General features: G+C 38.4%; 1 protein-coding gene and 1 long non-coding RNA gene across 3 annotated transcripts; one reads left to right on the top strand and one right to left on the bottom strand.

The window, feature by feature from the left end:
• Positions 1–32393: 32393 nt before the first annotated feature.
• On the bottom strand, positions 32394–45518 carry LOC115339576. Of its 2 annotated transcripts, none has more exons than XR_003922762.1 (5): positions 45280–45518; positions 44110–44204; positions 36786–36903; positions 34137–34259; positions 32394–32868 (listed from the first exon to the last, which is right to left on the bottom strand). It is a non-coding gene; the product is annotated as an uncharacterized LOC115339576 (long non-coding RNA). The 2 variants fall into 2 exon arrangements; XR_003922761.1 differs by having other exon boundaries at positions 34118–34259.
• Positions 45519–66517: 20999 nt separating this feature from the next.
• On the top strand, positions 66518–120757 carry MEOX2 (mesenchyme homeobox 2). Its single transcript, XM_030010457.1, has 3 exons — positions 66518–67374; positions 106679–106851; positions 119446–120757. Exons 1-3 carry the CDS (start codon positions 66864–66866, stop codon positions 119668–119670), a joined length of 909 nt encoding a protein of 302 aa, XP_029866317.1. The 5' UTR covers positions 66518–66863; the 3' UTR covers positions 119671–120757.
• Positions 120758–122446: the final 1689 nt, after the last annotated feature.

Below are 122446 nucleotides of genomic sequence, written 5' to 3' on the forward strand. Positions count from 1 at the left end.
TTCCAGGGTAGGTAATAAATAACATGCTTGTTTGGTCAAGTGGTTATCTTCCGTTTGCCAACTTTTAGGATTCTTATTGTATATTGTAGACTAGCTTTTCACAGGTTGATTATCTTCAGTTTAGAGTAAACTCCCAAGCAGAATTTTCAGCACAGTCTGGTAGCTGAATAGTCTTTATAGGTGGGTGGTAGAAAAATAACCTTTATTTTTATGCAATACATATGGTAGACATGTGGCAGAAAACAGAAAATGACAGGGGATTTAAAACACCATCAGAGAAAATCAAAGGGATAAAGTCAAATGAAGCAGATGGGCTTATGATGTTAGTGAGAGTTGCTATGAATCTTTAGATAGAAATTACATAATAATTTTGCTTACTAGATCTCTTCTAGTCTAGATGTGGGATTTTTACAATAAAAGGTATGTCTGGTCCCTGAAAATTCCAGATGCAGTAAAAAAAAAGTCAAGCAATGCTTGTTTAGATAAAAAAGCTCTGAAGGATGGATCATAGCTTAAACCTAGGGAATATGATTTGCCCAGTAAAATGACTGAGAGTGCATTTATGCAAAAGTATATAAGAGTATTTGAAAGGGTATTTCCACATGTAATATTGGATTGTTTTGTTTGGAAACTTTTAAATCTGTAACTATTCAGAACTTTGACCTAGGGGTGAGAGGTCAAACAATAAATATGGTTAAATGGTGAGTATTTCTGGTCTACGGATATTTCACCTTGAGACACTCTTCTTGTGTGAGTACCTTTGTATGTGTATACTTTCAGACCTTGTTCTTTTATCACATTCCTTAATTCAGTATCTGAGCACCCTCAATAAGACACTGAGCAATAGCATGAGGTATTTGTTTTTCAGATCTCATTCCCATAGGGAAAAGTATTTTTATATTTGTTTTGGTAGAGCTTCTTTTGTTTTGTTCCTCTCTTTTTATAGATACAGTTATGGTTTTACAAATCCATCTAAAAGAAATGTGCTTTGACACATTTGGAGCAAAAGGTGGTGAGATTTCTAAAGTTTATTACTTGGTGAGTGGGTCCATTTCACAGTTTTGAAAAGTCTGTGAGAAAATCTTGTCTCTTGCCTAGATAAACTCTTTAATTATTGTAGAAAGCTGCACTGTTCCAGAGGAAGACAGTTATTAAATACAGTCTTCACCCCAGACTTGAAGTAGTTTTATAAATGCCCTGAGACATGGACGTTGGAAGAGAAGGCCTGAGATTGATGTAATAATCTGTGATAATGAGTTTCCTCATGGTGACTTCATATTCTGTGTCTGAAGCTTGCCTTAAGCTTATGCTCCAACCAAGCATTTTCACTGTGTATTTAGATTGAAGATCTGTTGGTAAAAGATTGGGATGTAACAGGATGCAGAATGGAGTTAGACTGGATGAATGCCATGAAAATGCTAGCGAGGAGAGCAAAGAGATTACTTACACAGCTTTTCACTGTTGGCCCCTCCAGTTTACACTGTAATCTACCAATACGATCTACCTGAAATCAGCAATACCCTTATCGCTGAATTTCTTTATCAGTCTTTAGACATTCATAAAGGTGTGTGAAATTTGACTCTCATCTTGAACAGCATTGTCTTCTGTGAAACACTGTTTTGATGTTTGAGAAAATGAATGAATTTGTGCCTTTCTTCTTGGCTTGTTTTAATTGTCCATATTCCACTTTTTTAGTTTAGGCTATTTAGGCTCTTACCATGTTACCAAACATCAATGATACAGGCTATACTGGAAAATTTCATTCCTGAAGAAGTAGGTTTTTTCCTGGTAACAGATATTTCATGAGTCAGTAGTGACTTCAGCATTTCTCTCTTTTTCCCTGGGTAGGACAGAAGATAAATGTTTGGAGTCTGGATTCTTATTTCTTCTTTTACATTTGATGACAGCTCTTGGTATTTTGAACTAAAATATAGGGAAAGAAGTATGGCATCATGATGAGTAATACACTTGGAAGAGTATCCATCTCACTTATTGGACATCATAAGAAGTGGAGGCCTATTTGGTATTATAAATTGTGTAAGTCCAAGGAATGGGTTAAGTTGGAGTTTGTGTTTTTGCAGAGAGTGGAAACATAGGGGTGTAACAGAAGTGGAAGTAACTTCGTGGTTGTCAAAGCAAATTTGCATTGGATTGAAGATAGATTTGAGGTCCTTATGTATCAATACAGAAATGTTGGCTCTTGTGACAAGAAAATTTAGGAAGGTTGCCTTTAAATAAAAATCAGATAAACTTTGGAAAAATCAGGTCAGTAAAAAGTGTTGATCATATTGAAATACCACAGTAATTAGGCCAGAACCTGTGAATAATCATGCAATTATGATCCATATTAGCCAGATCCAAACTGATCGATGTGGTTAGACAAAGAACATATAGATTTGTATAGGTTGCATAAAAAATTTGGAAACAACACATGTTTGGGAGACAGTCCTGAAGGGCAAAGGGGTCCAGGAAGGATGGACATTCTTTAAGAAGGAAATCTTAATGGCTAAGGACCAGGCTATTTCCATGTGCTGCAAGATGAACTGCCGAGGAAGATGACCGGCCTGGCTGAACAGGGATCTTCTGCTAGGACCCAAGAAAAAAGGAGAGTTTATCATCTCTGGAAGAAAAGGCAGGCAACTCAGGAGGAGTACAGGGATCTTGTTAGGTCATGCAGAGAGGAAATTAGAAAGGCAAAAGCTCAGCTAGAACTCAATCTGGCCGCTATTGTAAGATACAACAAAAAAATGTTTTTACAAATATGTTAACAATAGAATATCTATCCTTTAATGGATACAGAGGGGAACATTGCCACCAGAGATGAGGAGAAGGCTGAGGTACTTAATGCCTTCTTTGCCTCAGTCTTTAATAGGGAGACCAGTTATCCTCAGGGTACTCTGCCTACTGAGCTAGAAGGCAAGGACGAAGAGCAGAATATACACTCCTTAATCCAGGAGGAAATAGTTAGTGACCTACTACACCGTCTGGACACTCACAAATCTATGGGACCAGATGGGATCCATCCAAGAGTACTGAGAAAGCTGGCGGAGGAGCTTGCCAAGCCACTCTCCATCATTTATCAGCAATCCTGGTCAACGGGGGAGGTCCCATATGACTGGAGTCTTGCCAATGTGACGCCCATTTACAAGAAGGGTCAGAAGGAGGATCCGGGGAACTATAGTCCTGTCAGCTTGACCTCAGTGCCACGGAAGATCATGGAACAGTTTGTCTTGAGTGCGCTCACATGGCATGTGCAGGACAACCAGGGAATCAGGCCCAGTCAGCATGGGTTCATGAAAGGCAGGTCCTGCTTGAACAACTTGATCTCCTTCTATGACCAGGTGACCTGCCTAGTGGATGAGGGAAAGGCTGTGGATGTTGTCTACATGGACTTCAGTAAGGCCTTTGACACTGTCTCTTATGGCATACTCCATGAGAAGCTGGCGGCTCATGGCTTAGACAAGTGTACTCTTCACTGGGTAACAAACTGGATGGATGGACAAGCCCAGAGGGTTGTGGTGAACGGAGTTAAATCCGGTTGGCGGCCAGTCACAAGTGGTGTTCCCTAGGGCTCAGTAGGGGGGCCAGCTCTGTTTAATATCATTATCAATGATCTGGATGAGGGGATCGAGTGCACCCTCAGTAAGTTTGCAGATGACACCAAGTTGGGAGGGAGTCTTGATCTGCTCGAGGGTAGGAAGGCTCTACAGAGGGATGTGGACAGGCTGGATCGATGGGCTAAGGCCAATTGTATGAGGTTCAACAAGGCTGAGTGCCAGGTCCTGCACTTGGGTCACAACAACCCCATGCAGCACTACAGGCTTGGGGAAGAGTGGCTGGAAAGCTGCTTGGCAGAAAAAGACCTGGGGGTGCTGGTTGACAGCCAGCTGAATATGAGCCAGCAGTGTGCCCAGGTGGCCAAGAAGGCAAATAGCATCCTGGCCTGCATCAGAAACAGTGTGGCCAGCAGGACTAGGGAAGGGATTGTCCCCCTGTATTTGGCACTGGTGAGGCCACACTTCGAGTACTGTGTTCAGTTTTGGGCCCTCACTACAGGAAAGACATTGAGGTGCTGGAACATGTCCAGAGAAGGGCACTGAAGCTGGTGAAGGGTCTAGAGCACAAGTCTTATGAGGAGCAGCTGAGGGAACTGGGGTTGTTTAGTCTGGAGAAAAGGAGGCTGAGGGGAGACCTTATTGCTCTCTACAACTACCTGAAGGGGGGTTTTAGTGAGGTGGGTGCTGGTCTCTTCTGTCAGGTGGCTGAAGATAGGACGAGAGGAAATGGCCTCATGTTGTGCCAAGGGAGGTTTAGATTGGATATTAAGAAAAATTTCTCTACTGAAAGGGTTGTCAGGTATTGGAACAGGCTGCCCAGGGAAGTGGTTGAGTCGCCATCCCTGGCAGCATTCAAAAAGTGCGTAGACGAGGCACATGAGAACATGGTTTAGTGGGCATGGTTGATGGTTGAACTCGATGATCTTGAAGGTCTTTTCCAACCTAAATGATTCTATGAATCTATGATTCTGTGTGGACTGGGCATCTGCATTGGAAGCACAATGAAAGGGGAATAGAAAACCAACAGGAAAATAAATTGTAGAAGACTTTTCCAATTAAAGACTTATTCTACTGTCCAATGCACTGTGCCTACAGCAGGAAACAAATATGTAAGCTTTTTCACTAGGTAGCAGTGCTGAATAAGAGAGAAATGTTCTGAGTAATACATTTAAGGTTATTTCATGTAATTATTTCAGTGGAGGTATGAATATTTCTGACATGATAGTGTTTTGATGATAATGTGAGTAAGTGTATACTCCCAGATTCTGTTGACATGCACTTTAAAGACATAAGGCAAACATTTAAATCAGAGAAGGAAGTGCGTATGGGAACAATTTTCAATTGTATAACTCCATGCAGATTTGGTATTAATGTTCCTTATTATCCATCTGTGCGTAAAGCTACAAGATCTGATACACAACTGCAGCATCAACATGGCATGGCACAACCAATTACATTTGGAACTTAAGAAAAGTGTGTTCTTGCTGCCATTTTATCTTAAGTTTTAGGAGGGATTAATGAATCTAAGAAACACAAAAATGGAGTCAAGCAAAGTGATTTTGATCGGTAACAGGGAGTCTACATCAATCACTGAAAACTTGTGTGGTGGTAATCATCAAAAAACTTTGGGGACTGAGAAGCCTGCTGTGGCTTGCAGTAATTGTTACACTCCCACAAAGCTAATGGGATATGAATATACATAACTGTCCTTTGCACCTTGGAATGTCTTTTGCACTGCTGTTTGCTTATAGGAATTTTTATTCTTCTTCTTCTTCTTATTATTATTATTATTTGTAATTGGGGACAGTAGGTTTAAAGGGCATTACAGTGATATTGGCATAGACTATAAAACTTATCAGATGTTCACTGCTTATAAACACAATACACTCCCTCTCTCTCTTTGATCTTGTAACTAGCAAAAAAAAAGGGGAAATGACACTTAGAACCTTTTGTGTAAGGCTTTTAATTTAGGTTTATAACACACTCAGATTGCATACTGATGTATCTATCTAGTAGATCAAGAAACTGTGGGACAGAGAGGTTAAATGACTTATCCAAGTTGCAACAGAGACTCAGTGACAGAACTGGAAATAGAAGCCAAATGTCTTATTTCTCATACCTTTGGTCCAAGTCATTCGATTCAAGATTAAAAATCAGACAAAACTCAGGAGCTTGGCTGCTGAGGAATCTGGTAAGTTAAGTTCAGTGATTCTTATGCTTACAAGTAAATTTGTTTGTAATTCAGATGCCAAGATAATAAATGAGATATAAATTATAATGCAATTCATACTTTTGCATGATTATTTTTATTGGAAAGTGCAGAAACCAAATCAAACTTTGCAGGGAAACATGCTAGTTTCAATGAATATTTTCTCAGGAGAGGCTTTGCAGGTTCAAGGTGGAATTTCTCATTACAGAAACTCAACCCAGAAACACTGGATGTGATGACGGCTAAATGGTTGGGGTGCTTCCCCTCAGTTTGGGGAAAAAAGGCTCAGTCTGTGTTGCATCGATTCAGGATGGTGATTTGAGCCTGGTTCTTTTGCATCACAGTTATGCTGGTGACACTCTCTTGCAGTTTTCTGTCAAAATACTCTAAAAGTTGTCTGTTTCATCCAAACACTACATAGGCAAATCTTCAGAAAATTAATTTTTCTTTTTTGCTATGAAAATATTGTTTCTCACCCAGCTTCAATAGTCTGTTAGTAATATGTTCAAAGCCAGCAGTGATCTAAATTGCCATTATACAGCCTATACAAAATATCTGAGACATCAAGACCAGGTGTTTACAACACAAAAATCGTTACAGTAAATGCAACACATTTCCATTAGTTTTTGACAGTTCTACTAAAGCAGCCAAAGCCTGAATGGACTTTGAGCCAGAATATCCTGCTTGATTGTAGAAATTATCTTTTCTGTTCAGGCCAGAGGTATGTTGCAGCAGAAGGCAGGGGCTAAGCACGGTTGTGGTGCAGAGAGGGAAAGGAGGAGTGGAGCTCTGCAAACCATATGACCGTATGTGACCCAGAGTTTGTGGTGTGCTAAGTGATGCTAACTGGAGGGGAAAAGGAAAGAGAGAGCACTATAGCCCTCCTGAGTTTCCACTGCAGCCTACCCCTAAGAAGATGCCTGTTTTGTGTGTTTAATGAGGACTTCTAGCCTTCAGTACTGTTGATTATGTTTATTTTTTTTAATTAAATGATTTTTTAAAAATAAACTAATTGGATACTGCATCCATGAATCCAGCTTTGTAGTTAACATATTGGGATGCTTGGATGGGAGCCAACTCTGTATTTTACTTTCTGATTTTTGGAGCATTATGTCATGATGAAACCAGAGAAAGTGTGTAATAGATCCATCCCCTTGTTATCTGTGATCTTACTAGTTCCACAGCTTGCAAATCCTCCAAATTAGGTTCACATATCAGCACTTCAGTAGTCTTCAGCAGCATCAGCTTGACACAATATAACAAGCTTTCTGATACTGAAATGAACGGTTGCCCTCTTAGCAGCAGTGGTATAAACTGGATTTCACTTTCTTTAATGGCTGAGCAACTTTTGTTCAAGTATTACAGGAATTTGTTTTAAACCCTCCCCCTACTTTTTTTTTTTTTTTTTTTTTTTTTTTTTTTGGTGTGTGTGTCTGTGAATTAAAGTTTGTTAGTGAATGGTCTCTTTCTCTGCAGAAAGCTTGAGCCAGCTGAATTCTGATCTCAAGTGCAGAAGTCCTACTGGTCTGTATATAAAAGAACATTGCAAATTTACCTCTTCAAAAGTTAGAAAATGATCATTATGTTTTTATAGATAACAGCAATTTGGTCTGCTTGTGCATGAGAACTGCAATTAGTATGTTTAATGGCATAATTGTAGAAGGCATTTTTAGGAGGCACACTGAGCACAGGATGAAGAGTCCTCTTCTTGCAACCCTTTGCCTCATTTACCGGACACCCTCTAAGCTGTGCAGCAAGTGAGGCGAGGGACCGACGGACAATGGACTCATTCACTGGAGAACACTGATTCATTTCTGCATCACCTTTCACTCTGTGCAGGGAATGAAATGGGGGGGTGTCTGTGGAAAAAATATTATGCTTTTTATGTAATTAAAGATTGTATCATAAAGTACAAGCACAAGAGAACGGTAGTAGAGTTGAAAAGACATACTTGATTTGCGGATTTCTTAACTTGCATGCGTGACATTGAAACTGCCAGAATGGGTGTTTTCTTGTAGTTTTTTGGTTTTGTTGTAAGGTATACGTCTACACACATTTGAGAGTGGCTGTTCTTTCTGTTCATATAGAATTGACAGTAATTTTAATGTGTGAGATGATTACATTTGAACAGGATTTTCTATGTCAGTAAATGTGGCTTTATCAAAATAGAAATTTTCATAAGAAAGCATTTTTTTTGTTTGTTTTCTGAAGATTTCACAGGAGATGGAAATATTTCAGGTCTGTCAGTGTTTAATTTCTGCCTCAGCATAAGCTTAACAATGACATCTAGAAATTGTTGTTTTGGATCTTTCATGCTTTTCTTCCCAATAGAAAAGATGCTGTGCATCTGGACTATGTTTTCCATACTGCATGGCAGTCAGTCCCTGGGGATCCATGCTAGCAGAGAGAATAGATCCTTTTATTTCAGTTTGGATTTGACAGATCGGATAAAATACGTTGATTCAGGGATATTGAAATAATTCAGCTAAAAAGCTGAAAAAGAATAAAGAGGAATTTTAAACTTCTCTCTCAGTTAATTATAAAAATAAGTATCAGAATATCAGACTTTCCTGTAGGGTGGAAAGTTCATTTTTGATCAGCTATGTCACTTACAGCTTAGGCAAAGCAGATGGTTATATTTCAAATTCTGATTAAGACATACCTTCTTATTTTTATCATTTTAATATTTTTTTTTTATGATTTATATTCTATTTCAGGCTCTGTGTGTGGTCTGGACAGGGCCTCAGTGGAGGAGAGACTTCAAGACTTGTGCCAAGCTGTGCAATATTATGGTGGTCTGATGATATGGCTTGCTGCTATTTTCTATTTTAATAACAACTGTTTTCTTTTAACATTATAAAGCTGGCAGTTGTTAGTGTTTTTAATTGAACTACCCATGAAGTGTGAATGATAGGTGGAGCTAGAACAAAGGATGCTCCAGAATGAATTAATAATATTAATAACAGGACTGGAGTTTATTTCGCCTACAGAAAATCCCTTCTCTGTGACTAGCCAATAGACTCAGCATTTGTGCGTATGTGTCTCCATCACCACCACAAGCTTTAATACTTTGTATAGTCTGTTTCCCTTTAAATGCTGCTTCAGGCTTGAGTTCACATGTCTTTTCTTAGTTCATACTATTTTTGTAGCAGAGCCAACAGCCTGACAGCACTTTTAAAAAAGAATGAATGGGGTTAAAGTACCCAAGTACTGATATGCTGTTTTTTATGGCTGTTCCCTATAGTTTTGACTGCTGAGCAGTCAACTATTGGTAATTCACAGAGTACAAATGATTGAAATTCAGATTGTAGTTTTCTTGTGAACTGTATCACAATTTTCTTAGTCTAACAGTGTAATACTTCCTTTAGAAAAGTCCCTCCTCATAATGTCACTGTCAGGAAGGTTACTCCAGTCTGTGTTATTCCAGTCCTACACACCCTAATGGATTAATTTACAGAGGTCGCACTTGTTTCAAAGATATATGTATCTAGCCTGCACTGTGGTGTGCCTACTGGCACAGCAGCTGCAGCTCCCTGAGTCAACACGTGTGAGAAGAGACTTGGGAACCTCGTCCAGGACAGGCCAGTGGGCTCTCATTATCCAGCCATCTGGACCCCAGATTATTGGAGATATGACATGTGCAGTAAAGGCTGCCACACAAATACGTGTTATGAATTCAGCTCATTTTATTTTGAGTTATAGAGCTTTGAATTCACTCTGTTCCTTCATCTACAATAAACAAACACATGTGTATGTGTACACACACACACTACTGCCTTTATATGCTGTACCTACCTGCTCACCCACCCACACCCTGATTAGCTTCACTGAACTTGCTCCTATGAAAGTCCGTCATTCAGCTTCCACATGCTTCGCCTCTGTGAGGTTATTATTTCCACTCTTATCTCATACTGGCCCTTCTGTCTTGCTGACTGGCTTCAGTGACATTTACAATGTTCCAGGAAGATGATTTCTCTCTTTATCTCTTTGTTAAATGAGTGCCATGACTATGTGTGGGGGGAGAAACCTGACAGTTCAAGAATGGGATGCAATTATACATCATACACCCTGTAGCTTTTATATTTATATTTTATATTAATGATTGCTGTGAAATGAGAAGCCAAGCCTTTGAACAAAGAAATATATAACAAGCTGGGACAAGTGTGGTAAGGCAAATGTTCATGTGGAACAAATATTTCTATAAACCAATTCAAGAGCACAGGAGAATTTTTAAGGGACTCATTTGCAGGACATAAATGCTGACCTTATGTAGTCTCTATGTATAGGAACCTTCCTCAAAGTTATACTATAAAGTACAGACTAGAGTTGGATGAATTAGTTTATATAGAGAGTTGACTCCTGAAGCCTTGTCTTGCCTTAATCTCTGAACCACTGGGATAAGGGATCATTTGAGGATAGCCACACTGTCTGACTTCGGGCACTCAACTGAAGCACCCAGCCTGGAAAACCAGCCTTTCCAAACTCCTTGCATGTACTCAATGGAGGATACAGACTGATCCAGAAACCACTTCTGAAAACTGCGTGATAACTGCCTGTCCCTCTCTACTCACTGTGGAAATATCAGGGAAGAAGAGAGAATCCTAGGTCAGTAGGTTAAGGTATGTGGCGTGAAATGCCTGTATGATCCCACACTGGCTTCTGTCAGTTCCATTTTTTTTTTTTTCCCACAAGTTTAAATTATATGAAGATGTAGCAAAGTGGTTTTTTTTTTTCAGCTTGGAAAGCACAGGCATATATGGCATTGCACGTATTTTGGATGAGTCCCCCCTAGTTTAATAGCTGTTGTACAATTGTCTGAAACTGTGAAGGAATAGATTACTTGAACCCATGTATTACTCTGAGCAGAACACAGTACAGCTACCTTTATGTATCTAGATCACCATATGCAAACAATCCATTACCCTGAGGAGGCTGAGTTTATTTAACTATATTAATTATTTACAAGTTCATACATCATGAACTTTGCATCCTAAACCAGTAACTGGATTTGTTACTGGTTCTCCATTCCCTGGCTCCTTGCTTTTTCTCTAAAATAAACACCTGATGGTTTCTTGCAAAAACACTTTGTTTTTTCCTTGTAGGCTTTTTACTCACCTCTAGCTCCTATTCTTTCTTAACCTGGCTCTCATACTTCCTTTTGACTTTAGCATAGTGCTTTCTCAGTTAACCACATTTCCTCAGGATCTCTTTGGCCCCCTTTTCCAGTTAAGTTGAATATAAATAGGTACAGATTGCCATTCCAGTCATTTCTCTCTATAGTCATTGCTTCTGGTATCATGTTATATTAAAGTCAGATGCTCTTTGAATTGGTGTTGTCTCTTTGCTTGTTAGGTACCTGGCATGTTTTCTCATGCTAGAAAAATAATAAGGTCAGTTTGCAGAAATCCTTTTCAAACATTACTGAGTATCCTGTCTGGTAGGAGAGATGAACCTCTTTCTCTACGTTTAGATAGCCATCCAAATCCCTTTTGTCTCAGCCCTCTTGTGCATTGTTCTGGGAGTTCTCTTCCTGTGGACAGCTCAGGAGATTGATGTGGACCATCTCCAGGTCAGTCCCTACGTCTTGGTGCTTTACAGCTCCTAGTTGAGAAAGAGTATGAAAAAAAGGGTCATTGTTGTCTCTGTTCCCTCTTGTTCAATTTGGAGGATGTTCTGGCACACAGTAAGCTTCAGTGAATCGCGGTGATCTGGCACTGGGTCTGGGCTTTACTTACTTCCTAACTTAGGCTTATAGGCCAGGAAAATGTTGTAATGTAGTTTCTTCTCTGCAGTTAGTCCTTGGAGATTCCTCCTCTTCAGATTCAACTGCAGATCTTCATATATTATTTTCTCTGCTGTTTTTTAGCTCAGCAGATTTCTTGTAACTTCCTGCCTAACGGGTCCATCTCCTCCTCTTCACTCCTTGTATGAGCACGAGGTCATGGTGAGGTTGTTTACTCATAAGTCTGCTTCCAGAAACCCTTGTCCTTTCAGTTTGTAACCTTTTAAACCCTTGCAGGACTTTAAACATTTCAGCTCAGTTGATTCTTTTCTTCTGAGTTTTCAGTTTATGTGATTAATCTTTATTTTTCAGTGTGTGTACTTGAGTGCTACAAGATTCTTATGCAAACACAAAAGACAAGAAATAAATACATTGTACAAAAGGCAACTGGATAGAAATGAGAAAGGGTAACTTCAGTTTTAGCCTAACAAAGAAAGGAAAGAAAAAGGGACGTGTTCAGGACAAGAATGCTCCAAAGAGCAGAAACTAGGCACCTGTTCTTCAGGAGTTTCACAGTTGGGATTGATTGATTGATCCCAAAGGACAGCATGGTAAGATTGTCACAGTGAAGTTTGACACTTGTGCTATTTTCCCACATCTGAACATTTGTGGTCACAGTTGACAGTGGGTAGAAAACTACACTCACAAATTAGAGTGTTCAAGAAGGTCTCGACACTTAGTGTGAAATACAGACAGTGATAGTAATTTAGAAAATTCTGGGCATTGTTACATCAATGGGAGAATGTTGTCTGATTTTAAGAATACTATCTAAAAGCTTTACCAGTGGTTGAAGAGCTGAAAGATACCACAAGGAGAGACTGTCAAAATTATGGCTATTTACCTCTGGGCATTTGAAAAGTAAGCACATGTGGATGGTTGACCCCTCATGTATTGGGAGAGAGGAACCAGAACACAGCAACCTAGTCTATCAAGTTATGTTCCCAGATCAAAGGTAGCTAACAGCTGCTGGAAAGGGAAATAGGATAAGGAAAAATGCAGACCTTTGGAATGATATGAATCAAAGCAATAAAAAAATTTTCTTGAGAGGAATCCTGAAGCAGCTGATACTGGAAAACCTGCTAAGTATACAGTTTGTGTGAATACAAAACCTAATTACCTTTCAAGGTAGTACAGATAGGCATCTGGGGGCTTGTCTTCAGTGTGTGTTCTAGGTGAGTTCAGAAAATATTCAAAAGTTAGGAGTTAATTAAGCAACCTGTCCAGGATAGGCTAAAGGTGATTTTGCTATTCAAAGAGCAGGCTCACTGCAAGTGTGTTAGGCAGATTTAAATGAGGGATGCATCTTCTCTCTGAAAAAGAGAATGTATCTGAGAGCCAGGATAATGGTAAATGCAATTTAGAGTTTGGTGGGTTATACATAAGAAGAGGTTTGGAACTGCTTTTTTTTTTTTTTCTTCTACTTGAAGGAAATTGGATTTGCAAAATTCTTCTCTCCCACTTGTCCAGAATTAGGTGGAGAACTTAATTTTGAGCAGTAAGAAAAACAAAATCACTATCTGTACCCTTTCCCTCTGATAAAGGTTTGGAGAACGGGCATGTAGGCTGATAATTACGTTGTTTTCAAAGCTGAAGTCTTTTTTAATGGAAATATGTATCAAATAGTTTCCTACTCACTGAAAATGCCTTTCATTTATAAAAACTTTAAAGTGTTTCAGGAAATATTTTGAACTTTATAGTTCTACCCTCCTACTGACAAACCCATACATGAAAAAAAAATATTTCCAACTAAGTATCAACAATTGCCAGTGCTCATAGAACCAAACATACTGTTTTAGTAATATCTTGTCAACACTGCCATGGTTTCATAAAGCAGATCTTCACTGGAACTGTTCTTCCTTTCTTTTCAGATATATACTGATATATTCGGATATATATGCAGAGAAAGCTCTTTTTCTTAGTTGCAGTCCTTTCATGAACATTGCCGTAGGATCTGTGCTGTAACGTCTCCCAGCCAGAGAGTCTACTGCATAGACTGCTCAGAAATATAATGATGTGTTTGGAGTGTATGTGCATAACATGCTTCCTCCACTTTATTAGATCAAGTCAGAGTATTTAGTCTCTTTGCACACTTTGGATCGTGCAAAAAGAACAGAGACTGTTTCGTACAGTCTGACTTTATAGACCAGACTGAATTCTGTAAATTCAAGCCAGAGCTCCACTCTGTGGTACCGATTCTCCAAACCACAGCCAGCACTGGGCAATGCCCTCCCATGTGGTGCAATGTAAAGAAAAAAAGGATTTTGAGGGATGACAGTGATCATTCTTAAGAGAAATGTGACATGGGGTGTTGCAGGTAAGATTTTAATAATGGGAGGGTTTTGCCAATAGGGATGATGCTTACTGTTGAAGAACCTCTCTTCTGAAGGGAAGCCTTCAGAACATAGGGAGGGAGTCACCATCAAGAATTTCTTCACCTTTTCTTTGATGATAGTGGCCAGCAGATGGGATTTCTGAAACTAGAGAGAGAAGTCTTTGGGGTAATTATATGGTGGAGAGGAAAAGTCTGAATGATTTGTCATTGGAGAACTTTCTAAAGTTCTAGAGCTTGATATATCTACTAATGAGAAACTGAGAACCACCTACTAATATTCTTATTAGCAATAAGAAATATGGATAACAGTAGTGATTTTTTACTTTTATTCTCATATATAGTCCGTTCATATGTCATTTGCTTTTTTATTGAGTTATAAGGATTTCATCAGATTATTCTTGGTTCCCATGAAGTATAACAAGTATGAAATGAACATCAATGAGTTGAGTTACTTTGCACCCAAACACTATGAACTGCCTTTTGTTTCTTGAATTTTCTAAGTGGTATAATTTGACAGAGAACTACTCTGAAACTGCTTTTCTAATGACAGGTAAGATTAACTGAGACACGTCTACTATAATCCCTGCATTTGCATTTATTGGCCCTGTAGATGTGAACTAGAAAAATCTTACAACAAAATTGGTATAAAAGAGATGACCTTAAGCATACTGACCACACACACAATCAGTTAAAGCAGATGAGGTTCATCTCTTCCAGAGCCTTAAACATAACTCTTTGCACAGGATTCTTCTCCTAGGAATTCTTACATGATACAAATTCCCTAATGCTTTACTTAACTATTATCAAATTGTGGCCTAGATTGCACTTATAAATAAAATATAGAATAGGACCTTCAGTTCCCATGTTTTCAGTGCCTACTTTAATCAACGTGAGTTTTAGGATATTCAGGGCTTTCCAGCATCAGATATGCTATATGGCATTCATTCTTCTTTCCCACAGGACTCTGAATAAATACTAATTAAAATTAAGCTAAAATGTTCAGCTTTTTAAATATGTTTTTTTGGGGTTTTTTTGGTTTTTTTTTTTCAAATGTACTTTTCTTCTGGATAACAAATGTGAATACAGACTTATTTCCTGCCTAACTTACTTTCCCATGCCTGCGTGTTTTCTTCTTTTTTGTCCTTTTTTGTACGAAGGAAAGAAATAGTTTTGTAGAAAGCTGAACCCACAAAATCCACTGGGTATTGTTCTATGCTAGAGATTGCTAAGCATAGTATGCTAACAATGGGCCAAATACTGTACTAATTTCTCCGGGATAACTTTTGGAATCTGGGAATTTTGCTCATTGAAGGAGGATAGCAGAGCCTTACCGTACAGCAGAATGCCCAGAACGCTTTCCTGAGCTTATTTGTCTATCCTGATGCATAATGTTTCTCTATACCACTGGTCTTTCACCTGGCAAGGTAATGTAGACCCAATGTCTTAAAAGTATACAAAAATGCTTATTCATTAGGCCTTTCTATTAGTACCCAAATAGCTGTCCAAAGTCTGATATTGTTATCTGGAATACGAGAAAGGAATTTTTCTGATTATGCTCCATTTTGGCTCACCCTTTTAAGTGATTGCTAACATGTCTCAAACACACACTTCAGACTTTCTGCTCTTTGTTATGTGACATGTATTAATTGGAATTAAACATTCCAATGCAGTGAGAGTCAAACACAGAAATGTAAGGGGAGGATAAAGTTAGGGGCTAGTAAGAATATTTATATGACAGTAGGGCCTACAGAGCTGGTTAGTTCAGGGACTTAGGTCCTTAGTGAAGGGAGAAGTTTGAACTGGATGACAGAGAAGAATGATGTGATATTATAGTGTATGGTAGGGGTTAGGTCTGATTTTAAGAATGGTCTCAAACTTCTTACTAACTGACATTGTAAATACACCTTTGTGTAAGGCTACAGTGTCCTCTATGTGGCTGTAGAGATGGGGGTAATGGGGAGTATGGAAAGCACTTGACAAGTTTCTCACAGAACACTTTTGTGTATCTCAGCATAACTTTTCCTTGAAGCCCAGGCCAAAGTTCTCACTTTGCAATTTCTTGGAAAGTACTGCATGGAGTCAGATAGGGGTTATGGCATTTGTAACCCTAAATGTCGTTACTAGTAACAATTTCCAGTTGCTGACAAAGGCAAAGCACCACACAGTTGCTCCATAAACAAATATTTATGTATAATACATGGAAAGTGTAAACAGCTTTTACAGTGTTTCTTAAATAATTTCTCAATGCGATCAAGAAGTTAACCTACAAGTGTTTCTTCCTGAACAGACTAGTACAATCTGTTGTTATTACCATATACACTCAGAATCAAAGTTTGCCTTGTAATATTGACTTATAATGTAAAGAATCAGTACTGCATTTGGATTTCAGTGCTTTAACAAATGTATATGAGGACATTCTTTCCTGTGTAATCACCATTTCAGAAATTATTTCAGTCTGTGTGGCCTGGAATACAGAGGTGCAACTTGGATTTTTTTTTAAAGCTGGCAAAAAGATTTTCAGTGCTTCTCAGGCCTTTCTAAAATGCTTCTCTTGTCAGCAAACAAAGGTTTGGCAGAGCCTTATAACTAGACGTATTCAGCCCTTTTTCATGACTTGCTTGCATCAGCTTGTGTGTGGGCAAAGAAAAAAATCAAGTATTGCCAAACCTGAGCACTAAAACATTATGAATGGGGCTCCAGAAATTCAGCAAACTGCTTTAAAATTCATGAACTTTAAAAAAAGATGTATTGAAGAGAAGGGTCTTTCCATCTGCTCTGTGATGGTTGAGCATTTTGACTCATAATTTAAAACGTTTCTCTGCAGCCAATACAATCCTAAATCTATTTTAAAGGGGAAAATTGCACTTAGATTCATGTGTCTTCACAGGATTCCAGAAGTTGGGCTTTTAGGAACACCACCATATAACAGCAGACTTGCAGTAAAATTGTAGCAACTGCTGACATTGAAAGTGTGTAATCTGCAGCAACAGCATCACAGGTTTTGGGATGAGAGCTGACAACATCATTCTTTCTCTACCATTCAGTTTATCCTCTAGCTGAGACCCTTGAGCTTCCAGTAACTCCTGTGTGTATGACAAGAACTGTGCAGAAAGCAGAAATCCTATTTCACAGAGTATTTGGATATTTCTAAATTTAGTTTCATTCACTCAAAACCAAATTTAGATGTTCTCTTTGAAATAGTGTGCTAGATTTCAGACAGCTTTACTTGAAGTCCATACTCAGAGGGAGCACTTTGGAAAATGGCATTGGCCTCATGGTGTCCTTCAAATACTCCAAAGAGCTTTGAGTAGTCAGAAAAGCTTCACTGCACTGGAGTTTCCAAAGAATACAGTGTTTTGTCAAAAAGGGGGCTTTTAGAAATGTATCAGGTTTGTTCAGTTGCTTTTGGGGGGCAACAGATAAGAGAAAAAATATTTCTGGTCCAGGTTGGAAAAAAGAGATAGGTCCCACTCAGCTTTTTTTGTTGTTGTATGGATGAAGAACTATTCTTTGTATCAGAGCAAGAGTTTGAACCTCTGATGTTCCAGGCTTTTGTAACAACCACCATGTGAGAGACAGTTGAATTCCTCCAGCATAAATCTGCCACACACACACAAATTTGAGAAGCTTTGTTTTCATTCCAGTATGGAAAAGACTTCCATGTTTGGTAAAAAAAAAAAAAAAAAAAAAAAAGAAGAGCGAATACAAGGAAAAAGAAAATGAATTTGTTCTGGAGTCAGTAGTAGTCTGGAAGCCTTAGGAACCTCCAGCTTGTGGGGAAGTTTGCCTGTCCTGGACCCGATGAGATAGGGAGTGTAGGAGTGTGTATCCTCCAGCTACTCCTTCTGGCTCCCAATTCGCCTTGGGGGTGCTCCTGCTGGGCTGGATGCAAACACAGTTAAACAGGAGACCAGGGCCTGCCCCAGAATCTAGCTGATATCTGGCACAATATTGACAGATGGAAATTATATCCCTGTAACTATACTGATATAGATATCTCTTTCTCTCTCTCTGCACATATACTTAAATGTACCTATCCATACAAACTTTAAGAATTTAATTTTGACAAATCCCAACAGAAGGAAAAAATTGTTTCTGAATTTTTGTGACTTACTCTCTTGCTGACCAGTCTCCTGCCTAACTTAGCTCTGAGCCTTTAAGAGTGTAAGAAGTGCTAAACAGTCTGCCTGCCCTGGTACCTTATTCTGGAAAGACATCAAAATGTGTGTGTCTAATTACCCTACGCTCTTTTAGCTGAAGTCTTCATTTCTGCTGTCTGCATGTAGGCAGTCACATGGTTCAAACAAAGCATGTTCCTTCCCTCCTTTTTTAGAAATAACAAAATGGTGACATTTGACACATAAGTTGTATAAGTAACAAGGAAGCTGGATGTGTGTCTTTTTGAAAAGCACCAGTTTTGCTTTTCCCTCTCTTTGGGATCCTCCCTGAAAATTTGACTTAGTTCCAATTTCTTCAACAATTGGCCAAGATATAATTCCCAAATTTCCCTTTCCATCTCTCCCCACTGAACAATATCCTACTTCCCCTGACATGTCTGCTAACTTTTCTGGGAATCTTTATAAAGACCACAATAAGCTCAATATTTTCAAGATGAAAATCCACATCAGCTTTTCTTCTGTCAGCCTCTGACCATCAGGTCTTTTCCTTTTTCTGTTTAATGCCAGTGTTAATGTCAACCTTTCTCTTCATCCGCCTGCAGCTGAGTTGTTATTTACATGCATCCCACACATCCAGTCCCTTGTGTATTTTTTCCCTCTGCTCAGTCTTCAGTCTGCATCCCTTTCCCTTCATCCTACATTGCCAAGATTCTGGTTCATACTGTGCTTATCTCATGTCCTAACTGCATTTCTTTTCCAGTTTACCCCTCCACACTATGCCATGAAATCATTACATATATGTCCTGAGAAATCCTTCCTGTACTTTTCCCAGCCACGCAGGAGGAGTAGAAATCAGATGGAGATGTGAAATTCAAGCTCTTCTTTTCCATGTTCCACATTTTTCTCACTCAGTTGTCTTCTCCTTTGCCACATCCCAAAACCTCTTCAGAGCAATTTTACAGAGGTTACCCTTTTAGTTATTTCATTCCCATTTTAAAGTATTCTACTTAACAAAATCTCCAGTTATACTGCTGTAAAGGACTAGTGATTTTTCTGCTTATCTTCTAGAGTTGGCCCTGTTTCAACACTACTGCTAACTTATTACAGAGATAAGATTTTTATTATATTTTGGCACAGCCAATGATGTGCATAGAGGGGTCTATTTATATAGACTCAAGTGTTTAGCTCTTAGTTACCAGACTGCATCCATCATTCATCCATTTCTGCATCCAGAGACTCTCTGAAGCAAAGTCTTTTACCAATAGGAAACAGTCATTCTCCCTTCTTTCATTATGAACGCTCCAAAAGGAATAAGTGAATTAGCTATACCAAATACATACAAAAAAATGGAATTACACAGTTCTTTAGCTATTACACCATCCGGTAAAATGACATATGAGACTATGTAAGTTCATCTCCCCAAAGCACTAATGGTTTGTGCCTGCTCAAATGTTATGTTTCGTGGCCTTAATTCCTAGGCAGAACTTCTGGAATCTGCTTTCTGAGATTAGCAGTGCCCTCTTGCCTGATTTTAAACAAAAATAATTGGAAAGGCACATGTACCAGCTTCCAGTTTATAAGAGTTCATTATTTGAAATCCCCTGAGCTCCTCCAATTAGAAAACAACTTTTTGACTTAATATCCTTCAATTGTTAAAAACTTGCGTCACTGAGAGATCACAGTGAAACGTAAAGGTCCCAGCACATTGGCACTTGATTGTGAGGGGATGTGATTGTTCCACATTTAGACTGGAAAGGGTTAGGAACTCTGCTTCCCAATGTGCTTAATGAATGAAAGGAAAATTGGACCCTTGAGCCAGAGGCAATGACCTAACTGAGTGAAAAATGTTTGCAGGTTAACAAGGGCAACTGTTCCTTGCTATAATTCCCACTGGAGGTGAATGACAAAAAAGGCCAATAAACCTCAGACTTTGGATTATTTATTAACCTGTTTTCTTCCTAGAAGAAAAGACCTTACTTTAGATCTTGGAAGACAGAACTGAAAAAATGTGTCCTTTTACAAAGGGTAAATTAATGACCATGTGCACTGCTTAAAAAGAGTAAGGTGTAATATTTAGTATCATTGTACTCTCTGTGATCAGTCAGATTTTTAAAAAGGCAACTTCACTAGGACTGAGATGCAAAGAGAGTAAAAATAAAATTGTGATTAAAAGACACTAATTTAAGCCATATTAGAACAAAATGTAACTGGAAATGACATATAAGCATTGTTGACACTGAATCAGAGAAACATATTTTATGTCTTGTCTTTACAAGCACTGCTGCCTAACATGCTGACACAGCAAATCTGTAGCTTTCCTACAAGTACTCAGAAACTAGGGTGTGGGGGGATAGCCAAGTGTGATGCAGACTGGAGTGTCTCTAGTTGGAAGTCATGCAATTCACTTCTCACCCCAGAGGGCAAACTCGATTTCCAATCTAAACCATTTGTCATGAAGTAATGGAAAGATTCCTGTTGCCTTCACTGAGATCAGGTCTGGAGCCTAACACAGAAGCAATGGGAAAAAATTGCAGGGTAAATGCAGGACAACGCAGGAAAAGCCTTAAGACTAGTAATAACCACTAGAGCAGCTGTCAAACTACCTTTACAAAAAAATCTAAGTGATGCCTTTTCAGGAAGCAATGTAGACTCATCAGGAGAGAATTGAAGGGTATGATCCAAAGTTGAGCTGTTTCAGTGGGCTTTGTATTGTATTAGTCCCTAACAGAATATACAAATAACGTATTGCTTCCTGTATTTGAAGTGCCAAAAATGAGACAGTTGCAAGCATTCTGCAAACCATATGTCTGAATCAGTCTAGGACTGAAGCAAAAGGAAGGACTATGCGTTTACATAATGCAACTCTCTGCAACGTAGATATGATACCCATAATGCATAGACGTATTTTCAGTAACTGAAGCCACATTTGACTTTCGTGTTAAAACAAACCTGCATTTTTCAAAATGCTCTTTCCTTACCCTGTTGTGTACCTGCAAATGAAAAGGTAAACACTGTATTTATCTATTGCTTTCCTCTCTGAATGACAGAACAGCCTTCCTGCTCAGATGTCTTCCTGAAAATGTATGATTAAATTTGTATAGTATTTAGCTGTGTGTTTGCAACTCTCATTGACTTCAAAATAGCTAGACAATTTACACTTGATTATTAATTCTTAGCTAAAGAAAATATCTGAGAGAAGCAGAGCTTTGCATTCTATCCCAATGACTTTTAAATAATGCAGGTCATGGTACCTTTGTAAGAAGACATAACTTCAGCTGGAGTTCCTATCTGCTTTCTTGTATGAATACAGAGAGAAATATTTTGCAGATGGATTTTATTTCTATAACTTAAAAGTAGTTTAAAATACAAGGTGTTCTAGCACTAACAGTGCTTTATTTATTTCTTTTAAATATTATTTAGCCTATACTATTACCCTTAACTTGATTCTTAAGTTGAACTTGCATTTTGTGCAGCGCCTGTGTCAGTCAGGAACAAAACGTCCAGTGACATCTGCTAGCAATGATCACATGGACTTTTGCTTGTCTGGCACTCTGTGTGTACTTTTCTGCCCCCTTACCTAAACCAGTAAGCACCTGAATTCTTAATAACCTTTTAAGAGTTAGAAAAGGCTGCTCAGGATTTGTGATAGACTGCAGGATTTCAAACAGGGCAATCCAAATCATTGAAAACAGTTTTATAAATAACTGAGCATGTAACAGAACAGGCGAGTATCTGTGGTAGTAATAAGGAAAAGTGCATGAGTTAGATCTGAACAAAAATTAGTGTATGAGAGCTCAAATTTAAATGTGTCTGTAAGGCTAAGATTCAGACACACAAAGCAGACCTTGTAAAACATCAGATATGTTAGGAGGAAATCTGTGGCTGACTTGGGCCCAGAATGACTGATGAGTCCATGACTCACATTGTCATCTTCTTGTAGACATCTGTTCTGTTCTGCAGGGTTTCACCTATAGGAAAAGAGTTGCTTGCAGGAAGGCATCATCTGTTTTGCTGTGTTTTTCTTGCCATTGGGAAGGGAAGGCAATAGCCATTAACAGTCTTGGAAGGCTATTGTAGATCCTGAGTAGTGTATAACAGTAATACGAAAATTGTTGTATCTATTGCAGTCACTACAATTGCCCCTGTATACTGCAGACAGGTAAGAATTGTGCTTTCACAACTGAGTGCAACACCTGAGCTAAACTAGGGGTCTTCAATAGTGTAATAAGATCTGCTGAATTCAGGATGCAGAGACGAGCTTGAGATATAAAGAATCATACAATCATTTAGGTTGGAAAAGACCTTCAAGATCATCGGCTCCAACTGTTAACCTAACACTGCCAAGCCCATCACTACCATGTCGTAAGTGCCACATCTTTTATCTTTAGCGTCTTTTAAATACCTCCAGGGATGGTGACTCAACCACTTCCCTGGGCAGCCTGTTCCAATACCTGACAACCCTTTCAGTAGAGAAATTTTTCTTAATATCCAATCTAAACCTCCCTTGGCACAACATGAGGCCATTTCCTCTCGTCCTATCTTCAGCCACCTGACAGAAGAGACCAGCACCCACCTCACTAAAACCCCCCTTCAGGTAGTTGTAGAGAGCAATAAGGTCTCCCCTCAGCCTCCTTTTCTCCAGACTAAACAACCCCAGTTCCCTCAGCTGCTCCTCATAAGACTTGTGCTCTAGACCCTTCACCAGCTTCAGTGCCCTTCTCTGGACATGTTCCAGCACCTCAATGTCTTTCCTGTAGTGAGGGGCCCAAAACTGAACACAGTACTCGAGGTGTGGCCTCACCAGTGCCGAGTACAGGGGGACAATCCCTTCCCTAGTCCTGCTGGCCACACTGTTTCTGATGCAGGCCAGGATGCTATTTGCCTTCTTGGCCACCTGGGCACACTGCTGGCTCATATTCAGCTGGCTGTCAACCAGCACCCCCAGGTCTTTTTCTGCCAAGCAGCTTTCCAGCCACTCTTCCCCAAGCCTGTAGTGCTGCATGGGGTTGTTGTGACCCAAGTGCAGGACCTGGCACTCAGCCTTGTTGAACCTCATACAATTGGCCTTAGCCCATCGATCCAGCCTGTCCACATCCCTCTGTAGAGCCTTCCTACCCTCGAGCAGATCAAGACTCCCTCCCAACTTGGTGTCATCTGCAAACTTACTGAGGGTGCACTCGATCCCCTCATCCGAATCATTAATAATGATATTAAACAGAGCTGCCCCCCCCTACTGAGCCCTGGGGAACACCACTTGTGACTGGTTGCCAGCTTGATTTAACTCCATTCACCACAACTCTTTGGGTCCAGCCATCCAGACAGATTTTTACCCAGCGAAGCATACACCCATCGAAGCCATGAGCAGCCAGTTTCTCCAGAAGAATGCTGCGGGAAACGGTGTCAAAGGATTTACTGAAGTGCAGATAGACAACACCCACAGCCTTTCCCTCATCCACTAAGTGGGTCACCTTGTCACAGAAGATCAGGTTAGTCAAGCAGGACCTGCCCTTCATAAACCCATGCTGACTGGGCAGCTGCTCTCAAGAGGGCGTGCTTGAGAGTAGCTGCCCAGGAACAGCTGGCAGTGCTGCTCATGGAGATTCCCAGTTCTTAGGTCCAGTCTTCAACATCATCCCTAGCACCACTGAATTAGTAGGTGTTACAGCTGTTTCTCACAGCTTGAGGCCTGGTTCAACTGTAGGGAAGTCTTCTCACCATGAAGTTGCAGATACTACAGAACCTTTCTCCCATCCTCTCTTCATGCAGAGCTAGTGCTTGTAAGTTCGGTGCCTAAGGTCTTTATCGTGTGTCTTTGTTTAGACAAGCTAGATGTATTTCTGATTTTAAGTGGAAATTAAGTGAAAACTTGCACATTGTTGCTGGACATTGGCTGCAAAGTTTCATCTCTTATCTCTTTATTGCATATTCTAGGGAACTGTGAAAGTCTGCATAGTGGAGTTTTTTATTAAAAAAGAGGGAAAAAGAAATCAAAATAATTAAAATGAGAAAATAATGAAGAAAAAAAAAGAAACTGGTGAGTAATATTTAGGTTAGCAGAAAAATCCTTCTTTGGGAAAGTAGCCAAATTACTAACTATAAAAAGGTAGGAAGAAAAACTTTCGGTACGATGAAAAATTCATGAGTGAGTAGGAGGTCAGAACTACAGTGACTTGTAATTCAGCTCAGTTTGTATTAAAACTGGATATGAACTTCTGAACTTGATTTTCCACTACCTTTCTAGTTTGGGATATTGGTAAGAAATTATTAATCATTAAATATATCAGTTTACTTTTGAGTTATATGGGATATTGATGACTCAGCTGTACTGTTCAGAGATTTGAAAAGCTTGCTGCTCTGTTATCATTTGTAGTTCTTTATACTTACATACTTCTGTTTGTAATTTATATGTATTGTTTCAGGGTTTGAAAAATATAATTTTCTTCTTCAGAGTCCTTTAAACATGGATAGACATTTTTCTCTGTTAAATTCTAAATAGGATAAAATCAAATTGCAGAAAAAAGTTAAGTTACTCAATAAAATAAAGATTTTGGACACAAAATTTTTGTTGAATTTCTGCATAAACTTTGTTTTATTCTTCAAGTCAACAATGCTACTACTTGACTAGTGCATTTGGTTGTTCTGCAGGAGAAAAAAAAATGGGTACATACTGGAGTTTCAAAACATAATCCATGTGTAGTAAATAAAGTTTTCATATTTTTTCCAACAAAAATGAAATTTTATTTTCTTTACTGGGTACTTTCCCCAGGCAAATAGTGTGTAAACTGAACGGGCCATGAAAGTTCACTGACACAGAATTCCATAAAGGTGTTATAATGACCCTAAAAGCCTACTTATACACCAGTTGTTTCATACAATATTTGTAAACCTCACAAATGTTACTGTACATGCTTGCATTCATATCATCATTGGCTATGATCTCTTCTCATAAATTAAGTAAGGTTGGGTCTTGTCAGTTCTTGGATAGGAGGCCTCCAAGGAAAACCCAGATGGTGCAGGCATTGATAGTGATTCAGTGGGAAGACCACCTACTGTGTTAGTACTCATCTTTCTTCTGGATTGAGAGCATTGTGTTTGGAAGGATGTTGCTGGTTTTTTCTGAGGTTAAAAATCAAGAACCTGACCAAAACTAAATATTTCAAAGCATCATAATAATAATCCTATCACATCTTGCATAAAAGTACAGAAATGGTTCAAATATTGTCAGCGGGAATGAAAAAACTATTAGAGTTAATTGAAAATGTCTTTTTCTTTTTTTTTTTCATTCTCTCTTCATTCTGTGTCTATCCACCCCCTCTGTGAAATATTCACTGATAGCTAATGACTGAAAGCAATTTTTATCTTCATCAACATTTCCTGTAAGCTTTTGTAAAACACTCAAAACTCAAAAAGCACAACTGCAACAGAAACTGGGAATTCCCTCAGCTGGGAATTTGTAATTTGCTCCTTATCTTATTATTTCCTTCTGCAGCATAGAACAAATAAAATTTTAAAATGTAATCTGTTTTGCATTATTTCATTGATAAATGTCATCATGTCTTGTGTCTCCATTCCCCCTCTGGGGCTAGAATATCTGATCACATCGTACCTCTGGTGGAGCAGGGAAGGGTGTAGGCATTAAATGGTGCTGCCTGAAAGCCTTGGGCCAGATGCACTGTGGCAAGTGAAGCACTATTTACTGTGCGTTGTCTCAGTAGTTGCCTCCCAAAGTGTTAATTTACTATTATAATGCATCGTGGCAATTCTTGTTTAGGGGAGGGTTGGGTTTTTTCCCATTTAGTCTAATATTCTTTACAAAAAATGAAATTACTCACTGAACACAGACATTTGTCATGAAAGAGTGGTTTAAACCTAAAAATTGGATGAAAAGTAGTTAAAGTAGAAACAAAGTGTAACCAGTCCTGATACTATTCTGCCCACATGAAACTTCTCATTATACAAGTTCAGGGCAGAAAATAAAGCTACTTTTGCACAGTGTGTTTGTTGACTATTGTCTTTTGTCCTAGACAGGACTGTGGTTTAAGAAACAGCAGATATCCTTGCAGGCAAATATAGGCTTCCTCACAGCTAAAATCTGAATGATGTAACTGTGAATTTTGTATGCAGTTTGACAAGATTATAACTGTTTTCTAAGGTTTAGCACCTACAGTTTTAGCATGGAAACTGACTTTCAAAACCTAGAAGCTTTCACAGCTTTAGAAAAAATATCTTTGACATTGACAGTTGGCCACTGTATTCATGTCTATAAATAATGGATGTTTTTCACAGAGGATGTGAAAGATAGATTTGCCTTTTACTCTTGGAGCCCAGTTGCTGTCAGTGTGCTGTGTCAGAGATTGTACAGTGGAGTAAAACTTCACATACAGTTGCAAATATTCAGTCTACAATGGGTTCATTGAACGTGATCTTAATTCCTCATAAACACAAAATAGTTCTCAAGTCAAGGAGTATTTTATGGGAAAGTCACAAGGAAATTACATGTTCTGAAGCCACCAGCAAGAAAACACGACCAAGCATGGAATAACTGTAGACTCTAGTAATGTGAAAGTCTCTACTAATCCTAGGATTTCTCATTGACCTGGTGTCGTGGTTTAACCCCAGCCAGCAACTAAGCACCACGCAGCCGCTCACTCACTTCCCCCCTACCCAGTGGGATGGGGGAGAGAATCAGGAAAAGAAGTAAAAACTCATGGGTTGGGATAAGAACAGTTTAATAGAACAGAAAAGAAGAAACTAATAATGATAATGATAACACTAATAAAATGACAATAGTAATAATAAAAGGATTGGAATATACAAGTGATGCACAGTGCAATTGCTCACCACCTGCCTACTGATGCCCCGTTAGTCCCAAAGCAGCAATCCCCTCACCCCCACTCCTCCAGTTTATATGCTAGTGTCCTAGTTTCAGCTGGGATAGAGTTAACTGTCTTCCTAGTAGCTGGTATGGTGCTATGTTTTGAGTTCAGTATGTGAAGAATGTTGATAACACCGATGTTTTCAGTTGCTGCTAGTAGTGTTTAGACTAATGTCAAGGATTTTTCAGCTTCTCATGCCCAGCCAGCGAGAAAGCTGGAGGGGCACAAGAAGTTGGCACAGGACACAGCCAGGGCACCTGACCCAAACTGGCCAACAGGGTATTCCATACCATGTGACGTCCCATCCAGTATAGGAACTGGGAAGTGGGGGCGGGGAATCGCCGCTCGGGGATTAGCTGGGTGCCGGTCGGTGGGTGGTGAGCAATTACACTGTGCATCATTTGTACATTCCAATCCTTTCATTATTGCTGTTGTCATTTTATTAGTGTTATCATTATCATTATTAGTTTCTTCTTTTCTGTTCTATTAAACTGTTCTTATCTCAACCCGTGGATTTGCTTCTTTTCCCGATTTTCTCCCCCATCCCACTGGGTGGGGGGGGAGTGAGTGAGCGGCTGCATGGTGCCTAGTTGCTGGCTGGGGTTAAACCACGACAGCTAGACATGACATCACACAGTATGGAATATCCCATTGGCCACTTTGGGTCAGCTGCCCTGACTGCGTCCCCTCCCAACTTCTTGTGCCCCTCCAGCCTTCTTGCTGGCTGGGCATCAGAAGCTGAAAAATCCTTTACTTTAGACTAAACATTACTTAGCAACAACTGAAAACATCAGTGTTTTATCAACATTCTTCTCATACCTAACTCAAAAACATAACACTATACCAGCTACCAGGAAGACAATTAACTCTATCCCAGCTGAAACCAGGACACTGGGGGAGATGAAAGAGGAGGAAAAGGAGAATAATTAATGAATTTTGCTCATAGTTTCTAAAACTTAGAGGTTATGAAAATATATTTTGACCTTTATGCAGGTGTTATGAAACTTTGCTGCTTGGACCTTTACCTGTAGGATGGTATCATCTTTAGGTGCCAAAAATTCACGTTGTTCAAAACTAACCTGGGTTCCTGGAAAGTAAAATGGGAAGTCTCATTTATTTTGCTAATGTTTCAGTTTTAGTAGCTATTGTGAGAAGGATATTGAGAATATTCTTAGTGTAAACACTATTAACAACACTGAACTTGAACAAATTAAGCTCTGCATTTTCACTATATGCCCTCTGAAAATGTGTCAGTGTAAATACTTGACACAAGGTCTGCTTTTGGTGGAGACAACAGAGTAGGGTGTGTTTAGGAATAATACTGGATTTCTGCTCACCTTCAAGAACAGTGGTCACAGCCATTGTGCTCACACATAAGACTCCCACTACAACTATGTAGGATGCCAGAGGTACCTCAGAGTCAGGGAGAAGACTCAGATGAAGGAACGGAGCAGCATGACAAAGCAGCAAGATGAAGGAAAGAAGCCTTAAGGGAAAGGAAGTTGGGGAGGGGGGTTTGAGAGAACGCTTTCTTCCAGGGTCTTGAATGAGTCTTGAGTTCCTGGGTGCCACCATTTCTTCTCTGATAGCAAACAAAACCCTAACACAAATCCTCCTGTGGCTGTTATCTCCTCCATTAACTCCCAGTGCTGAACTCTGCAAAAGATCTCAGTGTTCCAACCCTGTTGTTAATCACAAGGTTGATAGTACGATACTGACAGATTTTTTTTCTGATTTTCTGGTTTACATTTTTAAGAGAAAATAACATATACACAAGAAACATAAAATAATATTTTTGTGGTTCTGAACTTTTCAAAATTTTGGTTGTATCAGAACTGAGGCTGCAGATAATTTATAGTGATATCTGCTGGTTTCAAAGATTTCCTTTGGTGGCAGGGGAGGAAAAGGTGGTTTGATGCTGCTGCATGGTTTTGCTTCCCCATTTTCAGAATGAAATGCTTTGACATTTCCTGTCATCTTGTTTCTTATTTTGAATTAAATACAATATTCAAAACTACAAACAATTTTAAAAGTTGAAATCAAACCAAGCAGATCAGCTTCAGGGAGCTTTCTTTTTTTTATACATTTGTGGGGCATGTTCAACATTTCTTAACTGCAGAATTGTCTATGGAACACAAGGAGATAACCTGAATTCTTTTGGCTTCTCTAATTATAAAAGGCTTTGCTTACATGATTATCTACTATTGTAGCAGGAGAAAATTTCTGCGTACAGGGTGAACTCATTAAGGGGTGAATCGGGATTTTGCAGCAACAGGAGTCATTCTTGCTTGTTGCAGAGGCTGGGAGATGTGCTGAATGAGTCAGGAACTGCAGAAGGTAGAAAGACCATCTTGCTTGTATAGCCGCTCCTTGGTACCCTGGGTTCTCTTCCTACCTCTGCTTCCTGGGAGGTGGTGCCAGGTGACTCAATTAAAGCTGGCTTCTCAGAGGCAGTCAGAAACTGCGTGCTATTTGCTTTCTGGGTGTCTGATGGCAGAGGCTATGGAGGGCCAAGTTGCAGAGCCACCCAACACTCACAACTGTAGCTAAACTGAATGGGGAGTTGTGATTTTAAAAGCTATAGAATACTTGCCATGATAGATTACTTTAAAAAAATCATTCCTACATATGTGAAATTGGTTTGCCAGCTCTAGCTGCGTCTGTATTTCTGTTACTTCTGAATAAGAATGAGGATGGTGATTTCCCCTGAATTTATAGGGATATTATCATAATTTGTAGCTGATTGACACACTATACAAATTAATGCAATTTTGAACCTGAGAGAATCAACATAGATTCTTTCTTCAGAGTAAGACTGAGCTGTGTACCAAAACGTGATGTGAAGTCACACCTTGAATTACATAGATAAAATGGAATATTCACTAGGTGCTTGCTAAGAATATCCCCAATGAAACAAAGACCCTAAGAAAATACATTATGGGAACACCTAGTGCAAGACAGTAATTGTCGTGTATATATTTAAGGGCACTGAATTAACATTGCTCAGGCAGCAATATTAGAAGTTGTGTATTTTGATTGCTTTGCTATGAAACTTCAGTGTGCTTTCACTGTGAGGATGTATTTAAGTGCATGTAAGTAATATGTGGACTAGGATGTTTTAGTAAAAAATAATTGTGGTTGGTACAAAGCTTTATTTGTATTTCTTAGAAGCTGAATAACTGGAGTAAACTTTATTTCTTCTGTGTTGCATGTTTTCCCTTTTTCACTGCTTGTGAGTTTCCTTTTATACTTCAGCCTTATCATCAAACTATGAGGGCATTTAAGGACTGTTGAAGACAATGTCCAAATGAAGGATTCTTATTCCATAATTCTAGTAAATTGGGAGTAATCCACTTTAATTATACTTGCAGTCTGGTAAACTGGAATATCCAGCTCAAAACCAAGCTCTTCTAGAACTTTGGGTTTTGATTCCAGATTTGTTAAGGTTTACTGCCTCTGGGGGATTTTTAAAAATGAAACTGTCATTGCAGAGTCAGCAGAGGGGCTGACATTCATAAAGCACATTGATGTAATAGGAATTAGGATGGAATAAAAGCTCTGATGGGAGGGTATAAGTAGACACATTGTATATGGTGCTTCTCAGATTACCTCTTCCTCTGTTTGGGTTTCTTGGTGAGATGCCCTCTGTACTCTTACCAGAAACAGGTCCATATGACAGCCAGAATTTTCAAAGTTGATTAAAGACTCTGAATATTGTCAGGTTCTGAGTGTTCAACATGAAACATTGTTAAAGTTGCCTAATATTCAGAAAGTGCTCAACACCTCTTTTATGAAAATCCGTTTCCTTTGAGCCAGGTCCATAAAATTATTGGTCACCTCGGAACACATAGATCAGTCTCCTTCCCCACTAGCAAAAAAAACCCCAGCTGGCAAAACTGCTATTATTTCTATAGATTACCATGAACATCAGAGCTTGGTAGGATTTCACTACCTTCAGTTTCTTCCACCAGTGATGCATAACAGTGATTAAATAAGTTCTGTCCTTCTTTGGAATATGGCCACGGTTTAAGCAGCTCAGAGGCAACTGAGTCAGATCAGGCTGAGTGCTACCTCCAAGCTCAGCCCCTTTTCTCAACCCAGTGTTCCCTCCTGGCCTCTGTGGTTTCCTCTTTGAAAAAAGCACCTCTCCATATTGCATTGGGTAGCTGCTTCTGAATTTGTATGCAAGATGATGAGAGGTAGCAGATTCCCTGGCCCGCAGGTTATGTAATTTTACAACCTTAAAAGGTAAATTATTGATAGATTTCTGGTGCTCCAAAAATAAGAGAATATTTACAGAGTAAGATCTGGACATGATCTTCGCTTGAGTTTATTATTCTGCCTGTTGCTCCCCCATGCTTCCCATGCCTTGAGACAGACTCAGTTTATTATCCATCCCAGATATACTGCCATCTCCAAGCTTCTGGCAATCACTGTTATCTGTCACACTGATGTGCTACACAGAAAAATTGTTCTGCATTTTTTGGTGGAGAAATAAAAAGTTATTGGCATAGGTAGTTTGGAAGACAGAACAGCTTTCTTACCCAGTGAGTTATTGTGTTTCAGAAGCATCTGAAGGGAGTCAAACCTAGTCCACACATATGTTCAATTTCACATGGTGTGTTGAGGCCAAAATTTGGGGCCAGCTGCTCCTAAGTCTTTGGCATGTGCTTTTCTTTAACCACATTGAGCATTGCCTGTGTGTATGTGCTTGCACAGTTGTGGTCTCTGCTTCAGAGTCATATATATGTTTCTTAGCCTCTCAGTGTCTTTTTTAAAAAAAAAAAAGAAAATACGTCATTTGGAGTTAAGTCTAGAAAAGCAGTTTGCTGCCTTTTTGCTTATTAAAATGCAGTAGTACCAGAAAATATAATGTGACAACTACCACCTGACTTTTGCATCTATATGGGATAGACTTTAATATTGTTTTAAAACTTAGACGATATAGGAAATGAAGCCTCCAAACTCATGTATTCTCATTGCATGTAAACTGGTACTTTTTTTGTCACACATGAGGACAAACATTAAAAACAACTTTATAAAGTATTTATGAGGTTTTGATTTACCACAATTATTTTCTCTGGCTTTTAGAGTCTCTGAATAGTATCTTAATGCTAGATCATATTTTCTGACAACAGAACACCAGATACACTGTAATGATTTGGCATTCAGCCTTTTGGAATGAAGGCCAAAACTGGCTAAATAAATCTTTTCCAATAGCAAGGAGCAATGATTGCATTGTAAACTCTGGATAAATCTGTGATATTACAGAAAGCAACTGTTTTGCAATAAAATGACTTGAAAAAAAAATCTATGGAAAAAATTTCCCATACTGGAAAGATGCCAACATGGCATTATGCTACTAGTGTGTTCTATACTGTTGCAACTGAACATTTAATAATGTGACAGAAAGTTTTCTTCTTGATTATTATGCTCAAGGTTGGGTGAGAATCCCAGAAGGGAGTAGTATTTAATAGAAATGTTAACTTTATTAATAACATATAAAACACATTGGGATTCCTAACAGTCAATTCTACACATGGTTAAGAAAAGGCAGGTGGTCTGTGAAATAGCTTGGGCTTGTGCTATACAAGATTTCTATCATGAGAGGCGAAGTTCTGAGTTGCTTCATATTCGGCTGGAGACAGTGGAGTAAAATATTCACCGATGTGCATTTACTGCTAGTAGTGTACAACTGCAGGTCTTGGAAGTGACGCAAGAGATCAGGGCTGTTATGCTAAACACTGTGCAAGTGTGTAGATAGGCATCATCCTCACCCGGAAGAGCTTATAATTTAAAATACAGATGCCTCAGGCCTGCTGGCAAAAGGGAAGCAGATGCTTAAGAGAAGCAACTTATGGTAGCCACAAAACTGCCAGTGGCAGCAGTGGAAGGAGGAGTGGTCCCAGAGGCTGCACAGTGCGAGCTGTGACTTCCAGTCCACAGGAGGGTGGGTTTGTTTGTTTTCCCTTCAAACTTCCACGCGTGGAAAGACTGTAAGGAAAGAGACAGATGCACATTGACACGACCGTGCAGCCGTACAGGTCCCTCCAGCAGCTTTGTGTGTGTGTTGGACAGGAGAAACAAGAGGGCCCCACGGCACTCCTCAGGTCAGGGCCTGGGAGCGGAGGGGTGGGTGCCCTCTGTGACCCCCTGCTGTATCTCTTCTTGAGAAACTACCCCGGGTTTGCTTTAAAAAGGGCCAGAACCAGCTGAACAAATGTATGGCTATTTGGTGTAGCGTTTCCATGCAGTTCAGGTTAATAGTTCAGTTACAGTGCAAAGATTAGATCCATGTTCTCCAGATAGTACAGCCTCTACCTCAAAAGAAATAATAATAATAATAATAATAATAATAATAATAATAATAATAAAAACACCACCACCAACACCACCAACACCAACACCACTAATAATTTAACCATCACATTATAGTTGAAAAAACATCCAGGCAAAGATGGTCAGCCGAAATGGAGAGGGAAGGACAAATCAGGATGCAGAAGGCCATACTGAAGTTCAATGAAAGCTTTCAATGGCTTGTAAAGCCCTGAGAGGGCAGATTTTAACACCTCGAGCTTTATATGATCCTCTGCATTACCATTTGGAGCTACTGCAGTAGCTACAATTAAAACCAGAATGAAATGACGCCTTGCCCAGGCTCCCTGCGCCCCTCCACCGCCACTGCCACGGGGCTCTGCCAGCGCAGTGCCCGGCGCGCTGCTCCGGGCTGCGGCGCCGTCGGCAGAGGCCAGAGGTCAGCCCTGGCCCTGGCCCATGACCCACGACCCGCAGCCCACGGTCCCCGGCCCCGCCAGGCTCGCCCCGCTGCAAGGGGAAAGTCACCATCCCCGGGAGCAGGCAGCAGTGGGGAATCCTGCAGAGGGTAGCTAGGGAGGGCTGCAGTATGCACAGGCATGCAGGGAGAGGAGCCTTGGAGTATACCCAGAGCAAAAATCTCACAGTTTTAGCAGCTGAAATATGTTGAATGCTCGCCTAAGGCCGTGAAGCGTCTGGCACGCCACCAGGGAGTGTGTCAGGACAAGACTGGCACTGTGGTGCTCCAGGGACCACGCAGAAAACCTGACGGATACAGCTGTAACTTGGCCACTTCCCAAGTTCTCGCCTTCAGTTTCAAACCTCACAACCCATCTGAAATGTAGCGATGTCCCAGCATGATACACTTAGCACATCTGATTGTTTAATTATTATCCTCCCTTCCACACATGTAGAATCACAGTTTCACCTGCTCATGTGGCACCCACATGTGCTGTCCTGAACATCAGTGTGTGAGCCGCTTGGGATTGCAGCCAGTCTGGTATCTTCTTCTCCTGCCTTCGTTCGTGCTTTTCGTTCAAACTGCGGCTTCTGCATGCTCCTCTAGGTACCTAAATATAAATGCATTAACAAAATAATTGTGCAACTCATGTGATACTTAGCGGAATCTTTGTTAACTGCTTTGAAAGTGAAAACTGCCTTCTAAATAAAAATAGTTAGAAAGAATCCTTGTGCAATAGCTAAACACTTTCCAGGGAAAGTCAATACAGGTTTTGAATTTTATTTTTTTAAAGGCCTCCCATCATTTAAAGTTACATGGACGTAATTAAGTGCTATCATGATGGCTGCTCAGTGAGCGCATGTCAAGTATTGCTCAATAAACAGAACAACATAGGTGTTCTCTCAGAACTATGTCAGAAAAGAAAATACATTTTTATCTGAAAAATGCTCATTCTGAGTGTTTTCACTGTCATTATGTAAAGAATACATCCCATTTCCTCATACTTTAGCATTTTTTTAAAGTTATTAGGTGTTTAACTGCATTTCCAGTGTAAAAAAATTTATCTGAAAGAGGCTTCAAGAAAGAGGCAGAAGCAGGAATATGTAGGACGGAAAAAGGTTTGAGAAAAGCTGCCAATAAACTTATGTCCAGCAAATGAATGCAGGTAAGAAAAAAAGGAAAATCCCTAGTCAGTAACATACATAGACTTCCAGGAATCAGGTACTGACTGTGTGTATTAATTAGGTTAATTTACTCCTGGTCCAAACCAAAGTACACTGAACAATACAGTGAGATGAATCAGTGATACGTATTTTGTTCCTGTTATGGTCCATTTGCATTTTGGGGGGACTTTATGAAGTATTTTTGTCACAGAGGCTGGTTTCCTCCACCAGTCTTGTCCTCTGGCAGGCTGGCAGCATGGTGAAGCGTGGATAGCAGCGTTGCTTATGTTCTTATAGCAAAGGTAGGATTTGGCCTCTGTGTTTGATGCTGTGGCTCTGGGTTCATGTTATAATTCAGACATTCAAGGTAAGGGGGCCAGAGGGCAGATAAGCTTTTTTCTTAACTCTTAACAGCGTTTGCAATGTGTGCTTAAGATGCCACCTGACCAGAGGCAGAGTGATTTAATAAACTGAGAGCTGTCTTGGGACTTTGCACCCTTTCCTGTCTTTGCTGTTGCTCTCCTGCTGAATGACCTTTTCACCCTAATGCCTCAGTTTCTTCAGCTGCAAAATGGATGCAGTAAGCATTGCAGAAGCCATCAGTAAAGTGTTTTTCTTTCTAGAGAGAAAATGTGATGTATAGTAACTGGGCATTATTAATTTTTGTCTGGGATGTTTAAGAAGAGAGGGCAGGTTTCGTGTGGTCCCATTGTCTTCTCCCTCATCCTTGCAATACTGTAAGGATGGTGTTAGTGTGTTTTTTATAATTTCTGCTTGGTTGTTTCGATCAGTTCAGAGTAAATGAGTATCCATGTGCTTTTGGGCCAGTTTTGAATGCTTCTTCCTGAACATTCTCTCAAAGAAGTTGAACATATGTATGAAGTGAAGTCCCTATCAGGGCAGAGGAAGCTGGCTGTCAGGCAGCAATTGGTCATAGAGCACCAAAATTAGAAGTGGGGAGTAGGTGAGAAATCTTTAGAGTCACTGTTTTGGAGATTTTTAGATATGCAGAAGGAGGAGGTGTTTAAAAAACATTCCAAAAACTTAAGTGTGCAACAGTACACAGATACTTATTTTAGAAAAATAGATCTTAAACTTAGTAGATTGCTCTCTATTTTCATATCAATAGTGTATTCAACATTTTCAAGTGACAGCATGTCAAGAACATCACAAACATACAGCCACCGTCTAATTGTGCTGACTAGTTATTTCTAATCTGATAATAAGCAGTGAATTGGTTAACAGTATTTGTACTTAAGTGTGCATGTTTATGCTTCAAGGCTGACACTCCTGTAAGATGAATGGGGGAAGTTAACTTTGCTTGATGCTATTGTTTTAGCTGGTAAGGATGAGGACTCAACAAGATGAAAGTATGTTGGTTTACATTGTCAAGGCTATCTTCACAACCAGAAGCTAGAAACTTCCTTTATTATGAGAAAACAAACACATAAATTCTGGGAAATAGAATAAAACCCTCCATTAATCTGCATGAAAGCCTTAAATCATTCAGATTCATAGATTTGCTACCTATGGTAATTTTTTCTTCTGCATTTGGAATAAGAGTCCATTGTGATCAGACAGCATTGTTGCTTGCATCCATTGATGGGCTGAGAAATGACAGTAATAAAAACAGATACAGCAGGCCTCTGTCTTCGAAATGTAGCTTTTTGGAAATGGCAAAGCAGCAGAAAGAAATGCTAATAGAATGCTACCCTGTTCTATTGAAATCTGTTCAGAAAAATAAATGAGGTTCTGTTCTTGGCTCCCTTTGTCTTGTTGAACAATATAGGATAACTCATTTGATCTAACTTTACACCAGCTTCCCAACTGTGATACAAGAATGAATGAGCTATGCATGCTTTCTAAAAATGTTGAAAAATGTAGATGAAAAATTGTTATGTAATCCCTAAGCACCAAATTGGGTGACCTTTATTCATATTGAAATAATGAGGACTATTTACAGAGTAACCTACCATTCACCGTGAGTAAGGATGACAGAATCCAGGCTGGTTTTGTCTTGGCCCAAATAGTACTTCTGAACTGCTGTTTTTGTTAGGTTTCACAGTTCCATTTTCATAAGATTAAAGGGACCTGAAAATGAATAAAATTGCAGGTTAGTGAATGATGCTCTATGTTTGAAGGTATCCACACTCTAACTTAATCATTGAATATATCTCCAAATACCAGTATCTCATCTGTAATATTACTGCTGGGATTTTCAGAAAAATAGCATGTAATGTCAACTCTGTACTTAAACTGTAACCAACAAACCCTGGGGACCTATCAAGTTATCGGTCTTTAGTACTGAAAACATAACACAGGTTTAAGTATAGCTACTCAAAATAGGTCAAGTTACAGCTGGGTTATGTTTTAGTGAACTAGAATTAATAAGGTATTTTCAGCCAAACAGGCAAATTCATACATGTAGATATTTGTAACCAAGTTCCTGATTCTATAAGCTCATTTTTATTTAACTCTGTGAATATTGGTTAGGTGTACACACACGTAAAACCACCAGTGAACATTGAAGTTCTCAGTTCTTTGTTGCACAGAACATCAAGCTGGAATGGAAGTGCTAGCACTTCAGCATTCAAAATCTGGATCAGATGCTAAGGTCTAAGACATTTGGGTTTGGAGTTTGAACTTTGTGTACTTTAGAGGTACACGTTATATATTCTGATCTGAGCTGAAATATGTGGCAATTGGTAGGAAATAAGACAAAATCTTTCCTTTCAAAACTGAAATGCTTGTGTGTCAGATGTCTCCATAAATGTTCTCTCTTTCTAAAGGAAAAAAAAATTAGAGATCATGACGTAAGAGCTAAAACTGAGCAAGTCACTTCAGAAGCAACAGTAGAGGAAGCGTCTTTGGTGACCTGGGTAAAACAGTTAGTCTTTGTCCTATGTATGCTTTAATTAAACATGTAAAGACAAATTTGTTTGTCAGGTCAGCTACGAAATTGAGAATTTGAAGGCTCGTGGCAGCCAGTATTTCACATTTGCATTCACCATTTCTCTGTGATTCTGGAAAGATCATGTCTCTCTATTTTCTCTCAGTTCCACTGGTGAATCTCCAAAAGACAGTATGGGTTTGGCCCCAAGTGAGTAGGTCTTTTTTTTCAAAGCACATAAATTATTTCTGGGCCATTAATTCTGGGAGAATCTAATCCCAGTTCACTGTTGATTTTGGAAGGAATAAGTTATGCTCTTCAGCCTATTTAGCAAGGTCGTCATGTGTCTATCTATATGGACTCTTTCACACATGTTTCAGTTAAAGATCCAGACAACTCTAAGATTCCTTTTTGGGACACTCACTAAAAAGTCAAAGAATCCACAGATGCATAAATGAATTACAGTGCTACTAATACAACCTTTAAAAAGCCTGTCAAATATATTAAACCAGTTTTTCATAATGTTTTGAGATCTTCATACAGAAGGAAAGGAAATAAAAAAATCCTTAGTACTGTTGGCTTTACACGTGTGTATGTAATATTTAATTTTGAAAATAACAAGTTCTGAACTTCTGAAGTAGAACAGAGACACAACTGTCCTTTCCAAATTGTACTTTCCAAAATGCAAATAACAAAAGGAGACTAGATGCAGTTGCATCTGGTGGTTTTGTTTTTTAATCAGACATACTTATATACTTCTCTCAGCATACTTTCCTGGTCATCGCATAATTTTTTGCATATGTACATAACATCTATCTATATTAGAAAACTGTTATTTCCATTTTCCTGATGGGAAATTGAGGTACAGAGAGACTAAGAGACTTTTTCCAGATCACAGAGGACATGAGTCAGAGCAGGCTAAATGATCTTGCATTTAAGATTAACTTCTAAATTACTATATATCTTTCCTTAGGACAAATCAGGGCAAGCAATGAATTAAACTGCTAAATGTTTATTTGAAAACAAAACAAAACATTGTTAATTTAATTTGGTGAGTAAAAAAACCCCAACAACCCAGAATATTTCTACAGTTAGCCTTATTTTGATGTGCATTTGGGGGAAGGGAAGAGCGAGACTGTTATTTTTTTCCCATCAGAAATATCTGTGTAGTTTGCCAATATCTGCCTTGGCAATACTTTACTAGTAATGTATATATTTCGCCTTTCAGAAAACTGGTTTCCCAAGGCTGAGAAAAACTGTGAGCAAAATTATGTGGCAGGAAACATTTAAACATGAAAATATGAAATATAACTCAGATTTGATAAATTTGGTGTCAAAAGACACACTACTTCGCAATACTTAAAAGACATCTTCAATTTAAAAATATACTATTGATTGAGAAGAAAATGAAGGCAGCAATAAAAATTCACTAAACTAAACCCAAGAGCAATAGCAGTGAGTTTAAAACTGTTATTGGGAAATATGGACAATTGATACAGGAAGCTCAAATTATCTTTGAAAAACTCTGTAGAGGACGGGGGAAAATAAGAAACAATACTTTAAGTATATAAAGAAAAAGTGTGATCTTAGTAATGGTTTAAATCTAGTACTCAGCAAGGACAGTAAACATGTGGATCATGATGTGCAAAAGGCAGATGTGCTCATAGACATCTGTTTTTCTAGAAAAAGACAGGAAGATCTATTTCTACCTTGAAGCTAATGAAAAGTATTTTCTATCTCATCAGTAGCTAGAAACAATGCTGAACAAATATTATTACCTTTTTTTTTTTTTTTCCCAAAATTGGCAGGATCAGATAATAGCCTTGATGCAAGCTAAGGTAGTTTATTTCAGTGTACTAATCATTTTTTAATTACAGAATGCCAGGGAAATTGCAGAAGACTTAATTAATGTTGAGATTTTCAATTAAAAATCTGTTAAAAATCATACAAAAGACTGATTAAATAAGTATAGATGTAGAATAGTCATGTAGGGAAAAATATTTCTAGTGTGGTCCTCTGAAGATCTGTTCTTTCTCCAATGCCATTCAATATCTTTAGCAAAGTCTGGAAAAATGTGAGATAGCAAAACTTAGAGGTGACAAAATTATTTCAGAAACAATTAATGATGATGAAAGGTGAATGAGCTAATCTGGAGTGATCATTACAATAGATCCATTAAAACAAGATATTTTTGCATGGCCAAACCTGAGGACAAAGGGCAAAGAATTTGCCTAACACTTATTATTGGGGAACTGAATCCTCTAGAGCATGTACTCTAGAAAAGACTTAAATAATAATTTGAAAGTAAGCTACCAGAATGATGCTATGATTAAAATGTCAGATGCAATCCTTTCATGTCTAAGCAAGGGAATACGGATGGAGAGGGTGATAGTCCCTCTGTGTATGTCATTAGTGAGAGCATTCCTGGAATATTCTGTCCAGTTCTAGCACTTACACTTTGAGAAGGACATTGGTAAACTGGAATGGGCTCAGAAGAAAACTGCAAGAAAGGTATGAGGTCTGGGAAATGTGCCTTATACTCAGACACTAAAGAAGCTCAATTTACTCAAGGTTAGAAGGAGAGTTTATCACAGTCTGTAAGACCTTTCATAGAAAAGATGTTCTTGACCAGTTCTGTTTAGTTCACTAATAAAGTCTTTAAAATTAATTGTTAATTTTTAATTATTATTGTTACTTGATCATTATCCAATTAATAATAAAGATGGAACTACTGGAAATTTAATTTTGACAATTCTGAGCTGGAAACAGAGCATAAATATCAAGTGATAGTAGTTAACATTTGGAACAAATTCTGACATAGCAATGTGCTGGATTTTCCATCTGTTGAAGTTCTTAAATTGAGCTGTAACATATCTCTCAGAAAGACACCCAGTCTAGAACAGATATTATGGCTGATGCAGAAATTGCTGGGTCCTGTTCTCTAATTTATATAGCAGGTCAAGTTAGAAGACCAAAAGGTATCTCCTGGCTATAAAATCAGTCAGGAAAAAGTAGCTAAGGTACACTGTGGTAAAAAAGACAGCACATATGTACTCCAAATACCACTATCACAATAAAAAATACAGTGGAAAGGGAAAATGATGTTAAATGACAGAAGATAGGATGACTGTTTTTAAGACATAGCTGACAATTAAAAGACCATATTTCTGATACTAAGCCTGCCTCTAACTTCCTTACTTTGTCCAATTCAAGTAATTTTTGCTGGGTACAGTTTTGTCTAATTTGCTTTGTAATTGCTACTGATGAGTCTGAATTAAGTTTAAAGCATGCAAATCACAGTGACCACTACAAAAAATACTGGATTTGATATACGGTTGGTGTATGCACCAAGGAGGCACAGAGAGTTATTCTTTAGCTATTCTAAAAAGAGCTGGAGTGCAGATGGGTCTGACTGAAAAAAGTATACAAATATATCACATGTGTGTTTATGGTCTTCTGTCCTTCTTAAATCAGGTTCTCCACTGGCACTTCATTCTACTCTATTGTTAAATGGGTGTATTAACGGCTACAATATTTTGCAAGACTAAAGGCATTAAGTCTTTAGGGGTTCTTTTGTTTGTTTTTTTCCCTAAAAGAAAGTGTTAAGGTCTGTGATGAGAAAGTGCTGCATTGCAGCAATGGCATGTATATTCATTTAAGAAACATAAGTCCTTCAGTGTTATCTAGTAATCTTTGGGAAGGCCCATAGATTCAAACATGCATTATATTTTGTATTCTATACATACAGGCCAAAATGCAGCTCTGTTGGCTCAAGTCCTTATATGATGTTATCTAAAGCGCTGTCTTCATTTCTACTGTAACAGGCAGACTTCTCTTTAGTTACCAAAACCATATATGTTTTTATGCTCTGCTTCATTTTGAGAATATGCCCCTGTTTATATTTCAAGACCTCTTAGTAAAACACATATGTCCTTCTCAGACTGGTTACCAAAACGACTTCTTGACAATCTTAGTTACAGACACTTTACGACTGCAACAAAAAGATACTGTTAAAATTGAAAGTTCCTTCAAATAGGCAGCCACTTCACAACTCTTTACCTGAAAGCTTTTGTCATTTACATCGTTTGGGCTTTTCTCTGCTTCCTCTTACACTTCTTCTGCCAATGTTTCGTATTTGTTAAACTTTCTCCTCTATTTAGACAATTTCTTGAGCTTGGAAACTTTCCAGGGGAAAAAAGGGCTTTCCATGAACTTTGGTAAGTTACTTTATTAACAGTGAAAATTTAGTAATTTCATTTCTAAATACAGGGACTATGTGATTTTGTTTGTTTGTTTGTTTGCTTGTTCTGTTTTTACATCCCAGTAAATTATTCTGCACAGGTTTTGCTCATTTCTGTACAGATTTGGCCTCATACAGAAAGTCTTTAAAGTTTTCATCTATATCATTAGAAAATACTCTGAGGGTGGGAACATCTGGAAATAAACTGTGTGACCCACTTTAGCATACTTTGCACAGTGAAAGCTTGTATATTATTTCAGTGGCCCCTGGAGCTGCTGTTCTGGACAGTTTTGCTCAGCCTGGACCTTGACAGGACTCATCTCTTCTGTCCCTTGCTCCCCCAAAATAAATTCATAACATTGAAGACATGAGGGAGGATTGCAAGCATATTAACATACAGAGCACTTTTGGTTAAAGAATACTTTGCCCAGTATAGCCTGTATTCTTCCATTTCAAGGCTTCTGCCTCCCAGCGCAGCCATGAAGAAATTGCTTCCTTGTCTCACCAGGAGAGTCATGATGGCAAGTACCTTGCTCGTTACTGCTATGTGGTGTATTAAAGGCATCTGTATTGAATCATTCATTTGTGCAGCAGTTTGTGCACAGCTCAGTGAATGAAGCAGTGAGCTAATGAATGAACATTCCTACTTAAAACAGACATATATATCTTTCAAGTTGTATTCCTTCATCTCGATGGCATAACTCAGCCCATTGGCTCAGTCCAAAGTAAATCCATAACATGTCATAGCTGGACAGACCTCTGATGAGATTCTTTTCAACAAGTTAGCATACTGTTAAGTCATTATTTTCAAGGTCTCTAACACAGAAGTCCCTTGTTGAACAACTTTGCTTTATTTGGCCCACTGTGTGAAGGCACGTTTGAGTGAGATTTTTAATTCCCAATTCATGAATATTATTCCAACACAAATGTAAATCTTTGTAAGCATTGGACTACTACTGTGCATTCTAATAACATATGGAAGATAATACTGTGCCCATTCTTAATCACTTAATTAAAGTAATTGCTGGAACAACTTTATGTAGTAATATATAGGTCTTTTTTTCTGATAAATTTGTGTGGTTAGAATAATCATAGGGAGGGAGTTTTGCTGACTTGTCAATGGTGGTGAGTCTTAAAGCAGTAACTTTAGTAACAAGACACTATATTTGCTCCCTGTTGGACAGAGTCTCAAAGAGGACAGAGTGGAGCAGTGGTGCAAGCTGCTGGCGGGACTTGTCTAGGGATATTCTGGCTCCACGCTGGAGAGGAAACCAAGGAGAGAGTGTCGGTTGGCTCCCAGAGCCTCCTGGTTAAATCTAACCTGTCATATTTTTAAAACACCCAAGCAACTGCAGGTGTCTTTTGGAGGAAGTTATTGGTTTTAGCATTCTTTTCCTATTGCTTTCTGGCCATCTCAGTACTTTCTTAAGGTGTTGCCCTTTGTAACAGGAATGTGAACTGTACATGGGCCTAAAGAAAATTAACAGTGACTCAGAAAATGAAAATTATCTGGAAAAAACACATTCCTCAGGAATACAGTATCATGGAGACTTGATTATTTCTTCTTGTGGAAGGGGCCAAGGTGTTTTATGATACCATACAGTTGTAGCGAGATTGGCCTGTAGCCCAATCGACTAGTCATTCCTTTCTGGTGTGTTTCTGTATTGGACTTACGCTGAAATTCCCACAAGAGATTTGGGTAACTCTCTACAAATGCTTTTGCAGGTAGTGAGTGTTAATATAATTTAAAAAATCTGTTGTTTTCCCACCCCTCTCCTACTCTTCACCTCCCTTTGTGAAAAAAGTAAATCATTCAGAGGTTGCTTTCAGCAAATACCAGTTTGTTGAATTTACAGGAAGGGCTGCAGCTCCTCTATGCACATGATGCTTTCTAACACATCACGGGCATCTTAAATAAAAACCATAAAAAACACACATGAAAATAAACAAATTCCTTCCCTCCCAAAATATCCACACAGGAAAATCCTATGTAGCTGAGTATGCTAAATACAACGCTACCAGTAGCTTGTGTACCAAATTATGCTCACTGAATTGTGGATATCCTTTTTGAAAATGAGGGGCATAAGACTCCTTCTTTCTTCTACCAGTACAAACTGAAAAAACCAGACATATTTAGATGTCAGCTGCCTAAGGAAATGTCACTTACCAATGTTTAGGATGATAGATTGCGTCCTTTAGATATACCATTCCCTCTCCTTCCTCTCCAAGGAGATCCATTCTCAATTTTTTTACCCTTAAAACCTGAAAGAATCATAACAAAAGCTTCTCACTTAATTCATCACTTCCACTTCCTCCATTTTGTGAGCATTTACATAGAATAAAATGTGGTGCTGATGGCACTCTGCTCTTTGCCCACATGTGAGCTTAGGAGGAGCTACACTGGTCAAACAAGCGGAACTGCTTTTCTAAAAATTTAAAAAAATAAAACCCTGTCTCAACTGCTCCTAAAATACCTATATGAATAGGAGTTTGTTCCTCTCTTCCACATAGAAAATTACTTCTGAAGTGTTATAACAAGTTTAGGATTATCAGCATTCAAAGATAAATGAGACTGGGAAAAATGAGAAGTCTAAACCGACAACTTCCTATACTCTCACAATAACGATTAAAAGGGCTGGAATTTTAAAAATTTTTCACAAACCTACAAAAATGGGCATTGGGAATCATGTTACGGCCAAGATGGAGTGGAGAGCTGTGAAGACGGCTCAAGCCGAGCTTGCCCAGCTCCGAGCCACAGTAATAAAACCTGTGACTGAGGTGTCTCCTGCAGAGCTGGTGCTCTCCGGTGCACTGCACGGCAGCCAGGCTCGTTACACTGGGGTGCAGCACCAGCCCCAGGGTATTATTTGCTGTGTGCAGTGTCAGGAGATTTGGAAGGTAAGCCTTTCGAGGCCTTCAGTCTTAAAAGCACTGTTATTGCCACTTCAGTGTCAGCTATACTCAGTGTGGAGTAGACTCAGGACATACACACTTTCTTGCTATAGTCTATGAGTACTCTCCATAACAGAAATATATCTCTGAGACATCTGAGTTGCGTCTGAGTAGCCTGGGGGTGCAGCATTATGGAAATGAGCTAACACTGCTTCTGGATTTGAAGTGGCCATACAAGTAATATATCAGTGTTTGCCTGAAATATGCCTGAGCTAACTACTCTTCTGGATCCAAACATACCAGCCCTGGTCTGTCTGTGTCTATGCAGACAATAACTGCCTTCGGATAGTGGTGTACTCTTATGGACACTTTGGACATATATAAGGAGTCAGTCAGGAACCTTTCATTCATCATCTTGTACAGAGAAGAGGAAAAACAAACCCACCTTAACTCTTCATTGCTCTTTTCTTTTTTAACCTTGGTGTTATACCTTCAGTCAAGTTTCCTCACATTCTGTGTTCTCTACTGAGTGCAGCAGTGTCATCCAGAGAGAGTAGGAAAGCTTCTGAGATTAGGCACTGCCCAGGGAGAAACGGTACTGGATCCTACCAGAGATTCTGCAGGCCAGTAACACACGACTGAAAATGGACAGCAACAGATAGATGTTAAAGGAAAAGTGAAGGAAAAAACCCAAACCAACAAGCAAATATTTGATATTTCCCTAAATGACACCATCTCCAACAGTTTGTGGCTCAGGAACTTTTTCATCCAAAGTGTTGTCTTATGCTTAATAGTCACTGGTTGTTGCCATGAGTTTAGCTGGTGACCTTGGCAAACTTACAGCATCCACAACTTCTGTTGTTCCATTTGTATGAAGAACTACCTCTCATTGATCATTTTGGAGCTGGTACCTGCTACCTTCATTTAATTCCCACTAGTTCCTAAAGTGGAGGAGAAAAAGTGGTTCCTTATTTACCCTTTTCACACCATTCATGATTCCATAGATGTCTATCCTGCTGCTTCTTTGTTCTGGGACCTCCTTCTAATTTGAAAATTAACCATTTAGTTCTGTCTTGTCCCTTTAACAAATTAAGATATGAAGACCTTCTCACTTATCACAGGGCTGTTTAGGTTTTTTAAGAGGTTTTAGTGAAAGATCTTGTCAAAAAACAAATAAGTGTTATCTTTGTCCTTATATTTTTTTAAGGAATTACCTATGTCATTTAAGTTTATTTATCCAACAGTTTTACTGTTTATTATAGCTTTAACTCATTTTCCTGCTACAAAATCAGCTTATTGACCTGCACTTCCACAGATCTGTTATTTCTAGGTATTTGGTATCACATCAGCTGCTGCCTTGTCCACCAGTAACAAAGGCATTTTTAAGAGGGGGCATTGAAGAGGGCTAATACAGGTTTAACTTCTGTTAATATGTTGAAAAGGGAATCGAACACACTTCTCACCTGGCATGAATGGCAGCCCTGATTCTGAGTAAAATTAAGCGTGTGGGTCCTCCTTCAGTTTGGTGAATCATACCCTTTGTTTCTTCAGCTTTTTGTACATATCCATGAAAATAAACTATTTTGCATCAATGGAATGCTGTGTACATTGCATCACATCGGGCAAGAGAAAACAAAAAAATGTATTTTGGTTCAACCAGAATCTGTTGTGGTTTTCAGGGGTTTTTTTTCTGGTTTGTCTTGAAAAAATAAAATCTCTATTTGCACAGCATAACTACTTTCCAGGAAACAGATTACAACATTTGATTCCACTCTGAATATGTACTAAGTTTTGATGTTTTTTTTCTTTAAACTAAATACAATGTCTCAGTTCATACATCTGTGAGATCAAAAATGCATAGTTCCAAAGCACTGGGTAGGAAATCTATCAAAAAAAAGCCCAGGTGTCTGAGGAACAGTTTGACAAGCAGAGAGACAAAAGGAACACAAGGAAAGGAACAATGTTAGAGAAGTGTGAAGACAAAGGGTCTGGAGGCAAGGTTCGTGCTCGGTATCATAGGGGGAATAGAAACTCCAGTGGTGTCAGCTTTCTCTCTGTAATGCATCTCTGTCTCAATTCATGCTAAATAGATTGGCATGTACTGCTGACAGCCTATTATTTTACAACCCATGTGCTTTTTTATATATTTAGTTAATAGTACAGTTCAATCCCTTAGCTAGATTATCGATGGGATGTAGTGACAATCCACGTATTTATAGATTTGTTTTATGGTAGTGTAACAGTGAGAGAAGTGTTGTCTTTTCTAGGGACTCTTGTGACAGCAGTATTCCTCGAATGGACTGGAAACAATTGGCCTCTCTTCTGCTACCAAGAGCTGTTTGGAGATTAGTCAGCAGAGCCTAGAGAGTGGCTCAATCTTATAGAAAGTAGATATCTACCATAAGTTGGATGAGTTGTGCTTCAAAGCGCCTGCATTGCCAACTGTAAGTTTGCATGTTGTCATTAAGGCTACAAATGGCTTAAGTTACGTGAGATAAATCTCAGTTCAGGATGCCTAATCTTTTCACCACTAAAGCTACTGTGTTATTTAGCCATCACAACAATACCTAGTTCTACTTCTGAGAACAGAAATATTTCAGGAAAAATTTAATAAATTCCCAAATGGGCTTTATTTACAGTTTGTCTAGCTTCTGTAATATTGCTTTTGCTAGATTTAAGACAGAGGAAGTTGGCAAACTTTGTATCTATCCCCCATAACAGCACTTATCATGAGAGGACAACAGCAAAAGCCAGTCCATCCAACTTGTCATTTGCAACGTCTCACTTCCAAACACCGCTTCACATCACCCCCCCAGCATATCAAGAACAGCACATCAGGAATATCCAAGGGCATGTTTAGGTGGCAGGCACCACCTGAGGCTTGTTTAAGCTGGGGGTCATATGTTTTGTTGTATGAAGGAGGTAGTACTAATAGCTTGCCCATGTGTACATTTTCTACCAGAAAGGGCGGTTTGCCAATCTCTAGGCCTTGCTTAATACATTATCTTTCTGTCCTACACAGCTTTTTCTTCAGTGTAAATTCCCCGTACTTCTCCAGAATTACCTCCCGACCTGCAGCCAGCCGAAAGGGCAGTAACGCATGTGGCAGCTGCAGACTTTGCCTGCTGAACTCACAGGTTTCCACCCTTTCCACAGAGTGGTGCAAGAGCAGAGTTCCCACAGGGCTGAGAAGTGGGCTAACCAGAGTGATAGGACCTAGCCATATCAGCATAACTTTCCTGGATTTTAAAATAGATTTCTCTCAAACAAATATAAATCCTGCTATACGAGGCCTGGCTACAGGTTCAGTGGCTTGTTTTGCTTTAACTAATCAATGAGGGTCGTACCGAAATAAATTTAGTTTTAGCACAGCTCAAAGTCTATCCCAGAAAAAGTTTTCTGTTTGTTTGGTTTTAAATCAGTTTAGTTAAATAAATTGACAATTATACATGGTACAGAGAAGCTATAGCTTTTAAGTTTTATGAAAGGATAGTAAGTTGCAGGTCTTAAGTTTCTGACAACAATATTGAAAATATGATTTATGATCAAAGTTTTACTAATGTGCCTATATCCAGCTGTTGAAAAATGCTGAAAACTTTTCCAGCCAAAGCCTTATGGATACCTTCATTCCATGGCTGCTTTTTTTGTCCATACTTTTTTTCCAAGATGCAGTATAATTCCACATTTTAGCCAAAGACTCCAGTCTCTTGCTATGTAGACTGTCAGTTGATCCTTTGTCTTCCTGCTTTTCTGCAGCATGCCAACACTACTTCTTGCTCTCCAGCTTTCTTCTGGAGAGCAATTTAATTGTATTTGAATGCCTGGTCCCTGGACTGTTCTGTGGAGCCAGGTACCTGATGATCAGGAAGCCAATCTTTGGAGTCCAAGATTGCAGCAGGAAGCTGCTGGAACCGGCTAACCAAATAGCTGTTAAAAACCAGAGCAGCAGCAGGGGCTGATAAAGATGAGCTGTAAAAGACTGTCTTCAAATTCTCCCTCCTGTGGAGGGAAGTAAGTGCCAACCCTGGCTACCTGGAAAATCTCACGAGACCCCAGTTCTACATGGATTATATTTTTTTAAATTAAAATGTAGTTGCTTGTGGCGTCTGAGTGCTCCCCCATCCAAGAGAGTACATGGGGCTTCTTTGCAGCTTTCCTTCTGCTCCCACTGAAATCAGCTGAAAATCACAGTTGATCTGGGTGGAAACAGAATCTACACAAAGTTCAACTGGCTTTTCAGCTGAAAGCTCACAAGGATCTTATCACTGATCAAAAATTCCTTGCCGTCTTATGCAGAACTTTCTATTAACTGTATAAGCTGTATTTTTCCACACTAGCATATGTTCACAGAAATATTAGAACTGCCATACCTAATCAGACCAGTGGTCCATCTAGGCTAGTATCCTTGGCTCCAGGTGCCTCAGAGGAAGGTGCAAGAAAATTCGTAATATCGTAACCCAGGGGAAGTATCTTCCTAATCTTTGGCAGTTTTTGGCTAGCTATTGCCCTGAGCAGGAGTGTTTATATTCCTTATACACTTTTATCCTATCTAAGTGTCATCTATCATGTATGTGCTATTGTTTGAACTATTCTCTACAGGTTTAGGCATAAAGGTCACAATAGGACAGAGGTCATAAGTCACAGTAGATCAAAAGTCATAGCGTGTCAAATGTTGTAATATAATTCATGCTCATGTATACAGCACATATATAAAGTGATAGCTCATGCTAAGGCATTGCCTCACATTGCTCTTACAGCTACAGCTCCCCTAAGAGCGTTATAATATGCTATTGACTTTCTTGTGGATTCATCGTGCTGTGAATTATTTCTGGCCAGTGGAATGCATGGAGTTACCTTTTGGGTATTACTTAAGCAGGCGTCTTGTGATTTTGCCAGAGATCTTTTTTGCAGGAGTCAAGGTGTGTATTGTTTCCCTAGATTTAAAAAAAAAAAAAAAAAAAGAAAAAAAGAAAAAAAGAAAAGAAAAAAAAGGGAAAGAAACTGAAGATTTACACTTTGGCTTAAAGATATATTGGGTATATGAAAACAGCTCTTTTTTTTTCTCTCCCATAAAAGAACTGATCCCATGGTCTCAGCAGGGATATGTACGTGAAGCCATATTCAATAAACCTTAGGTGCCACAATTTTTCTCTATTTCCTCTTAAACCGAAGAATAGACAACTGCCACATATCCTTTTGTCCCCAGCATTCAATCTTTTTAATTTCCTACTTGCAGTTACTCACTTTTTTTTTTTTGCTCCTTCTTTCTTCTGTTCCTCTTGGAACAAAAAAGAGATAAGGAATAAAACAAAAAGCACTGTAAATGATCCTCTTCCTAAGGACGCTTTACTCCTTCTAACTGTTTGACTTTTCACCCTTTGGGTGCTTAGTGGAAAAGCCATTACTTGCTTGCTGAGGAAAAAGCATTTAATGAATCACAAAATCATTCAATTATTCTTAAAAACACTTCACATCACACATCTTTTTCCAAGTAAAGTGTGCATTTTTCACATTTAAATGGTGCATAACTGCCTCATACAATGTGTCCCTAGAGTTAGAGACATTTTAACAGAGGGGTTCCAGGAGTATACACAGCATTTTGATATATATTAGCATTAAAGACCTTGCATTAAAGATGCAGAATTTCCTCTTCTCTCTTCACTGTCTTTCAACAATATTTATGCAAAGTTGCCTTTCTGCTGTTGTGAAACGTCTAGCTTTGTACTGAGCTGAGATCCACACACTTTGCTTACTTCAGTGTGCTGCTGTACCACACGATAAAAATGAAGTATATAGTAAAGCTATTAGTTAATATGAGGCAGCAAAGCGTTTAGAATGTTTTTTAAATAAAATCACCATTTATTTAGGAAGGGAAGTAAGAGACTTCCTTAGAAAAAGACATTATTTTCAATCGTTATTGAGCCTGATGCTGATCTCTCACCACTTTTTCTGTGCTTTTATAAGAGAAGTGCTTTCTGCAGACTGTGGTAGCTGCCATTTCCTACACAACTTTTTCTTTTTATTTTTTTTCCCCTCTGAGGTTTTTTCTTAATGGAGTTACATTGTAAAATGTTCTTTTCTGTATTTTATGAAAACGTATGTGCTTTACCTAGCAGAATCAGGTGGCCGACTTGGTTTGTAAAACCAACTTGAAGGCTGCACTTTTGCCAGGGCAAATGGGAATTGGTCTGTTTATTTGAATGCCAGTAGATGAACTGTACCAGCTAAGGAGCTGGCCTTGAATTTGTAAACTTTCCTGCACTTTTATATCCCTGTAATTTAAACAAGTAATTTTTTCCATAGCAATGATTTTTTTTTTTTAAATTTAATAGGAAAGAGTGGTATTTATACAACAGCTTTAGGCTAACTTAGCTATCTAACTTAGGCACAGTTTTAAGAACTAAACCTAAGTGTTTGTGCTTCCCTGCATATCTGGCAGAGAGACAGAGGTGCCGGGGGGCTGTAGGCAAGGGGGGGGCAGCCACAATTCAAAGCACCTAAATCAGATGCCTGAAGTAGACAGTGTGAATAACCCTCTACATGACTGGAATTATTGGACCACATTAGAGAGAGAGAAAAAAAGTGAGGCTGGCATATGGTGAGTGTCCTACATATGGTATGTTGTTTATATGTGTTTTTTCCGTTAGCATTTCTCTTTCCTTTGTTGCTCCACCTCCTCCTGCAGTCTTTCCTAACGACAATGTTGATTCAGAAACTTTTGTGGTTGAAGGAAAGTTTTCGGACCTATGCTACTCTCAAGAGCACAAAAGTCAGGCGAAATGAGTTAGCTCTCTCTCTCCTGTATTCTGCCTCACTTACACAGGGCTCTGTGTTTTTGGCATAATTTTCTATTTCCTTTTATTTCTCTGGAGCCGATAAGGTGTGTGTGGGTTAAAATCACTTTGCCATAAAATTTACCGCATTTCACCCCTCAAGACAGAGTTTTATACTCACTCAAATATCAATACATTTTGCAATAATTAGAAAGGATAGGCGTCAATACGATAGACACACGCTCTTCGTACTCTATTAATTCCTTCAGTCCAGTCAAATCCTGGTGTTATCCAATGTAGCTTCAGGGGGAAGCTCCCTTGTGCTGCAAAAAGCAGGCTCCACCTGGTTCCGATTAACTTTGCACTGGTTGGATCTGCCCAGTGATGGCGTAAGAAAATACGGAGCAGAGAAGCCTGCAATTGAAGCCGTAGATTCATGGCCTATAAAACTAAAAGGCTATTATGGTCATCTACTCAGTCTACCCCCCCTGTGTAAGGGGCACCAGAACTTTTCTGAATTACCCTTTTTTGTGTGTGTGTGTGTGTGATTTTAATGCAGAAAAGCATTCGATCTTGATTTAAACTTTCCAGTGTGTTTCTCCAACTACATCTTCTTACCACTGGCTTCTGTTATACCTTTGTCACAGGACTGAAAACTCTAGTGTTATCAAATTTCTGTTTCTCACATAGTTATTTATAAGCTGTGATCAAGTAGCCTTTTAAATGTCTCTCTGATAACCTAAATAGATTGAGCTCCTTGAATCTTTCATTACAAGGAATGTTTTCCAATCCTTTCATCGTTCTTGTTGCTTTCCTCTGAACCTTTTCCAATTTTTCAACAATCTCTCTTGAATTGTGGACACAGTGTTTCCAGAATTGGTTGCATCCGTGCCAAGGACAGAGGTAACACAACCATATTATATATTTCTCTGGTGATGTGCCCATGGGTTGTATCAGATCCGTGTCTACCCTCTTGTACTCACAGCTCTTCCCTGCTGATTATCTGCTCCACAGGTTTTTTCAGACTGACTTCAATCTGTGGGCAGGGTCCCTACCTTGCAGCAGTGACATATAGTCTTTGTTATTAGAGCAGTGTCTTATGATTGTCTGGACCGAAATTTACAGTTGGTTTAACTGTGGCCAGTTTCCTGAGTAATCTGGGTTCCACAGTGACTTGGCTTGCTCTATATTTACTAATCTTCCAATCATTTCAAATGCAAACTTTCTAAATATGTTTTGTTATCATTGATGAAAGAGTCACAGATAGAAAAAAAGCATCACAGGGCCATGCATTTGTGGGTCACCGTTAAACACCACTGATTATTTTTCCCCACATACTATATGCTTGAGACTGAGATTTGACTCTATTTAATAGGTACAATATTGATTTTAATAATTTTTTCTTCATCAAAATATTATGATTAACAACTAAAAGACTTTCTAAAATTCCTCTGCATGTTTAATATTACTAAAATTACCTTTATCCTACCAAATATATACTCTTATTAAACGATATCTAGTTAGCTTTGGCAAGATAATTTTCCATGAACTTCTGTTCTCACTGCTTTGATTAAAATGAACTAATATTCCTAGAAGCCATTCCTTGTTTTGCTTGAGATCAATGTGAGGTTGAAATGCCTGTAGACATTTAGGTCATCACATTTATTCTTTTTAACTATTCACAAAAATTTTTGCATAGTTCTCTTGAACCTCCCTACTTCTCCAAGACGTACTAAAAATCCTTACTAACCGTGCAGACAGGTTCTCTGCCAAATGTATTAAAATACCTCCATGCAAATTATTCAGGTCTACTGATTTTAAAAATGTCTGGTTTTATTAGCTGCTATTTAACGTTCTCCTGCACTACTACTGAAATAGAGCTTCATCATAATCATCTGATATGAATACATCACTTGACTTTTTCCCAAAATACAGAAGAAAAGCATTTGAGAATGCCGTTTTTTTAAAAATGTTATTACAAAAAAGTCTTAGTAATTTCCATTTAATAATGGAGCAAGGCAATTGTTAGGATTTTTTGTTCATAATATAATTTATAAATGTCTTCATATTGTCCTTATCTCTGTTTTCTCTTTGTGACCTTTGGCTTTCTTTAAAAATGCTCTATAATTCCCAACTTCTAATTTACATTAATTGCTACATTTTTCTCTGCTCCTCCCTTTTGTTGTTTTTTTTTTTTCGTAGCTGCCTTCACATATGAAGTAATTTTATTATTTTCAACAAATGCGTAGGAAGTTTTTCCTTCATTGTGACTTTTTTGATCTGTCCTTTACAGTACCTTTAGCAGATCGAATTTGTCAACCAATTTTTTCCTTTAATACTTTCTCCAAATAACTCATTCACACTCACTGTCAACTTTGTAAAAGCTGACTGTCTTATACCAACAAATATAAATATTGGATTTTAATTCATTTGCTCATAACAAATATAATCAAGTTGTAGCTATGTGCACATAAGCAATTAATTTTTAATTCTCTCATTCCTCTGTCACACCAAAGTCTAGTAGAGAATTCCTCCGTGTTGGACGCAGTTAGGGAAATTGCCATTTTTTATTTGTTTAATGTAGCTGATGTTTTATTATGGACACTCTGAAGTTTCCAGCTCATGTTAATATTATTCCATACCCCATAAACATTTTTTCCATGTTAAGATATTTCATGACCTGTATGGAAGATATACAGACTTTTAAAACTATTATTTAAATATGACAGCAATGAGAATCTTTCAAATGAGGCATAAAAGGTGAGATATAAAATGTCAGTCTTATACAACTACAATTTGAATTATTGCTTCATAATAGAGTGTGGTTTTAAAAATATTGACACAGTTACTGAGAGGTGTGAAAGATTTAAAGTACAGGAACCGATTAGGTTTTTTTGGTAGGGGTAAAGTCTGAACCTGGATTCACAGTGTTCTCTCGTAGCCTCTGTTTATTTACAGTGTCATATGCAGATTGCTCACTTCAGTGCTTTAAGCAGAAATACATAACATGCTGGAAATGCAGCTACAGTTATAACAAATTATAAAATTCTGGAAATTGGGTCTGAAATCCAGCCTCTTTGAAGTCAGTAGCACTCAAACTGTTAGACTTCCAGCAGTTTTCTTCACAAAATGCTGTTCCATATTATAATGATTTAACTTGCCACTAGCTTTATGGTAAAGTTCACTAACTGGACCATAACTCCCAATTACCTCACCCTGATTTAATCTCATTCTTTAAGAGGGTGAAACCTATTAAAAAATGGTATTAAGTAAGAATGCTTTGAGGGAAATGCATCTCCTAATTCTTGCTACGTGATTCCCTGGAAACATTTTTAAAGAGGAATATTGCATTTCTACTTGTGTTGTAAGCAAACTATTCGTAACAACAGACCTGAACTGCATGTCTACAATATACTTTTCTAATTTTAGGTATCGTTGCCTTATAATGATCCGGTTTCATTTCTTTTACCCTTTATCTTGCCTACTTAGATGAAAAGCTGTCCCGTTCAGTGCACAGCACCTGATGCAAAAGGGCAAAGGTATCCATAGAGATCCTATTAAAATATTACTGATAATTCAGCCGGTCACCATCTAAAATTAATTGGTGAGGTTGTAAGCATTTTATCAGCAAGAACACAATATAATACCTGTTTTCAGAGATTTTATGTCAGTACCTTATAAGTGTATAATACTGACTTACGTATATGACAGTTCGGAAAGGAAACACCAAACATATTTGGAGAATACAATCAGTATTAAATGGATTAACAATAGATTTGGCTTCAATACAATAAATCCAGAGAGACTCTGCAAACACAGGAACTAGCTACATTTTCTACACAGATGTATTTCCTACTATTTAATGTACATAAAACACATGAATTGAATTTGTTATTGGTATTCTGTACCATGAGGAGCGTCAGGAAAAAAATCCATATAACCATGCATGAGCATAATGCTAAATATGAGAAGATAGCGTATTGTGCCAATCAGACAAGTATTCACAGCAAAATGGTTATTAGGGGACCTCCACATGAGCAGGAACACTTGTTTGATTTGGGAGAGGCCAAGGTTGACCGGGCCCAGTGACTAATACACCCTATCACCAGTACAAAATAGTCCTTGTGGCTACGTATCTGGGAAACTGGACTTTCTCTGCTCATACTCTTTCTGATCAGACTTGTCTTTTTCTGGCAGCTTTTGCCAGCAATCAGATTCACTGGAAACATAAAAGAGAAAATGATTGCTGGAGTTGTGCTGAACAAGCGGAGCGTTATCTTTCTTCTTGCTCTGTTTGCTCATGTGCACAATGAAAGGAAGCTGGCGGAGGTCCTGGTCCAGGAAAGGAATTAGGGGCTTTATCATCAGACAATAAGTTGAGCAAATTGCAGATCACAAACTACTTCTCTTCAGAGTACCGCTGAAGGACTCGTGGCTGAACTCGGTGCCTTAGAAGTACTAGGAGGAAGTACAGGGAGGTTGTCTAAAGACGAGTAGCCAGAAAATGAGGGATGCTTGTGCAAAGTCTGCTGTCGAGCAGTAGGCAAAGAACACAGGAAAAAAATCTGAAATTCTAGAGCCCTGAAGTCCTGGTCATATTAATTAGTTTCAAAAAGTGCAATAATCCACCGTACTTTTTATTCCAAAGCCTTTGGTTGTTCACGTAATAATCTTCCAAAGGAGGGCACATTTGATGAAAGATTATGGTAATATACATGGATTATCGAATATATATAATGAAGCTGGTAACTAAGACAACGACTATTTGTTTAATAGTGGTTCCATTCGATACAAATAAATGAAAGACGATTTTAAAAGCAAGGAGTTAAAAAACAAAAAGACTTCCACAACCAGTGAAATAAAATCTTTCTGCCTTTAGTTGTCTTCGTTGTCACACAACCCTTCCTCAGATTCTGATTCAAGGGGTACAGGGGAGAGGTTTTAATATTACAACCCGTAAAATTAAAGATCATAAAGCAGAACATTGACATGGTGACTGAACCCCTTTGAGCTTGCGAGCTGGTCTTTGGAAACTTGGAAGTAGTCCAGATTTTTGCTAACTCTTTGTTTTCAATCCAAAATAATCTGGAAATAATACCTGTAATAGGAATGATATTAATGTATACCTGTAATAAAGACAAAAACTGGTGGAAATATGTCATCTTACTCTCTTCTACTAGCGATATGAACTTTACCTTAATATGATCATCTCACACAAATTCTTTCAAATGCCAAATGGTTTGAGTGTCAATTAAAGGATTTTTTTTCCAATTATAAATTGACGCAGAGGCAGAAAGACAACTGGAAAAGATTGAGCAGAATCTAATCCACCAAAAATCTTTGTGGGTAAACCGTTCCCCTAATAATCCTTCAATCTATAAACACCTAAATTAGATATCTAGAGAAAATTGTTTGAAATTCTTATAGACTCAGTACCTCTGAAGATGCTGCAAAGCTGGTCTACTAACACTGGTTAACTGGTTACATAAGGAACCAGGGAACCATGAGCACGAGTCAATTTTCTGGAGTGAGAGGCTTTCTTCTTTTCCCTACACCTAGCTTGAGGATCAAAATTTCCATACAAATTGGCATGGTGTGGTAGATTTTCCCTCTGCTTTTCCATATCCCTGATATTCTCTGCGTGGGGAACTGCCACTAATGCCAAAGGGATGCTTGGCTTGTTGTGCTCTCCTGATAGCTACTTCAGAAATGCTGTTAGATTAAATAGCGAGGGACAGCAGCGTTTTACTCGTGACCCATCAGGCGGATCTAGAGGAGCCGTTTGCCCTGAGAGAGGATAGACTTTCGAGACATATGGTGCTATAATGGGGGGGTGGGGATTTTTCAATTCCAATCCACCCATTCCGGATGAGAGAGACTGAGCTAATACCCTCGTGTATGGTGCATTGCATCTAGCTACGGAAGTAGCGTTAGGGTGGAATTTATGGACTCCCTAAATTGTTTGCCAGGAAATGTTTACTAGCTATGCACAATAAACGACTGTGAAAGCGTATTCCTGTGTTTAATATGATATGGTTATTTCCTTATATTTGGGTCATACTATTATGATACCAATAAAGGAAACTTGGAGAAAAAAAAAAAAGAAAACAAACAAGCAATGTATGTTCATATTTATGGGACTTCATTTGGGAAAGTCTGATTGACTACAAATTGCACGGGGTAAACTTACTGCATGCACCCCTGGATAAATGCCATGCCTGCCATATTAGAAATTAAATATAACACTATAAGACTTATTTTTAGAGCAAAATATTCTCATCATCAAGTCAAGGTATGTTTTAAAAAAAGCCTCGTTACCACAGCTGCAGGGGGTCATACATAATGAGATTACTGTACATGTATAAGTGAAGACTACCTACCTGCGTTCCAAAATGGGTACAGAGCTTCACGGTTTAGAAATTAAACAGGCATTTTTGGATCGCAGGCTGAAATCTTGGAATTTTACTCTGGGATGTGGCCTTTTCTTCCATACAGCTCACTGTTGTACCAGGGACTACTGTACAGTTTTATAGGGTGTGTTAGATCAGATACATTCCCAAACATTTTACTCTGCTAGGAAGCAAAGTCAGAACTTTGTCTGGTAATCTGTGCAAAGAGCTTTTTCTGCTCCTTCATTTGCTTTAATGTGAGGCTTTCTATTTTTGTGTAATGCATCTAAGAACTCTCACTATTATTAAAAGAAAGCAGGCACTAACCTAATTTATTTTAATCGTACATTAAGGATTTGAGCCTGGAGGTATGTTCTTATTTTTGCATGGTTGAACACCCTCTTTTAGTGTATGCATATGTGTATTTATACATCCAGTGTGCTGTTCATGATAGGATTTTTGAAGTTTAGTAAACAAAACTTTGTAGCAATGCAGTTTCTCAGTTTCTACTTGTATTTTCTGCAAATAAGAATAACTACAATAGACAGGCATACTTTCTCCCTTGCTTACTATGAATATAACAGAGGAGATTAACTGATAAAAATGAATGAAAGAAAATTTAAAATCAGACATCTCAACTTCTATAGCAGATCACTTAACGATTTTAGTGCAGTAAAAATTTGAAAATGCATTAGTAAAATGTTTTATCCACCAGGTCTCTTTCATACATGTTTGTTTCAAAATGCAATTTTCAGTGGGTTTTTTTTTTGTAACCACAAAGAACGGTATTTATTTTAGCTGTACTTTTTTAAATTGCTGTTACAGTATAACAATGAAGTTGATCCTGCGAGGTCGATGGGGAAAAGAAAGGACTCAGCACTTCTCAAGGTCAAGTCTGAAGACAGTTCATGTTGTAAAACATTTAAAGGATGAATTGTTTCTCTAAAATGTTTTCAGAGTCTCTACCAAGCTGATCACAGTTGTAAAAGTATATGAAGAATACATTGTTTGTAATACTACTAGAGGTAAAAAGCAGTAATAAGAAAGAGGCACTACTAATTTCCTTGGTGACAACAAAACTTGTTTCTGCAAATCGCAATTTGTATGTTTGGATGCACTATGAACACATGATTCATACCATGGGGTATTAGTTTTCATTCAGACTTGATGGTTTCAAATGAAAGAGCTTTAGATAAGATTTCTTTTTATATTGTAAATATCTATCTCAGCTTAATCCTACTGCCTACAGCTAATGAGATGAAAAATCCAAAATGCTTCCAAGGCAGTTTACCTGGACAGTGTCTGTTTTATTAGTTTTAATCAGAGTTGTATTGGGTATTATGAAGAAAGAGGCACGGCTTTCAGTGTAACATAGCCAAGAAGCTGACATGTCTCGTGCCTTTCTCTTCCATTAGAGACATGCTATGCCTCCAGATGCTGCTGTCTGGATTTAGGGGCATATACTGCTCTTGCACAAATAAGAGTTGCATATGTTACGAGTTAATTCCGTTTTGTTGTGTTCTCTTGCACATGGTGTTTTGAAACAGTTAAATGGAAAATATTTTTAGTTAACCATCTTGTATTGAAATATACTTGGATTATTAAATAAAATCTAAATCCCTAAGTGATACGTTCTACAGCTCAAATGCACAAATGCGTAAAGTTCATGGACAAAATGCCTATGAGGGAATTGCACAAATCCAGACAGTGTCCCCATGTGCTGTATTTTGCATTTGTGTCTCAGTCAGCTGAAAAGTATGCCAAATAATATACCTCTTCTTTGCTGTACAGCTGAGCTTCACTGAGCCCTCGGTGCTAGGCACTTTTTGTTTGGAAATGAAGGGGTAGGAATAAATGGGCTTCACACTTTTATTGTGGGCATCTAATTTAATTGAAATATATGAGATAGGCATCGATGAAGAGAGGAAGGTGGCTCCTGAGAGTGATTCAGTGTGCCAAAGTCTGGTCTGTATACTTGGATGAAGTGAAAGTGCATCAAAGACAGTCCCTTACTGGAATATTTTATTGAACCAATCCTGAGACCTATCTGCATCGTATCAAAGGACACGCAAGTGTGATGACTAATAAAGCACAACAAATACAAGTATCTTGGAAAGGTTCGTTTCAAGAAGTCGTATAATATATTCATAGCTCATCAATAAAGCTACATTCTGTTTTGGGGAAATAAAACAAAAAAATGAGTTTATGCAAATGTGTTTTTGGAAGGTGTCAGTCTGCTTAAGGTATGCCACTTGGACCTTTCTTCAAGATAGTTAAGAACTTGCCTATGTTTTTTTAATATCAATAGTGTCATTGACACGAGCAAACTTAAATAGTTTCCCAAATCAGAATCTTAGAGACAGATACAATTTTGTCTTTTGGTGATGGCTCTGCAAATAAAGCTCTTCTTGGCATGTATTTTTTAGGTAAATCTATCTTGCTTTTTTTTTTTTTAATTTTCTCATTCTTTCACAAGCCATAATAGCTGTATCTAAAAAAACCAGTTTAATCTAAAATTATCATTTCAAACAATTGTTACTTTGTATTTAATTTCTCCTATCCAGTATCTGTTGTTAGCGTTATCTGATATTAGGCTTTGAGAAGCATGATGCAGCTATGTATAAAAAAAAGTACATGCAATTTTTAGCTCTTTGTTTCCTACAGCTATTATTAATTAAGGTTCCAATCCTGCAAATGCTTCTAGTCAAGCAAATTGCCATGAACGCAGACAGGACTCTGTAAAAACACAGGAGTACTCCCACGTGAAACTGGTGAAATGAATAGAGCTGGAGCTCTTCAGGGCAGTGAATATCTTTCTTTTCCAAATACTAGCTAGTTAGGGGGTTCTGCTCCAAGTCTAGAGCTCATCACACTGTAAATCATAAGCAAACACACCTGCAAAGTAAGTGACATAATCCCAGCAGCTATTAAAACCTAGATATTTTGTAGTTAGTTATACCTGGTGCATAGATATATGCATATATGTCTTTTTCTCCCTCCAGAGAAGAGAAAATTAGAAATGACTAGGAATACACACTGTGAATAGTATTTTATTCATTAATGTGTAAAGGAGGTGATGAAGATTAGTGACTTATCACTCTCCTAACATCCCCGATGGAGGCAGAATTATGAAATATGCCCCCTGCTGCTGGTCCTGCAAGGGCCTGGAAATGTCAGCCAGGGGACAATAAATATTTCAGGTAATGGTAGGGTTTTTTTCTCTATTTCGGTCATTGTCATGTAAGCATACTGTGTATTTACCCAGTAAACGGGTGTAAGTCATAGCGTAAAACATTTGATGCGCAAACGTTTTAATCATCTGTACTTTTTATTCTGGGTGACTAAAACTCGAAGTATATTCAGCAAAATATTAACTGCACAGCACAGTAAGAAGCAAGGATTGTCAAAAATACAGAGTGCTGAAAGTAGACTTTGCCTTTCTTTTGTGCACAACCGTGTCTGCATTTTCAATGGGGGCTCTGCTAAAATGTCTTTCAAATACCTATACAGATCAAAATCCATAATGCAATTGTATCAAATAATAAAATTAATAACAAGTAAAAATACAAGCCCTTTTCTTTTTTTCTCTGTGATTACATTAGTAATTTTAATAGGAGAATGGACTGAGTGTAGTGTCTAACTGTCAAGGTCTGGAGAAAACAAAATGGAAAACATATTTTTCAGGCATCGTTGACTTGCCTGCCCATGCACTTTGAAAACATTTCTAAATACAAATGAAAGATACGTATTATTAAAGTACCCCACAAGGCTTCTCATAACTGTTTTTTAGTTCAGTGTTCTTAAGTAGAGATAATACTAGAAAGAATGAAACAATTGTTAAATTGCAATATAACATGCAGATTGGGAAACAAATAGTATTGTGCAAGATGGTTCAGTTTGCAAATAAATTATCTATTTAAAACAAACACACACCAAAGTTTTGAAGAGAACTTGTTCTGGGGCTTTTGAGTATCTAATGTGGAATGCAAGTTTCCTAGAGCTTAAACTCTAAAAGCATTCCTGAAACATCATAGTTCAGGTGTGAAGCCTCAAGTACATTAAGCATTTTAGTATTTCATTGGTTTATTTAAATTAAAAAGGAAGCATAAGATATTTTACTGGTTAGAGTGGGCTGGCAATTCAAATAACTTTTAATGATGTAATGCAAACTTGTAAATCATTTTCAATGAGGGCCTCATACTTCAGCACAACTTTTATGTAATATACTAAATTGCTGGCATAGCTTTAAAATTTGTAATACTTGGAGATCATGAAAATTAGAACACAATCCATATGTATATGGGAGAAGTAACTGAAAATATGGATTCAGGCTTAAAGTTTTTATACATATGTTGTAGTCTTTAAAGCAAAAATTATGTCTGATAAGTGTTAAACCATGGCACATGTAAATGTTAAAAAGAGTTAAATGGAAGTACACCACAGAAATGCAATGTTAAAGTTATGAGGTATGCATTGCGGTAGCGTAATTTCTCACAAAATATGTTTTTATGGTAAAGTATAGAGAAGATACTGGTATACCATAGGTTTATGAATGGTAAATGTGATTATCGTCATTCTTAACTAGTCAGAGATTCAGTATTTTTGACAAGTCAGTCAACAAATTATTCCTTTTCTGTGCAAGGATTTTCAGTTAAGGCATTCAAGCATCTCTGAAATGATGCATAATCCTCAGGCTTTATTATTGCTTATATCTGTAGGTTTCCATTGCAGCACAGGTATCAAGAGAAACGAATTATATTGCTTCTATGGGAGTTAAACAGGCAAAATTTAGGGAAAAAAGAAAAGCCTGGAAATAAACATACATCTGTTGTGAATCTGGATTGACTCTAAGGTTAAATAATGATGCCTGCCTTCACCAAATTGCCATGGAAAAATACGAACTGATCATAATTACAGTACAATAAAACCTCGTCCTCTTGCTTTGGTAGGCTCTTGAGTACAATAAAATCTTTGGCTAAAATAAACTGAATTCATATTTGTAAGCTTTCTCTTTGACAGTGAGGAAAATATTCTTAAATGGCGTAAATTGCCATCTTTTTGCTGACTTCAACAAAGTTATGACAATTTATACCACTCAAACGGTGGTCCCCAAGTATGCCTATCTGTCTGATTTTACTGAAGTATGCATATTGCCAATATGCAAACTGCACACTAGAAAGAACTGTTCAAGAATCCTACTTACATTCTGATAAATATTCAGGAAGATGGTTCTTTCAGCCTCCAACGTAAAAAAATATGAGCAAGACTACAAAAGTCCTGAAGAGGAGGCATTGCACACTGGTTCATTCAGGTCAATTTTATATGATCTCTTTCCCCATAAATCGTAAGTTAAAAAAAAAAAAAATTAAAAATCACCAAACTGGAAAAACACAAAGCAAATGCAAATATTAGCCCATACATGAAAATATAAATGATGTTCCAAACTGTGTTGGCTCCAGATGTTTTTATGAGTTAAACGGTTTACTGTTTTCATATATTTAAAACATTCTATTTTTTCACTTGATGTTATAAGCTTTGGGCAAACTTGCTGGCATTGATTTAAGTTATGCTTTTGTACCACATGTAGGTCAAACGCACATTCTGAAAAGATATAATATGAACAAGAATTCAATCATTAATACTGAGAGGTAATAAGTGCTTACACTTTCTTCAGCAATTATTTCACTGAGAAGCTTTACACTGAAGTTTTCTTTGACTGAAAAGTCATGAATTTTTACAAAGGATGGTATCGTATAGCCACAGTTATCTGATAACTCTGCACAGAAACTTTTTGAATCATTTCAGTAGGCATTTGAAATTGTTTATTTGCCTTAACATTAGTTGCCTATATTTGCATTCTCCTTAGATAGTTCAAAATGAAAGCATAAAGCTCTATAGAGGTTTGTATTTCCAGTTCTTGCGTGCTTAAAACCTCTTACTAACGAAGTAATAAGAACACTTGATGCAGGACTTGTGTACTTATTAGGTGACTCAGGAGCCCAAGGAAGCACACTCCCGAATATTCAGGTTTGATTACGAAGCTAATGGCAAACACTTAGCCGTGCCGTTATAACTTTGCTATTGCGTTCTTCTTTTTTTTTCCTCTTCACCTTTTGGAGCCTGTCCTACCTCTCCCTAAAAAGTGCTATTTGGCTCCGTCTCTTATTTCTCTTGGAAACCTAATCTTTCTCCCTCCCCCTCGCACCCTCTCACTTTCTTCATTGTCCTTCACTTATTTCACTTTTTTTTTTATCCCGTGCGAGAAATCCTGTGCGGCCATCCCCTAGAATTAAAAAAAAGAGGCATTTTTACACTGGCTTGGGTTTGGGACCCACACGGGCCCTTCGCAGCTGTGGCGGTGTCGGGGCTTCAGCGGCGGCGGCCCTTGCAGGAGGGGTCCTGGCATTCCTGCCCCCCCACCCCCGGCCCCGGCCCCGGCCCCCCCGACGGCGTCTCGCCCCCGCGGACCGGGCGGGCGGACTGACAGCAGCAGCAGGTTGGCGAGCCGCGGCGGGGAGCGGTGCGGCGGGGAGCGGAGCGGAGCGGAGCGGAGCGGGGCGGCCGCCGGGGGGGCCGCCCCACCGCTCCCCGCGCTCCCACCTGGGGCCGCCCGCGCCCGGCCCCGCCGCCCGCCCCCGCAGCCCTCGGGCCGTCGCCGGCGGGGAGACGGGCCAGGGCCGGCGGGGCCACGGCGGGCGCGACGCACCGCGCCGGTAACTCTGTCGCTTCATGGCAGTGCCTGCTGCTGGGGGACCCCCGCCACACACCCCTGTGCTGGCAGCCCGGCGAGTCGGCAAACCCAAGAGGGGTTCAGCCACCGAGTTTTCTTTGTACTCCTCTCTCTTAATATTAGAGCACATATTGAAACGATAAACACAATGAAAAGCACAAAATATTTCATCAGTGTTGTAACTGTATATTTCCTTTATTCTGAAGAAATATCAAGTTTTGACCAGTGCACAGAGGCAGCAACTTCTGCTTTGGACGCCACTCTCTTTTTAAAGACCGCATTGTTACAGTTAAAGCTAAAGACAATTTTTAAAAAGCATTAGATGTCAGAAAAGGGGGGAAAATCTTACCGTCGAAAGACTGCTGCAGGTTCCAGCTCAGTCTGAAACTGCAAGGAAAAGTGGAGCAGCTGCTGAACAAAAGTTTTAGATTTTTTTTTTTTTAGAAAGTCTGCAAAACTAATTTCCCACAAAATAGGACTCAATTTCCGTTTAAGAAACTCGCTCTTGCAAATCTCATACAATTCCTGATTTTTTCCAATAGCAATTCAAATTCATTTTATCTTTCGCACATGGACCCAAGAATTTAGACTTAAATTGCAGGAGCGCAATGGTTTTCCTTTTATTTATTTATTTATTTATTTATTTATTTATTTATCTTGAATTTTGATTTGGGGGGAGGAGGAGGAGGAAGGTACAGCGAGGAGGAAGGGCTAAGGAACAGAACGTTTCCGCAGTAGGCACCTCTTTGGTCAGTGATCAATAGATGCGTTATCCTGATTTAAACCAGTTAACGGCCGCCTCCGTGGCTACTGTTAATTCCACTACACGCATGTTAAAAAAAAAAAAAAAAAAAAAAAAGCCAAGCCCGGACTCCCTAGGTTGTCCCTCTTGAGCCACTGAAGACCGCAACGAAGAAAATGAAGATACGGGGAATAAAAATTAGGCGAGTTCTTGTTTCGAAGGGGCAGGGGGCAAGCAGGGAAACTCCTCTTTCTCCGGCCAGATCTGATGGCCCGGTGGGCGCCGGTGGTTTCCCTGCGGAACCGGCCCCCTGAGGCTGGCGGGACAGCGTGAGGTGCGGGCGGGAGGCCGGGACAGCGCGGCGGCTCACCCCGGGAGCCGGGGCGGTGGGTGCGGGCGGAGCGGGGGGCTGCATGCCCCGCGGCCGCACCGCGCTCCTCGGCGCGGGGGATGGCGCCCGACCCCGGCCCCGGCCCCGCACGCCGCCGCGGCCGCCTGCGCGCTGGGGCCGCGCTGCGCCCTCCCACCTGGGCGCGCAGGTGAGGCGCTGCCAAGCGCCCTCCAGCCCGCGGGGGAAAGGGGCGGTGGTAGCCCCCGCACCCCCGCCTGCCACCCCGGAGTAAACCCGGCGGATTCCCCTTCACGTCTTTATTGCGCTCCCCGGGGGGGGGGGGGGGGGGGGCGGTGGCACCCCGAGCGGCCCCGTCAGCCCCGACGGGGCGGCGGTGGCCCTGCCGTGGCCGCACGGCTGCGGGGGCACCGCCGCCCCCCGACCCCCCGCCGCCGCCGCTCTGGCTGGGGGGGCGCGGGCGGCCTCGCCCCCGGGGCAGCCCCGGCGGCGCCGCGGCGGGGAGGCGCGCTCCCCGCCCCCCGGGGCAGGGAGAGGCGGGCTGCGCCCCCGCGGAGCCGGCCCCCCCCCCCCCCCCCTGTGCCTCTGGCGCCCTCTGTCGCATCGCTGCCCGCCCGCTGACGGAGCGGCTCGGCGCGGGGACGGCGCTGGCGTTTTGGAGGGAGTTTGCATGTGGTCAGTGCTGTGTTGCTAAGCCAGCCCCCAGCTCACATTACACACTACTGTATTTATAACCTCTCGGAGCTGTTTCCCCCTTCAAGCAGTTCTCTGGGACCACCTTCTATTGGCTTCAACCTCTCCCACTTCTTGACATCTGAGCAGCTCTGAGAAAGGCTCATCTAGGTCCGAGTGTTTATGCAGCGGAGACTGGCCACTAGGGCTAAAGACCTGGATTATCTGAGCTCAGCTGCCTGCTGCAAAGTCTGTCGTTGCCTTTTTGGAAAAAAAAATCCCAACCCCGATCTGTTTACAGTGAAAGTTGACAAAGGGTGGTGAAGTTGGATCCTTCCTAAACTCTCCTGCCTGGAACCTGAGACTTGCATGCCATGGATCACACACTCTTTGGCTGCCTGCGCAGCCCCCATGCCACTGCGCAGAGCTTGCACCCTTTCTCCCAGTCTTCTCTTGCCCTGCATGGAAGATCTGACCACATGTCCTACCCTGATCTGTCTTCTTCTTCTTCCTCTTGCATAATAGCGGGATACCCCAATGAGGAGGGCATGTTTGCCAGCCAGCATCATAGGGGGCACCACCACCATCACCATCATCACCATCACCACCACCAGCAACAGCAGCACCAGGCTTTGCAGACGAACTGGCACATTCCTCAGATGTCGTCTCCTCCCGCCGCGGCCAGGCACAGCCTCTGCCTTCAGCCCGACTCAGGAGGACCCCCGGAGCTGGGCAGCAGCCCCCCCGTCCTGTGTTCAAACTCTTCCAGCCTGGGCACTAACACCCCCACGGGGGCAGCGTGTGCGCCAGGGGACTATGGCAGGCAGGCTCTGTCCCCGGTGGAAACAGAGAAGAGGTCCGGCAAAAGGAAAAGCGACAGCTCAGGTAACGGCTCACGCTTTCCCCTGCGGGGCGGGACCCCCGGGCGGAGGGTGCCGGGGGGAGCTGCCCTGCCGGTCCCCGGGTCTCCCGCCGCGGCGCGGCTCGGCTCGGCTCGGCTCGGCTCGGCCCGGCCCGGCCCGGCCCCAGCCGCCGCGGTGCTCTCGTCGCCCCACTGACACCGGGCTGCCGGGTCGCTCCTTCCCTCAGACGCGCTCTCGGGATCTCCATCATTAAAGCAAGCTTTATTAGGGCTACAGGGGCGGGGGGGGGGGGGGGATAAAAAGGAAAAATCCAGCCCGTGATAGAGCGTGAAATCGAGGTGGCGGTGGTGGGGAGAGAGGTTCCCACAGTCAAGGAGAGAAACGTTTGTAGTTTTGGTGAGGATTTTAGCATCTGGTCCCGCGTCCCCCTCCCCCCTGCCCGGTACACCACCTCTGCTTCAAAATTCAGAATATAGCGCGCTCCTTCCCCTCCGCCCCTTCGCCGCGGAGCGGACTGCGGTTCCGAGGCGATTGCACAACGCTTGGAAACTCTGCCTGCCTTGGAAGTGGGGATTCGGGCGAGGAGCTGATGCCTTGCTGCCCTGGAGGATCTGGGAGCGCCTGCATCGAACGCTCAGCATGGAAGGGGCAAAACCTGGAGTCCGTAAAGCGAACGGGTGAATGGGAGGTTTAGAAAGCTGCCTCACTTCAGTTTGCTGGTGGCGGGGGCGGAGGGAAGGAAGGAGCTGTCTGACTTCTTTTAAAATCACCGCAATTCTTACTTAAAGACGAGCATAAAAACATGTAGACCCGCAGTCATTCCAAAGCGATGATTTGGCATTGCTGAGCGTGCAAAAAAACTTGACATAATCTCCGCTTTTTAAAACGGCAAAGCCTGTCAAAGTCCCACTCTGACAAAAGCCACTTGGCGAAGGCAAGGCGACTCATGGCACTTCCGTCAGGGCACACATAAACCGGGGGGTCATCAAAAATATACTGAGACAGGCAGGAGGCACTTGAAAAAGAGAGGGCTCAACAGTTTGAAAACTCAAGAGCAGGCGTAGCGAATTGTTTGTTATCGAGGAAGAGAAAGTGAAAGGCTTTTCCAGATATTTATGAAGTTCACAACTGAAACCGTGACCTCTTTCGCTCGAAATGTTGTGAGCTTGGTAAAGTGGTAAGCAACAGAAACTTTTTAAAAAAATAACCCTCAAGGATACCATCATTTTCTTCACTGTCCGTCACATTAAGAAACATTTACAGTAATTCAGAATGGGTTTAACTGAATTTCGTCTTACATAGCTGGTATACAGGCTGAAAACTCTTCCAAGATTAAAAGCCGTATTTAGTTAAAACACTGGTGATGAAATCTATTGTTGCATCTTCCTTACATTTTATGAGATAAAAGGAATTCTTTGATTTTGTGAGGTATATGAGCAATACTAAAATTTGAGTCCCCATTACTACTGGGAAAATAACTGGATGCCTGTTGGTGTAAGGATTTATTGTATTGTCAGTCTGTTTAAAGCTGAAGGAAAAAAGAAAATTGGTCCCTTTCGCCATCAGGAAAGTATCTGTCTCGCTTTCTGTTTATTTCATTTTGCAATGCAAACCAAAAAAACACCAGTGGGGAATGCCCCAAACTGTACCCTGAAGTGACTGGAGTCTTCCACTGGATTTAGTGGACAAGGGTTCGAGCCTTTAGCCATGGTTAAGCTTATCTTGTGCTGTACTCCGAACCTCACTTTCTAAGACTTTCTGAAGATCAAGGCAGGTAACCTTTTCCTCCTCCCTTCCCCTAAGAAAAAAATATTATGGCAGTTCACACAATTGTGAGTTCTCAAACAGAAAATAGGCATCTTTTGACAGCAACTGGGTAGCTGCTGTATCTTCGGTTTTTCTTCAGGACAAGCCTGAGTTTTGGACCGAATATTTAACCCCACCCCTTTATTAATCCTGAACTCTGGTGCTAGATATTTAATGCCCTTCTAATGTATGGCAGCAAGAACTATTTTTAAGTCACTGTATTTCTATATTTGTCACCCACAATTGCCCCTTATTTGATTAAAACCCATCCCCTTTATTTCTCATTAATCTGTTTTTTTAAACAAATTACCGTACTTGAAAGAATTTCATCCATGCCTTCCCCAGTTTTTGGAGACATATTCATCACACTTGGAACTACTTCAATAGGCATTTGTATAAAATCCTAATAGTAAATAACTAAGAAGTGAAGAGAGACTGTTTAAGTTTGAGTGCCAGCATTCTGAGACAATTATTAATGCTCTTGCTTATTTACAGATATATTTCCTCTTCTTAAGCGTATGACTTAAAGCCACAGAATGTTCAGTGTTTTCTTGAGCCCTGAATCTGTTCTGCATTTCAGAGCTGAATTAACCTTAGGCTACCCCTTTCTTGCACTACTCTGCTTTTACTTCTGAACGTTTAAGACGAGGAACGTCGATTCGTAAAGCTGAGTTTATAGATAAAGAAAGTAAAACGTGAACATTCCTTGTATCATTTATCTCCCAAACTAGTAACTGTTGCTCAGCCATATAGATACTCTGAAAATTTACCAGCAGAGATACCTCATTTTACTTATTTGCTATTATGGCAGGAGTGTAAATTTTTAAAATCATAAACAAAAATCTAGAGGGCGAGCACATTTTGGACGACGGACTGTGTGTTTGTCCCTGTGCTTGCTCTTTCCCCCTGGAATTCACATATTGCAAGGGAATGGGAGGATAGAAGTATTTTGCGCTATGCTGTGTAATACTTTTGTTTGGGATTGAGAAAGCAAGGTGAGATGTGCATTTGTGGTAGTTTCATAAACTGTCTGACTTACAGTTTTCTTTTGCCCTAACCCAGGTTTTAAGCAGTTTGGGAAGTTCCCTTTGAAGATACTGAATAGGCTGCTACAGAACAGGGTGAAATTGTCAACTGTTCTTGTTGTAAAGGACTGGGAAATACTGCTTACTTAGTCATCGACCCCTGCATGCTACAGCTGTCAGTGTCTCCAGGTTTTGTAGTTGCTCTCTCACTATCTTCCGAACATTCCTTTCAACCTGCGTAGGCCCAGAAGCGGGTCAGTAAACTAGCCCGCAAGTTGAGGAGTGATGCACACTAATCTTCAGATGTTAATGTTTTGCAGTGAATAATGGCATCTGCATCCTTGCCTTTGTAACTCAGCTCTGCGTATGTCAAGGATGTAGGAGTAAAAAGACGATACTAAATTTGAGGAGAGGTTACAAATAAAATCGCTTATTTTAACGTGCACTAGTGGTCAGAATTATCTGTGTGCTAATGAGGTGCGGATGAAAACCATGCTGAGTGTATAAAAAACATATTCTTGGAGTGCTTTGTTGCTTTGTGGTATGAGTTGTTCTATAAGGAATATTTTGGATTTTTCTAATGCCTCCCCTTCTCATTACTTGCCTGTGACTTTTGAGGCCATTTTATTTCTGTTTTTTACAGAGTAGGTTTTGATTCTCAGACGATGCAGATCTCATCAAATGCAAAATTACTACTGCAATTGTCTAAGTTGGCTTACTTAGGTCCAAGTTTTCTTAAAACTTCACGCAGGAGAAAAGCACATTAAGCACATAATGCCTATATAGAAAGTGTAACCTAGGTTTACTGAGAAATACAAAAAGAAAGTGAATCTGGTAGCCTTAAGGAAGCCTAAAATGCTATGGCGAAAAAAATATCTGTACAATGCTGAAAAGACCAGGGGGAGGCTGAATACTGTTGAAGGAGTTCTGAGCCCTACAGCTATTCAAACATCTAATTGCGATAGATAAATGTATGCTACAAGTAAATTTGATTCAAGTTAAAGTCTAATGTAATTAAACACATGCCCCCAGGCATGAGAAGCCTTTTTTTTTTTTTTTTAAAAAAAAGTTTGACATGGAAAAATGTTTTTATATGGCACAGATTTCCAAGGAAAGGCTAGCAGGTAATAACAACTATTCATATTTTTGACTGTTTACAATAGTATCATATAGAAACACTGCTGTTAAACCTACAAAAACATTTCAGGAATCCAGTGTTTCAATAGCTGTTCTGCTGGGTTTTGTTCATTGACAAATCACATGAAAAGAAAACAATACTCTTTTTTCCAGTGTTTTAACATCTTTTATAACCTACCTATTCTCAACATGCAAGCAGTAAAAAGTTACATCTCCAGGGAACTTATTTTAAACATATCTAAATATCATAAATCATACGTACTTGTTTGAAATGGTCTCTAAAAAGCAGGTCATTTTGATAAATGATTACAAATACTGAAAAATCATGGGTTTTGAGGACTTCTGATTGGTTTCTGAAACACATCAGTAAGAAAAATGAGCTGCACACTTGTAGTCAAAAAGAACTGTGTAACTGATTCATCAATATGTCTGTGCTTTTCAGCGTGGTTGTAAACGGAAGCAAGAAAAAATACATAATAAAGCACAGTTTTTCTGGAAAGAGTTAATTTGTTTGGTATCCAGTATCAAAGCATCACTTACCAATAAAAAAACCCCACCACCAACAAAAAAAACGCCTCTGTAGATTTCATAAATGAAAGAAGTTCAAAATCTGATGAATAATAATCATAGTTTTAGGAGAAAACTTTTAAGGCTACCTAATGGGCCACTTGCTGGATTGTTTACTAGATGAAAATTTGCAAAATGTTCACTTTTGCTCTCAGGAAATATAATCAGAACTTTTCTAGGACTGTAAAATTTTTAAACACTATTTTACTGATACATTCTCAGAATTTTTTGCCCATAGCCAAAGAGTAATTTTGTGTGGACAGAAATAAGTATGGCCTCTAATTATGTATTTCTGTCTGTTCATATAAAATTCAGTAGGATTTACACTTCCCCCCCCCTGCCCCACGCCGCCCTTTTAGAAACATTGGGGTCCCAATGCAGGCGTTCACCGGAGCACAAATGTTTATGTGAGAAGGTCTATTGACTCTAGTGGAACTACTGAAGAGCTCAAGGTTCTTTAAGCTGTTGGAGCTTAATTCTGTTACGCTGTTTAAAATCTTTGGCACAGAAATGTAATTGCATGATATTCTTCTATTATTTGGTATTAAGCTCTATCAAGGATCCCAGTCTTCAAAGCAAAGTCACCAAGGGATCTGGATGAGTAAGAAGTGTGGTACTAGAACAAAACACAGAAGGACATATGGACACATGGAGATTAAAGATCCAAACATTCTGTCAATATCTGGAGAAAATTTCACTAAAACTTCTCGGAAAAATCATGGTTGGAGTTACCTTTCAGGATTTTTAAACTGCTGTTGCATGGTAGGGAAAGAAAAATGCTTTATAATTCTTGCAGATATTTATTGATAAAATATTAGGATTGCCTGGTTGAGCATTGCCAATTCAGCATTTTATATATATATATAAAAACTGAATTTTAATTTCATTGGTTTTAACATCCTAGGATAAAATATGTCCTACCATATCTAGCATAACTTCTCTAGTATTTTGCACAGCAAGTAATCAGTTTCTGGATTTTTGTCAGACTTGTTGCCCTTTTTAGACATGCTAATTATTTAGTAAGTGCTTTTAATTGAGCCTGTTAATCTGCATATAGTTTGCTGTTTGGAAATACTCATTCTTTAGTGATGTGATGACTCGATATGCTGTATCTTTGAAGTCCTCAAGTCGGATTGAACTCTGTGTCTTGAAATTCAAGGGAAGGTGACAACATTATCTTTGCTGCTGTCTGCTAATAATCTGATATTGCTCAGTGGATTATTGCTTTCAGCAAATACAATGTTACACGGCAGCAGGAAAGGTTGCTGTAGCATGTGTCAGTAGCAAAATGTATTCTACCAAGCAGTTCTGCTAGTCTCTGGAAATGAAGAGAAATAAATCTGGTTTCATCTGCTAGAATGAGCAGAGTTTAAATCCATCAGTAAAATGTAGTTATGGTGGGGTTGGGTTCAATCCTTATTTTTGCTATGTTATCCTGTGTCCTTGTTCTAATACACTTAAGAATGCAACTTGAAAGGACACGAAAGAAAAATCATATTTTTTAAATATAAATACTTGCATATGTCGCTAATAAGGTTTCTAACTAAAATAGTGTGGTGTTAGAGAAGTTTGATAAACAGTGCTTGAGGCTACTTCATTACATCAGTGCACAGCTGGGCACAGAACCCAGCCTTATGATCTGCCTCGAGCCTGTGCCCTGTCCTTTTGTGTCTGTTTCCCCAACCTATACAATGACAATACCAGTGCTTTCCTTCCATTTGTAAAGTACTGTAAGCTTTTATTTAATGAAAAGCTTTGTATGCGTGTGTGCGCGTGCTTGCGCTTTTTTTAGTAGGCTTTAAAGACTTACAGATCTGCATCACCGTTTCTCAAGTATTGCTGGTGGCAGGGTAGGAGCGAGACGATGCGCAGCCGCCCTGCAGAAAAAACCTTCCTCCCACTGCTCAGCAGGGCAATCACATCACCTTTACCAGCATGAGCTTGTGTGGCTGCATAGGTGTGCACAGCAAGAAGTCATTTGACTTCTGGGGTGAGTGTCTGGGGTCTTTGATGACTGGATAGCTGCTTTTCTATTGTATTTAATCAAAGTTTGAATTAAAAAATAGCCTGAGTAATTGCATTGGATGCACACAGTCTAGTCTTGTATGTATTTTAAGTATTTGAATCACTAAAAAAAGTTATTAATATAAATGGTTTCTAAACATACATGCTAAGGGAAGTTTCACCTGGAAGATACTGATGACAAAATTCCCGCTGATTTTTGGTAGTGCCAGATTTTAAGATGTGCATTCTCACTATGAATTAGGAAGAATTCTTAGCTTGGGAGAAGGAGATAGACCAGTTAGCCGTGCTAGTGCTTATGCTTTTTGTGATACGCTGTCTCGCATGCTTCCAGCGGCAAACACAGCAAAGGAATGCTACTTTAAAAAAACACTGCTGCCATCGGTCTTACTTTTCTAGCGTTCGTTGTCCTTGTTATTTATTAATATATATTACAAAATCTGTGTCCTTTGATAAGTTTACCTAAACCATATCCTTTTAAAATAATATTTTTAATAGATAAAAATTAAATCATACTGATGTTATTCAATCTCTGCTAATTTTATATATATATATATCTGTATTATCACCAGTGCAGAGTTGCATCACTGTATCCTAGCATTCACTGAGTGATGCAAAGTGGAAAAAAAAAATCAGTAGTATAATGAAAAGTTGCTTCTGAAGTCTTCTACTAAACATTATAAATAGACAACTTAGGCTGTCAAAATTCTACTTGTTAACATCAATGATATTAAAGGTATAATATTCATTGTAGATTAGGGAGGATGTCCTTCATTTTGAGATCTTGGACCTACAGAAGACAGTAACATACCTCTTATTCAGAATGTGAGTTTATTTTCCGTATGGAATTGTGAATTTTACAAATAGTTTTGGGGGTAGGTTACTTGACTAGAAGTTGTGCATATTACTAAATAGCCATGCGATTATACATCAAAAGAAAAATCAGAAATCACATTTGGAAATTGGCTACTGAATATTTTGTTGTTTAATGATGAATGTAATCATTTAATACTACGCAGTCTGAAATCACTGGAGCTTCTCACTCTACACAAAGAAAAAAAAGCAGTCTAAAGTTTATATTGAAAATTACCTGTGCTGAATAAACCTTGCAGTAGTGGAAAAAGGCCCTTAAAGTACATAAACAGAATAAAACATACATGAAAACTTAACGGTCATTTGAAAGAAAAGTTATTTTGTACTTGAACCTATGTTTCCTTTTATCCTTCTTTTCAACAAATGAAACAAAATAATTGACCAAACAGCAGAAGAAACAAGTCTCAAAGGAATGAGTCAAATCTTTAATTTATGATGGAAGAGCATAGTTTTACTAAACCAATAAAATCCAGTGGATTATGAAACCCTAACTGGAAGCCAAGTAATCTTTTTTCTTTCTTTCTTTCTTTCTGAAGCTGCTTCTTGGACTAGAGAAAAATTGGTTGATTGAACATTATTTTATAGCAAATAGGATATGAAAAACTAAAACTGAAACAGATTACTGCAGGCTTTTAACAGTCCTTCTTCCTTCTGCATTCTCTCAGATCTCTAGTAGCTATTTTTTATTTTTAGCAAGTGAGCCTGAACAAATACTGCCTTACATAAAGTGAGTTAGATGCACTTCAGTAGCGTCCGCCACCATTGTGAGTTTTAATTCTTAGACTGTGATCCCATGATGATGCCAGTATGCATTTAATTTTGTATGTTGGGAGATGAATGAAATCTTGCATGTGCTGAAATCAAAACTATTGAGTGGAGTCAGGACTTCACAGCAGAAGTAGTTGTATTACTTTGATATGAACACACCTGAAGTTAAGTGGATGTTTACACATTTTGGAGAATTGGGGGCATTAGTCACTTACATTTACCGAGCAGAAAAAGACTGTTTCCCACTTTGGTCCTTCTATAAATAGATACTAAAAAATCTGTTGGACATATGTGGACTGACAATATAGCTCTGAAGAGAGCTGAATGAACCGTGGGGTTTTCTACCTGCCAAGTAAAAAATGGCATATTCCAGAAGAATGCAATGTATCCTGAGTGCGCACGGGGGCTTCCTTGGAAGGGGGTGTTTTTGCAGGGTGAGTGGGACTCCTCAGGTACATGGGTCTCAGTAGCTTTTCAAGCCTTTCCTTTTCTTCCAGCTGGTGCAGAATACCAGAATGCTGTAGGCCTCATCCTCGTAGGATATGTGGACAAGCAAAACCTACCTGTTAAAATGTTCTTATTACTGTAAAAAGAATGGTAGGAATAGTGACTAGATGTCTCCTCAATTCATGAAAATATCAGTTGGTTTAGTGAAGGAAAAAGAACTGAAGCCAGATGTATTGATAAACTATATGATGACATATTTTGCGAGGCTTTGGTACATTGAGCTGGTAAAAACGGTGTGAGTGGAAGCCCAGGCGGCTACAGTGACATCGACCACTCAAAGATACCTTTTAAAGCTTTGTGCTTAGAACGCCAGACAGTATTTTCTGCCAGAAGAAAACAGCAGTCTAATAGAGGCTAAGGCGTGTTCACTACTTTTGAATTGGTATCTTCTGAACTAGACTTTAAAATCTAATAAAAGTCTGCAAGTCATACTTGCCTTATATAAAGCTTAGGGAGAACTGAGAACATTGCAAGTCCTTTGCACTTTGGAATTACTGATTTGATTGACTCAAATGTGACATAGTAGTATTAAGCTCTTTTTTTGTCTTTTTTTTTCTTCTTTCTATATTCTTGTTTTGTGAGTACCACAATGACCTCAAGCCACAGCTGTGTGTTAAGTCTTGCGTTCCTGAGGACATTAGAACAATACATACTAATGGTCTCACTCCCGGCTCCCTCTCCCTCCCTCTCTGTCTTTCCTTTTTTTACACAAGTACATTTCTGAAGGAGTGTATGCGGGTATATCCTTTCAATTTCCATTTATCCTCACAGAATGAACACTTCCTTTATTGCAAAAAAAAAAAAAAAATATCACCCTTTACCTTAATCACATTTCCATTGGATGTTAGCCTACAATAACTTAAGAACCGCAGTGATCCGCTAAATAGAACAGTACCGTTAGGTGATGTAAGTCTGTTAGGCAATGCAAGCTGAAACAGTTATGGATCAGTGGAGCAGAGTCAGATAAGAATAGGAGGCTTCATTAGCAGTTGTCCATAAGGTGTCTTGAATCCACAGCATTATCTTTTCTTGTATTATCACTTTATTTTACATAATTTTCTAATAGATTCTATTACTGAGCCAATTAAAAGAGTGACTGTCCCATCTGCATTATTTTTGTTTTAATGAAATAATACATTATTATTAAAAGTAGTAAATAGAACAACTAAAATTCTAAATTTAAAAAAAGTAATGTGAATAAGCACAGGAGAAAAAGCTGGAGACAAGGGCACAAATATTTTGGATTGGTTTAAATTATGAAGAAATACGCTGCCAAACTTTCCTGTAGGTTTGGTTTAGCTTTGCTTTTTTTTTTTTTCCCCTCGATTCATTCTGACCCCTTTGCTTTTTACAGTTTGATACATTGCTCCAACTTTATGAGGCAAACATCTTTATTGCTTTAATATGAGGGTATGTACAGAAATCTAACAGTATTGGAACCCTATAAAGCTATCTTTATTTCACTGGTTCCAAACTGAAATTTAGACATGCAGAGAAGGTACCAATTGAGTTTACAGTCTGCTGGCATGAGAAATATCAGGGATTTAATGTTTTTGTATTTGCAAACATATCACCAGAGCTTTGCCAGACATGACACCCAAACAAACACTGTTTTTTGGATAGAGATTGTGTGTTTCAAGTACAGTGGCTAAACACATCCAGCCATTTTGAAATATGTTTGGTGAAATATAACTTACAGACTGACCCAATCCTTCAAAGTTCTCCGGAAAGCCATTTCCTTCCCTCCTGCAAAAGTCACTCAGTGCTTTACCAGTCTGTGTACTGATGCTCTAATCCTGCTGAAGCTTAGGTTACTGTGTATAATTCTCTTGGAATTAACAGTATAACATTCAAAAAGTTAAGCACAGGCATGTCATTGCTACTCTGTCATTGATTCCTCCAGCTTGATGGTGTGCGGCTAAGAAATGTTTGTAATTCCACAACATATGGGTAGATACCATAAAAATATTATTTATGGAGGCTCTGGCTTGCTTTGTGTTTTTCAAGCATGTTTCCACAACTAATTGATAGTCTTAATTTACACACACACAAACTAAAAGCTGCATCCATGTTAACCTTGAAACATATGGTTGACTTGATTATGTAGATAAATGGAAAGCTTGATGCTACTCATATAGAGGAGTCTGGCTGCATGTTATTGCTGGCTTATTAATTAAAAGGACCTTGTTAACATATCAGCAGACTCTTACTACAAAAGGTGGAGGTGAAATCCACACTGAGCTAGAAATGCAAGTACTGCTCTTATCTGAGGTGTTCATATGGACCAGCACGGAGCCTTACTTGTTCAGAAATTATTTGATGAGGATACATGTTCCCTAAATACCTCTGGAAAAGTATTTTTGCAAGTTTGGGAACTGAAGCAAGTCCAGGGAATGAGTGTAGCACATTGCACAACAAGCACTGAAAGAAGGTCTCACTAATCAGCCTTTGCACGTTCCCTGCAATGTCGTTTAATGTCTCTTGTATCTCTGCTCTCCATAAAGCCTAAGAGCTACCTTTATACAGTTAAGGTCGGTTACTTTATAAAAGCAGACAGCATTTCCTTTCTTTCGAGGGCATAAATGCACAGATGTAGGAAAAAAAATGCTCACAAAAGAAACCTGGGGGTAAGCACAAAGCATCTTTTCACAGGGGCAGAACAACTTTGTCCTTGGTTTCCCCAGTACAAGGCCACAGGCTGCTGCTTATTCTGAACAGGGTGAGAACTATGGTTTAGAAGATCTTATTTTGCCACCAAAGTTTGCAAGTTGCTTTTATCAATCTTCTCTCTCTCCAACATGTTTTCAGACCGTTTTGCAGATGACTTTTATACCATCTAGCAGAATTCAAATCCTGTTTTCCTGCCCTGGCCCTCTCTTGGCTCCTATTTGAACCCTGCCAAAACCAAAGCTGATTAAATGATCCTACCTTTCAATCACACTCTTTTGAAATTCCCTTCCTACAATCCTTCTTCTGGTTCCAGTTTATCCGCTCAGAGTTAAACTGTTATTTCCCCACAAGGCATTGCCCAACTGCTGCTCAGCTGATATTTCGGATCCTGTTTCTTACCTACCTCAATGTTTTCTCTGTGCTGTCTTAAGTGTGTTCTTCCTTTTTCCATTCACACTCTTCTCTCTCTTCTGTACAGCTCACATATATGCAAGAAACATCCAGAAGCAATATTCTGTCATTATCCCATCGGTCCCAAACCATCAATTGTTTTACTCTGAACTTACTTTTGATAACTGCAGGTCAGTCATGACTCTTCCATGTATTTATGGTGTGTCAGAAAAGTGTGCAAGGCCAAGAGTAAACAAAAAAAAGGAAAAAAAAAGTTTCACGTGCTGCCTCTTCTCTTCTTGAGGTTTTAACTTCACAAGGGTGTGCACCACAGAGGAGATTCTGTAAACGGCTATAGTGGAAATCGAGCATGACTCAGCCATGACAACGCTGATGGTTAATATTTAATACCAGTAATGTACCCAGTGTTGAGCAGAGCCTTGTGTAAAAAGGGAGTATTTGAAACTAAGCCGAAGGGGTGAAAAAAAATGAATCTAACTTTCTTAAAATGCACTCTTTTAATTCCAAGATTTTAGGTAATAATTACTTGTGCCAGAAGGAATGTGCTTCAAAGAAAGTAAAGTCTCATTTTGAAGGGGCCTGCAAACTCTTTAAATAGCACTGGCAATTTGTCCTTTCACTCTGCTTTTCTGTAAGAAGAATTTTGAAAGTGGTAAAGTATTTTTTTTTTTTTTAATTCCATTTCATTGATATAATAGACATGAACATACATTTGGGGTGTGTGTGAGTGTGTGCATGCATGTGCATATCAAATAAAAAATAACAGCAGATAGGGACTGGGATAGTCCACTTGATTTGCCTGGACCAGCACTTGGTTATACTGTGCTATTTTATTCCTAAATGTGTTTTAAAAACAATTTGGGAAGGGTGAGGGAGCTGCAGGCAGGGAGAGGAAATAAAAGGTACGGGAGTCTTGCTGACACCTTTTGAATGCTGGGGCTTGGCAATTTTGCAGTTATTTTCAATATCTAGAGTTTTTCAGTGTAATATCAGCAAATAAAGTGCATGGTAAAATTACAGAAGATATTAAATTTGAACTCTGGAGACATAAATTCACATGAGGATCAGATCACAAGATTGGCTGCTTTCCGGCTAGTCTCCAGTGGGCTTTTTTCCATATCACAAAAATCACCATACAGTTTGGCACAACCTTCAGGCTCAGTGAAGAGGATTCTGTTCCAGGACAGAAATAGCCAAAAGCACTAGATGCCAGAATTGAGGTGCATTTGCAGTGTAGGACGGAGACAGTTTTACAGCTTTTGTCTCAATGCTTCTTTCCCCTTGCTAGGAATAAATCTCTTTGGGTTTTGGTAAGCGTTCTATCAACTTCATAGAGGAAGGAGGGAGGAATGAGACCCTAACCTTAGTGTTTGTGACTTTATAACTACCAAAAACCTAAAAGGGTGTGGTGTCAGTAACTCGCATTTCTGTAGCACACATTAGAATCTAATCGGCAGTGTTTGAGAAGATTTAAAAAAATTGGTAAACAGATATTTTTCTGGTCAAAATTAGAAATAAATTAAACAAGAAAGATACAGACTTCTGAAAGTGATGGAGTCCTGCTCCCTCCCCCCACCTCCCATAAGCAAGCTGGTGTTTCCAGCAACTTCAAAAACTGAAGACTTCTCTGTAATCCTAAATGTACATAAGGAACAGATTAAAGTCCTGATTTGCGAAAAAATTTGAGCATATGCTTAAGAACCATTGACTTCAATGGGAGTTAAACATGTCCTCACACACACTTCTTGAACTGGAGACTAATAAGGATATTAAAAAGGATCAAGAGGCTGCCCCCCTTCAGGAAATGCTGCAAAACTGTCATAGCTGAAAGCATTTTTTGTCATAATCATGCTGGCTTTCATCACTACCCTCCTCACGTCACTTCCAACCTTCACAAAGAGGAGAAAACAACCCTTCTCCCCCTCTCTTCCCCTCTATCCTCCTCTATTCTCCTGTGCCACTCTATGCCTGACTAAGCTTTCTCTGGCTCCAAAAGGAAGAGTAACTACAGACTCTGCGGTGTCCATTAGGGATGCCATTATTTCCAGTGTAATGAATGTGGAAGATGGTCAGATGGTACAGTGGATGGTGGCTGAACAACCCTCCTGAGAGAATTAATTGCAACATAATTAATTACATTGCTGTCTAGCTATACAGACCTAGGAATGAATGGAAGGACATAAAACACAGTACAGGTTAAAAAAAAAAAAAAAAAAAAAAAAAGAAGGGAAGGAAACCTTGCTAAAAAGCCACACAAAATTTACCTATATGAATCCTATTTACAGGGAAAAAGGTACATCCCACCTCCCCTACCCCCCCCCCCCCAAACAGCAGTCTATATTTATATTCTTTTATTAGACGAGTGACAGATGGAGTGAAGTAGTGATGACTAAAAGGCTTGAGTGTGGGTTGATTTCTTTCAATTCAGTATGACAAAACGGGTTATGTATATGGTTTGTGAGTGTGGTACTAATTTATTAAATGCTCATTTGGACTTTAAAAAATAGCTTGCCTTCATTAGCAGTCTCAGGAAACAGACTCCATGGTGTAATAAATCTCACTTGCAGGAATTTTGGCCTGATACTCATCTTAAAATACTCCAAACTTTCTTTTTCTGAACCTTGTCTCATGCTTTACTACAGTCCTAAGTAATCTATCCTTTCTCTTCATCCTCCAACATTGGAAGGCAATTCTCATGTATCCTTATATGCAGGATTAGTTAGATTGGGGATGAGTCTTTCTTCTTATCTTCAAGTCATTAATTCCAAATTTTCATTTTATTTTCTTAATGAAAACTTTTTCTACAAATGAAGGTCAGAGGGAACTTTGGCACAATGGCTGTTTAGCATAGTAGCAGTTATAGAAAATAATTTATGTAAGAATCATAAAGCAATAGAAACCTTAAACCTGAATATTGTTTGGAAAAGAAAATCTGATGAGAAGAATGCTCATAAGGTATAGGAAAAGCTGAAAATGGACTGTATGTTTCTTTCCATCCCCCAAATTTTATTAAATTAGCTCACGTAAATTAGTAAAGATGTTTCCTGCCAACTCTGTTTATGTGCTTCTTGAAGCAGCTTTCTTTCATTCAACTCAGAAAAAACCACAGATTTCCATCCGTAGTTTTGTGTTTTCACTAGTCACTGTTTCCTTTGCTGCTGTGTGTGTTGTAAAACTGAGATATCCAGTTGTTCTTTACTTTTGTCCAGCTGAGTCTACTTATTCATGAACCTGCTTGATAGTGTTGAATGTTTCAGTATTCACTGTGATAAGCCTGCAAAATTTCTGTGTTCTTAAGCAGAGACTTTCTTAAAATGTTTGAATTTGCACATTTCTGCAGAACAGGTTTTCCCATAGTGGGAAGAGGACTGGGAACAGACCTTTACTCTCCCAGGGTTAGTATCAGGTAATGCTGTGCATTTCCTATGTCATCTCTTAGTTGCAGAGGTGTGACACTACCATGCAGTTACATTTGTCTGTCTGTCTCAATAGTTGCCCTCTAACATTTAAATACAGTCTTTTGACTACTTAGCACAGCTTTCAACCATCTTAGGATGTGCCAGGGTCCAGGCACAATGATGTATCCTGGGCTCTTGCAGAGCATTGCAGCTCCTGTATCAGCCTCCGCACCGCTGTAGGATAGACGTAATTGTCCTGAGCAGCAGGAAATACATAGCCTTAAAACTTCCCTTAGCATGGTGTGGCACAGCACGCATCGACTTATGTTCTCCTTCCACATCATGACGTGATCTCCTTTTTGTTTTCTTATATAATTTACTTGGTAATTTTCTGACTGTTTCTGCTACTGTGTTTTGTTTTATGCTGACTTTCAGTCTGTTCTGTCTTCAAATCTGTGAGTTAATCTGTGACCACTTTTTGATAGCCAAGTAAGAAGAATTCATATTTTTTTAAATGTATTAAACCAAAAAATCTTGTTCCAAAAGATATTGTTTTCAAAGATATATTTTTACAATGACTTTATACAAACTTTATGTCTGCTACTAATAAAAAAGAAAATATTGCAAATAGTCCCTAACTGGGCATTTTGCTAAGTTAGTGTTTTATTCGTCTTATTATACTAAGGAATTTAAAAGCTAGAAAAGCTGGCATTAAACTGAAAGGGCAATGGAAAGTTGGTAGCCTAAACATTTGTTTTGATTCATATGGAAGGAAAGAATTTGGACCAGATGCTTGAAAGAGCTCAGAACCCAGCAGCCCCCATTGTTCTTCATTTAGGTGCCTAAATGGTAACAGTCGGGTGTGCAGCTTGCTTGAAAGCTGATCCCTTTGTGTTGAGGCGGCTTTTAGGCTTTAGCCTATCTCTTCCTGGCTGTAGAACTTTAACTGTAAACATTTGATTCCAGAATTGTCCCTCATCTATATCCTTCAAGCATTTGCTTATAGTTAAGAGATCTATTGTTAATATTGCAGGGCTGCAAGCCCTCCAGCGTGTCCTGAGTTTTAAAAATATGTCCCCCTCACGTTGCTTTCATACTGGGGACCTACTTCGCTGCATCTAGTGCTTTGGTAATACGTTTTCAAGGAGTTCAACCAGCGTGTGGACTCTCTCAAAACTGCAGTATGGTCATGCTTTTGTTTACTTTAGGCTGGCAATCCTGTAAAATATAACATATTTTACAGAAACCAGGACTGTGCACTTTCTTCTACAAAGTAAGCTCCCAGTCCTAGAAAATTTCTTGAGTGAGGCTAGCGTATAGGATACTTGCAAATCATTGTGCTTATACTTTAAGGTTCATAATATACAGATTGTCATAATATATGTAGTTGCAGGATTCGGTTAAATCAAGATCAAACAAGGCATCTAGTGTGCCTTCTTATAGTTAAAAAAAGATAGTAAAAATTAGCTCTTGATTTTACATAAATTCTATATACACACACACTCACAAATACAAACAAAGTGAAAATAACATTTCAACATGTGGACTGTATAAGGTGTTGTATTTGATTCAAAAATGCCTTTGGACTTCATTCTTGGATTAATTTTTTAAAATTTAGATATAATTACTAAAAGGAGGGGACTATTAGCGGGCTTAGAAGACTAATTTTTAATAAATAAGCCACCATGCTACCTTGCACCCCAAAAGTAGAGAAGATGGGTGGCTTTGAAATAAGAGACTGGAAAAAAATCAAGGAGAAAAAAGTTGAGTTTCCAACTCTGCCATAGACTTCTTGTATGAATTTGTCTACTAGAACATCACCCAGAAGCACCCAAGCAGGCTCCAGGGCTGGAAGGTAGCACATACAGGTCAGCATCATGATTTTGCCAGGCAAACTGCCCCTGCTGAGAAGCAAGTACGTTATTTTGGGCGAATCATCCTGACTATACTCCCTACAGGAGTCCCTGCGTAGACCCACTAGTTTAATTTCATTCAGAGTAATTTCAATAATCTTTACACAGTGCTGTAGTTATTCCATACTTCAGATCTTCAGTCTGTAAAATGGGCAAAACTGGCTTACAGTCCCTTATGTATAAAGAGAGCTAAACCATTCAGGATGTCAAGCTAGACTGGGGAGTAGGTGCATCAAAATGCAATGATAATTCTGGTTCCTAAATGCTGGGTGAATTACCAATCAAGGTATTTTTGAGCAGGTATGTGGCTCCAAAGAATAAATAACACTTTTTATTTTATCATCTTAAATAGAGGCATTTTTATCATTTTGATGATATTTTGAGCCAATTATTGGCAGATGTGCTGTAGCCAACCATATGTATAGAGGTGATGTTCAGATATATTTCTCTGCCTCAACAAATATCCCAGCTTCTTTCCAAATGGTGTGTTTGTTTGGCTGATGCACGCCCTCAGCCAGACTTTTTTCTGAAATTGAATCCAGATCAAATGGAAAGCCTTGCTGACTGGCTGGATCTCAGTGCTTGCCTTGATCAATGTTCCTCACCCTTATAGAAAACAGGCAGTTGTCAGGTTATCTGGGATTTTCAACACAGGTTCCTCCTGTATATTATCCATAAATCTATTTTACCTTCTTTGACAGATGCAAATGTCACATCCAGTTAGCATTTGAAGACTATAGCAACATAAATTTGGTACTATCTTGCTCTAGAATGTTTTATTTATTTACTTTTCACATTAAGATCATGCAGTTCTCCCAGTAACCTTTGTGCATTGCAAATCTACCACATGCTGAAAACCCTGTGCCTTTTCCTCCTGTTCAACTGAGTTTGATCAGCCATATTGTACAATTTATATTGGATCCCACTGAAGTTTCATATCAATTTTCATGTTTTATTGCTCCAGTGTAAAATTCTCCTCTGTCTCGTCCCGTAGCACTAGGAGCTATTGCCATGTTGTGAATTGTCTCTCCAGAGGAAAGGACTTCTCTTCTATCTTGAGATTTAATTGGAAGAGACGGAACACCCAGTTTTTTCTTATCTGTCACTGACTGACTTATTGCCAGGAGATATTCAACAGTCTGGCTCCTTTTGCTGTATTTTCAAGTCTAAATGTAGGCCATCAATATACCTGGATATTTTTCAGTACAGTGGTTATTACATTTCTGTACAGAGCTCTCGGAAATTGTGTTAAGGGTGCTATATAAATGTACAGATTAGAGTGGAGTGGATTAAATAGGACTGGATTTCTGGAATGTACATCACCCCTTACTATGAGTTCTCATAGTGTGGTTAGAGCCAGCCTGTACTGCATGAAAATTTTTTTGTGATGTCCATTTAACCAATAAATCTGTCATCACTGACTGGTCTCCATTTCCTCTGAAATAAACAAATCACTGTTAGGTTCTTTGAAGCAGCAGACTGCCAGGAAACACAAAAGTCACTTTTGCTTCATCCACGGAGATAAAGTAGTTAGTAAGTGGAAATGAGCTGCAACTGAAGGAGCCTCAGTGTTCTCACACCTGCTAGAAAGTACAGTAGATTTCCACACAGCAGGAATTCAAACAAACCTCAGATCACTGTGTTCAGTGAAAGTGAGCTTGCCTAGCCAAGAAATGAATTGCAGGCCCTTAGAAAATACTTAAAGAAAGCCAGTTTCACAGGAACAGAGGAAATTTGAAAGAGTCTAGGAAGCTCTTCTAGGTCTGTGATGGCCATTGAGTCATCTATTGTTTGCCTGGCACCATATTTCTGACCTCCACACTTCTCTGGCTCCCTTTTTGAACTAGATGGTCCTCTGCTTGCTGCACTTGGTGTTTCATTCCACAGGGTACTTCTCTGTGCCTTGACTGCCTTTAGCATCTAGTGTTTTCACATGTAAGTTTGCATCTGCTTTTTCTTTACTCTTGAGCTGGGATTTATTGCGTTGCAATCTTTGTTTCCCAACAATCTGTGGCTTAAGTCTTATCTTTTACCTCTTTTCAATGTGAAAAATGAGTCTCAGAAAGCCAGTAAAGTCCTTAATTCATTCTGGTTGTTCTCTGCTGAACTACTTCTACTGCTGAAAAAGGTTGTGGAAAATTAAGCTTCTGACAGGCAAGTGTAGTTGTTATAAAGGGAAAAAAAATCTTGATTTTAAGTTCTGTAACTCATTTTTAGGTTAACTAGTATAGTTTACTTCTTCATAAAAGTGAAGGAAAATGTTCCTGTTAAAAATTTGCAGTTATTTTCAGCGAAGTAGCTTTAAGCTTTCTTCCTAATAAAACCTGACTTTTGACTTGTACAAATGTCTGTGAAAATGAAAACTACAAGAAACTGCTCATGGAAGCTGAACTCATGACAGGAACAATCAATAATAGAAGAAAGATGACGTTTTTAAGGAAAATCTAATGAATCTTCATTAGGGGTGGACCCCTGGCCCAGCAAAAGCTAATGAGAATTTTTAAATGGGACAGCTTTAAAACATAGTTTATAAATAGTGTTGAAAAACCTTTCGTATTTTTTTATCCATTCCATTTTTTATGCTTGTTTCTAAATCATTTGATGCTTGTTAAGATCAGTATTTCCAATGATATTTTTTCTTTGTTGGAAAATAGTGTTATTACAGTTTTAGTAAAAGTTCTGTCTTGGATTTGGATCCACAGCCCATAATTTTTTTTTTTTTTTTTTGCCTTTAGTTGTATAAATAAAATATTTAATTTGTTCTTATCCAAATCCTTTTAAGTGACTTATTTTCAGACTTGTGCTGACATTCCACTCTATTTTTTATTGCTAGCAAATTTAATACTTCACATTTTGAACTCATGATAAGGTAGAAACTATTCTTGTAATTACTGTGAACATAAACACAGGCTTCAGTTGTATCCTGTCCAAATACTTATTCTAACCCCTGTATTCAGATTGTCCTCTGATGCTTTGTGTATATACTGTGTTTTGTAAGTTAATATGGACTTCTAAAAAAATTGACATGTTTTTACCAGCAATGACTTAAGGTGACATTCCTGTATCTGTCCCTTTCCTGCCATGGATGGGGAGTTTGCATGCTCCCGCCACAGTGCTGAAGTGTCTCTACCTTGACAGGGAGGGTTGAAGGGAATTGGAGAGAAAGACAGTGCTGTGCGGATCCAGGGGGATGTGCTTTGCCACACGCTCTGCTGACCCAGGAGCTTACCCCGTCACACCAGCTCATGTGAGGGTGCGATGGAGCTGCCCTTCTTCCTTTTTTTCTTATTCTTTGGACTCTGGATTGCACTGGTGATGGGGAGATGTAAAAACAGACCCATGGCAAAATGGTATAAAACTAAACCAAAAGGAATATGGCATTTGCTGTGGTGCCAGATGCCAGATCTAATTTGGAAAACTTCTGGAAATAACTTGGGACTCCAGCTGACGATACATATTTCCTGGCTCATATTTAATCCCATGTAAGTGGTGTTTCTGTCAATAACAGAACAAAAGTGAGGAAAAGGAAGGCATGTATCTGTCTGCCATACGTATGACAGTTCAATTTCTACAAAATACAGTACTTATTTATAAAACTGGTTTTAATTCCCAAATTACATTTGCCAAAATATCCTGAAATGAATCCATATACACTCTGAAAAAGTGTTTAGAGATTATTTTTAAAATATGGGTTTGGTAGCTTCAAGTCCTGAAAAGACACATTTGTTGAAACTACACAACTGTTTAGGTCCTGATGTATCACAGATATAATCTGTCATCATTAGGAACAAATAATGAAATGGCGGGAAGAATTGGAGAGTACAGGAGAGATTACAAAATTTGAATTTCCTGGAAATGCTATATTCTAAATCTAGCCAGTGGGAGTGTAGGAAATATGAAGTAGAAGATACAAAGTTTGGTCATGCCTTACCTTTTTTTGTTTCTCCTCCGGTTGTCATCTTTTTGTTTGTTTGTTTGTTTGTTTCCCAGAAATGTATGGCCCATCATTAACAATAAATGCTTTGAGAAACCCGGTCTAGTGGAAAGTGTCCTTGCCCATGGCAGGGGGGTTGGAACTGGATGATCTTAAAGGTCCCTTCCAACCCAAACCATTCTATGATTCTATGATTCTGTGAAAGGCTGATGGTTGTTCACATGAAGAAACATCTGCACACCTGTATCTTTGTATCAGTCAGGTAGCATGTAGGCTTCTGCATAGATGGGAATCCTGGTTTTGCCACTTTCAAGGTTATCTATAAAAGAAATAGAGAGGAAGACCCCATAAGATTAAATAAGCACAGGTATACCTTAAAGGATGTGTGAATAAAAATTGCATAAGGGTTCTTGGATTATGTCCTTAGACAATTTATTTATGTAACTGCTAAAGCACCTTGTTATTAGAAGAAGGAAAAGTTGAGGGCTACTAAACACTTAGCTCTACATTACATGAACTTCAAGGAATTTTAGTTATATGACAACTGTAAAGAATATTTTTACATTTTATTGAGCAAATAAGGGATCACTTTCCCTGTTGATTCATTTAATATCTCTGAAGTTGTAAAGAATGCAGTGAAGAAACAGATTTTTTTCCAGATCAAAAATAGTAGGATGAGGTAGTGCTAAAATGGGATCTTCAAGCCATTTAAAATAATCCTGGAACTCAAAATTTTGAAACTTCTGTCTTTGGTTTGATGGCTAGTTTTGTAACAGTTAAATGCTTGGGAGTTTCCTGTTTACTTTGTCTTCCAACAAAAAATTGACCCGAAAAAAAGTATCATGCAGACTGTAAAATCCAATCAGAAAGATACTTCTTTTCTAAGAATTAATCCAGTCACATAAACCTAGGTTTGAAAAATTGGGCAAGCTCCAGGTAAGTATCAAAAAATTTCAGGGGTTGTTCAGAGCAAAGGTACAGCCAGTTTTTCAAGGCTGGTTCACTATTTTTATTTATGCTTGTGAAGTACTTTTAGTGTGTCATGGATTGAAATAATAAAGAGTTTTTAAGCTACTTTGTGAGAACCAAAGATGTCATGTTCACGAATTCTGTATGTTAATATGGCAGAAAAGAATTAACTTCTTCCTGTGCATACTACACAGCTTTTGTTTGTATTGTGTGTATGTGCATAACTTATTAAATCAGAGTTAAGAGAACTTATTAAATCAGAGTTAAGAGAGCTTTATCTGCTCCTGTAAGCCACGAATTCTGGAGCTACACTTTTCTTATGGGAACGGAGATTCAGTCTTGGTGGGAAAAAAGATCTGTCTCTGTGTTTGTGAGCCTCTCACACTCCTAAGTTTTATAATTGTTTCAGTGGAACACAGTTGTCTTAGAAAAGTTGTGTCTTGGAAGGAAAAAGCTGCCAAGTTGCTCAAGCTATTTCTGTGGCAGGCTTTAAACAGCTAGAGAGAGACCTTGAGGTGGACTCTTTACTTCAAGGGGGAGCCAGGGCACAGAGCAGGAAAGCAAAGTGGTATGTCATGTGAACCTTCATGCTAAGCAGACTACTTGTGTGTTTATGTGTATTATGAAAATCAAAATTTTTCAGGATGCTTGACTTACACCTGCATATGCATTACACCAGTTAGCAAATTCTGCTCATTGGTGCCTGCTTTGTTTTGGGCAGGACGAGGCATAATCTTCATCATCTGGAGTGAGAGTTAAGCACAGTGAGAATTAATCCAAGCACATACACAGAGGCTAGGCAGTGACAAGGGCATCTGCCCGCACGTCTTAACATCAGGAGGAGGGGGCGTGAGGTGGAAGGCATTCAGAGAGAAGGAAGCATTTCAGACAAGTACTTTGGACCTGTCTAGAGTCAGCTATGCTTTGTCCAAGTGATGGTTTGAACTGGATGTAATGTTGCCGTCTCCTACATTTTTCTTAATATTGATTTAGAGTAAACGAGGAGCTGAACATCATTTTTGGCATCTCAACATTATTGCCTTACTGGTTCTTAACTACTTTTGTAGAAATATTGAATGCTTTGAGAAAGGAATGGTATAGATATTCCAGGACATTGTATTCATAATGATTCACAAGATTCTGGATCTGAGAGGAAAGTCTGTGTGTAATAATCCATTAAAAATGGGATGGATAAATTTGATGATCAATAGCAGGAGAAGGTGTAGAGAAATTACTAGTCCGGAACAGCACTGTGGGTCTTAGAAGGTCATTTTCCTTAGAAAAATGTGTACAAAAGGCAGTGTACTTTCTGAGCACTTTCTACTGCTGCTTTCTTTTCACACACACATTGCCGAGAGCTATGAAACAACTTACTGCTCATATCCTGTATGAGTGCTCCACGGGATTATGACTTGTAAACAGGTTTTCAGAACTGGATTTGAGCTAATGATTTTCATACACTATATGTGTTCTTTCACCAGGTTTTAAAAATTATTTTGGTTCCCCTAAACATCTCCTGTGTGCAAAGGGAGTTTCAAAATGGCTGTTTTCTAAATATGGTTAGGAAGATGAAAGTCTAAATACTGATAAGTGATTTTACCCCTGGGCAACTTGACATATGAATTGCCTAAAAAGAAATGTCTGATTTTCATAGCTCTCTTTCTGATAAATGGTTATCTTACATTTGCAATGATGCTTATATAATTTCAGAAATTACCTCCACCCTGAAACTACTTTTAGGTGATTGTGGCTTGTATTCCTGCTTCCTAAATATATTTCTGGAGTTTTAGGTCACAGTTCTATGTATAAGGATGTCTTCATCTGTTTGAATTATTCATTTATAAAAGGAATAGATCATACCCACATTGCATATTACCAATTGTCATGTAAAAGATATGCTGATTTATACCCACAAAAACTGGTGCTTTCAGATGTTAAAGCATCTGAATTACTATGTAGTTCAGCAGACCTGAGCATCTGTTGACATAGCTCTCATGAAAGGTTTGCTCACCTTCTCACAAAAGTCTACAAAGGTTTGCTGAGAACTATATATACGTTTTCATGTTGCTTTTGTCCTTTCATTCTTGGTTGAGACTCCAACATATTTCTTTTCCTTAGCTTTTTGCTGAACGCAAGTCTGAGAACACTGCACCTTTTGACCTTTTCCTGTGATTCTTTAATTTTCCACAACTTTTGAGATAAATTATACTTTTTTTTGTCATAAGCATATTGTAATGAATTTCAGAATTGCACCACTTAAGAACACCATTTTGACTCAGAAACAGATTGTGTTGCCGTTCCTTCTGCAGTTGTATGTCAGTGAGACATGAACATCATCCTTTGCCCTGTCTGCATACCTTTGACTAAATCATACACAATCTGAGTCCTCCTTGCCCTCCTTTTCCCCCAGGTCTGTTATGTAAAATGTGAATTCTGTGTGATACTATTTATATGCGAAACAATATGTAATTATACAAATTTGGCCAATTATTGCCACACCTTACTCAAATAAGGATCAAAGTTCAGGATAGGAACTGTTGTTTTCTGTTAGATGAACTGGGAGACTAAGTTGAAGGATGTCACAACCGTGATGTTTTTTGCTCAGTCTTTCCTTAAAGCCTGCTCTGGCATAATACCCAGGACGATGATAGCTGGGATGCAGTGATCAGCGCTTTCACTTGTTTGTTACCGCCATGAAGAAGTGAGGTGCAGCATACAATAAATGCATTGTCAGCTCTTGGGAGCATTAGTTCCATTTGTTACTATGCCGTATCCAGTAAAATGAGGAGATCCTTTAAGCAACACTGCTACACTAATACTAAAGGATAATATATTTAGAAGTTTCTCTGTCTCATTCTATTTGTGCAAATATGTCTTCATTCAAAGAAAGAGCTTCTGGGCTTTTTCCACAGTTTTTGAACCAAACAAATGTCTTCCTAGCTAGGGAACTAGCCTTCCTAGCTGAGGCAGGTATTTTTCAGTCTTTGATTGAATTGTAGTCTTTTCCAAGTAGTATTATAAAAATGTATTTGTTTATTTATTTCCCCTTAAGGCTTAGTGGGGTCATGCATTAGTGTCCTGATAGTGTCCCTTCTCTGAGAATTAATGATGAATAATTTCAAGTAGTAGCAAACTGTCTGAAATGGGCTCCTATTATCCCTCAGTGCAAGTTAAAGCAAATCTAATCAAACTAAATCAGAAATAGTTCTTAACTGATTAAAGGGCATTTTTGATGTATTAAGATACACAAAAGCAAGTGTGGATCTTTTCAGTAGCTTTTAGGGGCAAGTCGTATTTACAAACAGGGCACCATCCACACAAACAATCCTGTTTGACTTGCATGTTAATCTATGGGTGAATTAATGCTCATTAATGTGTTGAAGGAGAGTGGTTAACCTGAACTTCTTATCTGGTCACCACTGATGCAATTCAAGAAGGAATGACCAGTGATTTTTTATGTTTTCAGCCTTGTCTTATCAAAGTCTTCTCATTTTGTCCACAAACCTGAAGATTAACTTGCACGGCAGTTACTGCAAGACAATTTTTATTACGTCAAGGTCTTGAAGGGCTGACATCATGAAAGTGAATGAAGAGAGAAAGGGGTTGATATTGAGATTTTTAATAGGGACTAGACCAGCTTGAAAGAGGTAAAATTTGTGGAACCAGGAATTGAAGCCATCATTGAAAAAAATGGGTTATGTATACATTTTTACTGATGTGACTTAAAAGCTAAGGGAAATAAAATGAGAACATTCTGTTGTAATTGCATGACTGTGAGATCTGTTTCTTCAGCTTTAGGTCTGGATAAGCAGCTGAGTGACAGAACACCCAATAAGCAAGAGGTCTAAATCCCAAAATAGAATACATAGATGATGTAACCAATGAGGTCTTTTATTGTGATGGTAGACCAAAGTCTCCCTTGGAATTAAGGTAAAAAAAAAAAACAAAACAAAAGAAAAGTCAGCCTTTAAAGGGAAACTACAACTCTAGGAGCAATGTACTGGGATTCTCTGGTGGGTTAGGTAAAACATATGGTACAAAAATCATTAATTTTTTTTTTGTTTACATTTTGAGGCATGAGAAGACACAGATTTCCGGCTTTCAAAAAGAAAGTGAAAATATATGGGAGTAGGAAGGCACCAAATTATGTTTAGAAAAAGCTTAGTGTTCAGCTAAATGCACAGATGCATAAACTAAACACTTTCTATGCCTAAACCACTGTTTATATAGTAATGAGGATTTTCCATCAGTTTCTTCAGTTAAACAGTAGCTGTCTTTTCGCTGTTTAATGGAAACAAGGCAGTCTTGCATAAAAACATCAGATATATCAGCATGTTATGCTCTTTTATCTTTTATATGAGTTGAGCATAGTCATAACCCTAACAGACCAACATTTTAACCTCCTTTCCTTTTGAATTTTGTCTTAGATTTGTGAAATGAACTGGGTCCAATTTTGCTTAAGAAGCAAGCTGGGGTTTTGGATGATAGAGAATGTCGATATCCAGTTTTTGTTTTTGTTTTGAAAGATGGAGAAAGCTTGTTTATGACTAGGAACATCTGCCAAATGCTCTAACACCAGCATAAATTAACTATTTACTCAAACCCATGTTTACATCTGCAAAAAAAGCTATTGCTCCATGTTTTCAGTGCCCCAGAGGCCTATAAATCCCCTGGAAAACATTGCAACAATGTAAAACAACCCAGTGCAGTTATTCAACAAGTACCATTTTTATAGGGCTGTGCTGAACCGGAGCATGTTCAGTCCAGCATCCACGATAAATCCAAGCCCTAGTGACATTTGCTCTACTGACTGGAGTCACAAGGGACCACAGAAAGGAAGGGAGATGAAAGTCATGCTCGTTGGACATTTTAAATAACCAGGCAGCAAGCAGATGAATCCTAAAAGTGCTGTGCTGCTAAGGAGCTCTCAGCAGAAGAGCAGGTAAGAGAGGGAATGAGGTTGTTCAGGACTTACCTTTACATCTGCCTCAGGATACTTTGTCTCACAACACACAATTGAGATCGGATGCTTCAGTTTTTGTTTTATATCAATAGCAACTATCAGCCAGTATATCATAGGGATGACTGTGCTAAGTGAATGGTCCCTCATTCGTAGGTGTCCCCTTTGCCTCAAGATCCTGAGTATGGATGAGAGAGGCCCATATCTGGGGTGGTTATCTATGGGTAAAAAAGATTGGAAAAGCTCCTTTCTTGGCTTAAGGTTTTTCAAAGCTGTGCAATTTTAAAATAAGATACCCTGGATAAAAATAGTATAATGTCCAATCATCTTATTTAATTGGGCGGAAACTCAGTGACTGAGTAGTTTAAAATTAGATGGAATAAAGTTTTATATTGAAAAGAGTAACGCCCCAGAGCTCATGTCTAACTGCTGTAACTCATTTTGTTGGAAAGCTGCAGACCTTTATCCCACTTCTTAAAATACCTCTTGAATTTGTGCCGTTTCAGAGCTGCTACGTACTCTTTTTCAGAGCTGCCAGACCAGAGTTCAGGAGGTATTTTTTGAGGTTCAGAGGGAAATTTTTCTACCTCCCCCTCCTCACCCCATTAGCTCTGGCAAATGCAGCATTCATTGCTGTTGCATGAAGTCCAGCCCTGGAATTGCTGGTTACTGGTATATATGCTGGGATTTCATTGTTGCTTCAAGTCTCTGTTTTTAGAGTACACTCCTACATCCTCCAGTAGTCATGCTAATAATTTTATTGCTCTTTTTTTCCCTGTTTCTGTGATCTGATAATCTCAAGTACTGTGTCCACTCTTCCTGCAGAGCATCCAGCCCTAGATTATATGGATGGGAAGAAGAGCAAAGAAATAAACCAGCAATTTTCATTTCTTAGAAAGATGGAATTCAACATTTTCAGAGACAAAAGGGGGGATGATGTTTTACCTCCAGCCTGCCAACTGTTACTGGAGGTGACAACTGATCACACTAGAGAATGTGGGGACTGGTGTGGGTTGTTTTACAGAAGAATTAAATAACCTTTGTATTTGTTTTTAGTGCTACAACTTTTAGGGTGGAGAAAAAAGTTACACCTACCCAACTTTTGTCTTCAATTGTAATGAATGTTTCTTAGTTTTCTTATCCCAGTAGAGGTAGGTATTTAAAATGAGCTTTGTTTAAAAGAGTAAAACAAATACTGTCTGGGATTATAAAACATATATAGGATTTACTATGCTTTGACATGCACTGTCAGACTATTTCACTAGCACATTACTTTACCAGGAAGGCCTTTCTTCTCCAGCTTATACACAGCAAGTTGTGTGAGGTGAATGATGGAAGAGTCAGGCCATATTATTTAACATTTTTGTGCCAAATGGCCTCTTTTATTTGGGAAAATAAAAGTTTCTACTTTTGTATTAGTACAGTGATCACAGAAAGACTTTCCATTACTGAAAAGGAGTCGGAAATGAAGCTGGGGACAAAATGACCTTTTGATTTGACTAACATACTATGGACTTGTGGTTTAATTATTGGATGCTCTTGGGTTTTGGGGGATTCTTTTCTTTTTTTTTTTCCTTTTTTTTCTAAATATATCTGTTCTCAAAGTGCTCACTTGAGACCTGAACTTCATGTACACACTGACATGTTTGAAAAATCAGGCCCTTATTACTGTACATTCTCTTTCCAAACTAAAAATTAAGACTATGGAAGGAATATCAACTACTTTGGAAGTAGCAGTCAATTTTAGATGTTTAAAGAAGGCTTAGACCTCTTAGTTACTTTAACTATAGTGTCTTTATATCATACATATAAAAGGGGACAGTACAAATATGGCATAAAAGTTTGTTGTCTCAAAAGCTATACTTGAACCCATAGCCGAAGTGGCCTCTCGTCTCAGATATATAGTAAATATTTTCTTGCACTCTAATCTTAAATTAATAGGAAGTACTCCAAACAATTATGTTGCGGCCTTTTGCTCACATCAAAGTAAGTTGAAGGGTTTTTTTTATTGTGCCCTGCCAAAGCTTTCCATTATGAGTCACAAACTTTAACTGTGCAACAGGTTTGATTGTTAGCAATCAAGAAAAATTATTTATCAAAAAGCTCTCCTAGACTGTAAAATTAATTATAAAATAGATTTAGCAGAAAACTTAAACCTGCACTCTTAGTTAGATTTTATTTCTTTTACAGATTTATTTCCTTTACCCAATATACTATTTAGAGAACTATTTTGGGTTTTCTGTTTAATTATGTGAGCATTTTTCCATCCCTTAACAATTGTACTGTAGGTTGAGAAAGGAAATTGTGTTAGCTTCAAACATGACAAATCCTCTGGGTGTTTTTGATGGATTCTGCCATTTATGATAATTGTTTGAGAAAACACAAAGAAAGGAAAATGTGGCATGCCGCTAAGTTGGAGAACTTGTAAGTCAAAACCAGCTGATAGTCAGGACTTCTAAAGTAGTCATTAGGAGGTTTTCTATCTAGTATTAACAGATAGTAATAGTTTTAAGTGAAAAATGAAACTTTCACAGTTGGTCTGAAAGCCAATGGTATAAATAGTTTAAACATCTGAAAAATTTTATTTTATAACCCTTTTTATTTTGGTTTCCCCTGAAAGACAGGTAATTCCATTTAATTGCATGTGGGAAAGTACTTTCCACTGTTTTTCCACTTTTATAGTTAGTGTTATACTTCAGCACAATGTTGTAAAGTAAACTGTGAATGAAATAGTAGAATACACCCAGAACAGCAACCCTGTTTGGTAGGAGAGCGTGTGTGTGTGTATGTGTTTTTCTGTTCTTAAAAAAAGTCTGGATATCTACTAAGGTATGTTATGAGCACAGCTGGGCCTGTTGGCTTCATTTTAATGCTTTCTGAGGGATAATAAGATTTACAAAACATGTCACTAAAACATATGCAGGCATATGCATTTGCACAGACATCTATGATATTTCTTAAAGACCCAGACAGGGATTACATTTGTGCCTGATGCTGAAAGCTGTAATGCCACACTAGCTGAGCCATGTCCAACATGGGCAGCCACCAAGGCAGGGAATGAGCACGTGAAATTGCTTGTGAGGACCGTGACACTCACCAAGACTGTGAAATGGAAGGTGATTTGTGATGCTGCAATTCCGCAAGGTGCGACATACACTGCAGAGGCCAGTTATGAGTGTTTCAAAAGGACAGGTTTTAGAAAGAGTAAAAACATTTGAGGCAGAACGGTTGAAAAGAAAAAAAAAAAGGGAGAAAGGGCATGCTAACATAGGATTAAACAGAAATATTGGATGTTAGATTTGCTCCAGACACTGTTTTTTTTCTGCCACATGTTCAACATATATAAAATTGTCACTACATCATTAAGGAGTTCCAAAGAAATCTGTTCCATGATGAATGGAAAAAAAAAAAATTAGCCAGTGTAACACACGTAGAAGAATTACACTGAAAAATACCACTGTGAAATGGCTTCCTGTTTCCTGTGGCAGCAAAATGATTCTTAGAAAGAGTTAAAGTAGAATTGTTGGTACCCATTTATATTTTCCTTTGTGTAACTGTATCCTGAAGACCTGCTTTGGAAAGATGGGTGAGTAAGGCAATATGGAGCCCTAAAGAAACTCCAACTGTATTAAACTTCTGTAAGTGTTTCAACTTTTATTGCTAAGTATGGAAAACTAAAAGCCTGGATTCTTTGGCTTACGTGCAAACTATTTATTTTTTTGTTAAGGGCTTTCAGACAGGAGCTCATGCAACTGCAATAAATTTTTTTTAAAAAGCAAACTTAGAAGTCAGCAAGATTTTGACTGTAAGTTCTGCATGTATATTTTGAGAAAATATATACCTAGGAGCCTGAGAAAATACTTTTCTTTAATCAGCTCAAGACTTCTCATGATCATACACAAAGTAAGTTGGGACTTATAACGGGATCAAAATCATCTCTGACACTGTTGTGACTGAGAATTGATTCCACTGAAATTCTTGAGCTTGCCCCAGCTTGCCCTGGCCTATCCTTAGAAACTGCCCCAAATGGCACGCTCTTTTCTAGGCCATTTGCTCTAGTGAAGGTACATATTGTGGCACAATGATGTGGTGTGTTACAAGATCTACAAGAACTACTGTAGATTCTGGCTTTTACTTTTTTTTAATGTAATGTCTTGTGTGTGAGGAGTCGGGGCAATGGCACTGTCTGTATACAGCACATCAGCTAAGGAAGAAAGAGCATAAGGCTATATACACAGTGAGGCCTGGCAATTACACCTTGATTTCAGCAAACTTTGGATAACGTGACTATGTGTAAAAAAATTGAAGTCTGTTTGCATGTGGATAAACCACAATGATTGATTATTAGAAGGATATTTGGAAATTCATAATGGAGATTTATTGTAGTGATATATGAAAATTAAATAACTGAGATCTTTATGTGGAGTAACTAAGTTTGTACACCTCATTAAAAGTGTATTACTCACAGATTCAAAGAATAATATCCACAAGGTCTGAACTTTCTCAGCAACAGAATTATTAGCAAGAGCTGACTGCCATTTGGGAAGCAAACATCGCTAGTCATGCGGTGGAGCGTACTGCTGCTTTAAATGTAAGGGACTTTGAATGTAAATTTGAAAGCATGTAAAACTAATGGTCATTTATATAAAGAAGTTAATAGAGAAACAAGGTTTGTAAAATGCATTGCTTGATATATATTCCCATCCCCACTGTACTTTGGATTCTTAATATTAACAGTGGCATTCTGGCTTTACAGAGAAAAAAAAGAATATAACAAACTTCACGATATTTAAGTTCTAGATAGCACATGCAGGATACATAGCGGTATAATTTCTTTATATATTTCTTAGCAAGCAAGTCACTGTGACATATTTTTCCATTCCTTAGCCTCATCTCTGTATTTGCTGGCACTATCTTAAGCTAAATATTTAATATTTTATGTTGTGTGAAGTGGAGCAACCACAACTATATTTTAACTATGACAAAGAGGCAGATCTACATATACTTGTGAGAAAGCATCTCCTCAAAAAGCTCACTGGCCAAAAGGATTAAAACATTCAGAGTGAATTCTTTATCACTAAAGTATTTTAGGTTTTTTTTTCTTTTTTCAGACAAGAATTAAATATGGCCTTTTGTTAAGCCTGAGTCCCAGAACACTGCCTATGTTGGCTGCTCTAGTATTTTTGGCAGGACAAGGGTCTCCCTGCTTCACAAAGCTACAATGAAAACCACAACCCATCATTTTAGGGAGATAAGACTTGTTGAGAGGCGATTATCTAAGCTCTGTGTGTCATATGCTCTTTTCTCTTCTTAAGCAACCACTTCCCTACAGTTTGTAGTGGTTTAGATCTTTTGTGTACCATCTTTGCAGGAAAAAAACCTATTTTCATAAGTATTTTTATACAATAAAGTAGGGCCAAAAGGAATATTTTAATACCTCCTTGGAGTTCCGGACAGCTGCTGTCCGGGGAAGGGCTTTCATCAGACCGATGATGATGACTGAGGCAAGCGCAGTGTTTGGAGTGGGTTTGGTCACTCTTCACTTTTATTCTGCTTCTTTTGGGTATGAAAAGGCCTCTGTGGGAGATGTCTAGGAGGCAAGATTCAAGAAAAGAAAGATTATATAAACTACTATGTCAGCTACTGTTTTTGCCACTTGGATGTCTTTGTTCTAAAAGGCTTCTGCATGGAAAATTTTTTGGTTTAATGTTGTAGGTTAACTCTTACTCAGGAGGACTCACCGCTATTCTGTGGGGAGATGGTGCTGGCAGCTTGCACCTTCATTTAATGAAACTCTTCAACATGAAAGCAACTTATAAAAATAGTGCAGTAAATAGGCAAACAATCACCACATGTATGTTATTCGATGCTGCACGTAAGAGATGTATCTCCAGAAGTCCAAATGGGAATTGGAGGTCCCACTGGATAAAGTCCTATTAAAATGCAGCCTGTAAAGTTTCTTTAGGCAAATTCTGTGTCTCCTTTCCTAACATAAGCTGTGATTATACAGACATTTGGGACTGAGAGTAGTGTCTTCCACATGGAGATCTACTAACTAGTGTAATTATTCATATAAAAGAATTCATATGTTGTCTTCCATATTTGCATGGTTCGAAGAAGAAATGACATGTACACGCTATATAGTTAGATTGATCAGATGACCTGGCAGAAGCACATCTTTTCCAGCATAGGTATCTTCAAGAACCTGCAGCATTAGTTATCACAGTGTTATGAATCAGTGTTTCCGATGCTGCAGTATAATTCCTAGACTTGTACTTTCAGGAGGCAGCAATAACAAAATGTTGGCAGCAGCAACTAGTAGGTAATGGTATAAGACGGTATATATAGTGTGTTTCAGAATACTCACAGGTTTTGCTGTGCCAGTTCATGTTTTTTTAGGGAGTGGATATGAGGCTGTTTTAAATTGTTAATTGTCACAGACTGGGTTAGAAAGCATTAACTCAATAAGCAAACAAAAGTTTGCTTACATTAGAATGAAAAGAAGGATTCATGTAATTTTGACATCGTACTTGTGCTACTGTGCAGCTTTGCCCATTTGCACATGCAGAGTTGTGAATTATGGAAATGATGATGCTGTTTGTTCCAATTTTCAGAAAAGATTCTCTAAATACATTTAGTGAATTGCAGCTCCAGAAATACTTTTAATGACATTCTCAAAAGAAGCACTCAGATTGAATATGTTCACTGATTTGGAACTGTACTTTTAACTGAGAAGTTATAAGAATATTATTTAAATGACTTTAAAGAGAAGGAAAATTATGAAACAAAAACAGATTAATTAACTCTGCAGCATTTGGTTGCATAGTCTCAACTGGTGCAAATAAAAGTAGGTGCATCAAAGTAAGCATAACTAAGTAGACTGAAGTAATTTTTTTGGTACAAAGATTATACTCAAAAGTAGGGAGTAAGGATTTAAATTAGGATCGTGCAAAGCCATGGGCAATGTTTTGGACACAGGGTAAGTTTATGTATTAATTCTGAGCAACTTTGAATTGAAAATTTGGAAAAAAATGTCATGGAAAAACTTCATAGTATTCTCTATTAAATGTAAAAAATGTTTGAAAGTGACTATTTCTGGGTAAATCTTGTTCTCACATGTATTTGCTGGCAAAACAATAGGAACCATATGGAGACCTTTATGCCAGCTCCTTGCCTGTGTCTCTGAACTATTTCATTTTGTCAGAAAATAAAATTAACTATAAAGCATCAGAAACAATTAGATTAGGCAATTCAGCTGTGTATCAGTATGTACTTCTGACCATTAAAAATATAGTAGTTCTCTCTTTGCAACCTTAAGAGTACAAATTTGCTTATTTTCTTCATATGTGTATTTCAGATTAATGATATTTTTGCTAGATTATTGTCCTGATACTAAAGTACTTTTCCCTAAATTCATATTGCTAACATCTCGAAGGAAAAAAAAAAAAAGCATTATGCATTGAATCATATATCATTGTTGTGTCCTATTGATGTTTAGAAGCTTTTGTTTACATGTTAGTGATTTAAACAAATGTAGAGGAATTAAGTTTGAAAGAAATGTTCTTTCACGCAACATTGAATTACTCAGAAGTAACAAGCTTTTTGCATTGATTACTTTGTATAGTTTGCTTAATTTTAAAGTAAATAACCATTTAGTAGTTGTTCTCTTCAAACACTTGAACGTCATTTGTAGGAAGATATGCAATCAAGAACATTTATTTTATCCAACTTCACTATAAATTTATAGTGAAATAAATTTAGAAATAGGTTGTTCATGGTAGGGGCTTTCTGAGAATAAGTGTTAGAAGATGTGAGTGAAAGTTGAAAACCTGGACATTGAATAAAAACTGCAGGGGTGAAATTCCGATGGCCTTTTTGTCACAAATCGTTAGTGATTATTGTCACTACTCACTCTCAGTATGGATTGCAGGATCTGAAAACCATCCGCAACTGCCAACAGTACACTAGCAATCTGACTTATTTTTGAAATTTTTTGTCTGTGATCTTACATTGCAGGTATTAACTGGAAGTTCATTTGTGTCTGAGAAATGATGGTACGTCAGCTGTTGAACTAATCTAAGAAAACATAGCAGGTGCTTCTTGCATATTTTGCCTGTGATTGTGACCCTACCCAGTTAGCAGCAGATCTTTGTATCATGGATATTCTGATCAGTCTCTTTTCCCTATTCTGTGACCAGTCCTTTTTTTCCTAGGCATGCATCAAAAGCAAGAATACCAAAATGACCACTTTTCATATTCTACACATAGGAGTTAGATCCTGTGTTTGTTTGGTACGCTTCATCTCTCAGTGATGTAGACAGAAGGAAGGAGGAACTCTGGTGGGACAATACACATGTTGGGATTACCAGCAATCCTTTCCTTAGAGTAAAGTAGAAGTAACTTTTGAGGGTGGGGAATAGTGCAATTAGTAATGATTTTTTGTAAAAAAAATTTAGGCTATTATTAAACTTAGGAAAAATCTAAGCCTCCAAAGGTCTGTAGAACAGTCATTTATAGCTTTGAATGTCTTTCCATATGGTACCTTCTACATCAGTCACTGACAAGCATTTTTGTCTAACAGCAGACATTAAAGATGCTGCCTGGAGTTTTTGAAAACTGACAAAAACAGTTCTGAGAAAGAGGTATGACCTGCATCCCTCAAAGCAGTGTTTAACTGCCTACATTACTTGCCATCCAAAGAACAAAGGTTTGCAAAAGAGAGACTGATAAGGTACTAATACCTGCATGTAGGCTACATGTTCTGAGAGTGTGCCAGAATTTGTCTGGGAGAAAGCGGAAGACGGACAATATAGATTGCTGTATTTTTCATCAAGTGGTTTGTACCATCTGTATATATTTTATGTGTGCCTTTTGAGAGGCAAGGAGTGTAACTTAGATCCCCCTAGGCTTTGTTCTCTGCCTCTACACCTACCATTTGGCATAAGATGTAGCCAGTAGAGGAAAACTAAGGTTGTTAGGACTTTTTTCTTGTCTTAGTTGCAACAGCTGCAAAACAGATGTAGGCTGACATGAGTTCTGCCAAAAATCTCTTCCAAGTCTCCCACCCATTTTCCACCAAAGAGAAGCTAGTCAGGTGATATGAACAGAGATCTGAAGGTCAGAAAGAGATGGGAGCTCCCAATCCTGGCTTTATAGAGACTGTTAAAAAGAAACAATCAGAAAACCTAGATTTACCACTTTGGAAATTAAAACAACCAAAATTTCTAAAGTTACTATTCCAAGTAGTATGATGTCAATAGGAAATAAAAGGCAATCTGCACATGAACCACAGCAACACTGCAGCAGAGAAAGTCAGATGACAGCAAGAGTTCATAACTAGTGTTCACCTAACTGGTCTCTTTTTAGATATATTTTCAATATCTCAAATGCATTAAGCAAAATGCTATTGTCTTGCTGGCCAGATCTTTGCTGGAACAGATTTTCTAGGATTCCAGTTGTTCTGTTGCATGAACCTCAATATTGAGAGGGAGTCAGCTTTCTGTGTACCTGTGTCAGGTTTCTGCATACCTATCCAACTTCTTCTGTCAGCTATATTTGAATACATCTTGTGGGTTTTTCAGAGTATCTTGACTATTACAAATGCATTCAATGACATTCACAACAAATAAATAAAAACCTAAAACTTTTCCACTGTGTCAGTCTGCTGATGAAGTCATACTGCTCACAAAACTGTGGCTGCCAGGCACTTACAATCCAGCATTGACGAAAAGGTAGTATCCAGCAAAAAATGTCTAAATAACCAATTGTCCAAGCATGCTTATATTTGCACAGGATCTGTGTGGGCTAACATTCTTAGCAGTGCTGAATCCTCTATGCTGGCAAAGATGAATGACAAATGCTACTCATGCAGTTACATTTCCCTTTCCTTACATCAATGTCCCAGGAACCTGGAATTTAGATGTTAACCTCATTTGCAAATTGGGAACTCAGAACCATGAGTATTAACCTGAACGATGACTTAGCTCCTTATGGTTTTACTGGCTGTACAGTAATTCTGTTTTCCTCATGGAACCATCTGCTTGCAGAAAAATTGCTTGTGTTATAAGTCTCAGTCACTTACAGAGATCAGTGTCCTCTTGAGAGACATTTGGGTGGGTACTCCTGAAGTTTTTCCCTTTGACCATTCATGATAGCAGTAGCTACCAAGGTTTTACACTCTTGACCCCACTTTCTGTTGCATTTCCAGGCTTATGTCTTCATTTCTAGTATTTGATTTTCAATATGGTGTCAGTGTCATCTGACTTTTAAAAAAATGCATTATTTTACTTAAGGTTGCAACCTTTAGTTTGGAAACAAGTGAGCCATGGACCTTTCTACCAGCAAGTACTGACATAGGAAGACTTTTTGGTTCATGGCCTCACACAGGCACAGGTTTACCAAGACAGTTAAGAGGACTTTAGCAATGACTTGCATGGAATACATTTCTGTGTCGAACTGCAGATAAGGAGTATGCACACCCACCTGCTTTCAAACATGTATGAAACACATGTCTGGTGGTATAAGAATGGTAAGCTTGAATGCTAAGAAAAATGATTTAGGTATCTCTCTTCAGTGACTCATTGGACCGCTGATATAGGGGTTTAAGTATTTAAGTTCAGGTCATCTACATAGTATTTGGACCTTATAATGAGGCGGCAGATGAGGAAATTTCCAGGAACAAAAGCAACGTGCATGTTCCTGCATTGGAAAAATGCAGAGAGACGTTATAGTGACTCTAGCTTGCCAACTAGTATGAAGGAAGAAATGTGAACTTCTAGGTTTAAGGTGGTTTTGATCTGTCAAGTTTTCTGTGTTGAGTTTGGATAATGGACCTTGGACACAGACTGTAGCCAATGGGTGTGCCATCTAATGGGGTCCTATCCTAGAAAATCCCTGCTCCAGTTGTGGCTGAACATTTCCCAAACCCACTCAACAGCTTTGGTGGATACCCTCAGTCATAGAACCAGAAGTACACTGCACATTTGAAGCAAAGTTCTGTGTGTCATATCAGCAAAAGTTAAGAGGTTTGATGATTTGAAGCCATTAGCTTTAAAATATTTTAAATTAATATATTAGACTATAGCACTGAGTCAAGCATCAACATTTCTCATTTAAAAAAAAAAAAATTTCCCTTCCAAGCAACAGAGTAACTGACAAAAAGTGAAAACATTTTTATACCTTTATAAAATATAGATAGCTGACTGTAGTTTTGAAACCAGACTTGCTGGCCAGTTGGACGGTCTGAGGCATGTCGATGATTCATCTTACAGAGTCCCAGGGAGTGATTTCTTGCGGGCCTGTTCATTTGGATGTTGATGCAGGTTTCTATTTAAATCAGGAGCTGAAGTGTGAATTAATCTGTGACATTTTTAAGATGGTTCATGAGGCCAGAATTTGACTAATGATACTCCTACTGATCTCCTGCTAATTTTGGATTTATAGGTGTTGTATCATACCCAAACTTATAAATGTCTGGTCCTTTTTTCTTTTTTTTTTTTTTTTTCTTTCCACTCTCTCTCTGTTTTCTTTGTTGGTTTTTTTTTTTCTTTTTTTTTACAGTTTGATCTCTTTTCATTTATTTAAACAGACTTCACTGACAGCAACAGAATGACTGTCACTGAGTTCAGTAGTTTGGCTCAGCACCAAATGTACCTATTTCTGAGATTAAAAGGAATCAGGAGGGTGGTAATGAAACTTTCAGCAAAAAAATACCACTCTGTGGCCAAAGTATTCCTTAGGTAATAAGCTATAGTGGTAGCAAATTTCTTATGCTGATACCAGCTGTGGCTTAACCTCCTTACCTGCATCATGGCATGAGTAGGAGGAGATCCCATTATCGCATGTGATGTGCTCACTGATTTCTTTTTGATGAGTGTTGAATTTCCTATGTTACCTTTCCCTGAAAGTGTAATTGGACTACACCTTAAGTGTATTCTTTAAAAATGAGCTTTGGCTTAAGGTGTTAGTGAAATGATAGGAGAGAAAGAGATTCTTGAAGTATTACTCATTAAGACACTAATCAAATGATACACATCCTGTACTGGTTGGATGCACTGTGAGTTGCCAGAAGTGGCAAGGAGTTGAAGTTTTGCAGAAATTCTACAGAGAACTGTTAGGAAATGAAAAACTGCAAGGCTTTAAGCTAAAGTTTGATGTGCGTGAATGGAAGCAGCAGCTCATGTCTGTCAGAATTACTGCTGCTTTCCTGATTTACAGTGAAGAATCCATAGGTATGAAAGCAAGGGTATTTCTGAGAGAAAAAGGTTTGAACAATGTAACTTAAGCATGTTGTTATCTTTGGGCGTGTTTACTGTTTAGCTGTACACTTGTCATTACATTCATTTTGTCATTTTTTTTTTTTTTCAGATTCCCAAGAAGGAAACTACAAGTCAGAGGTCAACAGTAAACCCAGGAAGGAAAGGACAGCTTTCACTAAGGAGCAAATCAGAGAGCTAGAGGCAGAATTTGCTCATCATAACTATTTGACCAGGCTGAGGCGATATGAGATAGCAGTAAACCTTGACCTCACTGAAAGACAGGTACTGATGCAAAATAATGGACTTCCAATGTTTGCCCAATATTTACCAGTGGTTAGTAGCTCCTCACAGTAGAGCTCTTGTTTATGTTACTAATAGATATGTTGATATATCATATTGAATGTTTGTAGCAAAATGATATACATTTATTATCTCTCTGCCATACAAGTAATTTATATTTTTATATGTACCAGCTACAGATTAGTTTCATTTAGTAGGCAGAGATGGAAGACAAAACCACAAGTAATATATCTGTTATACTGGTGCACATCTTTTCTAATCTGTGCACACTGATGTGGCTGAAGAAGCGGTAGGTCGCTAATACTGCATGCACAAGCAGTTGATTTGCCTGCGTGCAACAAATACGAGCATCTTGGTTTAGTCTATTAAATATATGCAGTTGCCATTTGTCCAGAGTTTCTGAACATCCCGTTTCCAGATGGCAGCAAGAATGGGAACACCAGCAAAACTGGAATACAGGCATTTTTAACCACTTTATCTTATCCTGTACTGTGAAAGCAGAGGAGACGATGGAATTTCTTATCACTGTTATTGGTTTCCTGCTCACCAAACCCTGGTGTGGGAAACACTTCTGCATGTGCTCAAGTTTCATCATGCATGTTGTCACATTGATTTCTAATGGAAATATTCATGTTAAGCATGTACTGAACTGTTTTAGGATCTCATCCCAACACACTAAATAGGTAGTCAAGTCACATTTCAAATAATAATCACATCAACATACATCAACATTTAAAAAATGTGGTTTAGTAAGACATTTAGAACACTGGATTCAAGTACACCAAATCTGATGAAATATTACCTACGGTTTTATCATTAAAATGGAAAGCTTTTTGCCCACTTAGAGACAGTCATCCTTTCTTCAGGAATTAATACTAGATTGAGGGACTGCTTTAGATACAATCAGTAAGATGATGATATATTCAAGGGAAGGTATCAAAATAGCACCATGATTTGTGAACTCTAGATATGAGAAGTTTTGCAATTTTTTTGAGTTTCATTAACACCTGCTATAAGTAGACATCTCAGTGAAAATCCAGCCTTCTCTATACATATGAACACACATTTATTCACACAAGCAAATGAAACAGTATTTTTCTTTGAAGGCTTCTAGAGAATGGCTGTCCCTTCCAGCTTGTCAAGGTGAAGCCAGTAATTTCTCTTGTTTGACTTGAACACGTTGCGAGGTTCTACTGGGGTCATTTTCAGTTACTTAAATATGCTTGTTATATTTGTAAAGCACACCATTTTGTATCAAACATTTGATAAAAATTTGCCTTTTTCATTTCCACTGACTAAAGTAAGCTGAGACAATTAGATTAACTTCCACACCTGATTTTGACAGCTAAGGGGAGGAGGAAAGAATTCGTCTCAGTGACAAAGGTAGAATCGGTGTGGGACTGAGCAATGATAAATAAATTTTAAAAAATATCTGCTGGCCAATTTGATGGGAATCAGTCAGCTGAATTCAGAAAACATATCCCCATATTTAATAATGGTGAATTTGGCCTGGAATTTAACTATTCTCCCTGATAAATTCTTTATTCTTTTTTTCAAAGATCAGGTTGAGTAGTACAACTAAATGAAGAGACAGTTCACTATAATAAAGGAAATAATTAAACTAAAAGCATTTAACATACAGAGAAGGGACAGATAAATATTGAATACTGTCTCTGGAGGAGAAAAGGTAGCCTGTGCTACACAAGTGCAGAGAATTCATTTAAGCCACGGGAGCACTTGCTGTTTTCTAGGTGTCACATAATGTCCGTTCTAAGCATTCTGCTGATAACTGTGATAGTTTCTATAGAATTATAATTAGTCTATCTAATTATGTAATCTAATTTTCCTCTGCTTCCCCAGATTATCAGAGTGACAACTGAGCTGCTAGACATAACTCCCTTCCCTCCTTCCTTCCTGCTTCCCTGCCTTCCTCCTTAAAGCCACCCTTGCTTAGAAAAGGAAAGTATTATGATTTTTAGCTTAATAGAGTCCAGTTCTGTATCTTGCCACGATAAAACGGTCTGAGAGAAAAAAAAATGATAGCATAAATACTATATAGTTAATAGAAAACAAAAACAAAATTGAGAAAAAATTCTGGACATATTTTTCTGTTTCTGAATCGTACTAAGCCAAGTAATGATGTCACTTCCAATGTTGTCAATTAGAAATTTCTCTTTTTTAAATCAAATATATTGCTTGGATGGAAAAATGGTGTAAATAGGTAAGGAACTGGGTGTGGGTTTCCATGGTTTATCACAGTCTTCAGAAGATGAATGCAGTAAAACTAAAGGCTTGACTCTTGCATACTTTTTTTACATTGGTATTCCTTCAGTGACTTAAAAAAAATACTCCTGGGTGAATGTGGTGTGACACTAATATTTCTTTTTTTTCCAGTTGAGGGACTGAACTCATATTCAGGATCTGTTTTTCCATCATTAGCAGAATGATTATTCTTGAGTGGGATAACATCACTTATTTGTTTACTTACTACTGTTATTACTTTCTTCTACTAGCTGTCCCAACAGAGGAGATCATATTTGATAGCTATCTTAAACAGATGCAACAAAAAAAAAATTCCTTTCTCTAAAATTATTATGACTGAATTAAAATATATTGATGGAATTCCAAAAAACCACTCTCCATTGAGGTAGCATTTTTAGCAAATTGCTATTTCTGGAACAGTTTTCCTTTACTATTTTTCTCCTGAAGGCTGCTTTGCAGAAAATGGTACCTGATAGGCAGTAGTTCCTTTGTTTGAAATAAGTGAACACACAAGTGATAACCTTGATCTCATCACAGGCTGTAGACCTATTTGTGTCGGAAGCTCTCTTGATCTCTCAAGAAACATTGAATTTGCACAAAGAGAATTGAAACTTGCTTCAGATAATACAATGACAAAAACCAACAGTGGGTATTGGGTGAACTGATCTATCTGCTCAGAAAATAGGTTTGAGAGCAGACCTAACCCCTAATGGAATGAATTGTTTAGCAGAATTGTTTTTACCAGGATTTTAAAAAATGACAAGCATCCTATTATTCAGAGGGCAGAAGAACAAAAAATAATCTGGGGAGGGTATTGTTGGGTCATCCTAAAGTTACAACTTTCAGTTATTTCCCAAGATGTGAGATAAATCATGGAGCCTATTATCTTAAGAAAGCTCTATCTTCCTCTTGACTATAGTGATAATTTCAACCATACGCCACAGCTTAAAAGAGGCACTGACCAACTAACATTTCATAATTACCTTTCTGGCATTTAAACAAGCTGTAGAAAAAACCATATGTCTGACCATATTTAAAAAGCTATATAAGGGTATTAAAGTTTTCTACGGTCATCAAAGTAAGGCTCCATTTGACTTTTGAAACAACTTACAAGATCAATTCGAACATAAATGACTCATGGAAGGCCATTTCACAAAAATAATAATGAAAAAAACCTCTCACAACATATGGATCAAGACAAGGAAGTAATCCTATCACTCCCTGAAAGGAAACCTGAGTTACAAGACAGGAGGATGAAATGAAATAAGTGCCTCAATTGCCTAGATATTAAGAGTGCACTTTGAGAGCATTATAAGCACATCTGGTGGTAGGATGGCTCTATTATGGTATTGTAAGAATTCCAGCAGTATAGGTACATATAATTCCTGCTCCATCTCCTTTAGAGTGCACTCACAATCCCTGCTCAGCCAGCAGTTAATAATTTTCAGCTGGCAGGCCTCTATTATATTTTGAAGAGCCAGTTAGACTAAAAAATATCTTAGCTCCCTAGATATTTGTAACCTTGACAAGCGCATTCTTGGCTTTTTTGTACATCCAGATAAACTTGGAGAAGGTTCCATGCAAACTTTTTAATATCTCACTGTGGGATGAGGAGAGGAAGCAGCTGCAGTGGGGTATCAGAGGCGTGGCAAAATGGACATTTTTATGGAGTTGGTCCTGCCAAATATAGAAAGAGTAGGAGATCTTTCCACCTCGCAAGATCTTTTTGCATGGAGCTAATCAAAAGAGTAATGTTGCAGTTCTGCAGGCTAGCTAAGGTTACCGGAATAAACAGTCCAAATATGTAATGCTTCTGTTTGCCAACATAAACGGAAAATCCCACCTAGTCAGATTAAATTCTGCTGATGGCAATGAGAAGGTTTATTTCTTCTTAACTTTAATTTCCAGTACCCACCCAGAAGCCACCAATCATTATAAAAGGCCTGAAGCCATTGATTTTGCATAGAAAAAGGACAAAATTTTGTCAAAATGAAGAGTGCTTTTGCATCTGTGTTTGGCTTCCATGTATGTGGTACCAACATGGGATGAGTGACAAAGGAAGAAGCTTTGTAACAGCTTTTTCTACCAGAAAGAGAAGCAAGCAGCATTATTATTTAAATGTATTTGGGCAAAGTTGCTATAGTACCATAACCCACACTGTAGCACTGCATTGTTATAACTATACAAATAATAAATTAAGTTTTCCATTAGAAAAGTTTCCTTCAGACCCAGTTACCTCAATCCTTCATCACAAGTGACTTCATTAAAATCCTCTTCAGCATCGCAGAGCTTAAGGGAGGGTAGTCACTGCATTTTTTAGACTTGACTGGTAAGGTAAGAGGAGCTCCCCTCACCTGGGTGAGAAACCAGGGAGTTCAATGTTCCTCAATTAGGCATTTGTTCTGAACCACCTCTGGAAGAGTAAATGTGTCACACAGCATGACTAGTTTCCTACTTTAGGAAGCTAGATTTCTAAGGTTAGGTGGTGAAATTATTCCCCTCTATACCTTCAAACAAAATCAAACGATGGATTGATAGGACAAGCTTGACCATATCTGTCTGATTTATTGTGCTGTCACGTCTTCTCTGAAAGGCAGCTGCTCATTCCAAGCTTCCATGTGTTAAGCACTCTCTATATACACTAAAATAATGAGCCTGTGTGGCTTGAAATCCTTTGGATTGTTTGTTTTATTTAAAGTAACACTCTTAATAAAATAAAACAAAACTCACTAATACTTTTATATTTGTCTTGAGCAATATAAATACCAGCAGTAAGAGTTACTGTGCTAATTCAGTTTGTTCTTTCTTAGGAAAGAATGCTCCTGGCAAACTTAATTATAACTCGTGCATAATTTTGATTTGTATGATAATTCTTTTTAAAAAAGTACATGGCAAAACTTCAAACAGCATATTTACTTTTGCAGTATTGATTGAATTCGAACAAGCAATTCCATGTGCAAAGATCCAACTGCCTCAAGCTGTTAGTTGTGAATGGACCCTACACCTGCAGAGAAACCCCGTGAGGTTCTGGGTGGGGAGAAACCTCTGTCTGTGCCAAGCAGCATACGTGATATAGACAGAAATATTAGCAGCTCATAGAGCTGCTTTTACAAAGTGAGTAAGGCTCTGCTGTCCCCTACCCCTACCCTTTCTTAGACACAAGTCAAGAAATATGTGGCTTCTAATGTCGCCTGTTTAAGGAGATGGGAGCTTTTTAGGTTTGTCATTTATGGTCACTTTAAAAAACAGAGAGAAGAAATCAGTGAGGAACAAATGGTATTGGAGAGGTATAAATGAACATGTAGAAAGACATGTAGGAGATATTTTCTTATGCAGGGTATTGAAAAATGTAGAACCTTTTTCTGGTTTCACTAGTTTCTTCTCTTCAAGGCAGGCCCTGCTAAAAACAGCTGCAGCTTCTTGAGGCTTACTAGCTTTAAAACTGGTTGTTGATTTTGAGGCTAGTTTACCATCAAAAAACTCAGTCAGGACTGGCTTGTTTTGGAAGGCAAAAAGGTCCTTCCAGATTTGAAGTCATGAACTGTGGAACTAGTTTAAGTGAATACAAATGAGGGTGCTTCTTACTTGGGCAGGGACATGGCTTCCAGAGCCATAGAACCCTGGAGGATTGTCACGGGCTGGTAGTCAGAGGTTGCTTTCTGCTGAGTCTTGCTTCTTGACATTTGCCTTTCTTTGTACTAAAGTAGTAGCAGAAAAAAGCACCAACATACTCAGGCAAAAGCCAGTCTTGATTACCCACCGTCTTTTAACTTTCATACTCAGCTGACCTGTGCAAAATGGGTGCAGAATGATGCACGTTAGAATTTTTTTCTCATGAAATAAAATGGTCTACATGTGAGGAATTCATGCAGGTAAATGCCTATACAAAGAAGCTACAAAGTTTAGCTAAAGGCAATCTTCCCCACAAATTAGTTTTGCACCATGTGTTTCTTTTGTAGATTTCTATATATATGCAAAGAAATTGGATGAAGGTAGACTTTAAAAAGATATGTTATAGAAGAATAAGGTAGAGGGAGTTCTAGCAGTAGTCCCACAGATTGCCTTTCTTTGCCTCTGGACAAAAAAGAGAGACTAATTTTATAAAAAATACACCCTTAAGTTATGTACAAGCCAGTAGGAGGAAAGAACCTGAAATAGTGTGTCCCATTCTGCTTAAGGTATGTTAACCCTGAAACCTAGTTAAGAGAGGTTTTGAATAGGAAGGGTTAGCTGTTTGATTATGAAACTAATTTTGAAGATCACTGGTGGAGAAGGTGGCAGTTCTTTGGATGGAGTAGAGGGAGGTAAAGAGAGTGCTCTCAAAGACTTCTGAAACTGGAATGAAATACTCGTATCACTGCTCTCCTCTGAAATATAATGTCTATTCCATCCCTCTCTAAACGTGGGAGGTAGAAAGGAGAATGTATCACCTAAGCAGTACCCAAACCTCAACTGACTTCTATGTAATGAAAAACCAGAACTCACTCCTACACCTTCCTGGGTGCCAAAAGCTCCAGCTGTCCTTTGTGCACCTGCCAAAACCTCCCCTTTTTCTCAATAGCTGCTGCAAAGTACTTGTGCACATTCAGTGTGAAGTCCTGTTAATGTAACACGGAGCAGATTGCTTTAAATCAGTGAGCATGTGACTTAAGCAATTTTAATCAGAAGGTTCTGGTACCACTCATTAATTTCCAAAGAAAAGTTATTTTTCTCCAACTGATGTATTTTAGTACTATTTTATAATAGCTAAGATGACATTTAATACTCAGATTTATATAAACAGGTTTTAAGCTCAAAATACATTTAAGATTTTTAAAAGGTTTTTTTAAAATAGAAATTAGAATTTCTTTAAATCATATAAGGAAGAAAAATAGTTTAATTGAATAAAACTACCTTAACTTACTCTCCCATGTATCCGGCATGACTGAAATCCAACTGAACTATTTAAAACCTCACGTTATATTTAGTTATGGAAGTGAACTGATAACTGACTACCATTTCTGTAAATATTTTAAACTAATAGATTTGATTCTTCCAACTCTTATATTTGTTCATAGTCTAGAACAGGAAAATAAACTTTTCTTGTTTTACATTCCTATTTGCTTTTATTAGTTTGTTGAATAAACTGTCACAAAAATACTATCTCTATATATGCAAAAAAGGTAAGTTTCAGCTGTACAACACCAATTATTTCTGTAAAGTTCAGGAGTTTGACTTTCTTTAAAACTTGGCAGCATAAGTGTACTATCTAAAAATAACAGGAATGTTTTCAGAGCCAATGAAAGTTGAGAAGTAAACTTTTCCATTTTTTTAATTTTGAGAAGTCAGGTTTTTTTTTTTTTATCCATATGTCCATAATGTTGTGCATTAGAGGAAAGTAAATTGACAGATTAAAAATTATAATAATAAAAGAAAATGGACAATGGCTGACCAGGAGCAGAATCTTAAAAGGCTTGGTGATTTGGTCTTCCTGACACATTTAGGTATAATAAAACATGGAATTTGGGATACTGACTTCAAAGACTTATACTTAGAAATATGCATCCTTTATAGCAAAATAACGGTTTCAACTGGCACAGCGCTCTTGTTTCTAATTTTTAAGGTTTGTGAGATACCAGGCCTCAAATTTTAATCTCGCTTGGGACTCATGCCACTAAAACCTGGAATAGAAAACCTAATTTTAGGAAAGAATCTTTCATTTCAGAAAAGAGCTTTTTTAAAGAGAAATGTCTTTTTTCTTAAAAGAAGAAAGACAGTGGACAGTGTAACTAAGGTAGTTTGAAATCAGTCATGCTTTAATTTTTCAGACAAGAATGTCTTTATTAAGAAATACTCATTAATTATAGAAGGTATCTGTTCAGTTTTTCTCTGTAAGCACAGAACGCTAAAATCCCATGTCAAAAGGAAGCATCTGAGCTCTACAGAGCATGGTAGAAGTCAATTATTCTTAAAGTTAACATGACTGAAGTGCTCTGCTGAAGAAGGAGTATTAAATCAGAAGTTTAGGTGATATGCTCATTTGGAACCAAAATGACATGTTGATGTCCCCATCATGAAGTTGTATTAATGATATACATGGAAGACAGCACATACTGTGGCCCTTAAGCCTACTAAGGACCTTTATATCATACGTATATAATAATTACTTTAGTAATGTAGACACTAACAATGTCAGCCTCCTCATTTTGAATGTCCTCCCGTGATTCCTACAGAGCAGACCTTAAGATAAATTGGTCACAGCAAAAACATTTATGTTGTACATCAGGAGATGCACAATGTGAAATCATTTACTCATATCTTAAGTAACAGTCTAATCATCAGATGTGGAGATGCAGATGCTAAACAACTTGTTGACTAAGGGAAAAGAAACTGTGCTTTCGTGCCAGTAAGCAGATGTGCTCAATAGACTGGCTCATAAGTGCTGATTTAGAAACAGCTGTTAATGCTACCATCATCTTTAATATAGTTCATTTCCCTCCACTTCCTTTGTTTTCTGTACATACATATGCTTGCTTTATACAGTTAAGTTGTGCTAGTCAGAGGGTGGAGAAGAGGGAGTGCATTTTAATAAATAATAGGCAATCAGGACCTGATTCTGGGAGGTGGTGAGCACTCTCGGCTCCTGCTGGAGCTAACTGAGACTTGAAAAGCAACATAAAAATGTTCATAAAACCTGTGGTATAAAGTTTGTTATAGTAGATCTCTAAAGTACTCTAAAAGGATATCGTTTTTGCAAAAGTTGTAAACGGCACAAGCTAGTTCTTTCACTGGAAAAAAGTTTAAGAGTTTTTCAAGTTCACTTCAGTAAGGGCTTTTTCTCTCTCCTTTTCTATTTTAATTTTTAAATTAAAAATATTTTTAATTGTAATTTTTTATTTTATTTTTATTTTTATTTTTTCTTTCTTTTTCTTTCAGTCAGTCTCTCCTTTCACTTTTGCTTTTTTTCTCTTTCTTTCATTCTCTCTCCTTTCTTTCTCTTCTCTCCTTTTTGTTTCTCAGGGTGTTTTGTTCTGATGCATGTTTTCCGCATTTGAAAAGCACAGTTTTCCGTGAATGCAGATAAACTGACACTCTGAAGTACTTCACACAAAGTTTGCTTCACTTCCTTCCCATTACTAAAATACAGATGAATCACATAGCAGTAACAACTGTACTCCCCATAATTTACTCTTCAGCTCTGAAGGAAGTTCAGAATTCCAATACCTGAATTTGATCTCTAGAGGCAATAACAAGTGAAGGACCTGTCTCATATTATTAGCACATGAGCATTAAAGTCTTCATCTAGAGTCCATTGAACTATGGAAAACCTCACATTCACATTAGTATACTTTGGATCAGGTCAAAAGTGGATTTCAGTACTTTATAATAGAGGACATAAAGAAAAAAAATATATCTACATATAATACCTAATGTATTCCCCTCATATAAGAGTCCTGCTGTACATTAATGCAGCAAATGACACCAAATTAAACTTATAATATTTTCAGTGATAAACTTCACTATAATTGATTTCTAGCTTTCAAAAATAATCTTTGAGATACCAAATAAAGAAATTTCTTATTTGATATTCTCTAAGTAAATCAGATGCAGATTATTTGAAGTCATTAATAAAAAAGCTTAAAGCTTTTTTTTTTTTTTTTTTTACCTTTTTTTTTTTCTTTTTTAAATTGTTACCATTTTCTCTTTACGGGAAGCCTGATAGGCTACATGCCAGTCAGTAGTATATACTCTTCTATGGGAGCACCAAGGTTACTCTCTTCCTCTTACACTCAATAGAGTGCATGCAAAAGTAGCTGGAGTCCTTTCAGCCCTACTTTCCTTAAATGCCATGTTTCCCAGATAGTGGGTCATGTGCAGACATAGTGTTGCATGCTGGATCCTCTGAGGAATTTATAAATGTTTCTTGCACTTATTTTTGAAAAGGGAAATAATCATCCTTTTATTATTTGTGTCAACTACTATAGAGATGCTGACCTAGACTCATCCCTGGTGGAGGCATTTCAGGGCATGGTTGGATAAGCTAGTCTGAGGGTAGGTGATCTGAATGAAGATATATTCCCCAGCCTGTGCTCGGCTACTCATTACCTGGAAGCTGGTGCTAATTGGTTCTCCTGGGTTTAATGCTCAAGGAGAGAGACTGCTCTTGACTGTGGTTTTGTGAAGATACAAAAATGCCCCAAGAATGGCTTAGATCTTTTAAACATCACTCCAATCCTGTCATTTCTTCTTACCAAATAAAATTCTCTCGGCCCTTGTTTCAGAAGAAGAATGATGATATTCTGTGGTACTGGGTTGAAACCAAAGTGTATTATTTTTGATGTTTAGATTAAGACTGCTGTTGCATCTACTGCACTGTCTGGCACCAGTAGAGTAGTGTCTTTTGCAAGAGAAACTTCATTGTCTTAAAAACTGAAAATAAACAAAATGACATCTTAACTTCCTCCAGAAAGCTGCCAATGCTGTACCCTTTTGACTACACTGTTTCCATGGACACCTCTGATACGTGACCAGAGTATGATAATTCCCAGCATCACAGCAGCCAGTAATAAATACCTTCCCCTTTACACTCATTTCACTTTACAAGCCAGATTCTTTGGCTCTGATGAGTTGACTAAAGGAAAGGATGTGCTGTGTTTTGAGGCTCTTACCTAACCTGGAATCTTTTTGCTGTGTTCCCAAGTGATTGGCTTTAACAGCTCACATTGGCTTTAACAGGAATATAGAGTATAAAAATATAAATATACGTCTCTTGCTCCCACATATGTACACACAGATAGTGACGTTAACTATCAGTTCAATTGTAGTAAAATTTTAATGTAAAATTCAAAGTGATAGTAAAGGTTAAACACTGCAATGTTTCCTGGATGTGTAAGACAGATTCAGCAAAACAGCATTTTTGTGGCTCTATTACTCATGTTGTACAATATGTCCTGCTGTGCCTGTTCCTTGCTGTTTCTTTTAAAATGCTGAAACACATTCTGCTAAGCACAGCAGAGGATACACCAACATTGCAAGCTTTCTTGCTTTCTTTCCAAGTGAAAAGTTGCAGACATTGTTTATTTTTCTGTGGAACCTTCATGTGAAGAGCTGCACAGACACACACGCACGAGATTTTTTAGCAACATTAACTCTAAATGGATCAAACCCAACAATCTTCTATTCATAGCGTTTTCAGTGACAATATTTTAAGTTGATTTGAAATCAGCCTTTAATCTGGTCTAATATATTTGACAGATGCTATGCACATCTTTTTTTTTTTTCTTTTCTTTTGGCTATTGAAAAAAGTCCTTGTGGTTTGCAGTACTGGTACTTTAGAACTGTGCAAATAATTTAGGTTTACTTCCCCCCCATATATTTCTATACAGAGAAGGGGAGGAGGGGAAATGAGTTTCAGCTGGAGCAAAATCTTGGGGTTTAATGTGACTTAAATACAAATACATTTTTAATCTTTCATGTTATGAATTTCTTTTCCATTCTCATCTGAAATTATTTGCTGATTTTGACTCAAATTTATAAATGCTTTGCCCTCTGGCTTTGGGGATATTTATTTGTCTGAAAAATTTGACCAGGGCTTCTGGTTAAATGTAGTAGAATTGAGGATCAGTCAACTAGAATCATTTAAATACATTTGTGAAATAGACAGGGAAGTTGTAAATTTTGATGGTAAGAAACGCTCTTTCAGATACTTCAGCAAGTGAAAAAAAAGAAGAGCTTTTAGAGTGCTCCACCTGAAACTCACCACCAGTTTACAGAAACAAACAGGCAGAAAGCAATGCAAACTTTTCAGTGCAAGTTCCTTGCCAAACTAAGGACCCTCCCTTGAAGGGCAATTAAAAGCACGAGGGGCAGCAGTATGGGTTCCTGCCACCAGACGGGGCTCTCTATTACACGAAATGCAGGTTCTTCTGCACAGTCCCGTGATGGGAACCAGTTTGCCTCTGTTTTCCTGCCTGTGAAATGACATGAATACATTTTGCAAGAGTATGTGAACTTTTTAACGTTTTCTAAAGGGCTCTGAGATCTTCCTGTGCAGCAGGAGCTACCTGCTGCAGATAGTCCAGCTGCCTTCTTGTGGTAACCCCTTTCCCTCCTTTGCAGTCGTTATCCTCACATCCCCAGGGTTCACGTCCTATCCAAAACCAGATTGTCTGCTCTTCAGGGAAGGTTTTCACCACACAGACAAAAAGGCACATTAAAAAAAAAAAGAAAAAAACCTCCAAGTGAAGTGCTGTTGCTGTGCTACAGCTAGAAAGGTCATTATTACCTTCAGTGACCCCCATCTTTGTTTTCTTGTTTTGTCTTTCTTCTGCGAAGGTAAAAGTTTGGTTCCAGAACAGACGAATGAAGTGGAAGCGGGTAAAAGGGGGCCAGCAAGGGGCAGCGGCCCGGGAGAAGGAACTGGTGAATGTGAAAAAGGGCACGCTGCTCCCCTCCGAGCTCTCTGGCATCAGCGCAGCTGGTCTCCAGCACACAGGGGACTCACTAGCGAACGACGACAGCCACGACAGCGATCACAGCTCTGAGCACGCACACTTATGATACACAGAGAGTGTCCCAGCTCCGTTCTCAGGAAAGATGCTTTGCTGGCAAGCCTTACACAGGCATCGTTTACGTATGCAAGTGACTCTGGCAGTGATTTTTAAAGTTGTTATGGAAAATTCAGGCTTATTGTGTCTGCTTTTCTTGATTTTTAGATGGTTTACAGTAAGTGCCATGTCTTAAAGGTGCCTCAAGAGTGGAGAAGTGGAAGATGAACTTACTTTGAACATTCCAGAATTGTTTGTCATGTTTATGACAGCGGGCAGGTATTTTTGCTTTAGCTTGCACTGAAAATTACATTGCTCTCAACAGACGTTATATTCTGAAAACCACAGTGCCACAAAATCACTATCTAGTGGATAAGAAATGTATTTTAACTCTGTATATATTTACCTTACAGCATTTTCCTGTCTTCACTAATTTTAGCAATGCATTCATATTAGCTGATGGCAATAGTCACTCATGACAATAAATGGCTTTTTGTCTCTTTATTTTTGTTTTGTTTTTCCAAAGACATACAATACATGCAGATACTTTTGTTCAAGTAGAGAACAATACAATAGTGTCTGCTAGGACACGTCCTTGTATGACAGACAAAACAAACCTTATGTTGCATTTACTATCAACTGCTGCTAATAGGGTATTATTAAACTTACCTAGCTCCTCAATTCTTCTTATCTTATAACTGCAAAAAATGACTTTTAGGATCATAAGGATAGTCCAGTAACCTGCCAAAAAATGTCATGTTCCACTCACGCTCAGTGGAAACTTCCCAAAGGATTATTCATTTCTACTTTGTCATAATTGAGTACATTGATAAATACTGACACTCTGCAGAAATGTTGTTGCTTCATCTTCAGTTTAAAAAAACAGCAGATAAGCTGAAAGTTATTATCAACCGCTTATGTTGGTAGAAATCAAAATATGAAGGTAACTCAGTATTGTGTCCCATGTGTAAAATCAAGACACATTTTCTGTTATAAGCTTTTGTGTACATACAGGCAAATACCAAAACCCAAAATTTAATGCAAACCATTGATTGTACTTTGTGAAGAAATATGTTTAATAAATAATCCTTTTTAAATAACTCTGGTCTGTCTACAGTGATTTCATCAGATACTTAAAGTGTTTTTTGTAGAAGTCCTAAGGAGCTCCACCTTTTTTGGGTCTTTCGGAACTTAGTCTGTCTGTGGACAACACAAAGCTGTATTTTCAAATTTAGGCTTTTAATCTTGGATAAACCTTCCACCTTGATCCATTTGGGAAACTCTTTCCTTTAGCAGGAAAAAGGCATCTAGCAGCTAATGATGTCTTCAGCCAAAAACAACAAGAGTCTGTTCAACCATTTTTCCAGATTTAGAGCAAATATAAAGGGTTATTTTGTTGGACCTTGTTGAAATGGATGAAAGGGAATAAACATCAGGAAGAGATGCATACTTATATTATTATGCCTTTGTTCAATAGAGCTGTGCAGGAGAAAAAGCCAAAATATCCCTAAAAAATTTGGAGATGAATTGGACTGGGTAGCGTGATAGAAGGAGCTGAGTGAAAGAAGGAGCGAGCCAGAAATGCGCATATCCTAGTAAATGCTTGTGAGCATTCACTGAAGCTCTGCTATGTGGAGCAGTAGGGCATCATAAAAGTTAAATGTGATCAAGAACTCTGTGTTTGTTTTCCAAATCCTTTCCACTCTAGGTTTGATCTTTCTTGCACATTAATTGTTGTCATGATCATTTTAGTTTAAAATATCCAAGCAATGGGTAATTAATTTCTTTAAGGACTTCAGAGCATTTTATTGATTTCAGCAGTTAAGGGGTTTTGCATTTGTTTCTCTGTTCTTTCTCAAATGCCTTTGTCATACAAAATTGCTGAGAATGGGAGTAGGATAGAGCAGTAAGCCAACTACTTGTGAATACTTGATATTTTTGATTTCATGGCTGGATGGAAAAGGTTTTTTGGGTGGTGGTGGGTATTATCAAAACAGCAAAAAACTGCCAGTGATTCAGACTAAAGTTTTTTGTTCTTGGCACTTTTCCCTCTTAAATGAAATATAGCTAAATTTCAAAATGAAAAATCAGAATGAAAAGTTGAAAAAAAGCATCTTGAATTTTCAAATAACCCTTTTTTAACAACAGCGATTTAATCTAATATAATGTGACTTGTTTTGCTAGTAAAGAGGGGAGAGAAGATTATTGTCTTTCAAATACTCTGTTTGCCAAAAATGTCTTTTTAGTTTTGCAGAATGTTAGTTTGTTGCTGTCTTTCATAAAAAGTTTAAGACTGAATCTGAAAAGAGATCAGCCAAGTTTGAGCTGACATTTCACAAAGCAAATGGAAGTGCTTTATTTACATTACCTGAAACGCACCAGCAATGTGTCCCTAGCCCAAGGCATTTTGAGGTGTATTGTTCTGTTAGCAGCACTGTGATTTGACTGGGATACTTGCAGTGGGAGAGTGTAATGATGTGTGATATGTGTGATATGTGTGATGATGGCAATCTGTGAGCCATAGTAATCTCATTACCTAGAAGAATTTTTTCCTATTGAGAAAGATAGTCTCTTCCATTTCCTAGTTTTAACTGAATCTGTTGAGACTTAAAGCACAGGTTGAAGAGAGAGAAACGTGCAAATGGATTTACAGTGCTAGGAGAATTTTTGTTTAGATAATTGAATGAACCTTCAAAGGACCAAATTATGTAACTTTAGATTACAGAAAAAAAAGAAGACTAACAAAACTGATTGTTTCCCATGCTTTAAAAGCAGCTTAGACTTTGAAT

Source organism: Aquila chrysaetos, chromosome 3 (genome assembly GCF_900496995.4).
Source record: "Aquila chrysaetos chrysaetos chromosome 3, bAquChr1.4, whole genome shotgun sequence".
Classification (NCBI taxonomy): Eukaryota; Metazoa; Chordata; class Aves; order Accipitriformes; family Accipitridae; genus Aquila; species Aquila chrysaetos.

Excerpts from the sequence above, each read along its gene's own strand:
- MEOX2 (XM_030010457.1), top strand. The coding sequence starts at position 66,864 with ATGGATCACACACTCTTTGGCTGCCTGCGCAGCCCCCATGCCACTGCG. Across the intron at positions 67,375-106,678 it reads AAGGAAAAGCGACAGCTCAG|ATTCCCAAGAAGGAAACTAC; the intron begins GTAACGGCTCAC and ends TTTTTTTTTCAG. Across the intron at positions 106,852-119,445 it reads TTGACCTCACTGAAAGACAG|GTAAAAGTTTGGTTCCAGAA; the intron begins GTACTGATGCAA and ends TCTTCTGCGAAG.